Here is a 139298-nt window from a genome sequence, read left to right on the forward strand (position 1 = left end):
GCCCCAATCGGAGGCCGGACTGGCTTTTTTGAGAAGTGGAAACCCGATTTTAGGCCAGCAGATGATGTGCCCCACCCCTCACATGTGAAGCGTGATCTGAGCTCACCTGGTTGGGTATGATAGTCCCAGTTAGGGCCAGTGACATCTTCAGAGGGAGAGGGTGAGGGCCCCCCCAACCCCATCACACCTGGAGACAGAGCCCTCATGCCCTGCGTCACCCGAAGTGACACGCTGGGCCAGAGCGGGGACTGGGACCCAGGCCCACCGTGTCTCACGCATCCCGGGCTCTGGGAACAAAGGAGCCCTCTCCCCACCCCTTTATGCCATTTGCTCTCTGCAGGGCCTCCCCAGCCCCGGGTGCCCAGCCGAGCCCTTGGGCGGCCCTCCAGCCACCCCCACCCCCAGGGCCTGGGGCTCCCCCTCCCTGCAGCACCCGCTCCGACAGAGGCCTGGGGGTTTTGCTGCTGTCTACCTGGAGGCAGGCTGACCACAGACACCAGCTCTTCCCTCCCGGTCCCAGGGCCTCCCAGCGTCCTGGCCAAGATTGTGTCCCCTGAGCAACGAGGCGCCCAGCCGGCCCGCTCCTCTGGGGCCACACAGGTTGTTCTGGGGGATGGAGGATCGGGGAGCAGGGCTGGGCCCAGGCTGCTCCCGCCCGAGCCCCACTGACCCACCGTGTCGGAGACACGCACCTCCCCACGTGTCGTTTATCTCTCCTCTGATGTCTGAGCTCTGGACGAGGTTGAGGGGCTCTTTAGGCTTAGCTGTGCAGGACACCTCAGGTCCTGCGGAGATTGTGGAGAGTGCCTGAATGGGCCTGGCGTCCTCCCAGGGGTCCCCCGCCTTTTCCACTGGGCCAGGAGGGAGGCCAGCCTGGGCCCTCCTGCCCCGATCCTCCCTGCGCTGGGCCTTCCTGAGGCACCTGAGAAGGTGCTCCAGGCAGGGGTGGGGCCCATGCAGCCGCCCTGAAGGCTCCTGGTGCTCAGCATGGGGAGGGGGGTGTGTGGAATTTCCAGGAGCCCCCCCCTCCTGACAGCCCAGGGAAGGGCCCTGTGGGTGGGGTCTGTGCCTCTGCCACTGCCCCCATCCATCCCTCAGGGGCTGCCAGCAGGGCTGGAGCTGCCGAGCCCAGTAGTTCCGCTTTTCTGAGATGAATCTCTTGGCAGGTCCTGAGTGGGAAGGAAGGAGCCTTTCTTGCCTCATCTCACTCGGCAGGTACCCCCGCCCCACCCCGCCCCCGCCCCGGGCCAGGACAACAAAAGTCCACACCTGCTTGCAGATTTTGACACTTAAACTTGCCTCAGACTCCCCTGGTCTCCTCTGGAGAAAACAGCGTGGTTTTCGGTGCGGAACCTCTGTGTCATCCCTGAGTCCTCACTTGCAGAGCCCACATGCCTGAGGGTCTTCGGATTAATCCACACACAGCCCCTCCCTGTGCTGCCCTGACCGTGTGGGGAGGGGCTGGAACGAACAACACACAGCACAGCAGTGCGGGCTCAGGGTGGCTATGCCGGCAGAGATGGGATGTGAGGAGACAGAACGGGGGAGCTGGGGGGCCCCAGCAGGCTCGGGCCTCTGTGCCCCCTGACCCACTGCGCAGGGCTGATCTCTGCCCTCAGCAGGCTTCCGGCCAGCCGTGTTCAGGCAGTGTGCTGGCCTCTGGGTCCTGGAGGGGAAGGGTGGGGTGGGTGCTCATCCCTGCTCACACCCATTCAGGCAGAGGGCCGTGCACAGCCCCACCCCCACCCCCGGCAGCCTCTCTCCCTCCTTGTCTTGGCCCTGCAGTCCAGGCGGTGCTGAGCTGCCGTCTGTGGGTCCCCACGCCTGCCCACTTGTGAACAGTCTCTGGCAGGGTCATCTGGCCAAGACAGACCAGTGTGACCAGTGGACTGGGCAGAAGCACCTGGGGACCGGCAGCCCCCTCCTGTGTGGGCCCCTCCTGAGAGCCTGGAGGTCCCAGCGAACCTCAAGGAGCCGAGGCTGGCCCCACCCAGAGCTGGGGGCTCTTCTGGCCCCTGGGGCCTGAGCCTCCATTTCCTTACCCACAAAATAGGTGGTGGGGGTCCTGCACCACTTCCAGGTTGTTGGGGGGTAGAGGGGCCGCCCCTGCCTGGCTCTCAGCAGGGCCAGCGGACACTGGTTATCTCAGCCAGGAGCCAGCTCAGGGCTCCAGGAGCCCAAATGTGACTGTTTGTTGTAAACAGAGAAGCAATATTTGCATTTCAAGGCCATCAACCCTGGAAACCAAATATTTTGTTTGGGGATCGGGCCTCGTGCACCGTGACGAGCAGATGCCCAGTGCCAGTTTGGGGCGGAGGTAAGGACAGACTCTGAGGGTCCCTGGCATCTCCGAGTGCCCACCCCAAGGCGAGGGGGCGACACCCACACCCCCATTGGCCGGTGGTGCCCTGTGACCTTTTCCTGGTCCACCCGGTCCCCTCACGGTGATCCTCTAGACATGGGATGGGTGCTACCCACACACTCGAGGGACAGCCCTTAGGAGCCCCTGACTGGGACACTGGGTGTAGCCCCAGCCATCCGCAGGGCTCCTGGGGTCCTCTCCGAGGCCTTTGCACCCGGCCTGCTCCCCCCACGATTTTCCTGGAAGCCTCCACCTGAACCCTCTTCTCAGGGGCCCAGTGGCTCTAAGCCTCACTGAGTGTCCGTTTCCCCCACTCTGCTCCTCCGACTGTTTACAGAGCCCCCTGGGCTCAGCCTGTGCTAATACATTTACTAGGGTGTTATCTTACTTAATCTTCTGGATGAAGTCCTGAGACTGGTTTAAGGAGCCTCCTGGCAGGGATTGCCGGTGGAAGCAGTAACCTCTAATCCTGAGGTCCGCCCAGCCTGCACTTCCTGTTGGGGTCGAGGGGGCGTCCTGCCTTGCTCGATTCTGCTTTTCTGCCTTGTCCCCAGGACCCCGTCTGTCCTCATCACCGTGCTCCCTGGCAGTCGAGCAGTGCCTGGCACACACGGGCGCTCATTGTGTGCTTGTGGAATCAAGGAGTGATTCAGGGCGCCGTAGCCGGGTGTCTCTGTTCAGCCCCTGAGAAGCCCAAGTTCTCCTCTTGCCCCACCTCCTCTTGCCCCACCTCCTCCCCACTGTCCACCAGACTCTAGCTGAGCCAGTCTAGCCCTCTGCCTCAGAGGCCAGCTTTGCCCACTCTCTGGGGCACTGGACAGTCTACCCCCACAGACCAGAGGTACAGTTTGTTTATATGAACTGTGTGGGCAGAGGGTCTTCGGTGTCTGGGGCCTGCAGCAGTCACAACTGGCCATGTACCCTCCTTGGGAGAACCCAGGGTCGGGGCTGGGGTCAGGTCACCAGGAGGCTCCACCTTGGGCTCCGAGATGCCAGACGAGACTTTGGCCTTTGCCAGCCTCAGTTGTCCCTCTGGGAGGAGGGGTGGGGCCCCCACATCTCATGGGGTCCATTTATCCAGGTGAGAGCTCCCCCACCCCAGCACACTTCTGACTTCCAGGAGCCTCTAGAGCCATCTCTGCTCTCTGGACCCCCAACATTGGACGGCCCCGGGGCGAGCACACTCTTTCCCCTCCCACCATGCCTGCCTGGGCCTCCCAACCCCATCAGGCTGTCTGGGGGCAGCTGAGGAGTCAGAGGTGGGGTCTCCACCCCATCACTGGGTGATGGGCACTCAGGTGAGATTCATGGAGCGACACAGGGGGTCCAGGGGGCTGGTGCCGCTCATCACTCGTGTTGTTACCCCAGAGTGCGGGGCCGGGCCACAGGGATCCCACGAAGTGAGGTGTGGGCCTCCCTAAACTCATGCTGTTCTGTACGCAGCTTCAGAGTGCCTCCGCCGCTGGCCCAACCCTGCGCTGTGGAGGGAACTGATCTGGGCGTGGCCTGCTTGCTGCTTGCCAGGTGTTTGAACTCTGTGGTGTCTGGACATGCAGCTAGGTGGAGCACGTGATTGGGACACTCCCCAGGCCCAGCTGGCCGGCAGCGGGCGGGGGTTGGGGGGGGACAGGGGGGGCGGAGCAGCCCGTTCCCAGGCTGGCCCCTCCTGCTGGGCTGTCACTGCTGCCCTCTGGAGCCACCTGGGCGGGGAGCACCTGGGCACTGCAGGACCACCAGGCTGATGTGGGGGCCAAGGGGCTGCATTAGGAGGGAGCCAAGCTCTGCCTGCCAGCTTCAGCCCCCAGCCCTGGGCTCCCCCACCTGCCCTGCAGCCTGCCAGCCGATGCCCCCAAACTCTGGCACCAGGTCCCCACGTGGCCTCTTTCTGGCCGAATTTCTGCCTCTGGATGGCGTCAGGAGGCCTTCCGCAGCCACCCACGACTGGTCGTCATGGATGTTTCCGTGGAGACCACCCCACCCGGCCACTTCCAGGATGGCAATGGAGGCAGAGATGGACACAGCGAGGCCTTGAGGGAAGAGGGGGCAGGAGCTGGCACCCAGGCCAGGCCAGAGTCCCCACGGTCCCTTGGGACACAGGCAGAACTCAGGACTCGGCCCAGGACCCCGGGAGCAGCAGTCCAACAGGAAAGCAGGACCCCCTCCAGCTCCTTTTGGTGGGGACGCCTGTGGTGACAACAACGCCTCCCCCAGCCATCTCTCTCAGAGGGAGGAGTGGTGGCTCACGGTCAACCCAACAGGTTTCTTCCAGGGGCCCACACTGTCCACACCTTCCCACTCAACCTCGACTCCCAGAGAGGGAAACAGAAGGCACTTCCTACCTCACTAATTTTTCCGAGGTCTTTACCTCTATTGAGGAATACCTGCATGCAGTGAAAAGCTCAAATTTTAAGAGTACAGATCTCATGGGGTTTTGAAGACTGAATAGGAGTTTGTTCTGGTGGCCAGAATGAGGAAGGACATTCTTGCTAGAAAGACTGACCAGCAGCAGGTCAGTTTATTTTTTTCAATTTTTTTTGGTGGGGGTGAGCCTTGATGTGCGAGGCACATGAGATTTGAGTTCCTCGACCAAGGATTGAAACTGCTCCCCTTGCAGTGGAAGCGTAGAGTCTTAACCACTGGACCGCCAGGGAAGTCCCAGCAGGTCAGTTTGCCGATGTGAACCATGAGGGAACAGTGATGCTATATGCTGCTTCTACAGTCACCCATTGATCAGAGCTACAAGAGAGATTTGCTGAAACTAAGAAGAGGCTGCTAATTAACCCCCTTGCTTGGCCCCTTCCAGGTCTCAACATCTGTTACACTCCAGTCACCGCCAAGTAGACAAGCAACTTTGGGCGTGAAGCTTGAAGACCTTTTCTGGGAGAGCAAAGAGGCCCTTGTCTCCAACCGCCACCCCCCACCCCTATCCCCACGGCCTTCACGCAGAGCTGGCCCAGGAGCGGCGTCACCGCCTGGTCTCCGCCTCCAGCCTGCTCCCCGCCACGCGGCATCTCATGGGCTCTGGGGCCCCTGGGCATGGGGGGGGCCCCCTTCACCCAGGGTGATGTGAGGCAGGCAACGTCTCTTCTTCCCGTGCCCCCTCCACAACCTTCCCTGCAGCCCCAGTGCCCCCTCCCCACTTGACATCTGTGAGGGGGTGGCTCCGTTCCCAGGTCCTTCTCAATGAACCCTGACCCCTGACCCCTGACTTGCCTGCCACCCCAACAGTGTTGCCCCCTTTGGACCACAGGGCCCAGGGCCCCACTGCTACCGCGGGCGGGGGGCCTGCAGAGCAGGGCAGAGCCCAGAATGAGGGTCCAAAGCACGGGGTCAGGGTGCAGAGTGGCAGAGGGGCGGGAGGTGAGCAAACTGAGTATCCTGCCTGAGAGCAGCAGGGCGGGGGAATCTGGGTCACAGCCTTCTCCCGGCCTGGCCACCACCTCCCAACAGGCCTCCGCTCCTCCCAGGCTCTGTCCTGCTTCCCTCTGTCTGTGTGTCTGTCTCCCGCTGGCAGGAAACCCTGACAGGTAACCAGGGCCCAGCCTTAGTGCTTTGTTTGTTAATTTTACAGCCCTGTGACCACCCTGCGGCAAGCACGATTCTCCAACCCATTTTACAGATGAGGAAATGGAGGCTCAGGGGGCAAGTCGCATAGCCATGAGGCAGAGTGCCCAGACAGCGTCCCTGCCAGGCCTCAGGCCTGAGCCCACACCCGCTCCCAGTGGCCAGAGGAGGGTTGAGCCAGGTTTGCACGTGTCTCCGGACCAGACGTGCGGTGCGACTGCCTGCTCACGAGTGCCCCCTGCCCCATGTGAGGATCCAGCCTCCTTCTGGGCTTCCCCCTCCCTGCTCTGTTTCTCCTTCAGCCCTGTTCATGCCCTCGGGTCCAGCCCCAGACCTGCATGGCCTCAGGAAGCTCTGGGTCCACCTGGAACGCAGCCGTCATCCTGGCCTGGGGTGTGGGCTCTGTCTCTCCCGGTTCCCAGGGTCTGCAAGACATCACGAGGGTCTGGCCGCCCTGCTCACTTCCTCTGTGCGGCCTTGACATTCCGCAGACTCCGCTTGGCCTGGCCACGTGGGGTGCTACATGTGGGAAGCTGCCCCCCAGGGCGGGAGCGAGTGGGCGGGGGCGGGGGCTGAGCCAGACACCTGGCGCCCCTCCAACCTTGTTCCTCCTGCACACCGGCCGCAACGTCTGCAGCGGCCCACAGGCCCGCAGGTGCAGAGGGTCGCGAGGTCTTGCTGGCCCCCTTGGAGTCGCTGAGGCCTCGTGGGGTGAGGGCTTCTCTGAGAGCCCTGTGGGGACCCTGGGCCCTGCAACTGGACGGCTGCCTCCTGCCGACCACGCGGAGACAGTGGGGCCTGGAGACTGAAGGCCCAGGAGCTCCGCCCCAGCGCCATCCGCTGTCCAGTCCATCCCAGTGCTCAGCTCACTGACACCTTTTGGGGGTGTCAGGGGGTGGGGTTCGGGGAGGACGGTGCCACCTGGAAATTCCAGAACAACCGCTCTGGCTGCACCAGTGCTTTCTTGGAGGATAAAGACCAAACCTTCCAGTTCAGAAGGAAGATTGAACGGAGGGGGTAGTTCTCAGCCTCTGGGGGCGGGGTGGCCGGCACAGACCAACGTCTCTGGTCACTGAAGGTCCCGGCTCTCCCCAGCACAAGCCCACACCCTCCCCAGTCTCAGCTCCCTCCGTGGACTCCGAGTCAGGAACCTCTGCCCACGTCTTCGGCCACACCTGCCAATCCGCATGGAGGGACTAGGGCCACACACCATTGGGCCCCCACCTCAGTGCAGGTGACCCTGGGTAGTGGGTTGAATTGTGTCCCCCAAAAGATAAGTCCAGGTCCTAACCCCCAGTACCTGCAAATGGGACCTTATTTGGAAATAGGGTCTTTGCAGATGAGGTCATTGGGGGTACCCTAGTCTCACGGCTGGTGTCCTTACAAGAGAGGAGATTTAGAGAGTCAGACACACGGGGAGGCCATGTGGTGACGGGGGCAGAGGCTGGAGTGATGCAGCTCCCAGCCAAGGAAGCTGGGAGGGGCAGGAAGAGCCCCTGGGGCCTCCTTGATCTCGGACTCTGGCCTCCAGACTGTGGGAGGATGAGCTTCCGTTATTTCAGGCCATCCGGCAGCCCCAGGAGGGTCACACGCCCTGTGTCCTCCTCACCCTGCTCCCTGAGACTGTCCCTCCAGCCGCCCACCCCCAGGCAGCCTCCCCGGCTGGACAGCGCCGGACATGAACCAAGTCTGGCCCCACTGCACCCCCCCACCCCCGCCCCCACCCCCTCCCCCCATGTCACAGACTCCGGTGGGTCACTAGGACCCCAGAGGGGAAGCCCTAACTGGCACTGCCCCAAGAGGGCTGGCGGCGGTGGGGAGCTGGGCTGGGTCTCCCTGGCAGCCATGTCCTCCAGCTAGGTCCACCGTGCCGCAGGCTGGGAGCCGCTCAGTCAAGGACGGCACTGAGCACCCACTGCACGCAGGGAGCTAGAGGTACCGCTGACCCTGCAGCGTTTGGGATCCTTACAAATGGCAGGGTGCAGGGGCCCGTGCAGGGGGTGACAGTGTGTGGGAACTGGCCCAGTCCAGGCGGGCTTCCCGGAGGAGGCAGTGCCTCACAGTCACAGGAGCGCTTGCAAGGCAGTCCCAACCCCCAGCCCTGCTTGGCACAGTTGGCACTCAATAAACAGGGCTCCACAGAGGGGGCTGGAGACGTCCTCTGCTCACCCAGCCAGTGGCCAGCACGAGCCTCCTCTGGTCAGCCCTGATAGCTGGGACCAAATCACCCCCTCTGAAGGGAACCTCTTGAGCTCCTGCTGTTTACCTGGAAGGCGGGCCTGGGTGTCTGAGGCCTGCCCCCATCTTCAGGACCTGTCCCTGCCGTCTCCCAGGGCCACCGCGCTCCCTGTCAACTCATCCTGTTTAAATATTTAATCCTGTTAAATATTAAACCTCTTCCAAGCCCCATTTATAATCACATCGATTCTGGGCTATGGCTGTGCTGCCCCCTGGCGCTCTGCCTCCTGGTGCCCGGGTTGGCCTGGGGTGTTGGGGGGCGAGGGCCTCGTGGCGAGGGCGGCCCTTGGCCCCACAGGTGCTGCCCCGGCCCAGCAGTGCCACCCAGCGCCCACCAGGGACAGGAGCTGGTGCTCCTCCCTGGCTCCCTCAGCTCCCAAGGAGCCTGGGACACCAGAGAAGATTTCTCTACAGCCCGAAGCAAGCGTCAGCCCTGAGCTCCAGGAGCAGGGATCTTCAAGCCCGTGTGACTCTCCTGCTTTCCTAGCCACAGCTGGAAGTGGATGGAAACATTCCCAGGAGGTGGGGCATGGGGGAGTCCCATCTGGAGGGGAGACCCTGGGAGCCAAAACCAACCTCTGTTTAAAACCAGTTTCAAATTGTGAAATATTGAGACTTCCCTGGCAGTCCAGTGGTTAAGACTCCGTGCGTCCACTGCAGGGGGCAAGGGTTTGATCCCTGGTCAGGGAAGTAAGATCCCGCATGCCACGTGGAGTGGCCAAAAAAACAAAACAAAAACAAATTGTGAGATATTTCCAAACTGCTAGAAAGTTCAGAAAATAACAGCGCTAACCCTGGACACTCCTTGGAGATTAAACACACACATGCATCACGTGGCTTCAGGTGTTGGGTTATTGATGGAAGTTACCTTGAGTTTATAGGTTAATTTTGGGAGAATTACCATCTCTGCCATATTGAGTATTCCCACCCACGGACATCATAGTTCTCCAGTTTTTTAGATCTACTTTTATATCTTTGAATAACATTTCTTATTATTTTCTTTGTAACTGTCATGAGCATCTTCCCTCTCCCTCAGCAGTCCCTCCAGCAGGAGTCAGGGAGTAGAAACCCTTTCGGTCCAGGTTTGTCTGAAGTGTCTTCACGTCTTCACTGACTGGTGGCCACACGCAGAGTCTCGCCAGCCCCTCCTCCCTCCAAACCTTGGGGATGTTGTTCCATCGTCTCCAGGGTCTGCTGTCCGTCTTCTGGCCGTTCCATGAATCACCAAACCCCCCTCTCTACTTTCACCAGGACCCTGTCTTCACCTGGGTCCTGCAGCCCCACCTGGCCCAGCCTCGGTGGGAATTTGCTCCTATTTATCATATTTACCCATGTTTGTGTCTCTGGAATCTGAGGCTTCTTAGCTTTCATCAGTTCTGGAGAAGTCTCAGCTGTAACCTTTCAGTGCTTGCGTCTCCTTCCTTTCTTTTCTCTCTCCTCTGGAGCTCCTTCTAGGGCAGGGATCAGAAGTATTTTAGGCTTCGTGGGCCCAAGTGTCTTTGTCAACTATTTGACTCACAACATGTGTACTCCTGGGTGAGGCTGGTTCCAGTAAAAAGACGGCGGGGAGTGGGGGCGAGAAGGCAGACACAGCCCCGGTCACCCACCCCTGGTCTCCTGACCTCTCTTTCATTTATTCTGTCTTTCGGCCCCTCTGTGGGGCACTCAGGGTTGTCCCCAAACCTTTCTCTTCCAATTCACTAATTCTCTCCGCAGCTTCGCCCAGTTTGCCATCCACCCTGCCGAGCACTTTGTACTCTCAAAGATCGTCTTCACATCTCCGAGTTCCACTCCCCTTTCCCATGATGTGTCATTTTTCCCTTAGGTATTGGCGCCTTCTTTTGCGTTTTTCACACTCTTTGACACCCTCTTGCTGGTGCTTGTCTCTGACGTTGTGTAAGCTCATGTTTTGTTTTGTTTTGTTTTGTTTTAATTAATTAATTTATTTTTTGGCCGCACTGCAAGGCATGTGGGATTTTAGTTCCCTGACCAGGGATTGAACCCATGTCCCCTGCAGTGGAAGCACGGAGTCCTAACCACTGGACCTCCAGGGAATTCCCCAGCTCATGTTTTTGAGCTCATGGTGCTGGTTTCCTTGTGAGCTGAGCCCCAGCAGGACCTGGTTGGAGGGTTATCCCTTCAGAGGAGTTCACAGCACGTGGTCCAAGGGCCTGGGGTGTCGCTGGCCCGGCTTTTATGTCATGCCTTGGCTGGAGGATTTCTAGACCGGCAGGGCCTGTGTGAAGCCAGTCTGTGGTTTCAAGCTCCGGGACACACCTCTCTCTCCTGCCCAGGGGCCAGGTGGACACAGACAATGCCTGTGCCTGGATCTTTCCAGCCTCCTGGGACCCCAATTCCAATCCTGCCTCACCTGGATGCAAAGCCTTGTCTCCTCATAGCAGTCAGCACCAAATACCCTGGTTAGGAGACAGGAACTCATGCTGCTCCAGCCCCTAATCCAGACCGTGGATGCAGAGTCCAGGCTCACCACCTGGTTCTTTGTACCCTCAGCTGTGGTCTGAGTGTCTGTGTCCCCCTAGATCCATGTGTGGAAACCTGCCCCCCAGGTGATGGTGTCAGGAGATGGGGCCTTCGGGAGGTGACCAGGTTGAGAGGGTGGAGCCTCACGGTGGGATTAGTGTCCTTACAAACAAGACCCCACAGAGCCCCTCCGCCCCATAAGGACACAGAGAGAAGTCGGCTGTCAGCAATCCGAGCACGTTGGCACATGGTCCTGGACATCCAGGCTCCAGAACTATGACACGTAAATTTCTCCTGTTTATAAGCCTCCCAGTATGGCATTCTGTTACAGCCGCCCAAGCGACCATGACACCCTCTTCGTTTATTATCCCCTTTCTTTCCTGGTGAGCCCAGCTAAGCCCTTAAAGTAGCTCTTAAAGTCTGTTGTGGTTTATGCAGCATTTCTCGGTGTCATTGGTTGGGATTTTCAGGTTACACTTTTCTCCTCACTGCTGCTGCCCGGCACACCCCTGGTCCGTCCTGTATATGCCTGCAGAGCCTGGAGCCCCTTGGCCAGACCCCGGCTCCCCTGAAGACCCACAGGGAGGCAGAGTCCACGGCTTCAAACAGGTACCCAGTGGCCAGTGTGGGCTCTGGGGCACAAAGCAGGCTTTGTCCTCCTCCCAGCGGGGCTCTTAGACACAGACTGTCTACGTTCCAGATGAGGAGGAAGAAAAGAGAGAGAGGAGGCCAGGTCTGGCACCACCGGGAGGTGACTGGCCAGGCGGCTGCAGCGGCTGCTTCATAAAGCTGAAAAAAAGCTGCAACAAAGGAAACCCATGTGACAGTGGAGGGCATTTCCCGGGGATGCCTGGGACAGCCCAGGCCTTCCCCAAGGCCACAACGAGGCTTGTGCACGAGTCAGAATGGGGCCAGGTCTCCAAGGGTGACTGGGCAAAGGAGGGCTGAACGCGGAGGGGAGTCGGTGGTGGACGCTGGGGGTTCTTTCAGTGGTCAGGCGATGGGCTGTCATGCGGGTAGGGACCTCAGAGAGAGTCCCATGAGCTGCCCCCCACCTGGCTGTGTCATGGGACAAATGCTGACCCCCAAAGACACGGCCCCATCCTAATCCCTTAACCTGTGAGCGGGACCTTATTTGGAAGAAGCGTCTTTGCAGATCTAATTAAGGATCTTGAGATGAGATGATCCTGGATTATCCAGGTAAGCCCTAAATCCAGTTCTTTATAAGGTAAGAGAGGGAGAGATAAGACAAAGACATACGTGGGGAGTCGGCTGGGTGACAAAGAGCCGGAGATGGGGGTGATGAAGCCACAAGCCAAGGGACGCCAAGGATGCTGGCACCTCCAGGAGCTGCAGGCAGCAAGCCAGGGCCTCCCCCCACACCTTCGAGGGAGCGTGGCCCTGCAACACCTCGGTGTTGGATCTCCGGCCCAGACTGTGAGAATAGATGCCCGTTGTTTTAAGCCCCCTGGTTTGTGATGGTTTGTTACCATGGCCCGCAGACACTCACACTGGGCTCTTCTAGAACAGAGACCCCTTGGTGAGCACGAACACCGCTGTTTTGGGCACTCACCCAGCACTTCCCGTGTAGAGACCGCGCACAGTCACAGGGCCCTGTGGGGGAGTGACCGGTATTCCCACTTTCAGAGGGAAAACCGAGGCTCCCAGAGGTCAGCCCCTCGGCCCTGGTGATGTGGGCCCCAGGGACAGAGTCGGGTCTTGAACCCGGCCCTGCACGGAGTGGGGCGTCAGGTTCATCTGACCTCAGGTTGTAGGGGTGTCCGCCCCTGAAGGCAAGGTCAGACTGCTGAGATGGACACACGGAACTCTGCTAGAGGGGGCCTTCGGGAGGCCTTCGGGAGGTGGGGGCTGAGAAGGGGCCTCCCGCCTGCCCCTCACGACAGCCCTTCCCTCGGACCTTCCCCAGCTGCCGTTGGAGGAGGAAACCCACTGCCCAAGGTCCCTGGGCACCTTCACCCACCACCCCTGTCCTCCAGGAGGGCTGCACCCAACCCTCCCCTGGCCACGGAAGGAAGCACATGCTAGAGACTGCAGGGCCCCAGGGCAGAGGATCCCAAGTCCCTGAGCCCTTTGCTGCCTTCCTCAGGGCTGAGATGTAGCTTCCTCTGCCTCAGGTGCAGGATCAGAGGGGAAGGAAAAGATAAGAGCATGAGTGAGAGAGGATGTGTGTGGCCTGAAATCAAAACCTCTCTGGGAACCCTGTGCGGTGGGAACCTCCGCCCCATCAGGACCTGCTGCCTGGTGCTCAGGCCCCTAATGGGGTTGCCTTCCCCCTCTCTCCTCCAGCATGTGTGATTCTCTCTCTGGGAGCCTCTTAATGACTGAGAACAATGAGACCTAGAGGAAATGCACTGATACAAAGTGTTCAATTCACTGAAGGTGGGGGGCCATTATCTCTGAGCACAGATGTTTTCAAGCACTCTTGTGAGGTGTGATTCACGTGCAATAAGCTGCGCACGTTTGAAGTTTGACACACGCGGAAGGCTGTGAAACCATCACCACAATCAAGACAGCAGATATGCCAATCTCCCCAGAAGTCGCAAGCCCTCCCCCTCCCCCTCCCACGACCTGGCTCTGTCACTGCAGGTGGACTTGCGTGAACAGGATGGTGTGTAGAGTGTGTCCCCTTTCTGTCTGGCTTCTTTCCCTCAGCATCTCTGCTCTGGGCTCCATCTGCATTTACTCACCCCTCCCTGCTGCATCCTCGTGCTCCGGGGTTCCCCTGGTGAGGGCGTTTGGGTAGTTCCCAGTGTGGGACTTGAATTTGGGGTCTGAATATTTGTGTCCCTCCAAAATTCACACGTTTACACCTGACCCCCAGGTGATGGTGTTAGGAGGTGGGGTGTTCGGGAGGTGATCAGGTCAGGAGAGTGGGTTAGTGTCCTTATAAACGAGACCTTGGAGAGCTCCCTTGCCTCCTCCACCCTGTGAGGACACAGCAGGAAGATGGACACAGCACAGAACCTGCAGGCGCTGTGATCCTGTACTCCCAGCCTCCAGACAGTGGGAGATAAATGTCTGCTGTTTGTAAACCACCCAGTTCGTGGTATTTTGTTCTGGCAGCCTGAGCCAACTGGGACAGGGAATTACAAGGAAGCTGCCGTGAACCTTCAGACAAGTCTTTGTAAGACTCGCGCTTTCGTCTCTCCTGGGTAAATATCCGGCTGCAGAGAGACCAGACTGCATGTGCGAGTCCATTTAACTTTTTAAGAAATGGCCAAATTCTTCCCCAAAGTGGTCACACCACTTTTGAATCCTGCCAGCAGTGTGAGAGCTCCGGCCGACACTTGGTACAGTGGGCCCCCACTGCAGCCCACCTGACAGGTGAGGTGAGGGTCTCTCCTGTGGCTTGCGGGTTGGGTCTGCGTCTACCCAGTGACTAGTGATGCTGGGCTTCTCCTTGTGCGCTTCTCTGCCATCTGCATGTCTTCCTTGGTGATGTGTCTATTGCAGCCTTTTGACCATTTCCAAATTGGGTTATTTATCATTTTAATGTGAATGTTGGTGTTTCTTTATCCTGGATGTGAGCCTTTCCTGTGGACCCGCACTGTGAATGCCCACTCCCAGTCTGTATCTTCCTTTGAGTTTCTTTCGATGGGCAGTTTTTAATTAATTAATTAATTTATTTATTTATTATTTATTTATTGTCACGTGGCATATGGGATCTTACTTAGTTCCCCCACCAGGGATCGAACCCCCTCCCTCTGCATTGGAAGCACAGAGTCTTAACCACTGGACCGCCAGGGAAGTCCCTGATGGGCTGGTTTTAGTTGATGAAGCTCGATGTATCAATTTTTTCTTCTATGGTTATGTTTTTGTGTTTTCTTTGAGAAATATTTGTCCACATCAAAGTTGCAGAGATATTCACCCAGAACTTCTACGGGCAGTCATAGTTTTAGTTTTTATGCGGGGTCTATGCTTTGTTTCAAATTGTCTCGTGTGTCCGGGGGTCATTTTCCTGCTGAGTTTGCCAGTTTTCTTGGCACAATGTTTGGAGAAACTTCCTTTCTCCCACTGAGCCCACCCACCCCCACCCCCCGGCTCCGTCAAGGCCACGTCTGCCCTCAGTTCTGCACATCCCTGTCGTGGCGTCCATGTGACATTGATCACCGAAGCTTCCCCGCAGATCACAGTTAGTTGAGTGTGAGTCCTCCAACTCCGCTCGTCTTTCTCAAGGTGATTTTACCTCTTCTATGCTCTCTGCATTTCCATGTGTATCTTGGATTCAGCTGGTTAATTGTTACAAAATAGCCTTGGGGTTTTGTTTGGGGTTGCCCCAAATCTCACAGGGCAACGTGGGAGGGGTGACTGCTTGGTGACACCAAGGCTCCCGGCCCCTGATTGTGGACGGAAATCTGCGTCTCTGCCTGTTGAGGTCTGGATCCTCTTGCAGCAAGTTTCTGCTACTCGGTTCACTCCAGAGGTCTGCACATCTTTTGTTAAATTGATTTTTACATGTTTTATGTTTTGTGATATTTTATTTATTTATTTACTTATTTGATTATTTATTTTTGTGGCCGCGCTGTGTGGCACGTGGGACCTTAGTTCCCTGACCAGGGATCGAACCCATGCCTCCTGCAGTGGAAGCACGGAGTCTTAACCACTGGACCACTGGGGAAGTCCCTGTTTTGTGATATTTTAAATGGAAGTGCTTCTAATGTTACATTGCTGTTTGGTGCCGATCCACACTTTTGTATGTGGTTCTGTGCTCTTGCTAAGCTCCATATTGGTTCTGGCTGATTTGGGGCAGATTCTGCAAGATTTCCAGACAGTCCTGATGTCTGTGTAAATGGTTTTACTCTTTCCTTCCCAAACTTTCAGCCTTCTATTTCTTGTTCTTGCCTAATTAAACGGCCTAGGGGGCCTTCCCTGCCGGACCAGTGGTTAAGACTCCGTGCTTCCACTGCAGGGTATATGAGTTTGATCCCTGGTAGGGGAACTAAGATCCCACGTGTCACGCAGCACAGCCAAAGAAACAAAAACACAAAAAACCAGGCTAGGCCTCCAGCACTGTGCTGAAGAGCAGTGGGGAGAGCGGGCGTCCTCGTCTCATCCCTGATCTGAGGGGAAAAACTTCCAGCCTTTCACCATTGAGTGTGAGGTCCACTGTGGGGTTTTCACAGATGCCTTGGTCAGGCGGACAAAGTGTCTGTTATTCTGGCCCCAGTGGGAGGATACCTAGCCGGTGACCAGCAGGCCCTGGCCGCTGCCCTGAGGCCCAGGGGCCCTCTTGCCACCTGTGCAGGTTGCACAGCATCAGTGCTGGTCTGCAGGGCAGCTGCACATCCCGAGTGGAGGCTGACAGTGATGGGCTCCATCCTTATCTCGGTAATGAAGCCACAGAACACGCTATAAATCCAGGGACATTAAAGCATCGGCATCTGCGGGACAGAATCCCCATCTCCCGCAGCTGCTCTCTGGCCAGGCGAGAGGGCAGGAGCTGGACGAGGCTCCTGCCACTTGGGCGGGGTGCTTGGAGAGGCCATGCGGTCATTGCCTCCAGCCCCTACACAAACCCTCCTGGACTAGCCTGGGGACCTCCAGTGTCCAGGGCCCTGTCCCAAGGCCCAGCCTGTGGAGTCGAGGGCTTGCACAGGGGCTTGGGGACCAGAGAGGGACCCCAAGGGGCTGAGCTGCCAGCACGGGTCCAAAGCTCAGTCCCAGACTCGCCCCCACCCCCTGCTACACCCCAGCATGAGTCCAGGTGTGTGGGCGTCCCTCCCCAAGGCCCAGGTGGTGGGCGTCCCTCCCCAAGGCCCAGGTGGTGGGCTGCTCTCAGCTCAGGGGAACCTCCACTTCACATGGAGAGGCCCCTGGAGCCCCCTCCCCTGGGAGCACTTGGCTCAAGTCCCCAGCTGGACCCCTGTGTGTCCCAGCCCACCCCTGCTGCCCCCAAGCCCTCATCCCCTAAAAGCATCCCCGGGAGGCCTGATCCCACCTGGCTCTGCAGACCCACCCTGTGACCCTGAAACAGGCCCTGCCTCTGCGCTAAGGTGGGTCTCCTCTGGGGCTGGGGCTGCCCAATCCCCAGACTGCTTGGCCCCAACTGTCTCTCACCCCAGCAGCACCTCTATGCCCTTCCCCACCCTCATCACCCCTCTCATCACTGTTGGTGTGATGGGGAAAGGATTTGAGAGACTAATTCACACTAAAATGTCAATGGTTGCTACAGCTCATGACACAGCCCCTCCCAGAAGGATGTGGTCTTTGAAAAGAAGAGCCCAAGGGGGGCAATGCTTAACCCAACACTGGAACTTCAGGGGAAAGGCTTTCCAATGCTCCACACACTCACCGTGAGTCCCTCCCTCCAGGAGAGGATGAGGCATCCGTGAGTCCTGCAGGCTGGTGGCCGGTGGGGGTTGGGTTGGATTAACTTAGCAGGGCCCACCCTGCATACCCCTCAGGCTGCTTGTCGGCCAGCAGAGGTGTGGACGAGATCAGCGAGGCACATGTGTACCCCAGGCCATGGCGGCCAGCCAAGCGAGGGCCCATGCCAGCTCAATGACATCCGCCTTATCACAGCCGCTGCCAGAACACACTTGTTACAACGGCAAATGATGCTGTTTTCTTTTACCTTCACCTGCTCTGACAACAGTTAGAAGATGATTTACTAATAAACACGGGAAGGTAAAAAGCCTCGGTTCTCTCCTTGCTGTCTTAAGCCTGAGGGTGATTGAAAGGCCAGCTGGAGTCATCGCTCAGACCTACATCAGGGCCCACAGGAGGGAGCCCCTGACGCCCGCAGCAGCCTTTCCATCCCTCCCCCTCCCCTGGGCTCATGGAGCTGCCTGATGAGCACCTACTACTGTGTGCTGGGGAGGAGGGCAGGGGTCTGACACCCACCTCCCGAAGCCCCGGGCGTGGAGGGGGCACAGTGTAGGGTCTAACAGCGTTGAGGTCTGCACTCAGAGGCGCCCAGTGCTGGGGCAGTCACACCTGGAGCACAGTAGGTGCTCAAGAAACAGGCAGGCAAAAGAACCCAGGAAGGCTTGGCTGAGCAAGGGCAACACCCAGCAATTCAGGGAGGGGCCAGAAGACCCGGGCACCCAACGGTGGTGACAGGAGCAGGTGGACAAACACCGCCCTCTCTCGCCCCTCAGTGGATGACTCCGGGGTTCGATCTACCCGATCCCATGGGGGCCCAGCAGGACTGAGGCCCGGATGCCCACGGAAAGTCCAGCTGCCCAGGAGCAAACCCATCTCTCAGGCAGAACCTGTCATTTTATATGATTTATTCTCAGGCCCTTTAAACTCTGAGGATGCCTCATCCACTCAGCACGCCCCTTCTGCTCCAGTGCTGCCCACCCCAGCCAGAGACCTGGAGCCGTCCTCACCCCACCCCCTGCTCAGTCCTTCACCAAAGGCCCTGGGTACATGGAGAAGGAGCACACGCTTGCTTGGACCTTAGTCTTGGGCTGACCTCACACCTTGACAGCCTCCTCCTCACCCTGTGCCCTTAACCAGGCCAGCTTCTCCAGCACCTCTTCCTCATCCCTAGCCTCTGAGCCACCACTTCACGGCCTGACACACTAATTCATACTAAAGTGTCGATGACTGACCATCAATGCTGGCTTCGCTAGGGTGTGAGGACAGCTCCTTGCAGTGCCCATTTCCACTGGGAATATAACATTGCAGCTGGCAACAGACCCCGGTGGGTGAGACACTCAGAATGACTAGCAGGCTGGGAACAGGTTCTGGGTGGGGGTCTTTCCTGGTTACCCTCCGAGGCTGGCACAGCTATTGGCAGGTGCTGAGGGGCAGCTCATATCTGGAGGGGGTGAAGGAGGCAAGCCCAAGGGCTGGTGCTGTGAGAATGCCCCTCGCCCTCGTGGACAGGCCCCTCCTCCCTGGGTGCCAATCTCTCTGACTGGTTGGGATGCAGGTGCCTTCGAGGCTGCTGGAGGCTGGTAACTCTGAGGGACCTTATCTCCCGGCCATCCTGTGCCCCAGCCCTACAGTGGCTCCCACAGGGTTGCTGCTCCCCCAGCCACACCCCCCCCCAGAAGCCTGGCACCGCCTGGCACTCTCTGAGCCTTGACAAGCCGGGGCTGCCCTCTCACCCTTCATGCTGTACCCTGAGCATGCTGGTGACAAGATGGCTTTTGGGGGCCACAGTGGGGCCTGGCATGGGTCTGCTAGTGTGGCCGTGGCCTCAGAGACTGCAGGGTTGGTCCAGGAGCCAGGAACACCGAGCCACTGGTCCTACCCTTCCCCAGCTTCCGGCCGTGCCTGGAACCTGGCCTGGGAAACGCCTCTCAGAGAACTGGCTGTGAGGGTCACCCCTCCAGTGATGGGGAGACAGGACCCACCCCAGCAGGGGCTGGAGGCCTGGGGGCTCAGAGCCTCGAAGGCCTCAGGAGAAAGGCTGTGTCTCTTCATGCTTCAACACCGTGCAATAGGGAACTGGAGGCAGGGAAGAAGGACCAGTGCTGCAGTGGGCAGCCCCCAGACTAACCAGCCAGGACTCCATGTCGCAGGGGGTCGGTCCTGGGGCCCAGAGGCTCAGTCAGGCCTGGCCCTGCTGCTGCTTGTGAGGGAGACCCCAAATGCCCCAGGGTGGGTCTCTGCGGGCTGGGTGCCTTCCTGGGCCCTTCAGGAGAAACCCTGTCCCCATCGGGGTCCTGGTATATCCTGGGGCTGCACCAAGCCCCTTGGATGGCCACCCCGGGCCCTGCCCCCATGCAGGTCGTGTCCTCCCTCTGCTTCCCAGCACTGTCTGCCCTTCACCTGCGGCCCTGCAGCCTCCCCCGCTGTTCCCGCCTGGCCCACCCACCTGCACAAATGCACTTCTGGGCAGACAGGCCCTAACCCCGCACGGTCTGAGTGGCCCCGTTTCTTTGGGGTAGAACAAGACTAATTTGGGGGTTGCAGGCCACCTCCAGGGACCCAGGCGAGCTGGATGGCCACCAGACTGCATCTGCTCAGGAGCCCCCCAGGGAATTCTGGGGACCCGCCATCCCAAGCACAGGCTCTGGAGTTGGGCACCTCCTCCCCTTCCACGGTCACAGGTGCTCATCCAGTGCTGGACATTCCCCCTTCCTGTTGAGCTGGGGAGGGGAGAGGGGCCAACGCTACCATGGACAGATAGGGACACAGAGAGGAGGACGCTGCCCGCTGGACCCAGAGGCCCACTCTGGACCTCCTCTGTCCTCTCGCCCTGAGGTCTGTGGCCACCCTGCCTCCAGGTGTCCTCCCCCAGCCTCCAGGTTGTGGCCAAGAGGCCCTGCCTGGCTGGGCCTCCATCTCCACCCACAGTCTCTAAGGCCCCACGGCTAGGCCCATGACGGCAGGGTCCCCAGATCAGCGGCAAAGTGGGGAGGGCTGTAGACATGACTGGGAATTAGCCGGGAGTTGGCGCTGGCCTGGCCAGGCCTGTGGCCCACAGTCTGGAAGCCAGAAGGTTCCAAAGTCTCCACTTGGGGTTGAATCCTTCTGGGTGCCAGCCCGCCCACTTCTGCTTCAAGGACTCAGATTTTCAGAAAGAGATGGTGGGGAATTCGAGGTGCCCCTGGGGCCCACGGAGGCAGTTCCCGGCCCTGGCGGGTCAGACTGCTCCTGGGAGGTGGTGGCCTGGGTGGTGGTGCCTCCTGCCTCCACTTCTGGGCAGGAATGGACCCAACGGGCCTTTTTCACACCTTCTGCTCATGTTTTCTCAGCTCCATGAGCCGTGACTGCCCGTCTGAGGGCTGGCCCAGGCCAGCTTAGCCTAGGCGGCCACGCTGTGTGCCTCCATGTATCCCAGGCCATCTCCTCGAAGCCCTGGGGTCCCGACGTGTGCGGCCAGACTGAGGCTTGTCAGGAGTTAGTGCTCCACCACCGGACAATCTGAAACTCCTTCCGGGGGAGGCAGGGGTCCCCGGTCCAGGGAGGGACGCCGGGCGTGCTGAGTGGTTGAGGCACAGATGACCATGGCTCCTGGTGGGCTGGCAGCCCGTTGTCACGGCGTCTTGCGTTGGGAGTGTCTCCCCTGCTCAGAAAACGTGAACTTCCTGCAATGTCCAGCAGCAGGCACTGGAGAAGGTAGTATTAAGTGGAATCAAAGGAACATTAAACAAAGCAGGAACGATTTACAATAAATTATGTTAATGCTGTTGGAGCCTCCGCCTCTGCCAGGCCCTGGTGGTGGCTGGGGTGCGGGCGCCACATCTGCCACCGCAGTTCCCTGACGCTGCAGCTGGGGAGGCTGCCCCACCATCCTCACACCTGGAGGGGCGTCCCTTGGGAGGGGCTGCTCGAATACGGGCAGTTGACAACTTAACCCATTTAACCAGAAAGATAAACAATGTACCGGTACCCGGTGTGAAGAGGGGGCAGGAATCAGAGGACCTCCCTCCTAGCTGGGTCCCCTGCGTCCTGCTGACTGCTGACCACTGACCACCTTGGTTGACACCTGCATTTGGTTCTATCCAACAGAGGACAGGTGCAAAGTCAGGGCCACCGCAGTGCACAGGGCAGCCCTGGCTCCCAGGAGCCCTTCACAGGCTGTCCCCCGTGTCACCTGCCCAGACCAGGGCTGGGCTCACCCATCCTTCAGACGTCACGCTCCCCCCCTCAACTCTGTCCCCCCGGGTCACCTGTCAGTTCGAGGGTCTCCGTCCTGCTGGGTCTGAGCTCCGGTGACAGCACATGGGGTGGGAGGGGTGAGGGTCAGGGAAGAGGCAGGCATGCAGACCAGCCAGTGGAAGGCCTTGTCTGCCTCTCAGGGACAGCCGGACCCTCCCGGGTAGTCACCGATGGCTAGGGCCAGGTAGACAGGGAGGCCAGCTGAGGAGGAGCTTGGGGTCTGTTGGGCCAGCAGATTTGACCTTCCAGGGGCCTTCCTCTGCTAAAGTCCCAAACCTCGGAAGGGACCCCGTGAGTGAATCTGCCTGCAGGCAGTGGGCGGGTGGAGCTGGGGGGCTGTGGAGAAAACAGGGTTTGGGGGGAGAAGATGGGCTGACATCTGCATCCGGCCTCCCGCTTTCCCACGGCCCCTTCAAGGTCCTCTGGAAGCACCCAGGCTGGCTCAACCCCCCCCCATTTCCTCCCCCTAGGTCAGCCCTCGTCCCTCCCCCCTCAGGAGCGGTCTTGTTGGGGGGCACTCAGCAGCTCAGGCTGGAGGGGCTGTACCCACTCCACCGCACCCTGAGGGGGCTGCACCCCCAGATTCAAGGCTGAGACACCCCCCTCGGAGGAGTTCCTGGAGGCTGCCCTGACTTACTGGGGCGGAGGCTGAATTCCCATGTGTGCACCCCTGCCTGACCAGCCGTGAGGCCTCGGCCCTGGCACCATGATGTTGCAAGGTGGCCCTCCAGGGTCCTCGATGCCTGAGGACCCTGGGGAACAGGCGGGCACCCCAAAGGGTGCCAGCTCTGGTCCCCTCGGGCCCATCTCCATCCCGGGGCAGCCCCGCGAGGACTGCCCAACTCCCCCCGCTACCCCCGTCTCAGGGTCAATAAAAACGGCCATGGCCACGGTCACAGGTGTTCATCCAGTGCTGCGCCTTCCCTGTCCCACTCCCAGCTCGTCAGGATGTTGTTCCCACGCCACACGGTTACCAGACTGGGTGGGGTTCTCAGGATATTCTGAGTGGGGCGGCCACCACCTCAGTCAACTTCGGGAACATTTTCATCACCCCAAAAGGACACTCTGCTACATTCCCCTCCCTCCACCCCATGGCAATCTGTGGATTTCCCAGGTCTGGACATTCCACGTTTGTGGAATCCCGCACCGCGTGACCTTGTGTCTGGCTGCTGACACTCGGTATCATGGTTTCAAGACTCGTCTGTGTCTGTGCTTCACTCCTCTTCATCGCTGAGTCGGACTCCACTACACGCACCGACCACGTGCAGTTCATCCGAGGGTCTGTCAACATTGGGTAGCTTCACCTTTTGGCTGCAGTGAATCCTGCTGCTGTGAACTCTCGTATGAAGTGTCTGGATGTAGTTCTTCACTTTTCTTGGTCACATACCTGGGAGTGGAATTGCTGGTGGCTTGGTAACTCTGTGTTTAACCATTGACAGGAACTACCAGTTCAGTAACACTTTTCACCTGATGCATGTCTTTTTTCCCAGAGGAGGCAACTTAAGGCTCAGAGAAGTCAAGACACTTGCCCAAGGCCACACAGCCAGTTTGTGGCAGAGCTGGGATTCGAACCCAGGCCCTGTGGTTGCAGAGCCCGAGAAAGGCCCTGAGCCTCCCTGTAATAAGACTGAAGGATTCTGCACTCAGTACTGTTAAGGCTTAGGCATTTCATATTGAAACTTTCAAAAATTGTTGCTGTGGTACTTCCCTGGTGGCGCAGTGGTTAAGAATCCACCTGACAATGCAGGGGACACGGGTTCAATCCCTGGTCCGGGAAGATCCAATGTGCTGCGGAGCAACAAAGCCCGTGCGCCACAACTACTGAGCCTGCGCTCTAGAGCCCACGAGCCACAACTACTGAGCCCACATGCCCCAACTACTGAAGCCTGCGCACCACAATGAAGAGTAGCCCCCATTCGCCACAACTAGAGAAAGCCCGTGCACAGCAACGAAGACACAACGCAGCCAAAAACAAATAAATAAATAAATAATTTTTTAAAAAAGTTGTTTCCAAAAAAAAATTGTTGCTGAGTTAAGATTTCAGGCAATATCTGAGGTCCTCGGAGAAAGGGCGGCCCCCTTTGTGAGCTGGGGGCTGGGTGCCTACCACCCGGCAGTCTCCAGGCCCCTGCCCACCATGGGGGGGGGTCACCCCTCCCAGCACAACTTGGGTGGGGGGGCTGTAGTTCAAGGCAAGCACAAGCCCCTGCAGCTGTCCAGTCAGCACACATTCATTTAGCACCTACTGTATGTCAGGCACTGAGCAAAGGAGACTCACTGCTCCCACCCTCGAGGGTCTCGTGTCCAAAGCCCCATGGAGTCGTGCAGCTGGAGAATGAAGGTCTAGAAGCTTCCATGCTCCAGGGTGACCTACCACGCTTTCTCCTGCTTTTGGAGTCTGGGAGCTCAAAGGCCACACTCCGCAGTCCCCCTTCCCTCCCACGCTGATGCTAGGGAACCTGAACTGGCTGGCGGGGGGGTGGTGGGGGGTGGGGGGGTGGGGACCGAGCCCTCTGAGCCTCTCTAGGGAGAGGCAGGCGAGCAAGGGCCAGCCTGCAGGGTGCTGGCCACGCAGGCACACATACTCGGGGTGCCCCCGGCCCCAGTTTAACACCCCCTCCCCGGGCACCTGCTATTTCACCCCAGAGCCCTGCAGCGGGCACCTGGCTCAGGTGGGACCCAGCCCCCTCCCTCCCTCCCTCCTAGCCCTTCATAGACCTGTCATGCTATCCCAAGTAGGGGCACTAGATAAGATATAAAGCACCCAGTTAAATTTGAATTTCAGATATAAACAAATGTTTTAAGTATAAATATATCCCAACTATTGCATGGGATATACCTATACTAAACGTTATTCATGTTTGTCTGAAATTCAAAGTTAACTGGGCAAACTGTATTTTTATCTGCTAACTGGAGGCTTCTGTGAGTAGAGTGGACTGTGCCAATTCTGCAGCCAGAGACCAGAGGGAGGCCTGAGGGCTGGGACACCTTCTCCTTGTCCCTGGTCCAGTACTGCCCTGTGGGGACCCAGGAGGCAGAGGAGCCAGGGCCACGGGGAGGTGGGGTGGGGGCAGTGCAGTGGCTTGTCTGGGAGACTGGCAGGGGCAGAGCGGGCTGATTCTGCAGGAACATCTTGAAAAATGGACAGGACACTAAAATGCAAAGGAAACCACTGTGCATTACAACAAATGGCATCATCTGGACACCTGTGTCAGCTGGTGCTGTGAGTTTCAAGTAAGAATTTAGAAAAGCCTCACCTTTAGCGCCTGCTTCGTCTTGGGGGCAGGGGTACCATGTAGAGCGTGTCACCCCTTGAGCTGGGGTGACAGCCGAGGATGCTCGGGCCCAGGCAGGCATGGATCTGGAGTAAGGCGCTTGTCACTGGAGGCGTCCCAGCTGGGCAGGGGTCCAGGCTTGTGCTGGCCCTGCTGCCTGCCCTGAAGGCCACTCCCTGCAGAGCCTGGCCTCTAGCCCCACGCACGCTGAGGGAAGCACCTCTGGGCCCAGTTTCCAGGCAGCGGGGAGCTGGGCCCTGCTCCTTGGTGACGGTGGCAGGTCCAAGAGGTGTAAGGTGGGCTCAGAAGGGCCGGGGTGGGGGGGGTGACTGAGGTGGATTGGCCACCTGCAGAAGCCCCAGGCCCCCGCCTTTGAGGTGTGAACCCCCAGCAGTGGCTGGGGGGGATCTGGGCTCAGCCTCCACTCCTCTGGACACGCTCACCTGCTGGGTAACCGGCACTTCACCTCTGTCAGCCTTCGCTCAGGTCACAGCTCCTGCCACTCATGCACCCGCTCAGTGTTTCCTGGCCACCCCCCAACCTCCGGGACGGGCACTTGCCAGGCATCGCAGGCACATTAAACATGGCACCGTGGCCGCCCTCGGGAGCCCCAGTCTGGCCTGAACACCGCAAGGTGAGTGCTGTGGGGGAGGTATGTGGGGTCGGAGAGGCCCTGGAGCGGGCACCGCTGGCAGGAGGGCACTGGCTAAGCATGGGCCAGGCAGGAGCATCCCAGCAGTGGGCACTGCAGGGCCAGGGCTGGGGCCTGGAGGGGACTTTGGCTGGTGGGTCTGTGGTCCAAAGGCACAGTGGGGCAGGACAGGCTGGAAGTGGGACGGAAGTGGGTCATGCCAACTTGAGGAGGCTTGACCCAGTGGGGGCTTCTGGATGGAAGGGGGTGTGTGGAGGGGAGGGGATGTTTGGAGAGGGTAGGAGGAGGCCACCTGAAAGGCAGGAGAAGGGACCAATGTGATGTGAGGGGTCTTGTGGGCTCCAGCCAGCCTGAGGGTGGATGGGGTGCCTGGACACAGAGCAGAGTGGCTGGGTGGGGGTGGTGAGCTTGGGCAGGCACCCACAGGTCCTGATGGAGGTGACCATGCTACCCACTGCCCCATGGCCCAGCCTGCCAAGGTGGAGGGCCCCCAAGGTAGCCTGAACCCCCCCCATTGCAGCCATGTGCCCCCAGGGTACGAGTGCTCTCCTGGGGAGGTGTCTAGTTTCTACCTCCCGCTGACTGAACCAATGGGCCATTTGCCCTCCGCCCCCATCTTTGTCAAGAAAAAGCTTTGCCCTTAAAAAAAAAAAAAAAAAAAAAAAGAGGAAATAGCAAAAAGCAGAACCAAATCTTCCAGAGGCCAGGAGGATTAAAAAAAAAATCTGAACACTCTGTTCAGTTTAATTAAATACTTTTAATGCCAATTTCCAAATTGTCCTGTGCTTGATCTCTCCAACATTCCTTTCTAGCGATGTGAATGTATTACTGCTTCATTGTTTCTAATGCTATTTTCTCATCTCATACCAATCCATGAGCTGTTCCTCATTTCCCGTCTGCAGGGTGAGGCTGTCCCCCGCGCGGTGCAGTCTCCCTCTGGCTGAAGAGCTCAGGCCTGAGACGCATCGCCCTCAGCCTCATGGCTGAGCCTGCCACGCGGGCTGGGTGCCATCAGATGCCACACACACAGAGTCAGTGAGTATCAGCCCAGGGGACTCAACGCCTTCAAGAACAAGGTTCTCAGATGTGCTGGATGGAGCCGGAGGTGGTAGGAGGTGGTCTCCTTCCAAGACCTTCAGGTGGACAATGCCCTTCCAGTGTCTGTGCAGCCTCACCGGTCTATAAATGGGCCATGGGACACGTGAAGGCTACAGGCTTTGTCAGCTTAGAGACGCTGTCTTTAAAAAATAACACCTATTTGGGGCTTCCCTAGTGGCGCAGTGGTTGAGAATCTGCCTGCCAATGCAGGGTACATGGGTTCGAGCCCTGGTCTGGGAGGATCCCACATGTCGCGGAGCAACTAGGCCCGTGAGCCACAATTACTGAGCCTGCGCGTCTGGAGCCTGTGCTCCGCAACAAGAGAGGCCGCGATAACGAGAGGCCCGTGCACCGCGATGAAGAGTGGCCCCCACTTGCCACAACTAGAGAAAGCCCTCGCACAGAAACGAAGACCCAACACAGCCATATATTAAAAAAAAAAAAAAAAAAAAAAAAGCTAAAACTTAAAAAAAAAAAAAAAAACACCTATTTAAAAAATCCACGCCCTGTCCCTCCCGCAGATGTCCAAAGGACAGAGTGAGCAGAGCAGGGTGACAGTCTGTCACATTTAGAATTCCCTGCACCATGGGGCCCCGTGGGAACCCCTGCCCTGCCCTCCCCGCCCTCACCACCCCCCTTCATGGTGGGGCCCCTGCAGGGCACCTCAGGCTATCTCTGGTTCTTCCTGCTCCTCAGCTCTCTCTTGCCTGCCACAGGGCCTTTGCACAGTCTGCTCTTGCTGCTGGGAAGAACCCCCTGCTTCTCTTCCAGCTGCTTTCTTGTCCTCAAATAGTCTTGTCCTCAAATAGATCCTCTGCCCCCCATCTCAGCTCTGAATGGCACTTAACACAGCTTTTAACTATTTTCTTCCTCTATCCACAAATTTGTTTGTGGCTGCCTCCCAGCTGGAATGAAGCCCCAAGGGACAAGGACAGGGCCTGTACTGGCCACCGCCACTGCCTCCCCAGTTCCACACAGGGTCTGGCACACTGTCGACCTCCCACTAATTTTTGTCCAGCAAATCACTAACAGTTCCCCAGCTAGAACCAATCTTGAGCTTCACCCTAATGTTTAATGAGATGGGCATTGTGAAAAGGATCAGGAGGTCCAGGTGACCCCTGCCCAGGATCCTGCTGAGGATTTCATGTCTACCCACCCTTGCAAGCTTCCCTGCAGGGCTCCATCCTAGGCCCAGGGCTCTCCCAGTCCCTCTCTTAGGTGGCTGGAGCACTAATTGCTCTTTGAGGGCCTTAATTACTGGTCATGGCCCTCCATCGCTAAGTAGTAGCATTAAGATAGAGTAAATGTTTTCCTTTTCTTGAAAAGTTCACATATACAAGAGGAGGTGCTGTTGAGCAGTGATGGGCCAGTGCAGGACACCGCCTGGGTCTTGCATGGGAGCTGCCATGGTCCTGCCTTCCTGTCTTCCTCACCCGAGGGCCCAGCGGTGGAGGAGGGCACAGGGCCTCCTGGGGCCTTCCCTTCTCCCCGAACAGCATGTCCACCCCATTCTGGATGCACTCTTTGCAGCGCCACCGCGCAGGTGGTGAAGCCCGGGCTGGCAGTGACCTTGCCAGAGCCTCTCCAGGTCTGGGGGGTCCCCACGTGGGCCCTCCCACCCACCCATCCACCCGAGCAACTGGTGAGGCCTGACGCCCCAGGAGCCGGCCTGTGTGGACCAGCCGCCCCGCTCTTTATCCAGCGCTGAGAGTAGGCTTGGAAGGAGTGAGGTCACACCCGGAGCCAGCAGACTTGTGGTCGTGGGGAAGTGGAAAGCCCGGCAGATCCTCAGGGGCCAAGGGGCCGGGAGGGACCCCAGAGCACAGGAGGAGGTGCTCTGTCCCTCGTCTCAGTGTGAGAGTGGGGGGCTGCGGGAGGGTCTGGCCCCTTCCCCAGGGTCCCACAGGTCTCGGTCGGTCCAGGAGGGGGCTGGGCGAGGGACAAGTTCAAGGAAGCTGCCGTAGGTGCGCTTGTGTGCGCGCGCGCGTGTTGGGGGGATGCGGATGCACGAGCACCCAGAATCCCACCCACGGATACAGCAGCACATCACACGCGCGGTCACACCCAGGACACCCATGCGGAGGGGGAGGGCCACGCCGCCCGCGGTCAAGGCCTCAGCGCGCCGCCCAAGCCCGCCAGCCTCGCCCCCTCGCCGACCCCCGCCCGCGGCGCGGAGGGGCAGGGGGTGAGCCCTGCGGCGGGGAGGGGGAGGGCCGGCCTCGGCGTCTCCGGCCGCCCCCGCAGTTGGGGGCGGGGAAGACGCTGGCGCCACTCCCCCGCCCCCGCCAAGCTTCTCCGTCAGCGCCCCCTGGCGCCCCGCGGGCTAGGAGTGGGAGGGTGGGGGCGCGGTTGGGGGCTCGGACGGGCCCAGCTCCGCCCTCCCGGGTGGGGGGCGGGGCGCTCTCCGCGACGGGGGAGGGGCGGCTCGCGCGCGCGCCTCTGGGCGGAGCGGCCCCTCCCCGAGCCCCCAGCCCGGCCCCGCCCCCCGCGCCGGCCCGGCCCCGCCCCGCCCCCGCCCAGCCCGCAGCTCACTCTGAAGTTTCCTGCGCCGAGTGCGGACAGGCGTCGGGATCGTTCACCGCCCCGCCGCCCGGTTCGCGCCCCCCGCGCCCCGCGCCGGTCCGCCCCGCGGACCCCTCTGCGCCGGGCCGCCGCCGCCGTCGCTGCCGGGCCAGCCGGAGCGGGAGCCGGAGCGGGAGCCGGCGGGCCGGGGGCGCGGGCCGGGGGCGCGGGCTGGGGGCTGCGGCGCTCCAGCCGGGGCCGAGCGCCGTGCCGGGTCCGCGGTGACCGCGCCGCCCGGGCGATGCCCGCGGGGACGCCGCCGGCCGCCGGAGCGAGGTGAGACGCGGCGAGGACGCGCGCCCCACTGCGCGCCGGGACCCTCTTCAACTTGAGGCAGCCGGCGAGGGAGCCCCTGGGGCGCCTGCCCCCGCCCCGGCGGTGGGGGAGGGGCCGCCCAGCCCTCGCCGGAGGGAGGGGACGGGCGGGGGCGGGGGGCGCATTTGTCTCTAATGAGAAAAGACAAAGACATCCCGGCGGCCGTGGCTGTTTCCGCGGACCCGCTCCACCCGAGGCGGGCGAGGGTGTTGTTCTCGGGACCCGGTTACCGGCTGTCCCCCGCAGGTGCCACCCGCCGCTACCATGACAGAGAGCGTGCAGGCGGCCGACGAGGTCCGAGTGCCCCTGGGCGCGCCAGCCCCGGGCCCTGCGGCGGGGGCGTCCCCGGCGAGCCCTGGGGCCCCGGGGCCAGAGGCGGAGCGGGGGTCGAGGCCCGGTGCGTCGCCCCCCCAGAGCCCGGCGGCCGAGCGCGGCGCGGAGCTGGGCGCCGACGAGGAGCAGCCCGTCCCGTACCCGGCACTGGCGGCCACCGTCTTTTTCTGCCTCGGGCAGACCACGCGGCCGCGCAGCTGGTGTCTCCGGCTGGTCTGTAACCCATATCCTTCCCGGGCCGCCAGGGGTGCGGGGATCCGGGACATGGGGGTCCGGGGCACGGGACCTGCTCCGCGTGTGCCTCCCACGCTCGGGCTCTTTGGTCTCAGCGCGGGCTGGGCGCGCGGGGGACGCAAGGCAGGGGCGCGAGAGCAGCGCTCCTCCGAGAGAGGCGGCCCCGGGCCGCGCTTTGCGGGGCGGCGGGGGTGACTCTCTTGATACGAATGGGGTGTTGCCGCTTCACAGCCAGCTCGGGACGGAGAGGGTGGAAGAGAAGAGGCGAGGCCACCGCGGGCTTGGAGTGGAGCGGGGTCGGCAGGGAGGGGTGGGCGGAACTCCGTGCGCCCCCATGGGTGCCCGTCAGGAAGGGAATTCTCCCGTCTGGGTTTGCACAACGCTGGCCTGAGGCAGGATCCTAGCGAGGAGGAGGAGGCCGGCGGGACCTCAGTAAGAGAGCAAAGTTTTCACCCTGTTCCTTGCGCTTTGAAGAGTCTGGGAGACCCTAGGGGGCCGGGAAGCGGTGCGCTCTCGCTGGTCCTTTTTCGTGGAGAGAGGCAGTGACGTTGGTTGTGAACTCTCCTTTTCAGGCTGAACTCGATGTTGGGGTTGATTTAAGTCATGCGCAGCTGGGGGGTGGGGGGCAGGGAGGCAGTTGGCACCGCACTCGGGCACACTGGTGTCGCTTCTCCCAGTGCTTCCCTAGCCGGAGAGGAAGGGGCTCCCCCTTTTTGCTGTTGGTGAGATGGACACAGACTTTCACAGAAGGTTCCAGATCAGAGCTTGGTCGGGTAGGGGGCATTTCTGGGACGCAGGTAGCAGTCTGGTGGTCCCCAGCAGGTGGCCTTTGGGGACTGTCAGCAGGCCCTGTGTCCCAGCTGGTTCTCCCACTGGCCTGTGGAGCTTGTTGCCAGGTGGCTGGGCTGTGGGCGCCAGGCATTCCCTACCCCCGGCCTGTAGGAATTGGGTGACAGCACGGTGGGGGTGCTGAGGAGAGGAGGCTGACAGGGGCGAGACCTTGCACGTGAACTTCCCTTGTCTGGTGTGGAGGAGACAGGCGGAATGAGCGATGCGTGTATATATTTTTCCTATTGTGTGTGTCTAACTGTACAAACATCACACCGAAGAGGAATTTGTATCAGGAAAGTAATAAACCGCGTTTTTTTTTCTTTTCTGAAATTCAAACGTGGGCTGAGTCAGGTTAGCCCCCTGGTTGTGAAGGGGGTCGTTGTGGCCTGGGTAGAGGGTGATGGCCCGGGCGCCGCCACAGTGTGGCAGCAGGCTCCGCTGCCTGCCTTTGTCCCGCAGCCCCTTGGTGGGCTTGGCAGCCCCCCCTCCTCCGGAGCAGCTGCCAGGCTGAGCTTGCAGGGTGGCTGTAGGCCAGTCTTCCCTCTAGAACCCTGGCCATTTCCAGGCCACCTCATTTTGGCGGGAAGGTGGCCTGGCTGGGTGAGGTGGTAGGGGATGGGGTGGGTGACCTAAGGTCCTGGGACTGGAGGCTGCCCTCCGTGCGTGTCTGTCTTTTCCAAGCACACGCAGAGAACAGATAAGGAAGGATCCCAGCGGGCCTGCACTTTCTCTTTCCTGACAGCCCCTGGTCTGGTTGCTCTGTCCCCTCTCGGCCCAGGGAGTCTTCCAGCCTGACCCTGTGTTCTGGATGTTCCTGGCGGGCTACGTCCTGAAGGCCGTCTAACAAGGTTGTTTGTGTTACTTAGTGCAGGGGAGGTGGGGGGATGCCACACGCATGTGGGGTGAGGCCCAGGGGGGTGGGGGATGGGACTGGCTGGGCCACCTCCCAGTGTCCCTGTCCCTGGGCTCCTCATGACTCCAGGAACAAGAAGGTGCTTCGAGCAGCAGGAGGAGAGCTCTCAGCCAGGGGAGAGCATCCCTTCTGACTGGCAGGGGTGTGGAGGAGCTCAGGTCCCAGGATCATTTTACTCTGGCCTGGCCGTGGAAATGCTGCATCTGTTGAGTGGGGTGGGCTTGTCAGGCCCCCAGCGTGTGGGGACGGCTGGTGACCCGCAGCAGATGCCAGGCCCTGGTGCTGGGGTGCCTTGGCCGCAGGGAGAGCCTAAAATAAGCCAGCACGCCTGGACAGGTGGGGACTGGCCCCCTCGGGGAAGCCCGTGGGCCTCAGCAAGGCTTTCCAGAGTGCTTCAGATTCCTGGGAGTCGGGAGTGGCGGCCTTGTGAGAGGCAGGAGCTTGGAGGGCGGCCTGTGGTTTTCTAGGGACTGCGTGTTGTCTGTCCTGGGGCCGAGGGTGCGCCTTGGCCTTGGTCTCCCGCCCTGCAGGTGGATGTCATGTTGGCGGCGCCCACCATCCTTCCCTGGAGCCTTTCCTGCTGCGGAGGGTAAACTCGGAGAGGGAAATGGGATAATTGGGTTTGCTCTGGGAACCCACACTCCGTAAAGCAGCTCCTTGCTCCCTGGACGCTGGCAGAGTCCCAGCTGGTCCGCCGAGCCCAGCCCTGAACAGGGATGAGATAGGCAGTTGGAACACAGGAAGAGGCCTTACTTAAGTCTTGGACTTTACGGAACCCCGGCGTGGACGCCCCCCACACAAATAAACACGTGTTCTGTCATTGCCTTAAGGGATACCCGATCCACAGCAAAGGAGCTTCCAAGGACAGCACCTATCAATAATAATTTAGTTTGCTTTTTGAAAACATAATTGTGCTAGAACTTTTGGGGCGAGTGCTGTTTCTCCTACACAGGTTTATTTATAGAGGAAGGTGGGTGGGATCTATGTGTTGTAGCCCAAGAGGCTGGGTTGTGTTCTGCCCGGGCTCCCCCGGGGTTCCTGACTTGGCGCTGCCTGTGATGCAGCTGCCACGTCCCAGCACCCAGGCCAGGAGGGGCCTCCCAGTGGTGCTGGCTGGGAAGGGGGCCCTGCCGCGGTTACCACGTGAGCCACAGAGGCTGGCTGTGGCCCCGTTGGGGTGCGTAGGGAGGCACTTTGGGGCTCGGGGATGGTGGACGCTTCCAGGAGGTGTGTCCCAGGGAATGGGCACCGAATGCCCTGAGCATAGGGTTCAGAGAAGACAAAGGACATGACAAGGTCACACGGCTGCTGGAGGACAGAGCTGGGTGAGCCCGGCCTGGCAGGGAGGTGAGGCTGATGCATCCAGGTCCTTGAAGGCATTTTGTAAAAATCAATGCCCCAAACTGTCATGCCGCTCGCTCTGTGGTTGCTGCCTGCACCTGGGCTCCTGGCGGGCATGGGCGCCTCAGCGAGGACACACAGGGCATTGATGCGGAAAAGGGTGGGCCACCATCTGCCCTCACCTGCCCCCCACAGCCCCCTCTGGCCCCACAGACTGGACATGAGCAGACAGTCTTGTGTCCTTCTCAGCCTCCTGACCCTGTGGCCGTGACCCCTGAGCACTGTGTGGGCACAGGCCCGGGGGCACTCCCTCCTCTGAGCCCACACCCCCTGCCCCCCAGTACCTGTTCCTGGGCCCCTCATCTTGACGCTAGTGTGTGTTTGTTTCTCTGGACCTGGAGTTCCTGGGCCGCGGTGCTAGACTGGGAGCCTCGCGGCCCTAGGCTGGCCAGGCTCATGTGTCTGAAGGGGCTCTGGGCTCCCCGGGGCTCTGGGGCGGATGAGGCCGCCCCGACTTCCTCTGACTGGAAAGGAAAGGAGTTGCAGTACGTGTGTCTGTGTGTCCGTGTGTCTCTGGATCTGCCCCGCACCCCACGCTCCGAGGGCCTATGTCATGCCCTGGGGTGGGGAGGGGAGTGGAAGTAAAGACACCCCAGCAGTGGAGATAGGAGTCTATGGTAGGGAAGCTTCCTGGGGAGGGGCATTTTCCTGACAACTGGGGAGGGCAACAGTGGAGTGGCGGATCTCTGAGCACCTGCAGGAGGTGGGGTGGGGGGAGCCCCATCCCTGGGGTGGCTGCTTCTGTGGTCCCTGGACATGGGCCTGAGCTCCCATTGGACCCTGAGTTTAGAGCAGGGCTGTGATGTGTCATCCTCTTGGCTTATGTGTTCAGGAGGGCTTCCTGGAGGAGGTGAGGCTGGGTTGGGCTGTTTGGGTGGATATGAGAAGGAACAGGAAGGCCTTGGGGCAGGGGGTTGTAGAAGGGGGAATTCGTGTGAGCTGGGAATTGTCTGCCCAGGAGGGCGCTGGCTGTGTCCGTGTCACGTTCAGTGTCATTAGACTGCCCAGGAAGCGTCCTGGCTGAGCCCCCTGCACCTCCTCCCCAGCAGCCTGGACTTCTAGCCATTCCCCACCCAGGCACCCACAGAGCCCTGATCTGGGCAGACAGTTGGTGTCCCTCCAGCTTACTGGTGGCCTGATTAGTAGGCAGAGGCCAGTGAGTGCTGATTAAGTGCCCTGTGTGTGTGGCATGGTGAGGCTGAGTGTGGCCCCCGCCCCCACATCTGCTGCCCAGCTGGACCCTGGGAATGTTGTGGGGGTGGGGAGAGCGGTGCAGAGCGGGGTGGGGGCTCCTGCAAACACTTGCTATGGGGTGGCCTCGCTATACAAGCCTCTCCTGTCCTGAGATCTATGCTGGGCCCACCAGGTTCTCCCAGCAGGCCCACGCTGGGACTTGGCCAGCTTCCACCGTGTGCCCGGCGAGGCTATCCTGATTGTGGTGGGGGTACTTGGGTGGGTGGGTTGGGTGGGCCAGATGGAGGCTGTTGGGGGCTGGGAGTCAGGGAGACGCTGCTTGATGGACACAGGGATCTGTGGAGAGAGGAGAGCTGGAGGCGGGTGGACGTGGAACAGGGGTGTCCCAGGCAGAGGAATGGCATGTGCAAAGGCCCTGAGGCGGGTAGAATGTGTCCTGCAGCTGGAGCAGGTGGGGGGTGTGTGTGAGGTGAGGGGGAGGAGGGGTAGGGTGGGTCGTGGGGAGGGAGACCCAGGAAAGGCCTGTGAGCATGGTGGGCGGGTGATGGGCTGGCCTGGAGGCTCAGGGAGTGGGTCTGCCTCCACCTGGGGTTGGGGCTTGTGACGGAGGGTCTGTGTTGGGACCAGGTTTGGGGAGAAGTCAGGAGAGGGCAGGTGGAGGGCACCTCAGGGGCAGAGGCCTGAGGTGAGGACATGGCCAGCGCCACCCCTTCAAAGGAAGCTCGTGGAAGCAGTGGGTGTCACATTCTGACCACCCAAACTCTGTCCTGACTGCAGGAGGCTGCGGGCGCCCTCCCTGGCACAGTGGAGCGCTCACAGGTGGTCTGGGTGCTCCCCGCGCCTTCCTGGGGCGGCAGAAGAGGCAGCGGCTCCCGGTTCCAGGGTCAGGATGTGAAGGAATGTGGGGGATGGGCCAGCCTGTCAAACATTCGAGGGATGAGTCCAAGCAGCCCGTCTCTGGCTCCAGAGTCTAGACCTTGGCCCCAGCCGTCAAGGTCGGGCGGGAAACACGTTCCCTTCTTTTATACGAGTGTTGCACATGCGTCCCCGCCTCCGCCCGCACAGAGACCGCCTGGGAAGGGGTGGCAGCTGTTGCGGCTGAGTTAGGAATATTTTCTTTTCTCTCCTTCTTGCAAGTGGGTATTTAACTCAGTGACACAAAAGACCAGTTGCTCTCTCCTCCCCTCAACGGTTCGCTTTGACAGAACTGGGAACACCTCTGAGTCACGTGGGCCTCAGGCGCCCATCCTGGCAGCCGCAGGAGTGATTTAGGGCCCGGCTCCCTGGGCGGAGATGGGGGAGCGCCTGGGGAGGACAGGTCTTGGAGAGAAGCAGCCCAGCCCTTGCGAGTTGGCAGCGAGTTCGGGCACCGTCCCCAGAGCCAGAGCTCTGCGATCGCCGCGGATGACAGATGGGGGCTGCTTGGCTGCGTTGTCTTCACATAGTGAGTAGCGGCTCGTTGTCATTTTGTTAAGGAGGGCCCCAGCGAACACCCAACACACACACACACACACACACACACACACACTCTCTCTCTCTCTCTCTCTCTCTCTCCCTCCCTCTCTCTCTCTCTCTCTCTCTCTCTCTCTCTCTCCTCCAGGGCAGGCAAGGCTGTGCGGCCCCGTGTGGCCCAGCAGACAGGTGGGAGGACCCCGGTGTCCTCTGCTTCTGGGATGCTTGCTCCTCTGCTGCTGGGAGGAGCAGGGTGTCGGTGGTGCTGGCAGAGCCCTGAGCCCTGATTAGTGGGGACAGTTGATGAATGTGCTCAATTAGAGCATGCGGTGGGGACGTTGCCATCTCTGTGCTCCCCGGGACCCGTGGGGAACAGGCGACATCGTGGTGTGAGCAACCTGCCTCTCCATGACCCTGAGCAGCTCTTGGATGCGTGCAGACTTCAGAGGTTCCGGGAGTACCCCTCTTCCTAAGTGGGATGCTGACAAGGACCAAGGCCGTGTCCCAGAGCAGCCCCCACCTCAATCTCACCCATAGCTTCTCTCTTTGCCAAAGTTGGGCGCAGATCTGGCAGAGAGAGGACCCAGAACCCCCTCCACAGGGGCTGTCTGGGTGAGACTGGCCCCCTACCCCCGCTGTGTCTCGACCGATGCAGGTGTGCCCCCAGCCCTGTCTGGGGTCAGCTCTCCCTCCTGTATGGGGCCCCGGCCAGGCCTCAGCCTCGGCGTCCAGCACGGTTGCCTGAACCTCTCAGGCACGTAGGGAGCTGATGTTAGTGAGATGCTTGGGGCTGGGCGAGGTGGGCCGGGCGGGCGGTGATGCTCAGGGCTGGCGTGCAGGGTGGCAGGTGCAGGAAGGAGGCCAGCAGCCCCTGACCTGCTTGAACCTGGGGGACAGGCCAGTCTTCTTAGGTGGGCACGGGCCATGTCCACTGCCTGGAACTGGGCAAAGCCCGACTTGGCACCGTTGCCAAGAGACCTGGCAGGCGGCGGCCGGCCCGCTTGGTCACACTGTCCTCTCCCTGTTCTGGGCTCTGCCAGTGCCCCTGTGCGGCTGGCCTCCAGGTGAGGTCAGGGCACTGGTGCAGCAGGGACAGCGCCCCTTTTCTGGGCTGCAGTGGCCTCTCTCTGCTCACCACCTGCGCCCGGTGGAGCCCCCGGCTGGGGGTGGTCGTGTTTCGGGCCCTCGCTGGCCTGAGGACTGTGGTGGGGGCACCCTGACGCCTCTTCAGGGGGCAAGGCGCCTGACGTCAGTGACCACCCTCCCCCCGCCGGGAGGTTAGGCTGGGACCTCTGGGATTTCTGGGGTCTCCTGGTCACAGGAAGAGGGTCTCGTGGCCCCTCCCTCAGCCTGGGTGGTGGCCCCTCACGTGCCTTGGTTTCTCCCTCGTGTCACCTCTTCCTTTTCCATCACTGACAGAGCAGGGTTCACTGGGCACCCTGGTTTGAGGGGTGAAGGGCCTAGTCCAGTTTAGCCGGGCTGGTGAGAGGGTCTCGCAGCAGAGGCTCCAGAGGCCTGACAGGGACACAGCCCCCTCCCCAGGTCTGGCAGTGGTCCGGGGTCCCCCAGCCCCAGCCCACACAGAGGGTGTGCAGAGTCGGATGCGTTAATGGAGGGAGGGAGAGGCTGGGGGATTTTCCAGAAGGTGGTAGAGCTTCTGAGGTGGGCCGAATTTGTGTCCCTGAAGCCTGATGCAGCAAAGCAGCGGTGGGCTCTGGGCGCTGTCAGGGTGTCAGAGGCTGGGGCCCCATTGTACCTAAGTGCTGGGGCCACTAGGGTCACCACCCCAAAGCTGAGGGGCCTTGGTGGATGGGGTTGCCTCCTGGACCTCGGTTTTCTGATTTGAGGGGCAGGCCTGTGCCCCTTGACACCTCTAATTGTGGTTGTTTGTGGGCAGTCAGTGCCAGCTGGGCACCCCCATCCACACCTGCCCAGGGGGAGGTCAGGCAGCTGGGGACCATCTGCTGGACTGTGGCCTGAGTGCCTCTGTCTCCTGTGGGAGGAGGATGCCCAAGGAGCTGGGCTGGTGGGCCTGGGCTCCTTGGGGGAGGGGCTTTCGTGGACTCCTCTGGGCCTCCTCTGGCCACCGATGGCTTTTGGGCAGTACCTATGGATGGAGCTTCCCCCTCAGGTTCTCAGGTGCCAGGCCCAGGTCTCCCACTTGGCGCCTGTAGGGTGACCTCTGAGCCCCACCTGGGCACCCCTGGAGGTCTGGGGCCAGACGCTGCCTGTCTTGGCCTTGATCTTGGTGGTTCCTGTGACTATAAGGAGGTTCCCACCTGTCAGTGGGTCAGGACACCCACGTCCCCTGAGCCCCGAGTGGAGCAGGCCAGGCCTCTGGAGCTGTGTGCACACCCTGGGCTCTGCCCTCAGTGCTGGCCCGGGGGTGGGGTGGGGTCAGGTCCTTTCTGGCTGTGGGGAGCCCCTGAAGGGGGCGGAGAAAAACAGACGTGAGGGTGGCAGCATTGGGGCCCCCTGCTCTATACTTGGGGCATCGTTGCAGGCCCCGGCAGAGCAGCCAGGCCAGTGGCGGGGCGGGGGGGGCAGGAGCAGCCAGAGCAGGCAGGGTGGGCACTTAGGGTGGACAGAGTGTCAGGGATGGGGGTGCAGTATCCAGGGTGTGGCTGTGGGTGTGCCCATCGTCCTCACAAACTGACACGTGTAGGCTAGTGCACTGGCTGGAGTGTGCCCCCCAATTCATGTCCACCCAGACCTCAGAATGTGACCTCACGTGGAAGTGGGGTCTTTGCAGTTGCGGTCAAGTGAGGATGAGGTCAGATTGGGCTGGGGTGGGCTCTCAAGCTGATGATGGTTTCCTCCTAAGAGGAGCTGACACGGGTGCAGGGAGAAGCCGCGTGAAGGTAGAGGTAGACACGGGGTGAGGTAGCCACACGCCCAGGAAGCCCAGGGCTCCTGAAGCCACCAGAGGCCGGGAGAGGCCTGGATGGATCCGCCCTCTCAGCCCCCAGAAGGATCAGCCTGCTGATACCCTCATCTCGGACTCCTGGCCTCTGGACCATGACAGGAAGAATTCCTGTAGTGTAAGCTCCCCCGGTCTGTGGTGCTTTGTTTCGGGGGCACCTCCCTAGCTCACACACCTGGGCTCGCACACCCGGGCTTGCCCCCTGCTGTCCCCCCAGAGGGAGAGGCAGGAGGTGGGGACAGGCTGGTGGGAGGCGGCCCTGCTGGGATAAACCACGTCAGCCACCCGGGGTCTGCCTCTCCACGAGGAAAAGGGCCTCCTGGGGAGAGGGAAAACCAGCCATGAAATTGGTCATTTGGAGGCCTCGTCGCCAGGGTGGCCTGGTCAGACCTCGATCGGTTGTGTCTCTGGGGTTGCTGGGGGCTTTCCCTGAGGAGGTGTCCATCCACGATGTGGGCCTTCAGGCGCTTTTTTGCCGGATGGAGGCTGACGTGGTCCTGTCCCTGCGGGAGTCTGGGACCCTCACTCAGCCAATAACCCTATGCTGTTGGGGGCTTTTGGGGGCTTTCCTGCTGCTCCTGGGGGTAGTTCGAGTGCAGCGGCTGTAGAGGGAGCCCCTGGTGTCCAGCCTCACCTGACTCTGATCTGAGACCCTTGGCTGGGCCCAGGGCGTCCTGCAGGGCGCAGCAGGGATGGCCAGCGGGCGATGGGCCAGATTCCCAGCTGGGGACCCGCTCTGGCCTGTTCAGGGCTCTGGGGCTGTGCTTGGCTGCGGAGGTGGCGGGTTGCAGGGGGGAGGCAGTGGACACGCAGACAGATGAGACCCAGGCCTTGCTAGGGCTGAGGCTGACTACGGCCGGGCTTGGGGGATGGTCTGCCAGGACTGGGGCATGCAGGCCGAGGCGGGTGGGCGTGAGCAGTGGGGGTGGGCCCCGAGGTGCCTGTCTGAAGGGTGGCGGGGGTCAGGGACGTGGCATAGAGGCAAGGAGACAGGTGTGGGGGGCAGCTGATGTGGACATAGTCTCGGGGCCTAGGAGCGCCTCGGGTGCTCTCCTGAGAAGGGGGAAGCCGGGAGGGTCCACGGAGCCGCTGACATGTGCCCACTGCTTTCTGAAGCCATGGCCCCGCCTGCCACAGGGTCGGGAGCGAGCCTGGGAGCCTGCGGGAAGGTGCAAGGGTGGCGATGGCCTCTCCCAGCCAGGTGCGTGCCATGTAGCTCTCACCCCATGCGTCCCTTTGTCTTTCAAGCAGCCGCCAGGCGGCCGCAGTCTGATGAGTCAGCCTGCATTAGCGCCTCGTCGAGATGGACGAGGACATGTCCCGGGTCCTGCTGGCAGGGCAGCCGCCCGGCTCTGGCCGCGGAATGGGCCTGCTGCGTCCCCGTGACCAGCCGTGTCCCCGTGACCAGCCGCATTGGCCAGCGTGTGCTGTGCCTCGGGCGTGGCGGGCCCGGTGCTCCGGGTCTGTGGCAGCGCCCTCCAGGCGCTGGTCTCAGGGTCATGTGGTTCAGTGGGGGTTCCAGGACTTGAAGGACGCCCCACACAGGGGTGCAGACCGTGGAGGGGGCAGGGGGTGCAGGGTGGGCCCCCTGTGGGGGCGGGAGACACGAGAGCTAGCAGCAGGTGGGCGGGCCATCTGGGGTGGGACTGAGGGGGAAGGAGGCTGGCCAAGTGTGGAGACACAGGGTTCCTGGGAAGGACCCCGCCTAGCCCCCCATTCGCAGAGTGCAGTACTGCGAGTGCTTGGAGGCAGGGGCAGGGGGAGGGCACCATTGTCCTGAGGAATGTTCTAGAAGCTAGAAGCAGTGTCAGGATCGGCCATCCAGTGGACCTGGGCAAAGCTTCACGAAGCACATCCCTGGGCTGCAGGTTTACGTTTTAGAAGCTGGGCTTCCTGGCATTCTTTCCTTGCTGTTCCAGAGCCATTAAAAAACCTGCCATCGAAATCTGGGTCGCTGGAACAGGAGGGGAGGGCAGAACCAGCTCAGGGACCTGCAGGCAGAAGCAGGTGCCCTCAGGGAAGGGGGTCTGGCCTCAACCTCCCCTCCCCGGCTCCATTCAGCGAGCGTCACAGTCCAGCAGACTCCTGGGCATCGGTGTTGGGGAGGGGGGCGCCTGGGCACCGGGGCAGAGAGAAGGGGGGTGTCTGGGGAGCCGTGCTCCTCCTGAGAGTATGCTCACCACCCCCAACCTGGCTCCAGGGCCCGGGGCCGTCTGCACCGCACCCTGCCTCCTGGGGTTTCTCTTCCTTCCTGAGGTTCGGGGCTTGACCTGCCCCTTCCTCGGTGTGGCTCCCAAGTGGGTGACTGGCCACGTTTTTGCTTCCCTCACCCTCGTGGGGCGTGAGGGGCTCAGAACAGGCCTTGGGGCCCCTCGTCACCCATTGTCACTTTCCTATGCTGCGACCACTCCTCGGCCGTCCTGCAGATGCCACCAGGCCATGTGTCCCATCCCCCGATTCAAACCGAGCAACCTGGACTGAGTGATAGGGATTCCCCGCGTTTGTGTGTTTTCTCACTCAGGTGTCACCAGGTCTCGGGGCAGGCAGGCCACTCAGTGTGGCCAGGATGGGGTGGCCAGGTCCTTCCCAGGATGTCCCTCGCCCTGGAAGGCCATGCTGGGCTCTGGGTCACGTTTCTGCACGCAGCAGATGGAAGGGGCCTTCGGGTCAGGCACCTGCTCACCTCTGACCTTGGGGCAGAGGAACAGTGGTGAAGAGGCTCACCACATTTGCCGTGGGGAGCCCTTCACTCTGTCTCAGCCCTTGTGGGGGGAACTTCAGCACCCGAGTTCTGTCTACGGATGAGGAAACTGAGGGTCAGAGTGGATCCCTGCATGGCCCCCAGGATTTGGAGCTCAAGGCAGGCTGACCTAGGCGCCCACTTTCTTTTAGTTTTGTTGAGATGTACACTCACGTAAAGCGCACCATTCAGTGGTCTTTGTTATAGTCAGAGTTGTGCAACTATTACTACAGTCAATTTTGGAACTTTTTCATCACCCCAAAAGGAGACCCCGTCCCCATCAGCAGTCAACTCCCTCCCCCAGCCCCTGGCGCCCACTGGCCTGCATTCTGTCTCTGGGTGTGCCTGCTCTGGATGTTTCACAGAAATGGAATCTCACATAAGTGACCTTGTGTGTCTGGCGTCCTTCACTGAGTGTGTGTCCTCAGGACTCATCCAGGCTGTAGTGTGATGGTGCGTCACTCCTTTTAGGGCTGATGCGGTGGGACGTTGTGCTCCTTGTTCACCCGTCGGTGGACGTGGCTGTTTACACCTTTCAGCTGCTGTGAGTGGGGCTGCTGTGAGCAGTCGTGTCCAAGTTCTGTTGGGCATGTACCCAGGAGCGGAATTGCCTGGTTATGCGGAACCGCATCAGATTGCTTGAGATGCCAAAGCGTTTTCCGAAACATTGCCTACTTCCTACTCCTTTGCGCCCTGGACTTGGGTCTCTGAGCCAGTGGGTCTGCAGCGGCCTTCACGGTAGTCCCCAAGAAAGCAGCCTTTGGGCTCCAGACACCACACCCAGCCCGTGCCTGAGCCCACCAAGTGAGCAGGACTTGCCCGCCTGACCTCCCAAAGATGCTCCCAGGGCATCCCCCTGGGAGGCGGGCAGAAGAGGGGTCTTGGTGGCCTCCTGGGATGAGCAGCCCTTCTGATCTGGATCTCCCTTCGATGGACCTTCCAGGCAGGGCCGTCGGAACCACGTGGCCTGCCAGTCACTGCGCATCCTGGCACACAGGCGGGCACACGGGTGGGGTGGCGCCGAGCCCTGGGCCGGGTAGTGCCAGGCTGTGGGTGGGAGTAGCTGGTGTGTGTTTGCCCGGCATCTGTCCCTCCATCAGCCCTCTGGAGAATTTCAACACCCACACCAGGAATAAAAAAAAATTATTAATGAGTTTGGCGCGGTTGCCATGGGAACCTGTTGCTAATGAATCTCTGGGGTTTCCTTTTACCTCCGCGCGAGGCTCAAGCCGTGCTCCCAAACACGACATGTTTCCGACTAATCAGGTTGCCGTGGCAACGCCTGTCACTAATCCCCAGCCGGGCTCCTGGTTCACCGGCTTGGCCTGAGTTACATAAAGTGATTTAGCACATTGAGGGCTGCTCCAGGATTAGAGACCCCTTGGCCCCCCACCCAGCGCCTCGGACGCCTGTCTGCAGGGTGTCCCTACTGCCCACCGTCCTACCTCCTAACAAGGGCCATCCCTAGGGTTCCCCAGACTCAGAATTCTAACGGAGGCACCAGAGCCCGTGGCGTTTGGCGTTTTGTTAGAAGCCATGGAGGGTCGGATCTTTGCTTGGTCCAGTGTCTGTGCGGTGCCCGGGGGGCTGGCACCAGTAGGTGCTCATTGAATACCAGGGAGACCAGTGAGTGGAGCGCTCATGGCCGGGAGCTGCCTCATTCCCAGGCAGCCTGGGGCCCCAGGGCCAGTACCCATGCCTCTGTGTGCCCCAGGCCTGGTGAAGAGAGGACGTTCTAGCAGGAGCATGGGCTCCTGTACCGGAGCGATGGACCAGAAGCCCGGGGTGTGCGGTGGGAGGTGAAGGTGGAGTCCACCCTGTCACGTGATGGGAAGGATCCCTCGGTTGACCGTCCACACCCTCAGCCCACTCCCAGGAATCCATGTGGTCTGGTCTGCTCGGATGCCAGCCTGATGCCCGGGGCTGCATGCGGTGGGCGTCTGCAGTGGGCATCAAAGACCCTCCTGTTTTGTTCCTCCTGCTCGAGTATTTGAGGCACTACTGTGTGACAGGTGCTGGCGCGGGGATGGGAAGTGCATGTATCCCACTCTCAGTGGTCCTGCTGTCTCCCTGGGGGCCCGGATCTAGGACAGGGTCAGCCATGCTGGGATGCATTGTGGACCCCCCCACCAGCCTGGGTGGGGAGGCTATTGGACTTGGGGTTTGGGGTCTCTCTCCCGTGGCTGTTGGGCACCTTGCAACTGCCCAAGTAGGTGCTGGCTAGGAGGCAGGTGGCCCTTCCCCTGGTCGCCCCCCATAGCTGTAGGTGGGGAGGGCTTCCCGGAGGAGGTGGTCTCCACAGAGCCCTGATAGCAGTGGGGTGAGAACAGGGTCCCTGTCAGGGTGATGCCCAGCATGTCTGTGGACCCCGATTACCCTGAGAGCCCTTCCAACACTAGCTCAGGGGTCTGCTGGGGGCACCAAACCCCTCGAACTGAGCACACCCTCCCTCACCCCCTTAGTCTGGAGCTGCCTTGTTCCAGGGCGTTTGGGACACCCTGAGCCGTGCCTTCTGAATTAGCCTGCTCAGGTGGCCATGACAAAACATCACAGACGGGGCAGTTTAAACCACACAAGCATGTTTCTGGACGTCGAGAGCAGGGCGTGGGCAGGGCTGGTTTCTCCTGAGGCCTGTCGCTGTCTTCTCCCTGTGTTCTCACATGGTGACCTTCTGTGCGTGTTGGTCCTGATCTTTTCTTACAAGGACATGGTCTGGATTAGGGTCCAACCCAGTGACCTTTTTTTTTCTTTTTTTTTAAGAAATTTATTTTATTTTTGGCTGCGTTGGGTCTTCGTAGCTGCGCACGGGCTTTCTCTAGTTGCGGCGAGCGGGCTTCTCATTGCGGTAGCTTCTCTCGTGGAGCATGGGCTCTAAGCACACGGGCTTCAGTAGCTGTGGCACGCAGGCTCAGTAGCTGTGGCTCACGAGCTCTAGAGTGCAGGCTCAGTAGTTGCGGTACACAGGCTTAGTTGCTCCGCGGCATGTGGGATCTTCCCGGACCAGGGCTCAAACCCGTGTCCCCTGCATTGGCAGGCGGATTCTTAACCACTGTGCCACCAGGGAAGTCCCTAGTGACCTCGTTTTACTTTATCTCTCTAAAGATCCCAGCTCCAAATACAGCCACATTCTGAGGTCCTGCGGGCTAGGCTTCAACATAGGAATTTCCAGGGGAGGCCACTCTGCCCATAGCACCTCCCCAGAGGCCCCCAGGCACTGGCTGGGCCCTGCCTTCATCTCTGGGGTTCTCTGGTCTTTCTGAGACCCAGGCAGCCCCCCTGGGGCATGAGACAGAGCTCTTTCAGAGGGGAGCTTCCCCCACACCCTCCCGACAAGTGGTCCCCGACCCACGTGGGTGCCTCCAGCCACAACCCCTTGGTTAGCCCTCTGCTGCTAGCCTTGGGGCCCCTGGCAGCACCCCACTCTGAAGCACCTGGCCGGTGAGGGTCTGAACCACAGACCTGAAACAAGGCCCACGGAGCTATGCTTGTCCTGTGCCACAGCCCCATGGGGCCCTGGTGGAGGGGAGGCAGGGGCCACGGGACATTTGTTCTGAGAGGAGAGGAGGCTGGGGTCCCTCCCTGAGAACAGGGCTACAGCCTCATGGGGTCCTGGGTGGTGGGGTGGGGTCTGGAAATTGTTCCAGTTCCTCCGGTGAGTGGCGGCAGGTGGACGGAGGGACAGGCGGAGGGTGAGACCCCAAAGCTTGAGTGGTGTCTTGTGCTCACTGCCAGGCCATCTCACACACAGGGTGTCCCCTCCCTGGGCTGACACCACAGGCCGAGGGTCAGCTGTTGGATTGGAGGGTTGTCCCCTGGAGTTTGTAGCCACCCTGGGCTCGTCACACAGCAGTCCCCTCCTGACCATGTGCTCCTGCTCTGCTCCCCGGAGTCCCCGAGCCAGACAGGTTAATGCCTGGAGTGACCGCGGCCCCGCACGGAGCCATCCACACCCCATTCGTTACCCAGCAGTGCCCAGGGTGTGCGGGGCCCCCGTTCCTCTGTGTGGCCGCTGAGGTCTTAGTTCAACTGCTCCGGCAATGTCAGGTTTCCTTCTGGAAGGAATGTCATCTCACCGGTTGGTGGAGGTGCTGACCAGAGGCAGGAGGGCTGGGCGGCCATGCCTCCCTCATGGCTGGGGCGTCCAAGCAGAGCCATTGGGTGAACAGCCTGTGGAGGGGTGTCTCCAGGGGGCTCTGCGGGCCCTCCCAGCCCAAGGCGGGACAGGGCAGAGGCCGGCTGGATGGTGTTTGGGTCAGATGCCCAGTGTCCACTCTGGCCATCTGGGTTCTGCGGGTCGGCCCCCCAGGCCCTCTGTCACTCTCACAGTAGCTGTGGCCTGAGGTGTGGCCGAGCTCATGTCTGCTGGCTGGGTGGAGGGGGGCGACGGGCCCGAGGTGCCCCCGTGACTGGCCAGTGACTTCCTCTGCGTGCTGCTAGAGTAGGCAGATCTCTCAGCCACTGTTCCCCAGACACGTGGCCCGTGTGGGGGTGTCAGTTCAGAGATTGGAACAGCCCCCGTGGCAGCGGACACCCCAAGGAAACATCTCCTCCCTGGCCTGGGGCAGACCCAGATGGTGGCTGTGCAGAGGGCACTGTGCAGGGGGAGGGGCTCTCAGGGGACCCCCCCACGCTTCATTGCTATTCGGCCCTCCCAGCTCCCGACATGCCACCTCCTCCCACCTGGGCCTTGGTCGTACGTCATCTCCCCGGACCCCCTCAGGAAGGTGGCGTCCTCTGGACCAGCCTCTTGGCCCACAGGCTGACCCACAGTGGAGCGGGCAGCCTCTGGCCCCATGCCTGGCGGCTGGAATTCAGGAATGAGCCCCTAAGTTCTGATGAATGTCTGATGCCTGGAATTCCACCGCGGAGCGCGCTCTGTCCCAGGGCTGCACCCAGTTCCAGGCAGGCCCACCCCCCGCAGTCCCCCTGGGAGCGGGTGGGCCGGAAGCTGGGGGAGGCAAGCCTTGGAGTTCGGGGCGGGGGTACAACCCTGCCCTCTACGGGGCCCCAGGCAGTGCTTGAGGGTGGACGTCCTTGCCCAGCACACACCAAGGCCTCTCCCGGGGCCAGGGTCGGGGCGGTGGGGAGGGTGTTCAACGTTCCCAGAGCTGCACACACACCCCCACCCCACCCCCATCGACAGCTGCAGGGTCCCCATGCCTGCCGTGTGCCCAGCTTCCTTCTCAGGGGCTCGCAGGGTGGCATGACTCTGCTGTGGGCTGGGGTCCCAGCCCCCGCTCTGTGCCAGTTCAGCCTGGCCCTGGCCTGGGGTGAGCGGGTTGTGCGGTGTTTGACCTGCTCCCCTCTGCGTGGCCCAATCCTGCAGAACCACTTTGGGAAGTTTGGGGCTCCAGGAGGAGGCCGGGGTGTTTTCTGCACGTTTGAAATACGGCCGGGCTGGTGGGAGCAAGCAGTGTTTTAATTCCTAATTTAGACTGTTTATCTGCAGAGCTCTGGAGGCCGGGCCGAAGAGACAGTGCCCCCCCCCCACCTCACCCCTCCCAGGCGCCTCCCACCTCCAACGTGCTCCAGCTGCCTGGTGGGCACGGGTGGGGGGCTGGCCTCTGGACCCCCCCGCCAGCCCCCTGGTGGCTTCCTGGACGGCCGTCTCTGCACCGTCAGCTGGGCACCACCCGCCCTCCACGAAGGGCGGCCCCCTCCCCACGCCTTCTGGGCCTTTCTCTAGGAGTTGTGAGGAATCTGAGGCCAGGCAGACTCAGCTGTGGCCTCGTCTGAGTTTTACTGTAAAAGAGAGTAAATGGAGAAACGGGGGGAGGCACAGGAGGGGAACCTGGTTGGGGAAAGCAAGCCTGATGCATCACCCCCGACCCAGGTCCCCCCACCTTGTTAACGACGGCGCCAGGATCAATGTCATTTCTCCCATTTTAATTAGAAAATACATTTCTTTCACCAGCCTTAACAATCTGGTTAAGGCCAGGCTGGCTTCCTGGTTGCCGTGCCGACCGGGTTTGGACCCCTTCTGACGTCCCTCCCGCACATCCTCTGTGGAGGGGGCTGGGCAGGGGGTTGGCAGGCTCCGGGCCAGGACCCCTCTGCTGGCGGGGGACCCCAGTAAGCACCTGCTCTTGTCTCCTGTGTGAGCCTGTGTATTTCGTCTTTGTTGCCGTGGTGTCCCCTTCCTTGGGGTGCCTGTGACATGCTTGCTACTCGTGGGAACTTACGGCTGGGAGGGCACTGGGCCCAGCGTACCCATCATGCTGCAGAAGGCAGCATGTGGTCACCCTGGGGTCTGGGGGCCTGAGGGGCTGCGTGGGCCAGTGTGGGGCATCAGGTGTTCACGAGGTCATAGAGGGGTATGAGGGTGAGGTCCAAACTGGGGGGCTGGTGACAGCTTTTCTTGGAAAGGCCATCTGGGCTGGGGGAGCCAGTCCTGGCCTTCTGGAGGCTTTGCAGACCCCACAGCTGCCCCTCCAGGCAGCGAGCCCCCCCTCAGCCCACCTGCTGGCCGCAGGCCCCAGGTCCACCCCATCCAGAGCCAGCTGCCAAATTCCAAACCCTCACACCCCTGATCCTTGGCCTCATGGAAGCTTCCAGAAATGGGAGAGGGGCTCCAAAACATACCTTCAGTGTCGGAGTGCGAAGGACACCCCCCGGGGCTTCTGCAACCCCAGGCTCTGCCAGGCCCCCCAGGCCACCCTCCAAGCCCCCGTCCCTGCATTGGGGCCTGGTCCACCTCCCCCAGGCAGCACGTGGCGCTGGCTCATGGCAGGAACCTGAGACATGGGAGCAGCAGGTGACCCGCGTGCTGGGAGCTCGGGGATTTCCTAATTAAAGGATTTATTATGAAAGCGCCCGGCGTCCTCCGCTGGGGCTTCCTGTAGCCACGGAGACAGACGTAGCCTTGTGGGGACAGGGCAGGCTGTGGGGGTCCCTGCCCCGGGAGGGTCCACCTGTGGGAAGGGTGGGCTTTGTTCCCCGAAGAGAGGCCTGCTGAGCCCTGGGTGGCCGGGCGGGGGTACATCTGGGATACTCTGGGCCCCAGCCAGCCCTGTGGTGACCTGCTCAGGCCTTGGGCAGATGCAGGAAGGGGGGACCTGGGGGCGCACGGGGTGGGGCCACTGACCCACACTGGGTGTGGGAATGGGCCTTTGTGTGGCCGGAAATGCTTCTGTCCCCTGTGGGCGTTGGGGCGTGTTTGTTCCTGGGGCGGGTAGGAACCCAGGGGTAGCCTGTGGAGGGGCAGGGCACCATAGGGAATTCATGAGAGGCAGCGGGTCCAGGACCTGGGGGTGGTGAGCCCAGTGGGCCCAGAATGAAGCCCCCTGTTTGGGGGGGGGTGCTGGGGGGACCTTGCAGGTGGCAGGGGTGGGGAGGGGACATCCTTCAGAGGGTGGGAGCCACTGGCATGGTGGGGCACCCAGACCCTGGGGGTGTGCCGGCTGCCCTGTTCTTCAGACCCTGAAACAGAGGTTCCCGAACTCCAGGGCCTTGTGATTAATTGAGGCCCCCAGGGAGTTTCTGCGATGGGTTTCTGTCTTGCTGTTTATCTTCTTGGAATTTAGAGTTGAAGAGATTTAGAAATTGCTGTTTAGTCATTCATTTAAAACAATAATAAACTCATTAGTTATTAACGTAGCATTTCCTTTTATGAAAAATGTCTGTATTTTCTGAAATGTAAAAATTCATCCAGAAAAGGGCCATTTTAGGGTTTTGCAGGTCTCTTGACCGCCTGGCCTGATGGAAGAACCAGGGACAGCCGATCCTCTGCTCCGCGTGCCCGGGAGCACCAGCGAGGGAGGGGTGGGCCCCTACCCCGCCAGGGACAGCCAGCCTAGGGCAGCAGTGCTTACCTGAGGGAGAATTCTCCAGGCTCCTTCTGAAGGTCCTCTTCTTGGTGGGGGTGCCATTGGGGTCCCCGCGTTGCAGATGAGGCAACATCAGGCCCCTCCCCCACTGCATCTGCAGCCCCTGCCCCACTGTACCCACGGCCCCTCCCCACCCACACCTGTGGCCCCCTCTCCCTGCAGGGGCACCAGCCCCTTCCTGGATGTGTGGCGGCTTGGCAGCAGTGAGAGTGGACAGCCCGCTGTGCGGGGGTGGGGAGAGGCACCCCATTGTTGGTTTAAAAAAAAATGACTCAGGCGATTGACAGAAGCCTTCCTTTTCCTGCCAGTTTCCAAGAATTCTGCTCCAACATAATGGATCGAGTCATTAAGGGATCGATGCAGATGCGGGTGGCTGGAGGGGAGCCAGGATGGGCGAATCAGCGCGCTGCACGGCTGTGAGCTCCCCAGGCCCAGGTCTGCGGTCAGGGGGCTGCTGGGCAGGTGGCAGCTGGTGGAAGTTGGTCACCCCCACCAGTCCGGCCACCAGCTTGTTGTGGGAAGTGGGGCACGGGACCAGGGCCTCCTGTGCGCATGGTCCATGCATGTATGTCTGCACACATGCCTGTCCTAATGAGGCTCCCCTTCGTTCGTGACTCAGAGGACAAGGGCCCTACTGTGTGCATAGTTTCTGTCCACAGCCCCACCTGATGTGAGACCCTACTGTGTGCATAATCCATTGAGCGTGAATTCCTACTGTGCGCACAGGCCTAAATCCAAGCCCCGCATATTATAATTTGAGATCCTGCTGAGTGTGTGATCCCACTGGGAGTAAGGCCCTACCCCTGCTGTGTGCACAAGTGTACCTACCACTTGAAGTCTGTTGTGTGCAGGGGTCTCCCGAGGGGTCTGCTGTGTGCAGGGGTCTCCCGAGGGACCGCCCTTAACTGGGGGGGTGAGCAGGGTGTGCTCTGAGGAGGCCCAGGAGGGCCCCTCATCCCCCAGAAGGTGTGTGTGCACCCCATGAAGCCCCAGTTGTGGGGTGGGGAGGGGGTGTCCCACAGGACCCTTGCTCTTCATTGTCCGATGCTGTGGGGGCGGGTGAGGAGTGTGGTCAGGAGGGGTTGCCTCAATGACTTGGTGTCATTGGCCCCCATTCTGCCTGCCTGGGCCCTCCTGTCCCTGCTGCTCTGGCATCCCCCACCCACTCCCACCACAGGCCTGGGCTGGGGCTGGAGTGCCCCCAGATGGATCGCCTTGCTGGCACATGTAGCTGCTCGATGCATCACCTGTTCACTGTCCTCTGCCTGGCTCCAGGCAGGCTGCCCCTGTCTGTTCACTTGGTCCAAGGACCTGGAGTAGTCCCTACACACAGTAGGTGCTCAGTAGAAGATTGAGTGAGGCAGAGGAGCTCTTCGGCTAGTTCAGGAAACTTCCTGGAGGAAGAGCCCTCGGCATGGGTTTTGAGGGATGGATAGGAGTCTTCCCAAGGTAGGAAGGTAGATGGGTATTGCAGGCAACAGACTTACTGGGACTGGACCCAGGAGGTCACATCACGCAGGTGTGTCCCACTTCCTGTGTCACAAAGGGTCTGGGTCCTCCCCATTGCCCCATCATCCCCGCCCCGCACAGCCTGGGCTGTGCCCCTGGGTCCTCTGTCTACACCTGGCCTGGGGCTGCCATGCTTCAGGGACATCCTGTTGGCTGTCCAGGGGATGATGCCCCTGTGGCTGGGCCGCTGCCCCTCTGGTCAAGTGGCATGCCCCATTCGTGGGCTCCCATTTGGTGCTTTCCACTTCCCTGCAAATTGGCCAACATAATGGCTCAGTTGGGTTCTTAGCTTAAAGAATTTCAGCCCATTAAATGCAAATACTGTGCCATCTGAAATGTTTGTGCTGGGGCCCGCCCCTCTGATGGTGTTGAGCGTGCGCCACACGCACACACACACACACACACACACAGCTCTAATTAGCATCTGATGGAGCTTGCAGTGCCATCCCGTCCCCCATCCGAATGTCTCCCTCCCTAGTCTCGGGGTGTGGGGGTGCTGGGGGTCCCGGGCTGAGCACGTGCTGATGTTTTGGAAACGCCACGGCCCCAGACCCCACCTGCCTGTGCTGGTGGCTTTTCTGGAAGCTCTGAGGGCCCAGCTGTGTGCGGCCTGCCTGGGTTGGGTCTCTGTTGGGTCTGGGGGCCTGTACCTGCAGAGTCGGCGGTCGGCCACCTCTGCCTCCGGCAGCACAGGGAGCCCTCTCTGTGTGTGTGACCCAAGCTGCTGGGACTTCCTGTGGGATGAGGGGAAGGCAGCCTTGGCACTGAGGGTGGGGAGGGGATGGGTGGGGGCCACACCAGAGACTGCTGGCCCAGCTGCTCTGGGAGGCCAAGGGTGGGGTCTTCAGTGGGGCAGGTGGCCCCCAGTCATAGGCAGCGGGAAGCAGGGACCAAGTCTGTGTGTCTGGGGATGATTCCAGACACAAGAGCTTGGGATGAGGGACACAGGGTTGAGTGTCCACTGGGCCTGGGTTCTCTGTGACCTGGTAGGTGACGTGCCCTGAGCCTTGGTTTATCCACTGGGAAAACTTCGGTGTTGGGAGGGGACATGGGAGGGCCCCCCACAGCAGGGGAGTCCCTAAGGTCCAGCTGTCTATCTGGGCAACCAGAAACCCCCTCCCCCCCAAGCCACTACGCCAAGTCTCTTCACCCAACTAATGGATCTCATGGGACAGGGCATCATGGCCATGCCCCCCCCCCCCCCACCGCCCAGGAGCTCCCAGCCAGGGGGGTTGAGGCAGGACCAACCAGGGGACACGAAGGGTCTCCCAAGTATGTGGTGGCACTTGGTGTATTTGTCTGCACGGGGTGACTGTGACAAAGCACCACAGATAGGGCAGCTCAAACAACAGATGTTTATTTCCTCCCAGTCCTGGAGGCTGGACGTCCAAGATAGGGCTGGTTTCTCCCGAGGCGCCTCTCTCTAGGCTAGTAAAGGGCGTCTTCTCTGTCCTCACGTGGCCTTCCTTCTGTAGGTATCTGTGTCCCAATCTCCTCTTTTTATAAGGCACAGTCAGATGGCATTAAAACCCACCCTAATCTCATTTTACCTTCATCACTTCTTTACAGGTTCATCTACAAATACAATCACATTCTGAGGTCCTGGGGGTAGTGTATGAATTAGGAGGGGACACAATTCAGCTCACTCCAGGGAGGGCTGGGGGCCGGGACCAGGAGGGGTCTCGAGTGAGAGGGAATGGCCCATGGGGGTATCCAGGCGGGGAAGGTGACCGCGACCTGGGCCAGAACATGACCCTTACACTTGAGGTAAACGTGACTCTGACCCATGGTCAAGACTGTGCTCTGTTCTGTCCAACCCCCACCCCCCAGCCCCGCACAGCAGGGGACCACCGGCCCTGAACTTTGGGCAGGATCTCCAAGGATGCCAGTGGTGGCGGTAGTGTGTAAATGTCAGGGTCAGGTGCTGGGGGGATGGGGAGCAGCGGGGCACCCGGTGGCCCGGGAGGGGCAGCGGCCTTGGGAAGTGCGGGGAGACAGCAGTACTGGGACAATGAGCCCAGGTCCAGTTACTTTCATTTGGAAATTGACTTTCTTAGGGTTTGGGTCTTCTTTTTAAAATGTCACTGCTGTTAATAACAGAGGCAGGGCCGAGGCCGGACACCTGGCATCCCAGCTCTATCCATTTTTACCCAAGATCCTGGGGGAATCTTGACCACCAGAAAGTTTGGAAAGGTGCCCTGGGGGCTGGTGGCGAAGGTGTCTGGTCCCATCTGTGGTGGGGCGGGAGGGACTCCAGGGTACCTGACCTCAGCCTTGAGGGGCCGTTCTCCTGTTCCATACCCCACCCCCACCCCAGAACAGGCCCTGGCTGACCCAGCCCTCGGCGCAGGGAGCCTGGGTGAACCCGGCATGTACCAGGTGCTGTGGGAGAGCAGGCAGGCCCCTGGCAGGCCAGGCCTGGCCTTCCTCCTCCTTAATAAGTGCCCGGTTGCCGGGCAACACTCATGGGGAAGCCGGGTTTGCAGAGAGCCGCCAGCGTGGGTTGTGGGCACGGGGTTGGTGCCTGCTGCAGAGCTGCCCGGGTGCCTGCTGTTGGGGTGACCAGGTACCGCGTGTGCAGAGATATATGTCCACACTTGAGTGTGTTCCCACCACGGTCACCAGGCTTCCTGGGTGTGAGCTGGGTCTTAACACAAGGAGTCAGACTGTGGCGTCACCGTCCAAGTGTGCAGAAGCATGAGGGACTCAGCTGCCGGGGGTCCCGCGCTTGGGGGGCAGAGCAGGGGGAGGCCAGGATGAGGAGGGCTGGGGGGGCCCCAGGTGCACTCACCCCAGTTCCCCCGTGGGAAGGAGCCTCCTGTAGCCAGCTTTCTGCAGACCCTGGGCCCCCTCTCTGGGGACGGCCTGCCGGCTGCGGGGGCAGGGCACTCCAGACCACGTTCCCATGGAAGGAGCGAGCAGTCCCCCGGGGTCGCTAATTCAGGCCGCGGGCAGCTGTGCAGTGGTGCTGAGGCAGTTATTTCTGGCCTGGAGAATTCCTGCCCAGAGCAGGCCCCACAAGCTTGTCCCTACAGCCGGGCAGTCATCTTCCCGAGGGGCCCCTCCTGGCCCCTCCTGGCCCTGTGCCCCCCGCCCACGCCTTTCCCTTCCAAGGTCCATGGGCTGTGCAGAGGTCCCCACAGAGGGACCAAGATGGGCAGAGGTGTTGCTGGAAGGAGGCCTCACCTGGTAAGGCTGGTCCTTCCAGCCTTCGATCCCAGGACAAAGGCAGCCTGGGGGGGACAGTTCCCGAGCCTTCAGCTGCTTCCAGCAGGAACCACGTCAGAGCCATGACCTGGAGCTCTGTCAGGAAAGCTGGAAATGAGGGAGAGAATCGGGGCTGGGGGTTGGCTTCACTTTCAGGCAGGAACATTCCTGGGGGGGCGGGGGCTCTGGGCCCCCAGGGCACTTGTGCATGCTGCCACCAAGTGGCTGACGGGGTCTTCACAAGGTTCCATGGCCTACACGGGGGCTTCTTGCCGGCATGGTGATTGGAGGTGGAGACAGGGCACTTTTCCACTTAATTATGCCTTGAAAAAATCCTGAGTCCAGCTCTTTATTAAGAGCTGAATAGAGACGTTAGCACTCTTCCTAATTAGCATGGTCTTTAGAATCGGGGGCAATTAGGGAGCTGTGGGCATGTGCTCGGGCTCCGAGGTGTCCTGTAGTCCTGGGGGTGGGGATCTTCCTCCCTGAGAAATATGACCGCTAGGCCTTCGGGGCTACCACCTGGAAGATGCGCACGTGTGTGTGTGTGCGCAAGAGCATGTGTATATGTGTGTGATGGTGTGTGTGCGTGATTATGTGTTTGGTGTACAGATGTGTGAGCGTGTACATGCACAGTCCTGCTCGGATGCACGCCTGGACCGTGTATGGCTCGCAGGAACAGGCAGAGCACAGACATGCACACACCCAGCACATGCGTGCCAGGGGCACAGGCTCACTCTTGCTGGGGCCTGGCTTTTGTGGGCTGCACCCACCCCCTGGCCCTACCTGACTGGAGTCGAGGGGCTGCCCACCGTCACATCGCCCTCCTTCCCCCTCCCGTGGCACATGGGTGCGGACCAGCAGGGTGAGAACAGTGCTTTGCCCAGATTAGCTCAGAAATCTCACAGGGGGTGGGGGTGGGGGTGGGGGTGGGGGCTCTGCGCCCAAGCTGCTCAGGATGACGTGGCAATTTAGACCCAGTGTCCCGGTGCTGGAGACCTGGGTCACGTCCTGCAGGCCCGAGTGCCCAGGGGGCTGGGGGAGGGGTTGCGTGCAGACCTGGGTCAGAGCTGGCTTCCAGAGGAGCCTCTGGGCACAGCTACGGAAGCCTCTAGGGCTGCTGGCACAGGGAGAAGCTCTCAGGACGCACACTTGGGTCCAGGAGGAGAAAGAACGTTCCAGCAGCCTTGGCCAGCCACTCGTGGGGCAGTGAGCTCCCATCACTGGGGTGGGTGGCGGGCTCCCGTGGGGAGTGGGCTTGCAGCCCCCCAGCTTCCCAGGGGTGGTTGCTCTCCCAGGGACAGCCCAGCCCCGAGTCCCCCCCGCGTGACCTCGAGCTTCAGCTGAGAACAAACAGCTCCATGTTTGGCTGGCTCTCCTCGCTCCCCACCCGGCTGAGCAGAACTAGTGAGTCACGCAGGCCCAGACCATGGTGGGGGGACCAGGGTGGGGGGAGGCCGGATCCCTGCAGCAGGGGTCAGAACAGAGGGACAGTCGGGGGAGGCCAGCAGATGCTGCCTGGACACAGGGGCCAGGAAAGCCCACGGGTGGGACCCTCGCCCGCTTTGGTCCTCACGGTCTGCTCCTGACCCAGACCCCTGCCTCGCGTGACCACAGCAGGCCCCTGACCCCCCGGGATGGAGCAGGAGGAGAGTGCGGTACTGTGCCCCACAGTGGCCTGGACAGATCCTGCTGTTGCGATGCTGGGTGAGCTGCTTCCAGGGAGTTCTAGGACAGGCAGGCAGACCTGTGGTTCCGAGGGGCATGAGTGGCCTGTGGGGACTGGCGGTCATCTGTCCCCACAGGTGTGGATGAGGGGGCAACTTGGAGCTGCCCATGGAAGACTGGGGCCCTTCCATGTGCAGAGCTGCTGTGGGCAGGGAGGGGGCCGATGGGGCCCTTTTATTTCTAACTTCAAATTACCCTGCTTGCAACTGCCATGAGGCCACACACCCTGCTCCTCACTGGTCCCTTGGGTCCCCTTTCTGCCCTCCCCCCTTCTCAGACACTAACAGGATCCTCTGGACCCCACCCCCTCCCCCAATTAAAACCCTGTGGTGGCTTCCTGTGGGCAGGTGGGGGAGACTGGGAGCTGAACTGAGGGGGGTCCCTGGGCTGGGGGAGCCCCTGCCAGCCCTAAGCTGGCTCAGGTCCCCCTCACCTGTTAGCAACTTGTCGTCATGGCAACGGCGTCAGGGGAAAGGGAAACTTCCTTCTACCATGGTCCTGAGCGGCCCCCTCCTTCTCCACCTCAGAGGCCCCTTGGGAGACCCACCTTGCTCTTTCCTGGCCTTGGGATGGCCATGCTCAGGCCCTGCTCTGGAAGTCCCTCGGGCACCAGTCGCTCCCACACCCTGTTGGGTTTGTCACCTCACCCTTGAGACAGGTCCTAGATGGCACAGTGGGCTTGAGTCCCTGGCAGCCGGCTTTGTCCTGAGCCCTTGGGGACAGACACCTGCTCCCCCCCAGGCCCTGTAATCAGGACCCCTCCACGTTAGGAGGATAAGCACACCCTCAGGGGCAGGGGCCCTGCTCCTATGTCCCTGCAGGTAGTGGCCTGGGCACCCCCCAGGGAATGAAGGCAGCTGGCCTGGCTCACCCGCCAGGCTGCAGCTGAGGGGTGTAGCTGCAGAGATGTCTGTGTCCACGTGGGGGGCTCCTGGTGGACGCAGCACAGCTGTGTTGAGGCCCCTTTGCCACCCAGATCCCCTTGTTTCAACCTGCCGGTCTTGGCCATGCTGGCCTGTCTCCCCTGTCTGCAGTCCAGCGTGCGTGAACATGTGCACATGTGTACACACGTGTGCCGGGTGACCCAGATGCTTGTTCTGTCCCACTGTCTGGAGACCCCCAAATCTGCAGGAGAACATCCTGCCCCTGGCAGGGCCCCATCACTGCAGTAGGAGCCTTAATTAATGAATTACTTTGCTAACTAATTAATTAGTCAAGAGTGCTTGTGGAAGAACCGTCTCCAGCCTCTGGGGAAAGTGCATGTGCCCTGGGGTGCTGCACTGGTGCTACAAGTGAGACCAGACCCCCAGGCCAGGGCAGAAGTGTTCAGGTTTCAGGGGTCTGTCTCTGCCTAGACCCTCTGGCTGCACGTGGAGGCTGGCAGTGGGGAAATGGGCCAAAGCCCACCCCGGGGCGGGGGAAGGCAGGTATACACAGGCCTCCATCCACACCCTCTGCCCTCTCAATGCTGAGGGGGGTCAGCCCCAGGCTCCCAGGAAGCCCCCAGGCTGCCACACGGGAAGGGTACCTGCCAGGGCCCTGAGACCAGGGAGCAGATCCCTGCCTGAGGGTCCAGCCTGAGTCCCTGGAGGTTTGGGCATCACTTGCAGAGGGAGGGGTGGAGACCCCCAGAGGTGGGGATCTGCTGAGGCCCTGGAGTGCAGGCCTGGAGCCCTGGGCCCTGCTGGGACCTGGGGGTGCATGAGGGGCCAGACCCAGCCCTGGGGATACCCATGCTGACAGCCAGGGTGGATGCCAAACGGCATGGCCTCAGCACCGCGTGTGCAGCTGCTGCCCTGCCTTTGAAGGCGGCAGAGGGCCCCCCATGGTCAAGGAGCCCTGTTCTCGCTTGGTCAGGCTCAGCCCCTGCCTGTTGGGCGTCAACTGCAGCCCCAGCTCCGTCTCATCCACACCCTTGAGCTGCTGACCCTGGGCAACCCTGAGCTCTGGATGCGTCCATCACTGGATGCCCCGCCCTGCCCCACCCCTCCCACTCCCACAGGCTGCACTGCCCTTGGGCCTGCCCATGGGAGGCACGTTTCAAACAGCATCACCCAAGATGAAGTTCACATATCATAAAATTAACCATTATAAAGTGAACAGTTCAGGCATTTAGTACATTCACAATGTGGCCGATCACCACGTCTCCCTAATTCTGGAATATTTTCTCACCTCAAAGGGACCCCCGCCCACCTTTTGCCAGCCCCTGGCACCTACTGATTCACTGCCTCAGTATTTGCTAGTTCTGGGTGTTTCATACAAATGGAATCATACAAAACATGGCCTTTGTGTCTGGTCTCTCGCTCACCACATTTTTAAGGCGCATCTGTGTTGCCACAGGTGTTGGTACTTCACTCCTCTTCATGGCTGAGTAACGCTCCAGTGCACAGATGGACCACACTCTGTCCATTTGCCTCTTGGACCTTGGGGTTGTCCCCACCTTTTGACTGCTGTGAATGCGTGTGTATGTGTGTTAATCACTGGTTTTCAGGTCTTTTGGGTGTGAACTTGGACTGTGTGGGGACTTAGGGTTTCAGCCGTCTGAGGAACTTCCAGACGGTGACTCCTCATCTCCCAGCCTCCCGGGTGTCCAGAGTGGGAGCTGCACTTGGACGGTGGCCATAGATCCTGCCAGGAGCCTTCTGAGGTCCATGTGACTGGTGGTCCACAGAGGGTCCTGCTGGCCAGCTCAGCCGTCACCATCCTGCCTGCTCCTCTGAGGGGTGCTCAGAACAGCCTGGGTGGAGGCCATCACAGGGCCACGGTCGTGGGTCTGGGGTGTGTGCCACCGGTCCTTCAGTGGGGTTCCTGCCAGTGTGAGGCTGATTAGGGGATCCCCTCTCGTTAGTGGTGTGTGTATCGGATAAAAAAAAAACAAAAAACGCAGCTCCCTGTTCAGATACTGGCAAGGGGAGGCTGTTGTGAGTCTCCTTCTGTGGCAGCCTTGGGAGATGTGGGTCACTGCCTGAGGGGCAGAGCAGGAGGCCCGTGGACTCCCGCTGCCCTGGTGAGCATGAGGTTAAGTGTGTCTGCTCTGGGTGGGTGGGCAGCCCCAAAGCCAGGAAGCTGTGGTCTGCCAACAGCCCACACGGACCACAGCGCCTGGACTTCCTGACACCTCACCTTTGTCATTGCACCAACAATGCATGACTGCAGTGTCCCCCTTCCTCTCCCCTGCCCCGGCCCCATCTTGCCTCACCCGCAGCGGGCCACGTTCTCCCTGGAGTTAGTCTTCTGGACCTTTGCAGAGCTTGGCATGCACGTTGCAAAGCAGCCTCCTGTGTTGCGCGTTCTCCATAACTGGGGTCCCCTGTTCCCCACCGCGGGCTTTTCCTGCTCCGTCGCAGGACGTGTTTGTGCCGATAGGACAGCACTGCCGCCTCCCTCACATTGAGACATGCGACGTGTTGGTCTTGGGATCGCAGACGCTGCTGCCTGGTGTGTGGTGGGCCCCCTGCACCTGGGCTGTGGACCTCAGGGTATCTGGGCCCACAGCCTCGGTGGGTCTGGGAATTGCCCGGTTCTCGGTGAACGTGTGGACAGAGGGGTCAGTTCTGGGGGCCGTGCTGTGCCGAGAGGGGACCGGTCCTGGGGTCTCCCATGCCTCCCACTGAGCCCATTGCAGCTGGCTTGGCCCCGTGAGGTATCGGGGTCCCAGGGCTGTCGTTCTGCCTCAGCCAAGGCCTTAGGGCGTGGGGCGCACTCATGCCCTCTCCTCAGTGGTCCAGGTGGTTCTTCCTCAAGACGCAGGAAGACAGTGCTTCCTCCCCCATGAATAAACATGTGCTTTTTTCCTCCAGCCGATTGGAAGAGCAAGGTTGAGTGCTTCCAGAGATGAAGCCTGGGGCCACGTGGGCATGCCGGCTGAGGGTGCCGCAGGCCCGGGCGCAGAGCAGCAGGGAAGGGGTGGCCCCAGGGCCCCCTCCCCCAGGGCAGGGAGGGTTTTGCCCACCAGGGCCCCCCCCCGGGCTGTGTGTCTACAGGCAGGTCTGTTGTAGGTCCGGTCGGGAGCCCCAGGACCAGCCTGGTGTCCACCCTTCAAGCTGGTCCTCACATCTCCCTGTCCGTTGGGGCAGCTCATCCACACCACGCAGGAGGTCACGACGCTGGATGTCGGGGTGGGTTTGGAAGCCCAGCCATCTCCGGCTCCCCACCCCCACACAGCAGCCCCGAGGGCCTCCCATGTGGCGTGTCCAGCTTGGTCCTGCCTGTCTGCTAGGGGTCGAAATCACCTAGAGCCACCTCTTTCGTATGTGTGTCCTGGGCCCTGGCAGTGGGGGGAGGATGGGGCTTGGGCGGCTGCTGTGGGAATAGGGCAGACAGCAGGGAGAGAGAGGGGGTTGCCACGGTGGTCCCAGCTCAAGCCCCCGTGGCCTGCCTGGGTGGTGGCCGTGGCCATGGTGAGGAGGGCACAGGTGCTGACCCAGACGTCTGGAGTCGGGGGCTCTGGGCCACCCTACCCTGGGCTCCCATTTTCCTGCTGCCAGGATCCCTCCGCTGCATCGCTGGCCTGGGCACGTGGACGCTCACATGGACTGTCGCGGGTTGGGTGGGCCTAAGGGAGCTGAGCTGGCCCAGCAGATTGCTATGGGGAGCAGCCAGCTCAGGCCTTCTCATCCTCCTGAGAGCTTTGCCTCTCTGCGTGATCTCACAATGGCCATGGAGGGAGCATGGCCTGTGGGGTCAGGGCCTCATCCCTACACAGCCCTGCGTGGGGGCCACTGTGACTGTGGGGGGCCTGACTTCAGCCACATCTGGAGACCCCTGCCCCGCGGCCCTCGAGCCATCGTATTCCACTTTGGTTTGTGGCTCTGGGGCCTGGAGCCGAGTCTCCTGGTGAGGGACACCCAGCTCCGCTGTCTGTCTCCTGGTGACAGCATCCTGACCTTCGTCCCACAGATCCTGCTTGCATCCTCAGCATCCATAGCATGGGGAAAACATAACGTCCCCTCCCTCCACGTGTCTGGGGCCGGCAGGGGGAGGGGCCGAGGTGGCATTCATCAGGATGAGGGATGGGATGGGGGATACTTTATAGAAGGGGGTCTGGGTGAATCTCAGCATCTGAGAAGTAACTGTTGTCACCCCCGTTTTACAGGTGGGGAAACAGGCTAAGAAAGGGTGAAGGGGTGGCTGGTGGTAGAATTGGGGGTCGGGTTCTCATCCCCAGACTCATGGAGTGAGAGATGGCCCATCTGTGGGCCCCAGAGACCCTGAGCCAACAGGTCTGGGTGGGCTGTGGGCAGCTGCGTAATAATGAGAATTTGGTTTGGGGGGTCCAGGACCACCCTTTGGGCCACACCACCTTAAACCACACAGGCCTCGGGGACCCCCACCCTGTTCCAGGACCCTGGAGGCCACCGTCATTGGTGAGAGACAGTGGTGTGGCTGCCAGTGGGGTGCTGGCAGCCCCTGACGTGTGCTGATTGGCCTCGAGCCCCTTCTGGCCTCCGCGCACACTCCCCGCACACCAGCTCCCCACCTCGCAGCATCATAGTGCAGAGATGACCATGTCTGCCCTGCTGCCCTCTGGGGTGGCCCCACTTCCGAGCTGTCTTCCAAGTGGGCCAGCGCCCTTGGTGTGCTTTTAACCATCTGGGAGTCTGGGAATAAGAAAGAACGTGGAACTAGAAACTCTGGAGTGGTGTGCAGCAAAACTTAGGCTCTGGGTGAGCAGGCCCCCGGGCTGCTGGGCGAGTGCCTCTCCCCAGCCCTGAGCTTGCTGGGACGTGGTCACTTCAGCACCACGGACAGCGGCCACCATCCCTCTTGGCCTCCTGGCCCTCGGGGCCTGGCATTGGATTTGTTTGGGGTGCGTTGCTGTCATGGTCTGGGAGACCATGGAGCCAGCACCTGCTCTGCACTGACTGGGGGAGGCTGGCCCACGGGCATTGCTGCTGGGGTGGGAAGGTGGGCCAGTCCTTGCTGAGCCCCACCGAGGCCGCAGAAACAAGAAGGGAGGGAGGAGACGGGAAGGAGGCTGACGCCGGGACAGGTCGGCCGAATGCTGGGAGGGCTTTGTGGGTGGAGTGTGGGACCCGGAGGGGGGGTAAGGCATTTGAGGGGTCCCTGGACGGACCACACCTCTGCTCCCACCGCTGATCGGGTCTCCAGCCCTGGCTCTGGGCTCATTTCCATGCCTCTCTGGGGACCAGTTTCTCACAAGTCCCCAGCCTGAATGTGGGACAGGCTGCCCCAGGGAGAGTCACTCCACGCCCCACCCTGCCCAGGCTGGACACCAGGGGCCTGTTAGGCCGGGGGACATCCCTGGGTCCTGATGGGTCAAAGCCTAGAATGGTCTAGGAACATGGGTCAGGGGGCTCTCTGCCCTTCTTTCAGCCTCTGGACCTGGGCAGAGCCTTCCTGGCTATGGGGTCCTGTGGAGAGACCCATGCCCCCAGCCCCTCTGTGTGTGGCCAGGCCTCGGGCAGCACCACAGCCCCCCTGCCGGGCTGGTGCGGCCGCCTCTTCCCAGCCACACGTCAGCCTGGCTTCTTTGGACCCGCAGTGGAAATTGACTCTAATTTGTAGAATTTGGTTCAAAACCTAAAGGATTTTGAATTAAAACCCAGAAAATCCATCTGTGTAATTAAGCCTCCGGAAGTCAGTGGCCTTGTGATGAGAGTCCGGTTGGCACCGTCTGTCCTCAGCTGCCCACTAAGGCGTGACCAGGGAACGGCTGTGACGTGTGGGGCTGATGGAGCCCTCCCCCCACCGCTGGCGGATCCCCTCTCTGGGCAGGGCCAGTGGGACCCTGTGCGTGGGGAGCCCCTCCCTGGGCAGGGTGGCTGTAAGTGCTTCTCCTGTGTGCACTTTGCACAGAAAGATGAGGAGGACCCCAGGAGCTCATCCCTCCCAGGGTGTTTGTGGTGGTGGGGGAGGGGGGCTGGGGTGTATCATAGAATAATTATCCCAAAGGGGGCGTGCTCATGAGGATGGATAGAGGACTTTCTGGGCCGTGCTGACCAGGTTGGTCACCCCGGCCACATGGACAGTGTCCCCACCTCACACACGAGCCTGTGCTCATCCTGCCGCACGGGGTCACTGTGGCCGTGGAGGTTGTCCTGAGCCCCTAGGGCTTGCCTCCAGGGCAGGGGATGCAGGTGGGGCCATGGGGCCAGCGGGGTCAGGAGAAAGCCAAGGTTGGTGGGTGGTTTTTGCTTGTCAGTGGTTTGGGAAAGTATCGAGGTAGGACCCCAGCCCAGGACCTCAAGCTGGGCTATCTTTGCAAGTTGCTGGGGGCCTAGTTTGTGGCTCTTGTTGGAGACTGGGCCCCCCTAGCCCCTGATCAAGTAACGTCTCATGGGTCCTGGCCCAGACCAGCCCAGGGCTCCAGACATGCACTGCACCGTTGAGGACCAAGGTCTTTAGCTCTGCTCAACGCCAGCTCCGGGGTCTAGGGTGATCTCAGAGTGAGCATGGGCACAGACCTGGGAGAAATCGGGCAGCAGGCTCGTGACATCAGTCTGAGATGAGGGGCATGATGCTGGTGGAAGAAGGGAAGAGCTGAGGGCTCAGAGGCAGGCTGGGCTGGGCTGGGCTGGGCTGGCTGGGCTGGAAACCCTGCTGCTCCTGGAGCAAGATGTTCGCCATGTGGGAGGTGGGAGCTGGCCCGGCGGAAGCGCTCGGGGTCAGGGGAGGACTCTGAGAAGTGGGGCAAGGAAGGAGGGTCCCAGGACCCAGGAACAGACAGTCCCCACACCCCCCACTGCCTGGATGGGCAAACTGAGGGCCCAGGCTGCTCTGTGCTGCCTCCCTGCAGGGGTGGGGGGGGCCACGTGCCTGCAAGACCAAGGGTCCAGCCAGGTCTGGGGAGCATCTGACCATCGCATGCCCAGACCCAGAGCTGCCTGCTCCCTGCTGTGTGGCAGCGTCCTCGCTGGTGGGACTGGGGGTGCTTGTCCTTCAGGAATGTCATCCACAGCTTTAGTGTTGAGAACCCACCCCCACTCCTGGGAGACACACAATGACATCCTTGCAGCCCCTACTCCAGAGATGCTGTTTGCAGCAGTGAAGGACAGAGGAGCTGTACGCAGCTCCCAGGGGCTGCAGCCGGCGGGTCAGGACACCGGGAGAGCTGCGGTGCCCTAGGTCTGGCTTCCATGTGTGGCCTCAGCATCCCATGACACAGCCTGGGACCCACGCCCGGTCCCCTCGGGCGAGCCACCGGAGCTCCCAGTCTGTGCAGGGGGTGCTGGACTGTGGCTGCCCCATGGGCTGGTACACAATAGGTGCACTATGGGTGTTTGGTGCAGCTTTCAGCTGCAGCTCTCTCCTCCCCCCACCCCACCCACGGGGACCTTGCAGCACCCACAGGCCCTGACTGTGCGCCGAGCCACCCTGCCAGCCCCTCTCGGCCAGCTTCCATTGAGCGCGTCCCTGGCCCGCCTGTCACAGGCCTGGGGGGTTGGGCCCTCAGCGCTGTCTTAGCAGGACGCTGATTTCTGTTTTTCTGCAGCCAAATCACAGCAAAGGCACTTGTTACTGCTGAACCCATTAAGTGTAATTATGGTGCTCTCGGTGGGAACGGGTAATTATATTGGTGGCCCAGTGCCACACTGTGCAGTGTGCCAAGGGCCAGGGGCTTCATAGCGGCAACTGTTGGCCCTGCCCCTGCAGGGAGGCAGGGGGAGAGGGGTCTGGGCGGGGCAGGCTGCCGGGCCCTGCGAAGGAAGGACACACATGGCCTGGCCTTCCTCCTGCCCTGATCCCAGGGCCTGTACACCTGAGTAAGCATGCAGGCCCTGAACCTCCCCAGGCCTTGTCCTTCCCTGACTTCAGTCACAGCACAGCCTCTGCCAGTTTGTCAGGTGCCCTTGGCATCAGAGCCCCTCACAGGTGGGGCCGCGTGGACCCCTGGCCCAGTGCCCACATGTGGTGGAGCATGGAGTGGGCACTCATGGCCCTGGGACTGGGGGAGCAGGGCCCTGCTGCTTTGGTCGCCTCGTTGATCCATGAGATACGCATTCCCCTACCCAGCTGGAGGAACACAGGGGAAACGGAGGGGCATCAAGGCTCAAGGTCACACAGCCAGTATGTGCTGCAGCCGAGGAATCTGAGGGTGGATGCCCTGTCCCTGTCATCCTGCCTCAGTCCCCTCAGCGCTGGGTGGGCCGGGGGCTGCAGGGCAGGGTGGGGACTGCAGGACAGGGTGGGCCCCAAGTGGGTAGGTGCAGGGTCTCAACACCAGGTTTCTCAGGCTGTCTACTGACACGAGGTGTTTTCCAAGTGCCGACTTCTCTCTTTAAAGGAAAGTCCCCCGTCCACCCCGCAGCAGCCCGGGGAAGGCCTCTGGGGGCCTCCTGCTCGCGCCCTCGCTCTCTCCAGCCCAGGGCAGGACAGGCAGGCAGCCCCACAGAAAGCCTGCCCTGGGGGGTGGGGGTGGGTCCCGGTGGGAGGGGGTTCTTGACGTGGGGGTGGTGTGTGGGGTACAGGGAATGCCCCTGGGGCCCTCCCATCTGACGGGCACTTACCTGCACCCAGGGGTTTGGGTGAAGCCCCAGTCCCCCAGCCGGGGAACCCCCCACACGCAGCCTATCCCCCATCAGGCAGCCCCTGGGTCACCTGCCTGGGGTGTGGGCCCCTTCCTCATACATGACACGGCTGGCCCACCACAGGGCTCCCCGATCTGATGGGCCAACCGACGTGAACATGGGGGTGCACCCCTGCCTGGAGACAGCCACTGAGGGGGTCACAGCCAGAGTAGTGCCATGGCCTCTGTGGAGCCACGGTGCCACCTGGTGGCCACTCCCAGAATGGCTGAGCGTTCTGGGATCCTGGGTGGCTTTTCATCCTGAGGGCCAGCGACCCCACAGGGTGGCCAGGTTCACACAGCACAACGGGATACAGCACTGGCTGCTGGCCCGGTGCCCTAAGGTCCCGGCTGGATGCCTTCCTGCCAAAGGGAAGACTCTCCTGGACAGGACCCTTCACGGGCAGGCGGCTTCCACTCCCAGGACTAACTTGGGGTGGGGGGGAGTGTCCTCACTCACCTGTCCGTCCATGTTCCGGCCCCCTTCATTTGGGCACACAGTAGAGCTGCGGGTCCTCCAGGCCCAGGCACTGAGCTGGGCTCAAGTCCACATCCCTCATTGCCCATCGCTGTGGTCAGGGCATTCTCCATCTGCTGGGGTCACAGAAGGTTTCATGCAGGGCCACGGGGAGGGGTCTTCAGGGCTGCCCTCATGAGGTGTCTACGGTACTTGGGGTCCCAGCTGGACAGTGCTGGTGAGACTGCTAATTCAAGAGGCTGACCTCAGTTTAGGGCATCAGAGTTGTGGGAGCCTGGCAGAGGGGCAGTGGCTGGCCTCTCGCCTCCATCCAGGGTCCTGCTGTACACGAGGGGTTGGCAGCAGTGTCCAGAGGCCGGTGTTGGGGGGTCTGTCCCTCACTGCCCAGCTGATGGCCTGGTCACGGGGGAGCGGATTTTGAGGGACTGACCCTGTGGCAGCTGTAGGGGGTGCTGGGGGCGGGTTCTGGGGCTCCCCCACCTGCCACATGGACCCTTAACTCAGTACCTGCCCCACGTGGTTCGAGCACGTCAGCATGCTGGTCATTATGCTGAACTGCGTGACCCTGGGCATGTTCCGGCCCTGCGAGGACGTCGAGTGCCGCTCGGAGCGCTGCAGCATCCTGGAGGTGGGCGGGGCCAGTGGGGCGGGGCCGGCGGGGCGGGACTGGCCACAGGTGACCTGGACTGGGTGTGAGGGGCGCAGGCCCAGCTCTCAGGCCCCTCTCCTGCAGGCGTTTGACGATTTCATCTTCGCCTTCTTCGCGGTGGAGATGGTCATCAAGATGATCGCCCTCGGGCTGTTCGGGCAGAAGTGCTACCTGGGCGACACGTGGAACAGGCTGGACTTCTTCATTGTTATGGCGGGGTATGGCCCCGCCCCACCGCAGACCAACCCAGAGTGGCCCCCGTACCTGGCCAGGCCTGGCTGGGAGCCCTGCCCCCCTCAGACCCCACGGCAGCCCCTGGGCCCCCAAGGAAGAAGGATGGGGAGGTGTACTCAGGCGGTGCTGGGTCTGGGGGGTAGCTGGGTCTGGGGAACCGGGGGCAGGACACTTGTCCAGGGCTCCCTGTGCCAGCACCAGGGACAGCAGGACAGACACAGGGTGCATGGAGTGGCCTGTGAGTGGTGAGGAGCCCCCAGTGGTAACCTAAGGTTATGCTTCCCCTGCCTTGGAGCCCAGCCAGGCTGGGTGCATGGTGTGGGGATCAGGCCTCTGGCATGTGCTCACCTGCCCTGGCCTCCTGGCCTCAGCTGGCAGGGTGCCCTGGAGAGAGCCGTGTGCCCGCTGGCCTGGCTCTGTCCCCAGAGCACCTGTCGGCCGCCTGAGCCCCCGTTCTCTCTGCCCTGCTCCTAGCATGATGGAGTACTCTCTGGACGGACACAACGTGAGCCTCTCGGCCATCCGGACCGTGCGCGTGCTGCGGCCCCTTCGTGCCATCAACCGTGTGCCCAGTAAGTAACCCCCACACCCGGGCCTGGGACAGGTGTGTCCTGCTAGCCCTGATGAGAGCTTTTGAGGACCCACTGGGGCACAAGACCAGGAGGCCACACTGCCTGTATGGCGTCTGGATGCTCTGGCCCCAGCCCAGACCCCAGTGCCAGGGTAGGAGAGGCTGGCCTCCTGCCACTCGCCATAGGAACCTGAGGATGTGCCACTCCTTTTCTGGGGAGGACAGAGCAACCCTGGACCGAGTTGGGGTGTGATGGGCAGGCAGGCTGTGTGGGGTCCCGACTCCCCACGGTGCTGCTGAGTGACAGGGGCCATTCTGAACCTCAGACTCCTCATCTGCACAACATTTGGGGTCGTGCCCGGGAGCTGTGCAGGACTTGGTTGCTCTCTTGTCTGGCCCACCCTGATTCTCAGGTCTGAGTTCTGCCAAAGGGTCTGGTGCTCAGGGAAGGGTGGAGAAGCTTCCAGGGGGTCATGTGGCTGCTCGTTTGGAATGTGGTCTGTCCGGACCCAGGTCATCTGCCCACATGGGGCTGTTTGGGAGTTTCTGTGTCTTCAAAGTCTTCAGGGATGTGACCGACTTCAGCCGTTAATTTTCCTGGGGTTGTGTGTGGGTGGTGCCCATGTGACTGTAAAGTTTGTATACACACATGTGCATGTGGGTCTGTGTGTGCCGTGTAGGTGCGCACAGCCTTTCTGGCTGCCTGACCTGGGTCCTGGTGGCCTCAGCACCGAAGTCCAGGTGGTCAGGGTGTGTCCTGCGGCCCCTCCAAGAAGTCACACACCCCCAGGGTGGGTCACTCCCTCCCCCTGGGGCTGTCAGCTCCACCAAAGGGCAGATGGGTGAGGTTTATGCTGTGAGACCCCTGGGCCTTCCTTCTACGTGCCACCTGGCTATACCCTCAGGGATCAGACAGGGCTCAGATGCTATGTGATCCTGGGCAAGTACTGTACCTCTCTGAGCCTTGGTTTACCCGACTGTGAATGTGGTACTCCTCAAGGATGGCTGTGGGTTGAGGTGAGGTGTCATACGTGGTTCTTGGCTCTGTGCCCAGCACCATCAGGCACTCGGTCAGCTCACCTGGACCCTCTTTCAGTGTGTGAAGTGATAATACAGCCCCTTTCACAACACAGATCTTCACTTTTCAGACCAAATGCCTGCAGTGGCCAGAATTGCTGCCAGCAGCTTGGCCTCGCTCTGGGGACATGTCCTGGTCCTAAACAGGGTGCCTCCCCAGGCAGGACCATGTGCCCCTCGCAGTGAGCCCCCAGTGGTCATGTTCAAGGCTGTGTCTCACTGGGGTCCACTCTGACCCTGGATCATATGTGGCCTTTTGAGCCAGTTGCTGTCTGGCCAGGGTGGTGCTCACTTTGTCCCTGATGAATCTTCCTCTTGTCCATTTCTGAAACTTCAGTGCTTCTCCCAGCTGTGATTCCCCCCTGTGACCCCAGGGGTCCCACCTCTGCCATCCAGCAGCTCCAGGTTGCTCTCCACGAGGCCCCCTGGCTCAGCCCCCTGGCCCAGGGCTCTGCCTGCACCCTTAGGTCAGCTCTTGCTTGTTTCCGGAAACAAGTCTTATCCTCGCTGAGGTCTGGGATGGGGGCAGGCCCGGGACCAAGGGGCGCATGGGGCTTGGCTGACCCACTCCCTCAAATAATCAGCATACACGCAGCCCATCGCACCCAGGAACAAGAGCTTCAAAAGCTGCTTCCTGCCCTGGGGTGCACATAGCCCCTGCTTCCCCTCCAGTGCAGGGCTCTGCTCAATGTGATTCTCACAGAAGATGGAAAGAAACGCTGGTTCCCGAACCCAGTATCTGCTGCAAGACCCCCAGGCTGCTGCTCCCATGCAGGAGCCTGGGGCCGCGGGACTCCTGGTCTGGTCACCCTGGGGGCCTGCCTGGATGCAGTGTGGTCCCATACGGCATTCGCAAGGATCAGGGACCTCCCGCCCTGAGCCCCTCCAGGCCATGGCCTTGCTCCCCTCTATGGGGTCTTACCGCAGATGTTTGTTCTTTGGGGCATGCTGGACTTGGGGGGGCCCAGCTCATGTCCCCCACAGAGGTGCTGATGTCCATCTGTGAATGGCAGAGGGCTCAGGGCTCCCAGGAGGGCCTGGGGCCTCAGGGATTCCCAGGAGGGCTCCGCTGCACTGACCGGCTGCCCTGCCACCTGCAGGCATGAGGATCCTGGTCACGCTGCTGCTGGACACGCTGCCCATGCTCGGGAACGTCCTCCTGCTCTGCTTCTTTGTCTTCTTCATCTTCGGCATCGTGGGTGTCCAGCTTTGGGCTGGCCTGCTGCGCAACCGCTGCTTCCTGGACAGCACCTTCGCCAGGTGCAGGGGCCCTGCCCACCCTGCAGGACATGCCCCTAACCTGCTCTTCCCAGGGCCTGCCCCCAGAGGCTCCTCCTCTAGCAGGCTCCTCCCCCTCCAGGCCCCTCCCCTCCCCACCCAGAGGCTCCTCCCCTAACAGGCTCTTCCCCCAGCAGGCTCCTCCCCTCCAGGCCCTGTTTCCAGGGACACACCCTTCCTGGAGCAGCACTAGCACTGGTGGGCCTGGGTCTGTCTCTGTCACTTTCGGTTTTAATGTCTGTTTCTATCTATGCCTGACTGTGTCTGTCTGTCTGCTTCTCTCTGTCTCTCCATCTCTGTGCCTTCAGGAACAGCAACCTCAGCTTCCTGCGGCCATACTACCAGCCGGAGGAGGGTGAGGAAAACCCCTTCATCTGCTCCTCTCGCCGGGACAACGGCATGCAGAAGTGCTCGCACATCCCCAGCCGCCGCGAGCTGCGCGTGGAGTGCACGCTGGGCTGGGAGGCCTACGGGCAGCCGCAGGCTGAGGGCACAGGTGGCACAGGCCACCACACCTGCATCAACTGGAACCAGTACTACAATGTGTGCCGCTCGGGCGACTCCAACCCACACAACGGGGCCATCAGCTTCGACAACATCGGCTATGCCTGGATCGCCATCTTCCAGGTGGGCTCTGGGTCTCCCCTGCACTGGCCGCCCAGCATGCGGGGCCTGGGGGCTGGTGCCAGGCAGGCGAGGAGGGCCCGCCGCCCTCTCAGGGCCGTCCGTGTGTCCAGCCGCCTGTCCCCCCAGGTGATCACGCTGGAGGGCTGGGTGGACATCATGTACTACGTCATGGATGCCCACTCCTTCTATAACTTCATCTACTTCATCCTGCTCATCATTGTAAGTGCAGGGGCGGAGTGGGACGCACGGGGCGAGGGGTGTGGGGGGCGCCCCCGCTTTGCGACAGCCCTGTCTCAGATCCCAAGCTCCTCCTCTGTTAGCGGCCGTCATCCTGTCCCCGGGGTCCAGTGAGATTCTGCTTGTGTCCCTGGTGCAGCGCCATCTTTGCTGGCCCTCTTGGGTCCCTGCACTTGACTGAGCTATAGGGCAGGGCGGGGGCAGCAGAGACCCAGGGCCGTCATGTCCAGGGCAGGTGGGTGGGGGCCCTTGGTGGAGTCGGGGGGAGACTCTGTCCAGCCCCAGGAGGAGGTGGGCAGGGTTGGGAGGACAGAGAAGCCTGTGTGTGTGGGGAGGAGAGAGAGACCTCAGACAGCCCCTCAGGCCCTCCCATGGCCAGGTCCTATCAGGAGGCTGCAGGAGAGTCAGGATCACCTGTTGGGGTCACAGTCCCCCCCACAGTGTACATGGGTCCTCAGCACAGTTCTCCACAGTATAGGTGTTTCCCCCAGGCACAGCCCTCCACAGGGATTGTGGCCCCCAGGGGTGGCCCTCACTTGGTTCTCTCAATGGCCCCTGGTGCCTGGGGCAGGGTTTGCAAAGACCAGCAGTGAATTAAACCAGGCACCTGTCTCACCTTATCTCAGACCATAAACACAAACAGAGCAGAGTGTCACCCGGTGACCCTGCCACAGAGGACAGTGAAGCCGTGGGGGCTGAGGAAGGCCTGACCCGGGTGGGAGGGTGTGGCTGGGGACAGAGCTGAAGGACGAGGGGACAAACCACACAGATGACGGGAAGGTGGGTCTCCGCACATGTCCTGCAACTGTCTACAAATAGGCAAGGAGCACCTACCCTGCACCACCCATCCCAAATGCTGGGGGCTCAACATCGGATCAGCAAGGACCCTGCCCATCACAGGGTGCCCTGCCGCCGCCGGCTACCCTGGGGCCGTATCCTGGGCCCCTAGAACGGGCAGCGCACAGTGGGGCTCAGTATTTTTCTCATCAGGGGCTTGATTGTTGTGTAGAAACCACAGCTGCTGTCCTGGTCTCCTGCCCTGCCCAATCCTAATGCCCAGGGCGGTGAGTCCCAGTGTCCCCGCTTCCCTGCCTCCCTGGGACACTCGTCCGGTGAGCTCACTGCCTCCCGCCCACCACAGGTGGGTTCCTTCTTCATGATCAACCTGTGCCTAGTGGTGATCGCCACGCAGTTCTCGGAGACGAAGCAGCGGGAGAACCAGCTGATGCGGGAGCAGCGGGCCCGCTACCTGTCCAACGACAGCACGCTGGCCAGCTTCTCAGAGCCTGGCAGCTGCTATGAGGAGCTCCTCCGGTACGTGGGCCATGTGTGCCGCAAGCTGAAGCGCCGTGGCCTCCGCCTCTATGCCCGCTGGCAGAGCCGCTGGCGCAAGAAGGTGGACCCCAGCGGCGTGCCGCACGGCCAGGGTGCTGGGTGGCGGCCACGGCGGGTGGGAGGGCGCGCCACCTCCATCCATCACCTCGTGTACCACCACCACCACCACCACCACCACCACTACCACTTCAGCCATGGCAGCCCACGCCGGCCAGGCCCCGAGCCAGGCGGCGGTGACACCAGGCTGGTGCGGGCCGGAGCACCTCCCTCGCCCGGGCGTGGGCCCCCCGACGCTGAGTCAGTGCACAGCGTGTACCATGCAGACTGCCACGTGGAGGGGCCACAGGAGAGGGCCCGGGTGGCACATGCTGTGGCCACTGCCGCCGCCGGCCTCAAGCTGGCCACTGGGCTGGGCGCCATGAACTACCCCACCATCCTGCCCTCGGCCGCAGGCGGTGGCAAAGGTGGCCCCGGGCCCAAGGGGAAGCGTCCTGGTGGACCCCTGGGAGCCGGGGGGCACAGCCCCCTGAGCCTGAGCAGCCCCGACCCCTGCGAGAAGATCCAGCATCTGGTCGGGGAGCACGGTAAGGACCTCACCCTGTGGGGAGCAGTGGGGAGTGGGGGACGGGCTCCTGGGACATCCCCGCCTGTGTGCGAACCCTCGTGAGCCCAGCCTTCCTCCCTTGGAGCCCTGGATGAAGGGAAGAAGGGGGGGTTCTGGGCACCTCAGATGGGAGAAGTGCCCCCCGCACCTCCGTCCATCCTGTAGCCCTGAGCAGCTGACGGCTCAGTGGGGTACGAGTGTTTGCCACGTGGAAATGAGAATTCTGAAGCTAGCAAAAAAAAAAACCTGGGGCTGTGCCCCATTGCCCATGCCTGGCCCTGAGAGGGACCACCTGTCCATGGCCTGGTCATTTCTCAGGAGTGGCCGGCCCCCTTTCTAGGTGGGGAGACTGAGGCTGGGGCAGAGGGAAGGGAAAGCCGAGGTCACGGAGCTCCCAAAGGCTGAGGAGAGAGGGGCCGGGGTGCCCCCCAGTATACTCGGTCCTCCCACCTGAGGTGCCGGCCTCACCCACCTGGGACGGGCAGGACACTGCCACCCCAGACACTGGGGTCCCATGCAGACTGAGGCCCTCCCAGGTGGCGTGCGCGGGCAGTAGCCCTTGGGGTGCCTGGAGTGGGTAGAGGTGTGAGTGTCCTCACACAGTGACCGGGGTGTGTCAAAATGCACATGCCTATAGTCCTGCACTGCCCACTGGGGCAGGTTGGCCCCGCAGGGTTCCTGGCTGTGGGGAGTCTAAGCCGCCGCCGGTGCAGTCACCTGGGCCCCAGAGACTCAGCCGGGCAGGCAGCACCGAGCAACGATGGCTCCTGCGCATCGTGACCTGGAATGTTCACAGTCACGTCATCCGTTTAACGTGACTGCTGGAAAGTGGCTCACGTCATATTTCTGTGGATGGCGTGGCCCCCTGGCGGATGAGCCTCTCTGCCTCTTTTTATCCTTGAGTGAACAGAGAGTACTTGTGCAGGGCATGCATGTGCTCAGGTGTGAGTGCCCAGGCGTGGGCATGTGTGTCTGTGCATGTGCTCAGGTGTGTGCCTAGGTGTGTATGAATGTTCCCAGATGTGCACATATGCCCAGTTGTGAGTGCCCAGGCGTGTGCCTTTGTACGATGTGCATGTCTGCACAGACACCGTTCACCCCATGGCAGCCTGCTTGTGCACGTGGGTCCCGGGCGCCTGGTGTTGCGGCTGAGCGTCCTGAGGCTGCCCACATCCTTCTCCCTGCAGGACTGGGCCAGACCCCCAGCCGTCTGTCAGGCCTGAGCGTGCCCTGCCCCCTGCCCAGCCCCCAGGCGGGCACACTGACCTGTGAGCTGAGTAGCTGCCCGTACTGCACCAGCGCCCTGGAGGACCCTGAGCTGGAGTTCAGTGACTCAGACAGCAGAGACTCGGACAGCAACGGGGTCTACGAATTCACACGGGATGTGCGGCACGGGGACCGCCGTGACCCCATGCAGCCACCCCCAGCGGCGGACACGCCAGGCTCAGGAGGAACGCGACGGAGGGCACAGCGGCGGGCGGTGGCAGGCGAGCAGGGAGGGCTGGGCCGCGTCTGGGCCTCCTTTAGCGGCAAGCTGCGCCGCATCGTGGACAGCAAGTACTTCAACCGCGGCATCATGGTAGCCATCCTCACCAACACGCTGAGCATGGGCATCGAGTACCATGAGCAGGTAGGCAGCCCGGTGCACCCTCCAGAGGTGAAGTGGGCCTGAATGGACAGCTCTCGGAGCCACCCCCGGGGAGCACGTTCCTCGTGTGTCTCCTTGAGACTTCAGTCTCTTACAGGGCCCCACAGAGGGGTTTCTGGGGGTTGGGGAACAGGGATGGCGTTAGAGCTGAATGTCAGCTGTTGTGACGGTTTTTATCAGCCACTCAGCAAACGCTCATGCTTCTCCTTGGCTGGGCCTCTGCTGAGTGGTGAACGGAGAAACCGTGGCTTCTGCCTGGAGGTCTTCCTGTCTGGGGTGGGGGTTTGAAGTCACAATCCCAGAGGCAGCAGGGGGCCGAGGGCGCTCACCAGGCCACCCAGTGCTCTTCTCAGGATGGGACTCCCACAGCCCAGTTCTCACAGAGAGAGGCCCCCCCTTACATGAGCCAGACCTGGCTGTGCCCACTGGAATACCCCTGGGTGGCCAGGAGAGGGCAGTGGTATGGAATGGCCCCCAGAGGAGGAATTGTAGGGGTGGTGCCTGGCCCCCCAGTAGCCCCTGCCCGGGACTGGGGCCTCACCAGGAAGGAGCAGCGACTGGGTCCGGCAGGGAGAGGGCGTCCACTCTGGGGACCGAAGCCAGTTCACTTTTTTTTTTTTTTTTGTCTGCATTGGGTCTTCATTGCTGCATGTGGGCTTTTTTCTCTGGTTGCGGCAAGCAGGGGCTACTCTTCGTTGTGGTGCACGGTCTTCTCATTGTAGTGGCTTCTCTTGTTGTGGAGCACAGGCTCTAGGGACACGGGCTCCAGTAGTTGTGGCTCGCGGGCTCTAGAGCTCAGGCCCAGTAGTTGTGGTGCTCGGGCTTGGTTGCTCCGCGGCATGTGAGATCTTCCCAGACCAGGGCTTGAACCCGTGTCCCCTGCATTGGCAGGCGGATTCTTAACCACAGCACCACGAGGGAAGCCCCGAGGCCAGTTCACTTTTAATGACCAAGTTGCCTTCCTCGTTTTCCATCCTCTGGGCTTTTCAAGTCACTTAAGCTATGTTCTTTCATCCTGGAGCAATTCAGGGAAAATGCCAGCAGTGTTAGCCTCCAGCAGCCCCGGCAGGGAGGTTCTCTTTGTGAGGGTGAGACCTAGGCAGGGACAGCAGCAGGCTGGAGGGAATCCCCAGCAAGGAAGAGCCTCTGCACACACACGTGTATACACACACGCACGTGCACACACGCATATATGCAAGGTTTACCTGTGCAGATGTGAACGTGTACAGACGTGCACACGTGGGAGGCCCTGTGCACATGCATGGCACATGCAGGTACATGCAAACTCACATGTGCACACAAACAGGCTACACACTGGCACACACACATACCAGCATTTACACTGGTGCAGGTGTGCACACACACAGGCGGGCCAGCACATCCCCAGTAAGAGAGGGACCTCTGGGGCCTTCTGCTGACAAGGAAGGGTGTGCAAGGCCACCAGGGATCAGGGCAGCTCTTGGGAGGCACCAACTGTGTGCTCTGCACCCCGTGCACCCACATGCCCACCCTGGAACCCTGAGGCAGTTGCTCCAGCCCCTTTTCCCATGGCCTGTGCTTGTGGGGTCTGGGGAAGTCTCTGGAGCCCTGTTTCTCAGACATGCTGGTGGGAAGGTCAGGCAGGGCCTGGGGAGGGCCAGGGACAGTCAGGGTAGGAGGGCCAGGCAGGTTGGGGTCCAGCTGGAGGGGACATGGCTGGGGTCCTTGTTTTCTCCTCCAGACAGCAGCCAGTTGGGCTCCTTCTGAGATGCTGCCACAGCCCCTTGGCCCCTTGATGCAGACTTACCTGCTCCTAGTTCAGTGGAGCGGTCCCCCACCCCTGCTGAGGGGCCCTGGGAGCTGTGGGTGGGCCCTGATGATGTCTCCGCTGCCCTCAGCCTGACGAGCTGACCAACGCCCTGGAGATCAGCAACATCGTGTTCACGAGCATGTTTGCCCTGGAGATGCTGCTGAAGCTGCTGGCCTGCGGTCCGCTGGGCTACATCCGGAATCCCTACAACATCTTCGATGGCATCATCGTGGTCATCAGGTGGGTCCCCACCTCCGGGGAGCCCACAGGGGCCGGGGAGGCTCCAGTGTCAGGCGACAGCCCCCCACACATAGCAGAGCCCCAGCCAGCAGGAGAGGCCCTGCCAGCAGTATTTCATGGGATGGGATGTCTTGGGGCAGGATCCCCGCCCCTCCCCACAAGCACTGTCGGGTACACACAGGTAGGTCAGCTACATCTCAGGTGAAAGTTTGTAGAATCTAGCAGAGCTGTTCCCTGCAGGAACAGAGTGGGCACTCAGTGGCCCTTCGGCCTCTCAGCCGGACTCCACTTAGGGTTCAGAACCTTTGAGGAAGGCCAGCTTGCCTGAGGGGTGTCTGCTACAGCAAAATCAGCACAGAAATGAATTGGAGAATCTGGGGGAATTCCCTTCCCCAGGAGGAAGCAGGACCCTCAGGAGTCAATGGATCCCCCACCCTAACAAGAATAGACAAGCCAGGCACAGCTTGAAAGGCGTAGGACCAGGAAAGGCCCTCAACTGAGAAGCTTCTGATTGGGCAGCTTCTGGGGGTCGGGCAGCCAGCAGGACAGCAGCTGATTAGGAGCCTTCAGAGATGTCACCACCATCCCTCAGCCCTGTCGATGCCTTGATGCAGCTGAACCTGCTCCCAGAATGGGGTTGAACAGAGGCCACGGTGGCTCCCAGGCTGGTGTTCCTGCTTCTGGGAAGAGGGTATCCCAAGGTCAGGGTGGGCACAGGGATGCGTGGCCAGAGAAGGCCCTCCTGAGCCTCGGCCTGCCCACAGCGTGTGGGAGATCATCGGGCAGGCAGACGGCGGGCTGTCGGTGCTGCGGACCTTCCGGCTGCTGCGGGTGCTCAAGCTGGTGCGCTTCATGCCCGCACTGCGGCGCCAGCTGGTGGTGCTCATGAAGACCATGGACAACGTGGCCACCTTCTGCATGCTGCTCATGCTCTTCATCTTCATCTTCAGGTGGGCACGCGCAGTGGGGGTCATCCTGCCCCCTGTGGCTGCGAGGGAAAGGCCTGGGGCACTGAGCACGTGCCTGCCCCAGAGGGGAGGCCCCTCCCACCACGCTGGCCCTGTTCTCTGGCTTTGGGGCCCGGGGTGCCAGGAGCCTCAAAGCAGCAGCAGAAACTCAGTCATTGGTTCCTTTCGACAGGACTGACTGGGCACCTTCTGAGCCAGGCACCGGCATACTGGGCTCTGCTCCCACGGCTCATAGTTGAGTGGGGTGATGGGACTGGCCCCCAGATGGGTGGATCGGGGATTGTACCCCCCCAAAAAAGCCAAGAATGAGGGAGGCAGAGAAGGGGCGGGGCAGCCAGGCTGGAGTTTCTTGCTTCAGCTGCTGTTTGCTGAGGCCTTGCCGTGGGCCAGCTTGGCCCAGGGCCTCAGGCCTTGGGGAGGAGGCTAGGGCAGAGGGCAGCCCCAGGTAGGCTGGGTGAGACAGGCACCTCAGGTCCTGGCTGCTGCCTGAAGCCAGAGTGGCCTCTGGTTGTCCCTCCTATTCCTGGCCTTGGTCTTCCCACCTATACAATGGAAACAGCTCGGCCGTGGGCACTTGGGAGGGCCCTGCAAATCAGAAAGCTGGGGGTCCGGGGGGAGGTGTAGAGGAACAGCTGCTGGGTGTGGAGGTGACCAGGCAGCACCCCCCATACCCCCCCACCTGTGCCCCCTCCCCTGCACTCACCGCACCGCTGTCTGCCGCCCTTAGCATCCTCGGAATGCACCTCTTTGGCTGCAAATTCAGCCTGAAAACAGACACTGGAGACACGGTCCCTGACAGGAAGAACTTTGACTCCCTGCTGTGGGCCATCGTTACCGTGTTCCAGGTAAAGCCAGGCGGGGCCATCCCCTCATGTACATGGTAGTCCCTGGAGAGCCACAGCCCTGCTCAGAACAGCCCCAGAGCTGGCTGAGGCCTGTCCAAGGCCACAGTGAGTGACAAGCTGTGAACAGCAGCAGGGACATTGATCCTGGCCCCTGGGGCGGTGGACCTAGTCTCACTTGTCCAGAGCTCCTTCTGGTCCTAAGGGCCTGTCAGCATTTCTACAGCCAGGCCCACCGTCCTGGCACCCCCTCGGCCCCCATGTTGGGCCCACTCTGCCCTGCCACCCCTTTCCCCCAGATCCTCACCCAGGAGGACTGGAACGTTGTCCTCTACAACGGCATGGCCTCCACCTCCTCCTGGGCTGCCCTCTACTTCGTGGCCCTCATGACCTTTGGCAACTACGTGCTCTTCAACCTGCTGGTGGCCATCCTTGTGGAGGGCTTCCAGGCGGAGGTGAGGGGGGCTTCCAGGGGAGGCAGTGGGAGCCAGGCACATTGGGCAGACCAACATGGAGAGAACTCCGTCCTCCATCCACTGGGCCCTTCTGTCCACACCCACCCCCGTGCTGGCCTGGCCTTCCTGTAGGGGGGTTCCACCTGAGGGGAGCCTCACGTGTACTGTGTGCTCCTCGGGCACAGGGCGATGCCACCAGGTCCGACACAGATGAAGACAAGACCTCCACCCACTTGGAGGAGGACTTGGACAAGTTCAGAGACCTCAGGGCCACAGGTGCACATGCGGGTGAGGGGGCGGGTCAGGGACAGGATGGAGGGGTCGCTGCCTGCCTGTCTGGGCACAGCTGGGACTCCTGTGGGCGGGTCCTGGGTGGGCAGATTATCCTTCCTGGGAGCCCTGCAGGCTCAAGCGGCCTCCTCCCCCCGCCCAGAGATGAAGATGTACTCGCTGGCGGTGACCCCCAACGGGCACCTGGAGGGCCAGGGCAGCTTGCCCCCTCCCCTCATCATGCGCACAGCAGCCACACCCATGCCCACCCCCAAGAGCTCCCCACACCTGGACGCGGCCCCTGGCCTCCTGGACTCACGACGTGGCAGCAGCAGCTCCGTGGACCCCCAGCTGGGGGACCAGAAGTCTCTGGTAGGGATGGTCCCCCGCCCTGGCTTCAGGGCACCTTCAGGCTCCACCCACCCAGTTCCTTAGGCCTTCCCCAGAGATGAGTGAGGGTTGCGCACTCCCCCCCTAGTCATACCCCAGGAATCCCTTGGCCCTGAGTGCTTTGTTTTCTATAAATGGAGCCAGAAGCTGCCGTTTTTGTGGGAGGAGTATGAACAGGCGAGTAGACTGTCAGGCCAGAAGTTTATCTTCCAATTTGCAATCATAGATAAAAGCTGGCAAAGCACACAGCATACAAGAAGGGGAAAACAGAGAAGGATGGCAAAAAGGTGTAAGAAACTGAGTATGTGGGACTTCCCTGGTGGCGCAGTGGTTAAGAATCCTCCTGCCGATGTAGGGGACACGGGTTCAAGCCTTGGTCCGGGAAGATCCCACATGCCGCGGAGCAACTAAGCCCGTGTGCCCCAACTACTGAGCCTGCGCTCTAGAGCCTGCAAGCCACAACTACTGAGCCTGTACTCTGCAACAAGAGAAGCCACTGCAATGAGAAGCCCGTGCACCGCAAGGAAGAGTAGTCCCCGCTCACCGCAACTAGAGAAAGACTGCACGCAGCAATGAAGACCCAACGCAGCCAAAGATAAAAAAAGAAACAAAAATACAAAAAAACCTGAGTATGTGAAGCAGGTGACAGAAGCCGGGTGGAGCGTTCCGTGCATCACGACCAACAGCACCCTGCGGAGCTGGAGCCCACAGGGTCTTTCCAGACAAACCCAGAAAACACCACCCCCAGCAGACACAGCCAGAGCCGGCTTCTGGGCTTCTCAGAAGGGCCCGGGAGAGGTGGGCAGAGCAGGACAAGCTAACCGTGGAGAGAAAGCACGGGGATATGAACCTGGAGGAAAGTCCAGGCAAACCATCAAGGCAGGACGATTGTGTGTTGGTAACAGAAAAGGTGCAGGGCTGAGCCTTGGGTGGGCCGAGTGATCTAGCAACAAGATGCATCACAGCCAAGCTGCTAGGAGTCCCTGGGAGGAGGACAGGAGCTGTTGAGCAAGGATTCCAGCTCAACTCCTGCTGGACCCCTGAGGTGAAAACGATGAAGGGCAAAGAGGGTAGGCACAGCAAAGGTGAAGTCCCCGGACCACAGTCCAGTTTATCTCCTGGATAAGCAGCGCCTGGCTTCTCTTTGCAAGTCCAGAGTCTGCCAACTAGAAACTGATGCGGGTCCCCTCCCCAGAGATCCAGTTCAGCTGCTCGATGGTATCTGAGGATGCCTGGTCCGTGGCTGGTCCCAGGCCCGCTGATAACCTTCGCCCACCCTCTGGTCCTCGAGCAGGCCCGGGAGGCCCACTCAGTGCTCTTGACGCTTGCTGGCTGTCTCTCCAGCTAGCTGTCAACCCACTGTGCGCCACAGGTGCCCCACTGAAGGTTCAGTGCCGCTAGTGTCTCCTTAGCAGGGCTGTCCGCTCGTTAAAGGAGATGATCTACGTACAGATGTCACCCACGGGTGTCAATGGTGATGCCACTGGATGCGAAAGGTCCCTGTGCCAGGTGCCCCTGAGGCCAGGATGTTTGGGGGTAAATTGGGGGGGGCGTCCGACCTGCTCACTTCTGCCCCCTCCCCGCAGTCCAGCCTCCGCAGCTCGCCCTGCACCCACTGGGGCCCCAACAGCGCCTGGAGCAGCCGGCGCTCCAGCTGGAACAGCCTGGGCCGCGCACCTAGCCTCAAGCGCCGGAGCCAGTGCGGGGAGCGTGAGTCGCTGCTGTCCGGCGAGGGCAAGGGCAGCGGCAGCACGGACGAGGAAGCCGAGGACAGCAGGCCTGGAGCGGGAGCCTCGCCAGGCACACGTGCCACACCGCTGCGGCGCGCCGAGTCCCTGGACCACCACAGCACGCTCGACCTGCGGCCCCCGCGGCCGGCCGCCCTGCTGCCCACCAAGCTCCACGACTGCAACGGGCTGGCCCTGCCCAGCGAGTTCTTCCTGCGCATCGACAGCCACAAGGAGGACACGGCCGAGTTTGACGATGATGTGGAGGATGTGAGTGGGGGTGGGCCTCACGTCAGCCCCTCGCCTCCCCCTGTCGTGGGCTGGTTCCCCAGGCGGGGACTCGGGAGCAGCGTTCATGGGAGGCCCTTGGGATGGGGGAGGGAAGCAGGACAAGCTGGGCAGGAGCTGATCCGGCTGGTGTGGCCTCAGCTGATCCACAGGGAGCTCTGGAGTGGGATTCGCCCCAGGGTCAGCCTCACCTCCAGCTGAGGGCTTGTTCTGAGCTGGAGTCGGTCAGCCAATGAGAGCCCCATGGGAGGAGAGGGAAAGAGAGCAGAACCACCTTCTCAGCTAGGCACTTCTGCTGCCTTGGACAGTTCTGCTGGGAGGCCCACCTGCGCAGGGATCTGAGGATGGCCACTTACCGGCACCCCCCTGGACTCTCAGCGTAGATCCCTCACCCAGTGCCCGGGTGGGTGGACAGGGCTGAGCCTGAAGGCAGGAGAGGCTGGGGGCTGGCCAGGCTGGGAGGGGCCCTGAGGACCCCCCCCCCTCCCCAGAGCTGCTGCTCCCGGCTGCAGAAAGTGCTGGAACCCTACAAGCCCGAGTGCTGTCGGAGCCGCGAGCCCTGGGCCCTGTACCTCTTCTCCCCACAGAACAGGTATGGGGCACACCTGGGAGAAACTTGGGAAAGCTGACCCCTCCCTCTGGGCCCCTGCGTCCCTACCACGTGGTGAGCGCTGTGCTCCTCCTCTGAGACCTTGGGGACGGGAAGCAAGGGCTTGGCCGGGGCTGTCCCTGAACACCCACCCCCGGCCCCCAGGTTCCGCATCTCCTGCCAGAAGATCATTGCTCACAAGATGTTCGATCACGTCGTCCTGGTCTTCATCTTCCTCAACTGCATCACAATCGCCCTGGAGAGGCCCGACATTGACCCTGGCAGCACCGTGAGGCGCCCTCCTTGCCTGGGAGGGGTGGGGTCCCGCCATTGTGGCCGGCCCCTCCCATCGTCCTGTCCCCTGCAGGAGCGCGTCTTCCTCAGCATCTCCAACTACATCTTCACGGCAATCTTCGTGGCCGAGATGATGGTGAAGGTACAGGGTGTCCAGGGGAGCCCAGGCGTCTGTCCGTCTGGCCTCGCAGCCCTGCCCAGTGGCCCCACCCTGGCCCCGCCCTGGCCCCATGTGCAGCGCATATGTCCACCAGCCCCTCCTCTGCACCCACCAGGTGGTGGCCCTGGGCCTGGTCTCTGGTGAACATGCCTACCTGCAGAGCAGCTGGAACATACTGGATGGGCTGCTGGTCCTGGTGTCCCTGGTTGACATCATCGTGGCCATGGCGTCGGCCGGCGGTGCCAAGATCCTGGGCATCCTGCGTGTGCTGCGCCTGCTGCGGACACTGCGGCCCCTGAGGTAGACTGGGCCGTGGGGCAGGGCCTGAATCGGGGATCGGGGCAGGGCTATGGAAGGATGGGGTGGAGTTTGGGGAAGGGAAGGGTACGAATGGGCGGGGCTGTGGCTGGATGGGGCAGGGCCAGAGGGTGGGGTGGAGCCAGAGGGTGGGGCAGAGCTGGGGAGGGAAAGGGCCTGGGGCCAGCAGGGGGTGGGGTCTTTGCAGCGCTGGGCCTTCTGTCTGGTGGCAGCTCCCTTGGGTGGGCTCAACAGCGCGTTTCTTCTGCTCCTCGTCCAGGGTCATCAGCCGTGCCCCAGGCCTCAAGCTGGTGGTGGAGACTCTGATATCGTCACTCAGGCCCATCGGAAACATTGTCCTCATCTGCTGTGCCTTCTTCATCATCTTCGGCATCCTAGGGGTGCAGGTGCATAGCCCTGCTCGTCTGTGGGACGGTGGTCTGTGGTCAGCAGCAGCATAGCAGCCCTGGGAGGGCCAAGGCCCAAGGAGGCAGCGAGAGAGACGTTGCTCTCTATCCGGCTGCTCTGGGAGGCCCCGTGGGGGTGGGTCTGGAGCGTGGGGGTGCAAGGCCTGGCCCTCTGGGTGACTGCCCCGCCCTGGTCAGCTCTTCAAGGGGAAGTTTTACTACTGCGAGGGTGCCGACACCAGGAACATCTCCACTAAGGCCGAGTGCTGGGCTGCGCACTACCGCTGGGTGCGACGCAAGTACAACTTCGACAACCTGGGCCAGGTGGGCAAGGCTGGGGTGTGGGGTGGGGGTCGGGATGGTGGGCAAGGCTGGGGTGTGGGGTGGGGGTTGGGACGGGGGGCAAGCCTGGCGGGGGTGACCTCACCTAACCTCGTCCTTATCTGTAAGGTGGGAGCGGCATGGCGGGTTTGTGAGTCGTGGGTGGGTCTGCTGTGCGTGGGGCCGTGGTAAGGGGTGTGGTCCTTTGGGGTGTCTCCCCGGCAGGAGGCCACGTCCAGAAGTAACCACCTTGCTCTGGCCTCGCAGGCGCTGATGTCCCTGTTCGTGCTCTCGTCCAAGGACGGCTGGGTGAACATCATGTACGACGGGCTGGACGCCGTGGGCATAGACCAGCAGGTGCGGTGGGTGGTGGGCAGCCCTGCTCCTCCAAGCAGACCTTTCTTCCCGTGTCCTCTGGTCATCTCAGGGAATGTTCCCCAAGAGGCCGCCTTTGGCCTCTGAGAACTTCTGGAGAGTTCCACGTCGGGGGCCAGAGCTACCCTGCAGGCAGGGGCCGTGCCCGGGAGGGGCACCCTCGTGGGCAGGCACCCACGTGCCACTCCTGTGCCGCAGCCGGTGCCCAACCACAACCCCTGGATGCTGCTCTACTTCATCTCCTTCCTGCTCATCGTCAGCTTCTTTGTGCTCAACATGTTCGTGGGCGTCGTGGTGGAGAACTTCCACAAGTGCCGGCAGCACCAGGAGGCCGAGGAGGCGCGGCGGCGGGAAGAGAAGAGGCAGCGGCGCCTGGAGAGGAAACGCAGGAGTAAGGCGCTCCCGGTGGCGGTGGCGGGTCGGTACCTGCGCGTCACCCCAGCCTTTCCACCTGCCTGAGCACCCCCTTTCGCCTGTGGGAGGGTGGCTGGGGACCGGGGGACCAGGGGACCAGCCAAGGGGCGGCTCTGAGACCTGGCTGCTGCTGGCCTAAGCCCGGGTCTCCCTCGTGCTCGGCGCAGGGCTGTGCAGGCAGCACCCAGGCAGCAGCTCAGCAGCCTGGCCCCGGAGCCCCCTACCTGGCCCCAGTCCCCTTGCCCCACCCGCAACTCCGGCCTCACCGAGTGGCTCTGCACGCTTGCCCTTCTTGCCCTCAGAGAAGGATGGCTGCAGCAGGAGGTGGGGTCCCTTCCCAAAAGGCACAGGGGATGGATGAGACCCCAGTCCCCACCCCCCACCACCTCAGGGGCAGGTTCACCCCATGAGTTTTCACGCCACGGTGGGGGGAGCAAGCAGAGCCATCCAAGACAGAGAGAGGGTCTTAGAAAACCCCACCCAGCTGGGGAGCAAAGAGGGCCTCTTCCAGGAGGGGCTGCTGAGCTGTCCGCCCACCGCGTGGTGTCTCCTGGCCCCGCCCACCGCGGCCAGCTCAGACCATCTCCTTGTCTTTCCAGGCACTTTCCCCAACCCAGGTACCTGCCCCCGCCCTGCATGCCTTAACCCCCACTTCTGCCGGCCACTGCACAGGGCTGCGGACTGGCCTGACCTCCATCCCTCTGCCACTGCCACAGGGAAGGGTGGACATCGCAGGCGGGTGCCAAGCCCACTGGGGTCCACCGCAGGGTGGGCACGGGACGGCTGGGGTGGGCGCCGGGCGCCAGTGGGAGGAAGGGTTGCTGGCTTGGGCGCCAGTGGGAGGAAGGGTTGCTGGCTCGCCTGCCTGGTGTCCACGCTGCTGCCTTCAAGCTCGTGTGTGTTCCTCCGCCCGACCTACATGCCTGACTGCTTCTCTGCTGCACTCTGGGACGCCTGCCGGCTGGTGGCTACTCCATGTCCTCAGTGCTGGCCTGGCCCAACTGGTCACTGGCCCCTTTGGCTGCAAGAGCTGAGCCAAGATTTCTAGTGACCGCATGCCAGACCAAGGAGCATGCGGGGCCCCAGGGAGGGGTCGGTTCCCGTCAGCCCCCGCTCTCCCTGGTCCCTGCCCACGGGGTTCTGTGGCCGAGGTGGGTCCCCTATGCAGTGGTGGCAGCTATGCCCTCACCCAGTGGGAGCTCAGTGGGCACTGATCTGCCCTAAAGAGTTACAGCAGGTGGAGCATTTAGTGCAGACAGACCTGCTGGGAGATACACAACCTCCCCCCACCACCCAGGTCATGCCCATCAACCTCAGGTGGACCGGAGAGCAGGCAGACTCCAGACAGCAGGCAGATGCCCACTGGCCTCCTGGAGCACAGGGAGTGGAGGGACTCCGGGCCTGGGGGCCAGAAGGCAGCACATGCCCAGCCTGGAAGATGGGGGTGTGGTAGGCCACCCTGCCCTGCCCCCCAAGAAAGCTCCCATCTGCCCACCCTTCATCACTGAGGTGTCTCTGAACCCTGATGCCAGCTCAGGAGAGAGATCACACAGGCCCTGGCTTGGGAGCTCCCGGCAGGGCGGGGTTTCGGCAGGGCCCCAAGGCAGGGCCCAGGTGGGGTCTCAGCTTCCAGGCCCACTCCTGGGGTCTGCCCTGGGGCTGGGACCCTCTTGGTGGAGTAGGTCGGTGGGTGACCTGCCCCTGAGGCCCACGTCTGAGCCTGGGCCCTCCCCCAGCACCTCTACCCTCCAGCCCCTGGGAGGCAGCCCTCCCACCCCCTCACCACGGCCCTCTCCCCACAGAGGCCCAGCGCCGGCCCTACTATGCAGACTACTCACCCACGCGTCGCTCCATCCACTCTCTGTGCACCAGTCACTATCTGGACCTCTTCATCACCTTCATCATCGGCGTCAACGTCATCACCATGTCCATGGAGCACTACAACCAGCCCAAGGTGGGGTTCGCTGCCTGGACACCCCACCCACCCTGCCTCCAGGCCTGCAGCGGGGAGGGCCGCAGGTGGGGTCCATTGCTCAGCGAGGTGGGGCTACCCTAAGAACTGGGGGCCCCAGGTCTGCAGCAGTGCCTGAGTCCTCACCGGGGTTTATGGGGTACATGGATGTGTGGCTGGAACAAAGGGTCCTCCTTCCTTTAAAACCAGTGGAAACTCCCGGGGCATACCTGCCCCAAGGGCCTCCCCAACCCCATGAGAAGTTCCATCCAAAATGCTGGCTAAGGGAGTGTCCCCGAGTCCAGCTTCCCAGACTGTGGATTTCACAGTCCAGGAAAGGCCAGACTGAGAGAGGGAGATGTCCTCCGATCGCATCGCCACCACTTCATTAAAGACAGGGACGCCCCCTCCTCCTAGAACAGCAGAGAGCCTCTGACTCTTTGGCTGAAGCTGAGCCCATCCGGTGGGCTGGCCCCTGCCCTGGGCTGTGGGTGGCTCTGGTCCAGGCAGGGCCAGCAGTCTGGGCTCCGAGGGGCAGGTTCCCCCACCTGAGAGTTGTCCCCAGAATGCTGCGAGGGTAAATTCAGGCAGCCCTCCCCAGCCCAGCACAGACCTGCGTCCAGTAATAGCTGAGACCTGTCCCGTATCTGAGGAGGTACCCAGGTCAGCAGCGGAGAGAGAGGGAGCAGGGTGGGCAGGGCATGGGTGCGGTGTGGTGGGGTGGGGGGGAGGGCGGCGTCCAGTGCTGCAAGGGGCCAGGAGGATGGGTGGGAAGGGGCAGCCAGGCAGGGAGTCTGACACTCAGGAGCCTGACACTCCGTCCCCAGTCTCTGGACGAGGCCCTCAAGTACTGCAATTATGTGTTCACCATCGTCTTCGTCTTTGAGGCCGTGCTGAAGCTGGTGGCGTTTGGGTTCCGGAGGTTTTTCAAGGACAGGTGTGTGGAGCAGGATGCCCTGTGGTGACACCAGGACATTCCCAGGGGACAGGGAGGGGACTCCTGGTGCTCTGAAGGGCTGGGGTTGCTGGGGAAGAGGCAGTGGCCAGCACTGAGTCATACCTGCCCGCCCGGCCCAGGTGGAACCAGCTGGACCTGGCCATCGTCCTGCTGTCCATCATGGGCATCACACTGGAGGAGATAGAGATGAACGCGGCGCTGCCTATCAACCCCACCATCATCCGCATCATGCGTGTGCTCCGCATCGCCCGCGGTAGGCCACCCACCTGTCCCACCAGGGTCTCCGGGCTGTCAGGAGGGCCGGTAGACAGGGCTCAGGTGTCCACCCACCCCATGTCGTTCCTCACCCCACCCTGGTGGACTATGCTGGTGACGGGAAGTGGGGGGACGGGTGGTCCGGGTCTGGCCAGCCAGGAGAGGGTCAGACCAGCCCCACCCCCTCCCCGCTAATGCTTGGCTCCCGGCCCTAGTGCTGAAGCTGCTCAAGATGGCCACGGGTATGCGGGCCCTGCTGGACACAGTGGTTCAGGCGCTGCCCCAGGTAGGTCGGCAGCTTGGGGGCTGGGCCTGGGTCTGGCTTCCCTGCTCCCAGGGTGGGCATCACAGACGCCCCCAAGAGGACAAAGCTGCAGTGGGGGGCCTCACTCACTGTCAATCAGCACTCATTCACGTGGTCGTCCCATCTCGCGGCAACTGCAGTTACCAACCCCCCTCCCTGCCGGGTACAGGGAGTAACTGAGCTGCTGGACTGTGCTGTGAGAGGGGCATGCTGCCTGCCTTCCGGGCCTCAGTCTAGTCTCTCTGGGGAAGACCAATGACCAGTGCCTATATCCCCCAGTGTAATTCTGGACGCAGTGGGATTTGGGCAGAGGGCAGAGCCTGTGGCAAAGGTGTGCTTGGCGAGTTTGGAGGACCACACCCAGGGCTCAGGTGTTGGCCAGAGGCCTCTCTCCTCTGGAGCCAGTTCAGGCCCTGCGTCCTCGCGTCCTGTGCCCGACAGCCACCACACTGATCCTTTGCGGTCTCTTGAGCTGAAAGTCTTATCGCCCCATCTGTGCAGTATTCAGTCCCTCTGCCTGTCCGCCTGACCAGCCATCCATCCACATGTCCATCTGGCTGTGGATCTAGCCCTCTCAACTAGCTTTCCAGCTACCCAGCCACCCACACATCTGTCTATCCATTCAGACAGCTGTCTGTCCACCCATCTACCAGGTGTCCAGCTGTCCAGCATCCAGCCCTCCTGGCCAGCTGTCTGTCCACCAGCCCAGCATGTTTCTATCCACCCAGCTGCCTCCCCAGCTGCCCACTAACCCCCCAGCCCTCCACGCCCTCCACCTTCAGCCGGCCCCCACTGGTCCCCTTAGCAGGATTCCTCAGCCCTGAGTTATACTCAGCGCTCCTTGGAGCCTGCCCAGTGTCTGTGGGAGTGACGGGAAGGGGTGGGGGTGGAGGATGGGAAACCCAGGCCTGGCCATGCCCCAGTGCCATGCCTCTGGGGGCTGGAGCAGGTGCTGGAGAAGAGGGGGAGCAGCCACATCAGGGTCAGGGAGGCGTGTGAGGGTGCCCCTGCGCAGCCCCCCCCCCCGCCATAGCCCAGAGTGAGCGTGAGCAGGCGCTGGGAGGGTGGGCAGCAAGTTCACAGAAGAGCCTCGGGCAGGGGTCAGGCCAGACCTCACTGTCTGCAGAGGTTCAGCCTTCACCTTGCGGTGCGGACCCTGAGGCTGAAGGCAGGCCCTGCACAGAGTCCACCAGAGCCCTCGGGACGCCTCCCAGGTTCTGAGGAGCAGAGGAGCTGGAGGCAGCACCCTGGGTGCAGGGTGGGCATGAGGAGCCAAGCAGGGGCAGAGACCAGCAGAGGGGCCTTGGGCACCAGGCAGGACAGGGAGCCCTGGGGGCCACAGGAGCTCCGAGGCCAAGAGGGATGGATTAAGAACAGGGCTCGAGGCAGTCCCCAGGAACTTGATCCCCTGCTGGGCGGGTCTTGGGTAAAGGGGGTGGGGTGGGACTGAGGCCCCACTGACCTCATTCTGCTTCTCTCCTATGTAGGTAGGGAACCTCGGCCTGCTTTTCATGCTCCTGTTTTTTATCTATGCTGCCCTGGGAGTGGAGCTGTTTGGGAGGCTCGGTGAGTGCAGCCGCGCCGTGGCCCACACTCTAGACACGGGGTCCCGAAGGCGCAGCATCACGCATGAGCACACAGTCCGCGGACGGCTCCGGGTGCTGGCCAGGCTGAGGCCCTGGCCCCTGCTCCCGTCAGCCCTTCACCGTGAGGTGACCATGTACTTGGCACATGGAGAAGTGCTGTGGCAGACCCATGACATGCACACAGATACGCACATGTGTTCATACCCAGGCCAGGAGGACAGAGCTGCACATGAGTGTGGGTGCACGTGCCCACATGCAGGTGTGACCTGAACTCTACCTGGTCCCCAGGGGACATGTTGCAGCAAGTCCTTAATTGTCACCAAGGATTTCCTCAGATCCCCAGGCGTGAGGCTCTGGCTAGTCCGGGCAGGGACCCGTGGGAACCTTTCGTGGCAGCCCAGACCCTGTGGGAGCCCCCTCCCCTTTGGGTGTCACTGAAGGCTCAGTGGGTTCCAGGAGCCACCAGTGGGCCTGCCTGTGAGGTGAGTGAGGCGGCTGTCACCGTTCAGGGTCTGCCCAGAGGGGACTCCTCAGACCCAGCAGCTAGTGTCCCACAACCTGGATCTGGGCCGCCTCGTGCCCAGGGCAGCCCTGTTACTCCTCAGAACAGAAGGGGGGCATGCTGATGCAGAGCTGGGCCTGTGTTGAAGGCACCCACCTGCCAGGACCCCTGAGCTGTGCCACCACCCTGCATCCCAGAGGAGCGTGACTTTCTCCCTGGGAGAGGGCAGGGCCTGTGTGCGGACTGGCCCCGACAGGCGGGCTGACCAGATCCCTCCCGGCAGAGTGCAGTGAGGACAACCCCTGCGAGGGCCTGAGCAGACACGCCACCTTCTCCAACTTTGGCATGGCCTTCCTCACACTGTTCCGCGTGTCCACGGGGGACAACTGGAACGGGATCATGAAGGTACCGGCCCACGCGGTGGGCGGGGCGGTGGGAGCCCACGAAAGGCCCCGCAGACGGAGGTGGGAGCCTGCCCGCCGCCCTCCGCCTGCAGGACACGCTGCGGGAGTGTGCCCGTGAGGACAAGCACTGCCTCAGCTACCTGCCGGCCATCTCGCCCATCTACTTCGTCACCTTCGTGCTGGTGGCCCAGTTCGTGCTGGTCAATGTGGTGGTGGCCGTGCTCATGAAGCACCTGGAGGAGAGCAACAAGGAGGCCCGCGAGGATGCCGAGCTGGACGCGGAGGTCGAGCTGGAGATGGCACAGGGGCCCCCCGCCCGCCCCAGGCCCACGGCCTCGCCAAGCCCGGGTGCCTCGCCAGACGCCCCCAACCTGCTGGTCGTGCGCAAGGTGTCTGTGTCCAGGATGCTCTCGCTGCCCAACGACAGCTACATGTTCCGGCCCGTGGCGCCCGCTGCGGCCGCTCATCCCCACCCTCTGCAGGAGGTGGAGATGGAGACCTACGCGGGCGCCTCGGGCACCTCGGGTACAGCCCCACGCGGAGACAGCCAGGACCTGGGCGGGCGGGGCCGGCCAGGGCCGGCAGGGGCAGGGGTGGGGCCAGCAGCGGATGCACATTTCAGGCACCTTCTTGCCCCAGGCCCGGTCACCGCCCACTTGCCGCCGGTGGAGTCCTGCCCATCCCTCCAGGTCCCGTCGGCCATGTCCTCCCCGGCCAGGGGCGGCGACACCCAACGTGCCCTGACCCCTCTGGGTGCAGCCTGCTCCCCTAGTCTCAGCCGGCTGCTCTGCACACAGGTAGGAGGAGACTTCCGGTCCTCAGCTGAGGCCTGGGGGCTCCATGGGGGTTCCCTCCCCATTTGAAGGATGAGCGACAGGGACATTGGGGAAGTAGGTGCTGTGTCCCTGGAACCTGTGATGATGGCACCTGGCCATGGGGACCCGTGTCCCCTCAGGCGGCAGCCTCGCCCTCCCCCAGGCCCCCCCAGCAACCTTTCCTGTGGGCCTGGATGTACCCACAGACCACTCTCACCTGAGACTTCGGCCCCTCTCCCTTCCTCCCTCCTTGAGGTGTCAAGCTGGGCTGGTGGTGCCGGAGTCAGGCAGTGGTTGCAGCCTGGCTCTGTGCCCCATCGGGTCTCCAGGGGCCCATGGCAGATTCTGCCCATGGAAGCTTGGGCTCCAGCCCTCTGCTCCTCACAGCCCCTCCCCAGCATGACCAGCGTTGGTGGGGTCCTCCTACACTAGGGCTGGGGGACAGTACTTCCACACCAGTGTCTCGCAGCCCTATCTCACCCCGGCCCATAGCCTTGGGGGTCACGAGGTCATCCTGGCCTGGGGTGGGGGGAGGGGTCCCTGTTGCCTGGTCTCTGGCTGGTCTCATATGACTCCATGTCTTTGCAGGAGGTAGTCTGCACAGAGTCCCTAGAAGGGCAGGTCGATGGTCCCAGGGACAGCAGCCCGGGCTGGGGAGAGCCTGGTGGGAAGACCCCTGTGAGGCAGGCACCCCTGGGGCCCTCCTTGAGGTCCCCGCCCCGTTCTCCGCGGCCCACCAGCATCCGCATCCGCAAGCACACTTTTGGACAGAACTACATCTCCAGCCGGCCACCGGCCCTGGGCGCAGAGGAGGCTGAGGCCCCAGACCCGGCTGATGAGGAGGTCAGCCACATCACCAGCTCTGCCCACAGCCCCTCGGCCTCACCTGCTGCCCGCGGGGTGGTGGGCGGTGAGCCAGACCTGCACAGGCTCTACAGTGTCAATGCCCAGGGCTTCCTGGACCAGCCGGGCCGGGCGGACGAGCAGAGGCGGCCCTCTGTGGAGCAGGGCTGTGGGGACAGCCACCCAGAGGCCGGGGAGGTGAAGACCCGGGCCCTGGAGGCCGAGCTGGCCCTGGGAGCACGCAGGAAGAAGAAGATGAGCCCCCCCTGCATCTCCATAGAGCCCCCCGCGGAGGACGAGGGTGCGGCCCGGGCCCCTGCGGCGGAGGGTGGTAGCACCACCCTGCGGCGGAGAACCCCGTCCTGCGAGGCTGTGCCCCACAGGGATCCCCTGGAGCCCACAGACAGTGCAGGGTTGGACACTGCTGCCAAGGGGGAACGGCGGGTCCAAGTCCCCTGCCGCACGGAACACCTGACCATCCCGAACTTTGCCTTTGAGCCGCTGGACGTGGGGGGCCCCAGGGGGGACCTGTTCTTGGATGGTGGGCATGGTGTCGCCCCAGAGCCCAGACCTTCCTCCTCAGGCATCATGGCACCTCCCGAACCCCAGCAGACGGAGCTTCCAGTGGCCTCGGGAGAACCCCCAGAGGAGGGGCGGGGGCTGCACCTCACAGTCCCTGAGAGCCCACCGAAGAAAGGGTCCACCCCAGTCCTGGGTGACAGTGTGGACAAGCCCGTGTAGCTCGGGGTGCAGTGCCCACAGGCTTTGGCACTGGGGTTGGGGTGCACCCGGCAGGGTGGTGGCCCAGGCAGGGCCACACGTGGACCCTGGGTCCGGCCCCACTGAGGTCAAAGGTGCCAGAAGGATGTCAGCCCAGGGAGAAGGAGGCAGATGCTATTCTGGGCAAAGTGGAGCAGGGGGAGCCCACAGCCCGAAGCCTCAATTCAAGTTTAGGATTTCCGAATTTGCTGCCATGGTCCCAGGCTGTGCCAGCGACCTGGTCAGCAGTCCCGTAACGAGAGCCATGTCCAAGGGACAAGGACCAGAAAACACCAAAAGGAGAAAAGCAGAGGCCACCTAGCAGAGCCCCATTCTCACATCCGCTTATTTTTATACATGCTTAGGGCCGTTTGTGCCCTCCAGCTTCATCCCCAAGGCCACTGTGGTCACGCTTCATGTTGCTCACAGTCTGAGTTCTCATCCATTTGTCTCCACCACTCATTGCTGTCTCATCCCCCCTCCATACCCACTGCCCACCGTTCTGTCCCCCTCAGGATTCTGGAGAATGCCCTTGACTCCGGTCTCTGGGAAACAGCTGGTCACCAGGGAGTGGGGACCATGCAATAAGACCCTCACTGCCCGTGGGGCTTGGGCCGAGTTTCAGCTGATGCCCCCTTGTTTCATTTTGTTTCTTTTATAAATTCAGGTTAAACATTTGCAATAATCCGATGCAGAAAACTCGGCTTCTCAAGCCAAGGGGAGGGGAGGGGGGCAAAGCAGAGCAGAATAAATATTAACTTATTTAAGAAATGCGTTGGATTTCCACCGTCAGAATCGGTCCCTCACGTGGGTAGGTGGCAAGCCCGTGGCCTTGGTGAGGGCCAACCTGGGTGATGCCTCCACCACCAGCAGCGGCATGGGGCTCCACAAAGGCCTCCTGCAGGCTCCCCCCCACCCCCCGCCTTGGGCAGATCGCAGATAGAAAGCCCTCCTTCCCTGGAAAAGTAGAGCTCATCTTGGCAGCCAGAACCATGTGATATCATTCACACACTGGAGAAACAGGGTCTGATCCAACTAGGAACAAGTTTCTGCCAGGGCTCACAGCAGGAACGGGTGCTGTGGGAGCAGGGGGCGGACCCCGTGGGAGCGCTTCCCAGCTGGGCAGTCACCTGGGGTTGCAGGGGCCACCCCCCTCTCTGCTGTCTCCCTACCTGAAGGCTCTGACCCTAGACCTGCCCCACGCCTTGCTGGCCTCTCGCCCGCAGCCCCAGTGCACAGACCCCCCCCCCTCACCCCTTCCCCGTGAGAGCAGGTACAGAAGGGGGCTGGGTTAGGATAGGACTTGTGATCCTCCACAAGTTCACAGACCGTGCCTGTGAACACAATGGCAGGCTGTGTCCAATGCAGAGCTGGCTTCAGGATAGGATCCAAGCCCTTCTCTCCACGCAGCAAAGCAGGAGCCCAGCAACACTGGGACGGCGGGCCTCCTGACCCACTTAGCTGCCTCTGGGCTGGTCTAGGTGGTGGGAGGTGCCATCCAGGGCTCTACCTGGCTGAGGCTGGGGCCTGTTTGCTCTGACCCGGGTGGGCAGCGAGTTCCCAGCATAGGGCCCAGGGCTGCAGCCAGCCCCTCCCCAACTGCCCACCTGCCCAGCCCCTCCCCCACTCCCCACCTGCCCAGCCCCTCCCAAGAGGTGCCAGGGCTCCCTCTGGTGGAGACTCTGGGAACTGCAGGGCTTCCCAGAGTGGGCGGCCCTGGTGTGGGCTTGGGGGCAGGGCACAGCTGGACCTGGAGTGATGGGGTCTGCAGACTCTCCTGCGTGTGACCTTGGCCTCAGTTCCCACAGGGAGAATATGCTGACCTGGGCCGGACCCAGGGCTGCTGCAGTGGTTCTTCCCCCAGGCCCAGCATCTGGCCTGCAATCTCCCTGCTAGAGAGGGGTTATAGGTCAAGGGTTAGAGGGCAGGAGGATAGGACAGTTGACGAGTTTCTGTGTAGAAACAAGGACGTGGAGCACAGCCCTCATCCAGTTCACCACACCACCTGCAGTCAAGTCCCGGCCCCTGGCCAACTAGAGGCCCTCCAGGTCATCCCGGAGGCAGAGTGGGTGACGACCAGGACGCCAGGGAGTCGGGGAGTCTCCATCCTCAGTCTCGCATGCCTGGGCTTGCCTGGCAGCCCTCCCCGGGGGCCATCCCCTGGGCTGGGTAGTCCTGGTTGTTGGTCTTGGGATGGGTGGGGTGGCGCTGGGGGAGGGGACAGGCTGCAAAAGCGAAAGGGAGGGACCTGGCTGAGGGGGACGATGCTCCGGCTCTTGAACCCATTGCTGGGTACCTGGTGCTCCGAGAATCATCTAACTGGCCCGTGTTTCTTTATCTGTCCGGAAAGCATGATGCCACTCACCAAAAAGAGATACAAGCCAGTGTGCAGAGAAGTCAGCCCCGGGTACAAGGGGCAGGGTGAGGGCCATCCCCACAGCAAAGCATCTGCTCAGGAGCTGGGGGCCCACAGAGAGGGTGGCTGCACCTGGCTGGGCCCTGGACCCTTCCCTCTCCCTCAGCGACACCCACAGCCAGAAACACAGCGACGACCACGTCTGCTTTCCATGATCTTTAATGAGCATTAGTGCCCACTGCCCGCTCCCTGGGCTTGGGGCAGGGGCGTCAGCAGGGGGTGCTCAGGGCAGGGGGCCAGGGAAGGTGGGGAAGGACGCCGCCTCAGCAGGAAGCAGCGGTGTGGGGACAGGAGGGGGCTGGCTTCTCTGCTGACCCAGGTGGCGACCCTGGGGACCAGGCTCAGGGCTCCTCGGGGACGTACTGGTGGATCCAGTCCAAGTAGTGGGTGATGCGGGTATAGATGCCTGGCCGGTTGGGCTGAGCACAGCCGTTGCCCCAGCTGACCACACCCGCCTGCAGCCAGGTGCCATTCACCTTGCAGACCAGGGGCCCTCCGGAGTCGCCCTGGGGAGGGGAGGGGTCAGCGGTGGCTGTGAGGCCTGAGCGTCTAGGGGCTGCAGGGGGACGTGAGACCCACCTGGCAGGAGTCCCTCTTGCTATTCCCGGCACACAGCATGTCGTCCCGGACGATCGGGATGTTGTCCCCTGTGTACAGGCCAGTGTGGTATTTCATGTCACAGATGCTGTTTTCTACAATGGGGACCTTCACCTGCATCAGGGGAAATGGCGGTGGCAGGGGTTCTGGGGGTGAGAGGAGAGGAAGGATGCTGCATCAGGAGAGTGTGGGGTCACCGCCCTGTGCTGGCCGGTTGGGACCCTGTTCCCCAGAGGAAACCCCAGGTGGTGGAGCCGTGATGTGCCCAAGTCCCCCTCCAGCGATCCCTGACACTCACCTCCACTGTTCAAGTTGCCCCAGCCTGTCACCCAGCACCGAGTCCCCGGGCGAAAGGTCTCCGAGGCAGGGGGCAGAGTGACCGGATGGACGCGGCTGGAGATGTTCACGGGGTCCCCAAGCTCCAGCAGGGCGATGTCCGCCCCGTTCTTAGCTATGTAGTAGTTGGGGTGGGGGATGACCCTGCTGATGGGCAACAGCTCGTCCTGGTAATAGAGGTGCTGCTCCCGCAGCTGCACCCTGAGGACTGTGGGGTCTTGGACTTTCCTGGGGAGAGAGAGGGGCACCTACTCAGGGGCTGAGCCACCTCCGGGACACCCAGGAGCGTGAGTGGAGCCCCAGGCCCACCCTTACCCGCCAGGCCCTGTGGAGACTCACGGTCCGACGCAGTGGGCCGCAGTCAGCACCCACCAGGGGTGGATCAGGGAGCCCCTGCAGATGTGTTTCCAGTACTGGGTGCTGAATCTCAGGCTCACCTGCCAGGGCCACTTGCTCCCAGGGGCCTCCCGTCCCCCTACGATGCCTGCTCGCTGCAGGGCCTGGTCTGGGGCTGGGGCAGGAAGTGCCTTCAGGACACGACACGGCCCTGCCGCGGGGCTCAGCCCTTCCCTGTGCCAGCACCACCCTGGGCTTCTCTGAACCCACCCACCCATCCCTGGGCTTGTGGGGGGTGGGGTGAGGGGACAGAGACAGCACGGGCCCAGGGTCAGGACTCACCAGTGGCCGCATGGACCAGGCTCACCAGGAGGGGCAGCGCCAGCACCAGCAGATGGAGCATCTGGAAGGAGCATGGAAGGGCAGCAGGAGCTTGGCTGGGGGTCTGTGGGGTGTGGGTTCTGTGGGGTGGGGGGTCTGGTGGTGCGGGTTCTGCAGGGTATGGGGTGCAGGTGGAGTCGGGGCCCCCGGTGATCGGGGGGTCAGTCCAGGCCAGGGTTCTGGGGCCTCAGAGCTCCGGATCTGAGTCTTGGCCACCCTGTTCCACGGTGACACCCAGATGTTGGGGTCCTGCTGGGGGTTCTCACCTTGGCCGGTCGAGCTGCTTTTGCCCAGCCCGCTCTCCCTGCCCCTTTATCCTCACAGAGCAGGACAGGGTCAGGGGAAGGGTGCTGGTCATCCAATCCAGAGGGGAGGAAGTGGATGACTCAGACCCAGTGCCCGAGTCCCTCTGGCCAGGAAGGGGCCCTGCAGCCCCCGCCCCAGATGGCAGACCCGATTCCTCTGTGAAGTCAGACAACGTTCATCTCTGGGTGTTATCTGAGCAGTTAACTCTGCCATCAGTGGAACCTTGTTATCTGGTGATCTGAGTGCCATCAGCAGAGGGACAGGCAGAGGGAAGTGAAGGGGAGATGACAGGAGAGGCCAGCGCCAGCCTTCCCTGGACACTCCCCCACCAGACCCAGCACCACTGTCCCTGTCCATCCATCGACCCCACTTCCTTACTCTCCCCTGGGCCTGCTCGTCACCCGGGGCCTCCAGCCCACCTCCCCACCTGACAGCCTCCTGGACCCCTGCTTCCCCCGACACCGCCACCCAAGTGGTTCCTCCTGTGCCCTAAGGGAGCCTTGCTCTGTCCCCACCCTGCCCAGACACCAACCTGGCTCTGGGGCCCGCCTGTCCCTGGCTATAGCAGAATCCGTCCCAGGTGACCAAGTGCTCAGCCCTGCCCCCTCCAGATTTTGGGTCAGCTGTTTGCCCTGTGACATCGGGTCTCTAATGGGATCAAGAAAATGTGTTGATTTGCAGTTTGTCTCGGGTGTGAGCAATGCTCTGTCTGGCTGTGGACATCTCTGAGTCTCTGAGTTGTGTATGATATTAGGTCAGACCCAGGCTCTGATTTTCCCATCGAGGTATCTAGCTGTTTTAACACATTTTTGAAAAAACCATCCTTTACCCACTGAATTACCTTGTCATCTTTCTCACAAATCACCTGGCCTTGTGTACGTCTATTTCAGGCTTTCTCCAGTTCCGCGCATTTTAACTAGAGCGCATTGTTGAGATTAGTTTGCTGAGCATTTCTGTTCGCCACAAATGGGTGTTGAATTTTGTAAAATTCTTTCTCTGCATCTAAGGAAGTGATAATACTTTTGCTGTTTTAGTTTGTTAATATGGTGAGTTACCTTGATTGATTTTCACATGTTAAACTAACCTTATATTCCTGCAATGAATTGTACTTGGCCATGATCTGCCATTTTTTTTATATTCTTAAGAACTCAATTTGCTAAAATTGTATTAAGTATTTTGGTGTCTCTCTTTTTTTTTTTTTAATTTTATTTATTTATTTATTTATTTATTTATTTATTTATTTATTTATTTATGGCTGTGTTGGGTCTTCGTTTCTGTGTGAGGGCTTTCTCTAGTTGCGGCAAGTGGGGGCCCCTCTTCATCGTGGTGCGCGGGGCCTCTCACTATCGCGGCCTCTCTTGTTGTGGAGCACAGGCTCCAGATGCTCAGGCTCAGTAGTTGTGGCTCACGGGCCTAGTTGCTCCGCGGCATGTAGGATCTTCCCAGGCCAGGGCTCGAACCCGTGTCCCCTGCATTGGCAGGCAGATTCTCAACCACTGCGCCACCAGAGAAGCCTTTGGTGTCTCTTTATAGGACAGATGCTGGTCTGTGGTTTTCTTTTCTTATAATGTCTCTGTTTGGTTTTCTTATCAAAACTCCTCTTGGTCATGACGTATTATCTTCCTTGTATATCTCTGCATTCAATTTGTTAATATTTTGTTTAATTCTTGCATCTATGTTGATAAGGGATATTGGTCTGTAGTTTCCTTTCTCTAACGTCTTTGTCTAATTTTGGTAGACAGAGTAGTCCTGACCTTATCAAATCATTTGGGAAGTGTTTCTTCCTCTTCTATTTTCTGGAATAAATTATGTAGGTTTGATGTTATTTCTGCCTTAAATGTGTGGTAGATTTACCAGTGAAATCATCTGGGTTTGAAGTTTTGTTTGGGAAATTGGGGGTGGGGCTAGAAATTCAATTTAAAAAATAGACATAGGACTACTGAGTGTATCTATTTCTTCTTAAGTGTTTTTGTGGTAGTTTGTATCTCTCAAGGACTTAGTTCAATTCAAATTTCTGGGTACGGATTACTGACAATGTTTATTATCGGTTGGACATGTCGCAGGTCTGCAATGACGCCCCTCTTGGCTTCTGGGCGTTGGGGTTTGTGTCTTCTCTCTGTTTTTCTAGTATAGTCTGGATGACGTTTAATCCACTTTGCTTCTTTTCAAAGAGCCAGCTCTTGGGCTCGTGGGTTCTTCTCTGTCACTTCCCAGAGAGCGAGCCCCGTGCTGTCTCTCTCTCGCCTTGGATTTCAGGTTGGTTGCCTGCCCTGCAGCCCCAGTTCCTGAGGCTTCAAGAAAAGCTGTGAGCTTGCAGTTTGTCTGACTTTTTGTTTTCTTTTCATGGTGAGAGTGATGCTCTTTTGAGTGTCTGAGGTCCCCAGGCAGAAGCCAGCACATGAATTCATTCTCTGCGTGCTCAGCCCCCGTCTAGTCTTTTTTTTTTAATAAATTTATTTATTGTTGGCTGCGTTGGGTCTTCATTGCTGCGCGTGGGCTTTCTCTAGTTGCGACGAGCGGGGGCTACTCTTCGTTGCGGTGCGCAGGCTTCTCATTGCAGTGGCTTCTCTTGTTGCGGAGCACAGGCTCTAGGTGTGCGGGCTTCCGTAGTTGTGGCTCACGGGCTCAGTAGTTGTGGCTCACAGCCTCTAGAGCGCAGGCTCAGTATTTGTGGCGCATGGGCTTAGTTGTTCCGCGGCATGTGGGATCTTCCCGGACCAGGGCTCGAACCTGTGTTCCCTGCATTGGCAGGCAGATTCTTAACCACTGCGCCACCAGGGAAGTCCCCCCTGTCTAGTCTTGAAGGCGAGCTCCTGCCACACCAGGAGCCCAGGCCTAGGCTCTAAATCCGCCCCCTGCCCCCCCTCCACACGGGCTGTGTCTCCTGCAGCGTCCACTCGTCTAGGTCGGAACGCGCCCACTGACGGCCATGGCCGCACAGTTTGGTGGGAGAACGTGAGGGCCTCAGAGTGACCAGGCGAGCACGCTGATGCTCCCGCTGCTGGCAGGCCTTCGAGGGTGACCACAGGGCAGGGGGAGGGGCGCCTGGCCCTCTCCAGCCCCCTCCTGCCCTCCTGCTTGGCCCTGTGCCCTCACAGACCCCAGCCAAACTTGGGCCCCAGGGCTCTGCTGTCTCAGGATCTGCCTCTGTGCAGATGGCCCTCGATGGATCTGACCACTAGGACCCCGCCCAGCCAGATGGAGGGGGATCAGTCCCTGGCGGGGGGTGGGGCAGGAGAAAGAGCCTGTGGTGCTGAGAGCTGGAGACAAAGGTCTCTGCAGATGGGCTCCCGGAACGTCGGGACAAAGAGCGGGGAGGGCCAGGGTCCATCAGGCAAGGTGGGTGCTGAGGGCCCCCAGGTTCCCCATCCTGAGTGAGCCCTTGCAGCTGTTCTATGGCTGGAAGAGGCTACTGCTGTTGCCCTGGCGGATCCCAGGGTCACTTAGTAGAGACCGAGTCACAGCAGGATGCAGCCTGGGGGAGGGAGAAGGGGAGGGTCGTGGCAAAACCCCAGCCCCAGCCCCCCTCCCGGCGTCCCGGCGTCCAGCTGCTCCCCCCGAGGATGGGCAGATGGTGGTCTCCCGGAGGAAGCTCCTAACTGGAGCAAGATCTGAGGCAAGCAACGCCCCCGCTTTGTGGGTTCTCTACTTCAGGGGCGCCCTGGGCCTTGGAAAGGGGCGGCAGGGCTGGGGGGGGCTTCTACCCCAGGGAGAGGCCAGGCTGAACCAGCATCCTCCCTAGGGGATGGCACCTGGGTGCTCAGGGTCCTGCACTCCGGGCCCCCGGGCTTATGAGCTGCAGGAGACCCCCCAGGCCAGGAGGGCATCGCCTGGGCCAGGATGCCCCTCCCTGTGCCTCCGCCTGCTTGCCTTCAAATGGGGACAGAAATAGCACCATGTCACAGAGACCACGTCCAGGGGACCACACAACAGTGCCAGGATGGCTTCAGTGGCCCGTGGGCTGTGCCACCACCTGGAGCCCCACACTCAGAAGGCCTCATGCCCACTCACTGCTGTGCTGTCACCATTTTGGGATCTGTAGTAATTTTTTAACAAGGGGCCCTGCATTTTCAGTTTGTGCTGCCACCCGCCCCCACCCAGATTACACAGCGGATCATGGGTGCCTGTGGCGTTTCTTCCAGGCAGCAGGCCTGAGCCCCTGCAGGTAGGAAGCCCTGCGGGGAGTGTGGTGTGTTCCTTTCCCATGGCCTCTGGAAGGAGTTACCAAACTTTGTCATGTACCGACACGTTTATTACCCTATGGTTCTGGAGGTCACGTGTCTGACATGGGTCTCCTGGGCTAAAGTCAAGTGTCGGCAGGCTGTTTTCTTCCTGGCGGCTCCAGGGGAGAATGTGTTGCCTCACTTTTGCAGCCTCTGGAGGCACTGCGTTCCTGGGCTCCTGGCTCCTCTGCCATCTTCAAAGCCACGTGGTGCAGCTCTCTGGCCCTGCGGCCTTCTTCCCGGCTCCTCTGACCACAGCTGGGGAAGAGTCTGTGATTTTTAAGGATTCACATGATGACATTGGGCCCATCGGGTAACCCAGGGTAACCTCCCATCTCGTCACCAGAAGCACATCTGCGAAGCCCTGTAAACTGGCAGGATCACAGGTTCTGGGCATTAGGATGAGGACATCTTGGAGGGGCCATCCTTTTGCCCCCCACATATGTGATGGGGTGCAGGTGGGGAGCGGGGTCCCCAGTGCTGGAGTGAATTGAGCCGGGACAGGTGAGGGCCCTGAAGTGGGACCCAGGGATGGCACTGGGGGTCCCAGAGTCAGAGGACCTGGGTTTTTCCAGACCTGCCCCTGCCCTCCATACAGGGTGACCCCAGGCCTCCTGGGCCTTGTGAAGGGGCAGCCTGGGCTCCGATTCCTCCCTCCCCCACCCTGTGCTTGGCTGATAGGGACAGGTCCCCTCCCCCAAGGCCACCCTCCCAGGTGTGCAGTCCTCACAGGCTCAGCACAGGCCCCGTACACAGAAGTGTTGTCACTGTCATCCTTATGTGTATTTGTCACCGGGTCAAACGTGGAGCATGCACTTTTTGAGCCGCGGCTCCGGGCCTGGTGCTGGTGGGAAGGAGACAAGTCTGTGCCCCGCTCCCCAACCCTGTGCATCATCAGGCAGCTCCCCACCCGCCCCCGTGATTCAGTTTCCCCCCACCTAAGAGGGGGTGGCTGACCTAGAGTGTCTCAGAGGGACCCACAAGCGTGTGCTTAGGAGCCAGGCTGGGAGCTGGGGCAGGAAGGAGGGAGGGGCAGGAAAGTCCCAGCCCCTCCCAGAGGTCCTAATCAGCTCTGTCATCAGGCCCTGGCCGGACAGAGGACGGTTAGGAAGGGCAGCTAGGCAGCTGGTGCTGTGCCTGACTGATCTGTGACGGAGACCATGGGACCTGGAGACAGGTGGGGGGACAGGGACACTGGGCAGGGGGGCGAGCTGGCACAGAGACTGCAGTCACAGGGCCTGAGCTGTCTCCACTGGGCTCAGTCTGGGCCTCAAACTGTATTCTGTATTTCTTTTTTTTTAATGTAATTTTTTAGAATAAGTTTAGATTTATAGAAAAATTTCAAAGTCAGTGTAGATGCACCCATATACTCCTCATCCAAGCTCCTCTCTTGTTTCGTTTTGTTTTATTTGGTTGTGCTGGGTCTTAGTTGCAGCAGGCAGGCTCTTTAGTTGAAGCTCAAGGGCTCCTTAGTTGTGGCATGCGAACTCTTAGTTGTGGCATGCATGTGGGATCTAGTTGCCTGACAAAGGATCGAACCCAGGCCCCCTGGGAACGCGGAGTCTTAACCTCTCGAACACCAGGGAAGTCCCTTCCTCTCTTGTTAACATCTTCCTTTGGTATGAGTCACTTGTTATAATTATGAACCAATATGATGCACTATATTAACTAAAGTCCATAGTTTATTCACATTTACTTACTTTTCCCCTGGTGTCCTCTGTCTGTCCCAGGCCCCCAACCGGGCCCCACGTGACATTTAATTGTCTCGTCTCCCTGGTCCCCTCTGGGCTGGGACAGAGTCTCCAGGCTCATTTGGTGTATTTCCTGCCTCAGTCCCAGAATCAGTCCCAGCATCATTTCTCCGAGGAGACCAGTTCCCTTTACTGCAGGAGGACTTAGAGACCCAGATCCAGGCACAGAGTGTGCTCGTTACTCTTGGGGTGTCATTGCCCTCCGGCCCCCACGGCTGACAGAGCCAGGCTGTGTGTGTACTGACTGGTGTGTATCCTTGTAGCCGTGGTATCTTTATACGCATCCACCTGCATCTACGTGAAGCTACACTCGGCTTCAGACTCACGTCTCCACCTCGGATGCATCAGTGCAGGGGTCACTCCAGCCTCCACCCCTGCTGACTTGGAACCTCCCACCCAGGTGAGAAGTCGGCTCCCTCGGGTCCCCATCCCGTCCCTCAGCTGCTCACGTCCAGCCTGGACGGCAGTGTGGAGACTACTCCCTACACCCCATGGGAACTGACTTCATCAACAGAGTGCATGCCGTGTGCGGCCCCTTAGCCCTTAGTCTCACGGTCCCACTCAGTCCCAGGGTGACCCAGGCGGCACCTGGTGCCCAGGGAGGTGGTTCCAAACACTCGTGAACAGTGGGTTGTCCTGCCTTGTTTGCACTTGGGTCACAGGACTGCACCTCAGGATGTTCATCTCGCACCTGCGGGGGGACTTCTGGCTGTTTCCTGTTGGGGGCATGAACAGGGAGCTGCTGTGAACGGCGCTGTTCAAGTCTTTTTGTGGAGGTCTCAGCTCTCTTTGAATGTTTCCCTGAACAAGAGGATTCCAGGCCCCTCCCGTCACTTCTCCAGGGAGCCCAGCCCCTCGGGGGCAAATAGTGTTTAGAAACCGAACCTTGTGATGGGTGACGCTGAGGCTCTTGGGGTTTCCCGGGATATAGCTAGGGAATGCACACACGGGCTGACACGTGAGCACACACGGGCTCCCACACCTCACATCTACAGTTCAATATCTATATTGAAACCACCAGCTCTTCCCAGTCCCAGTTCCACACTGCGGGGTTTACTGCAATCCCCTCTCTGGCGGGTGAAACCCGGTTCCAGTCCCTAATCCCTCAATTTGTTTGGGTAGTGCCCACGTGTCACCATCTCCCATCTGTTACCCTCTCCCGAGCACAAGCCCTTTCGCTCAGCAGCACCCTCGCCTCTTCTCTGCAGCGTGACCCCCTCTTGGGCGAGCGCACTCCCACCTGGACCTGCCCGGCCCAGGCTTTGGACTGCACGGCTCAGAGGAAGGTGGGGCAGACTGTGGGCAGAGCCCGTGACGTTCCAGCATTTCAGAGGGTGTGTGGCAGCGTCTCCTTCCATCTGCACTTTCTCGATGAGTGAGCAGGTGTTTCTTGGTCGTGGTTCATCTTTAAGGAAGTGTCTACACAAGCTGTTGCCCATTTAAATCACGTTGGGCGTTGTCTCGGGGGTTGTAGGAGTTCTCTCCTCTCCCTCCTTTCTTTCTAAATCTGGATACAAGTCCTTTATCAGATACATGCATTACAGATATTTTTCTCCAGTTAGGGGATTGTACTTTCATTTTCTTAACAGTGTCACTCTAAGTTTAAGTTTTAAATTTTGGCAAAGTCCCATTTACCAATTTTTTGTTTCTTTTAGTCGTTTTTGAGTCCCCTCTGCCTTCCTCCAGGTCATGAGGATTTTCTGCTATGGTTTCTTCTGGGTGTTTTACAGTTTTAACGTCTACATTTAAGTGTAAGATCCATTTTGAATGAATTACAAGTCGAGCATCAAGACTCTTGTCTTTTCCCACACAGATGACACAGTTGTTCCAGAAACATTTGTTAAGAAGGCCACCTTTACTCTCTCTTGAAAACAAGTGACCATGTACATGTGGGTCTTTTTCTGGGCTACTGTTCTATCCATCTGTACATTACCCTCCATTAATACCACACTCTCATGGTTACTGCAGCTTTATTGTAAGTCACCAAGAGCTCAGCGTGCGATCCACACTGTGAGTCAGTGCCTGAGGTCCCATGTGTGGACTCGTATCTGGGTGACTCCACAGCACAGGGCTGCTGCCCCCCTTTCCCTACAGCCTGTCCCCTCCCCAAGAGCCTCCCCCGCTGTCCTGCAGAGACCACCAGCCAGGACTACCAGGCCCAGGGGGCAGCCCCAATTGGCCAGACATGCTGTGTCCCCACGGCCTGGGGAGGCCTGCCAGGAGAGCCCAGGCGTATGAGGCAGAGGATGGGGACTCCCTGACTCCCTGGCATCCTGGTCCTAACCCCACCCTGCCCCCAGGACAACCTGAAGGACCTCTGGTCGGCCAGTACCTGACTGCAGGTGGCGTGGTGAGCTGAGTGAGGGCTTTGGCCACCCTAACTGACCCACATCCCAGGCTCTCCTGCCCTCTCGCCCTCTGACTCTTGACCCATGACCCTCCCCAGCAGGGAGGGCGCAGAACACAGGCTGGGCCTGGAGGAAGAACCACTGCAGCAGCCCTGGGTCCGGCGCAGCTCAGCATCCTCTCCGCGTGGGAACTGAGGCCAAAGTCACACGTAGGAGAGTCTGCAGACACCAGAGCTCCAGGTCCAGCTGTCCACCCCCCACGCCCACGCGCAGGGCTGCCTGCTCCTCGGAGGTCCCAGGCCAGGGCCGCAGCTGCAGTCAGGCCTCCACTCTGCGACCGCGACCCGGTGGGCAGGTAAGGGGTGGCCGGACGGCGAGTACCTCCCGTCCCAGCATCTGTCCAGCCCCGCCCGGCAGGTGCTACGGTGCCTCTGCTTTTCAAGCCAGGCGCTCCCTCTGGTGGACACGCGGGGAACTGCAGGACTCCGGACGGAGCTGAGCTCGCAGCAGAAATAAACCCACTTTGCTTGTGGGTGACACGATCACATACATAGAAAAACAAAAATCTTCTGCAAACACCAGAATAAGTGAATTCAGCGAGGCTGTGAGGCACAAAATCAATATGCAGAAAATACTGTATTTCTAAATATCATCCACCAGTAATTGGAAAATAAAAAATGCAAAACTATTTCCTATAGAATTAAAAAAAACAAAACCCACTAATGATACATTTAAAGAAAGGTGTGCAAAGCCTCTACAACAAAAAGTACAAAACATCGCTGAGAGACATTTTAAGAGCCCTAAAGAGAGATGTGTCATGTTTCTGGATTGTTAAGATATCAATTCTATCCATTTTGATTTATAGCCTCATGCAATCCAAATCAATATGCCAGCAGCCTTACATCTTGCAGAGACTGACAGTCTGATTCTAAAGTTAATATGAAAATGGAAAGGACCTGGGATAGCCAAGAAAATTTAGAGGAAAAAGACAAAGATGGCTCACTCATCCTCTCCAACATCAAGACATACTCTAGAGCTGTAGTAACCAAGACCATGCATTAGGTAAGGATGCACACAAAGATAAAAGGAACAGAACAGAGTAGATATAGATCCAAGAACTGCAGGACCACTTGATTCACGACCACGATGTCACTGATATTGAATGGGGAACGGGTGGCCTTTTGGATCAATGGTGCTGGGCTGATAAGATAAGCGTGTGGGGAGAAGTGAAACTGGGGCCCCATTTACATCAGACACAAAACTTAATTCACAATGGGTTTTTGTGAAACGTGGGTGTTGACACAATGAAGCTTCTATACAAAACAGGAGAGTATCTTCAGTACCATGGAGTTCTTCTCACCCACAGAAGGGAGTCAGTTCCATATGCACACAACCACCTGGGTGGAACTCAGCATCGTTCCACTGAGCAGAGGACATCCACACGGCACGTGTGACCCTTCCATGTGCAGCGTTAGAACCAGCAAAACTAACCTACAGTGACAAAAATCATGATGGCGGCTGCCTCTGAGGGTGGAGGAGGGTCTTGACTAGAAGGAGATGTGAGGAAACCTTCCAGGTGATATGTCTTGTTTTGGGTGGTGGTCACACAGGTGTTACAATCGTCACACTTCATTGAACTGGAGTCTCACAGTCTGTGAATTCTGTTGTATATTAGTGTTATCTCAGAAAAATATGCATCTATAGACTTTCGGTTTCTGCTCTGACACATAAAGAGCTTGGAAGTCATGATTTCCATCCTCACAACAAGAAAGTGAAGAACAAACTGAAGGCCAAGTGAAGTCCCATGGGAGAATCCAGGTCACAGGGCAAACCTCTGTCCCCAAACTGGACAGGCAGATGATTACAGAGACGCTCCCACTGAGCAGAAGCTGCAGAGCCTGAGAACACGTGCAAAGTGGCTGCTGGACACTGAGCCTGGGAGATTGGGCGTTAAAACCTCCTGGGGCACCAGTCCTGGGCGTGCTTACACTTTGATGAGAGTTTCCTCCAGGAGCTGAACCAGGCTCTCAGGGAGAGGATCCAAGAAAAAAGCCTTCAAAAATAAACTAATTAATTAATTAATTTAAAAAAGAAAGTGGAAGGGTGGTCGCCAGGGGCTGGGGGAGGGGGATGGGCAGTTAGTATTTAATGGGACAGAGTTGCAGTTTTACAAGATGAAAAGAGTGCTGGAGAGGATGGTGGGGATGGTTGTCCAACAACATGAATGTATTTATTACCACTGAACCGGACACTTAGAAATGGCTGAGGTGGTAAATTTTATGTTATATGTATTGAACCACAATTTTAAAAATAGGAAAAAAGTGCCTACTTCCAAGTATTGTCAAATAATTAAAGTATGTTTTCTTTCACAGTTTGAAGAAAATGCCAGTGTCTGAGGCAAATTGCTGAAGGAGAGCCGGATGCTGGAGTGACCCCAGCCTGTGGGCATCTGAGTCACCTGCGGGGGGCTGCGAAGGGCAGTGAGTCCTGGGGGTGGTCGGGGGCCGGCACTGTCTTCCCCTCTAGCTGCCTGGGGCCTCCCAGCGAGTGGGAAGCAGGACTCACCTGGAGAAGCAGTGGGCGGCAGTCAGCACCCACCGGTGGCTGACGAGGCTGCCTCCGCAGACATGCTGTCCCTACTCTCTCAGGCTGACCTGCCAGGGCCACTGCCAGGGGGACGCCACCATGCCCCCAATGATGTGGACCTCTGGGACAAAGCCGATCACTGGTGGAAAGATGGGTGGAAATGGCCCGAGGGTCACGGGTTAGCCCAGCAAGCCCCCCAGGTGGACCCCCTGTGAGAACAGGGCCCAGGAGTGGGGCCCAAGGGTTGGCTCCCCTCCCACCTTCACCTCTAGATTCTGTCAAGATTGTGAACCCCAAACAGCTGCCCCGTGGAACTTTCCATGGTGATGGACGTGCTCGGTACCTGAAATGTGCTTGTGTGACTAAATTTTTAATTTAATGTTAATTAATTTAGATGCAAATGGTCCCCATGGGTGGTGGATGGCTCTCAGGTTGGAGACTGGGGAGGCCTCAGTCCCCCTGCTGGGACGAGAGGCAGGGTCCCCTGGCTGTTGTTCTTAGGTTTAGGTGAGAGAAGGCCCGGGAAAGCTCGAGCACGTGGGGGGTTAGAAAGTCTTGGTCCCCGTTCTGGGTCTCAGTTTGCTCCTGAGCTGTGCACAAATGAGCTGCCTTGGGGAAGGACTTTGAAAGTTATAAAAGGCACAGGACTGTGAGGATTCTCACACAGACCCACAGGGCGCAGGGAGCAGGTCACAGTGCTTCAAGACCTGGTTGGTTTGGATGCAATCCTACCCCTGTCTCTTGGGGGACAGAGCTGGGCAGAAAACGCCAGGACAATTTGAGGGCCCAGGATGGACCTCAGAGCGAGGGGGACACAGGTGACTGGCCCCTGCCTCCCGACCAGAGAATACCCGACACGGAGGGACCACAGACTGTCCAGGGGGCCGGGGCTTGGGTTCTAGGGCAGCCGGACGCCCTGCCTCGGGACTCACCCCTTTCTCCCAGGAGAGGAAACACGAGGATCGCCAGAGGCAGCCACATCTGCAGGTGGAGGAAGGTGGAGGATGCTGAGCTCCAGCACGGCGGGGCGGAGGGGGGCGCGGCAAGAGCGGCCTCCAGAGCTTTCCCCACGGCCATGGCCACGGCTGGGAAGTGCTGCTTCCAGGGCTGGGGCACCTTTGCTCACATCCCCCCGCTGGAAAGACCAGGGTTGCTGGAGAACCTGGCTCAGAGACGGCTTTGGCCCGGGGACCTGCCCGTGGGGACCACAGCACCCCAGTCCCAGAAAGGACCACAAGAGAAGGCCTGCCCTCCTGCCCTCCAGGGACCCCCTCACCTGGAGGGACGTCTGCCGAGGGCCCAGCGGGGACTGCACGTTCTCCTTGTGCCCTGGCGCCATCTGACACAGGGTTTGGGGCTCGGGGGTCTGGTTCTCCACGTGCCAGCAGCCTGCAGCCAGGGTGATCAGCTGATCCCGGACGAGCCCAGGGCACTCTTCACTCCTTCCCTGCCCAGCCCGGCATCGCCTCCCCCACCCCTACCCCCTGGGCCCTGCGCAGGCTGAGAGCACTGTCTGGTGGACCCCACCGGCCCCACCCAGCAGGGGGGTAAATCTCTCCTGGTCTGGGCTTACCTCCCATCAGGCCTGAGCCCTGTCCCCTCTGCCAGGAGTGACCACAGGGTCCCCCGAGCATGAGTCACTGCCTGGGCCCTCTGGGCTTCCTCCTCTGGAAACTCTGGCCTCCAGTCTGTGGCCGGGAGCCCCAGGGTGATGGCCCTGTGCTCACCCCTGCCCCTCACATCCAAACCCCTCCGGAGTAGCACTTCCTGAGGCCTGGGCTACGGCTGGAGAGGCTCCCAGCCCGGTTGTGTCCCCTCGTCCTGCCCTCCCCGGGAAGAGGGCCTGGTCCATCGCTGGCCACCCCGACCCCGGCTCTAGGCTCAGGGACACAGCTGCCTGAGGGAGGGACCTTACCTGGGGATCAGGCTTCAGGGAACCAGGTGGGAATTCAGGGGAGAATCCCAGGCCTTAGGTGACCTTAAGTGTCTGCCCGGTCCAGGTGCTGAGCAAACCGGAGGAGGGATGGGAGTTCCGGGAGTGCCTGGCCCAGGAGCTGTGTCCCTGTTGACTCTGGCAAGTGCCCACGACACTGCAGCCTCCCTTATCTCTGGGCCCCTCAGCCAGTCACTCCCCTGCCTGCACCTGTCCTTGTGGCCCTTCAGCCTCGCTGGTGGAGGAGTGGTCGGAGGTGCTTAGAGCAGAGGCCTCAGCCCCAGGCTGAGCGGGAGGAGGATCACCTGCTGCCTACGCTGTGAGGCGCTGCTCCTTCCCAGAGCAGCTGGGCGGGCATCACTCCGTCCAGGCTTAGGCTGTGCCAGGAGCACGGGCCTTGCTGGGCCGTCTGGCTGGGCCTTGCCAAGCTGCCCTTTAAATGCAGCGGACATGTGCCAGGGATTTTTGTTTTTGCCGGTGTGTTTCTACAGGGCCTGCTCACCCATGAGGGAGGACTCGGCCATTCCCACTCCTACCTAGAAACTCACTCATTCATTAATTCACTCATTCATTCACTTATGTAAAAATCTTTCTAGGTCTGCTGGATTCCTGGACAATTACAGAAACATAGGCCAAAAACAGAGCCCTCACGAGGCCCAGGCCAGCATTACTTTGGACAGTGGGCAAGGCTGGGTAGGGGAGTGACCTGTGCCTCGGGCCGGCTGCCCCCACCCCTGCCAAGGGGGTGAGAAGAGGTGAAGGCTGAGGACCACGTCTGCTAGTACTGGCGGCTCCTCCAGGGCAGCCGTGGGGCCTGCTCTGGGACATCCCAAGAAAGCACACCCACCTTTGGCCTCTTCTTCCCACTCCTTGGATCTTATTCCCACCCCACCCCCACTCCCAGGGTCCAAGCGTCACCTCTATTGAGACAACTCCCTGATTCTTTGCTCACCTCCAGCCCCACAGGCAGCTGCCCAGACATCTAGAACTCATTCCCACCCAGAGAAGCACCCTGGGAGAGTCAGTGTCTCTTACCTGAATGGTATCCAGGGGAGCAAACATCTGCCCAGAGGAGAAGAGACATTCACATCACATCAGGGTTACAGTCACGTGACAACTGGTTAATCCAGAGAACAGACCCTGCATCACAAGAGAAGTGAGTGGACGGATGGATGGATGGATGGGTAGATAGGTGGATGGGTGGGTGTCTGGGTGGGTGGATTTAATCCTCTGACTTGGATAAATTCCCTTTGGAACCACCCACAGTATCACGTGGTGAACTCCGGGGCAGGAGGACAGAGCTGGGGGCTGTGGCCCCAAAGTGGAGCTGACAAAGAGATCCTTACTGTTCCCTTCTAAGGCTGGAAGGACATTGGTCCCAGCTCAGCCCTCTGCACATCAGGGCTTGGGGACACCCTTCCCCCGGAAAGCCAAGTCAGTCCCACCCCACAAAGACTCTGGCTGTACTCTGGTCACTCCTCGTGGCCTTTAATCAGGTGGAGGCCTGGGGCCCCTCTCACCTGCCCGCCCCCAGCATCTTCCCCACTGCATCCTCCAGGGGTCAGGGGAGCCCTGGACACTGAAAGGCCAGAAGAGCAGGTCAAGAGTGGGGGCAAGGACTTCCCTGGTAACGTAGTGGTTAAGAATCCGCCTGCCAATGCAGGGGACACCGGTTCGATCCCTGGTCTGGGAAGATCCCACATGCCACGGAGCGACTAAGCCCGTGCGCCACAACTACTGAGCCTGCGCTCTAGAGCCCGTGAGCCACAACTACTGAGCCCATGTGCCACAACTACTGACCCCACGTGCCACAACTACTGAAGCCCATATGCCTAGAGCCCGTGATCCACAATACGAGAAGCCACCACAATGAGGAGCACGCACACCACAACAAAGAGTAGCCCCCGCTCACCACAACTAGAGAAAGCCCGTGCGCAGCAACGAAGACCCAACGCAGCCAAAAATAAAATAAATTAAATTAAATAAATAAATTTTTAAAAAAAAGAGTGGGGCCGAAACAGTGGGCTCTGGGAGGAGGAAGATGCCAGCTCCTCCAGGCTGACCCAGCAGGGCTGGGTCAGGGACACCTCTGGATTTGCAGCCTGATCCAGGGCACTAGGTCCGATGCAAGCGTGGCCTCCAGAATGTCACGCAGGGCATAGCCAGAGTCCCAGCTGAGCACCCCACCAAGTGCCAGGAACCTCTCACCCTGCAGACCAGAGACCTCGGGGTCACCCTGAGGCAGGAAGGCAGGCTGGGCGGGGACCGGATGGGACTTGTGCAGCAGGAGTCCCAGCCTCACTCCCAGCACAGAGTGCATCGCCCTGGATGATCTCCCTGTGGCCATAGTGGTGCCCAGAGATGCTGTGTGATAGCTGGTCGCAGCCGGCTTCTCCGCCACCTGCTACAGGTGGCAGGGGAGAAGAGACCAGAGGCTGCCAGCAGCGCGTACACGCCGCCTGTCCGTTACCTAACAGGCCCAGTCCCGGGGCGTAGCCAGCAGGCCCCGGGAGGGAGGATAGACTGCTACACTCCCTGCCTGGACGGCGGCCGAGGGGACCCCAGGATGCAGGAGGGCCCCCGTCTACCTCTAAATTCCTAAAACTCTACCAAGGGGTTCTGTCTTTAGTTGGAAGAACCAGAAAGAAAATGGAGCAGTGAATGTTGTTTGGTTTCATGTGGTCAGTGCTGGTCTACATTTCACAGTGGGGACAGGGAGGCTGCTTAGGAAGTTTGGCTGCAGGAGAGGGGATGGCGGCCCGAGGCAGCCTGCTCCGGTCACTGCCAGCGTCCTCAGCTGTGCCTCCCGTGGGACAAGCTGAGAGGAGGGCATGGGTCACAGTCATGGGGGGTAGGGAGGATTTTTCCAAGTGTGTGAGCCTCTCCTCACCCAGCCCGGCCTACCTGAATCCCCCAGGGGCACTGCAGACGGAGCTTCAACCTTGAAGATTCGGACAAGCCCCTCCTCGCCGACAGAAAGAGTCCAATGTTATTAATATTCTCTCCTTACAGTGAAAATACCTTTTTCTCCATTCTCGGTGCACAATACAAGTTTATCATAAAAGTCTAGTAATACAGCAAATTCTAAGGACTTTTTCAACTTCTCACTCAGGGTACCTCTCCCATCAGGCACCCGCCCACAGGGTTCCTTTGGGGATTTTGTACATCCCTCTACAACACGGCCTTCCATACTGCATTCCAACTCCTTGGTGCACGTCCACCTCCCCTCCCCTGAGATCAAGGAAGGCAAAATTTATTCCCCTGTAGCCAGGACATGGCACCCACTGACATTGGTGGAATGAATGAATATATGTATGAATGAGATCCTGGGGATGACTATGAGCTGTCTGTGCAACCACCAACACCCTCACTTGGTGACGGCACGCACTGCACACAGAACAAGTTAGGGGATGGTGGCCCAGGGTTGAGGAAGGGTCTCCAACCACCTCATCCACCCATACTCCCCCTGGCCGAGCCCAAGTCCCCAGCACTCCAGGATTCCAAATGGGAGAGCTGAGCTCACCGGCTCTGCAGCCACACCCACCTCAAAGACCAAACTGTTTACCCAGACTGTTTAATGAGACAAACGCAGTCTCTCAGCACCCCAACCCCCCAGGACCTGCACCCTGCCTCTCCCCACCATTAGGGAAGCATGGGGCCCCACAGGGCAGGAGAGGGAAGGGCTGAGCACGGGGAAGGAAGGGAGGAGGTGTGGGATGAGGAGCTTGGCATCGGGGACATGATGTGGCAGAAAACCTGGATCCTGCGCTGACCGGCAGCCCGGCCCAGGCCTGGGGCTCCCCAGTGCCTACGGACTTGCTGCCAGATCCAGGCCACAGGGCTCTGGACATTGTTGAAGACAGAGACATCTCAATCATGGAGCCATTGATGCCCCAGGTGACCACACCCATCTGGACCAGGTGCCTCTCTTCCTGCAGGGGCCCCCCTTCGGGGACAGGGGACAGTCACATGACACTCAGGCCTGACAAACACTTCCAAAGAGGGCCCCTCAGAACCACAGACCACTCAGGAAGTGGAGACCAGCCCACCCAAAAGGGTTTCAGCGGCAAGGAACTTTAAAAGGTAAATGTTCATTGCAAGCATCATGCTCAGTGAAGGAAGCCAGACACAAAAGGCCACACAGTGTGTGACTCTTTGGGGATTCACGAAAACTTGAGATGGAATATTACAACCTCTGTAGTTAGAATTTACTTCTCACAGACTCCCCTTACTCTCAATTCAGTGACATTTGACAAGACTTACAAGCAACCGGGCATGTCTAAACTTGGTAAAGAATTTTGTTCTCTTTGCTCATGACCAAGACCTCTCTGTCCAGAAGGCAACTTGGTCTTTTTCATCTTAAAATCAGATGCAAAACAGAAGATGCTGGCGGGAAATGAGTACTGAACAGAGCTAGTCTAGCACTTTGAATCTCAAGGTTTCTGTATGTCGACAGAAATAATCAATAAATGATCTATAATAGGAATAGAGGAGAGTTTTATTTGAGTCAAACTGAGAACTATAACCCAGGAGACCGCTGTCAGTAGCTCTTAGGAACTGCTCCAGAGAAGCAGGGTTTTCAGCACAGTTTTGTCTTGACAGAACAAAGAACATCAAACAAATCAGGGATACATTCCTTCAAGTTTCAAAAAAAAAAAAAACAACAGACCAGCAGGTATGCAGCGAGTCAGCAGGGCCTTGGAACCTGGGAAGGGAGACTTTTCATGGAAGGAGGACCAGCACTGGTGTCCCACGAAGAGAGGTATTTAATCTTTATTTTTATCATGGACATTCTTTACTTCTGGTCAATGGGCACTTTTCTTTAATAATTAAAGCAGATGTATAACGTATGTTTGATGGGCACAAACAGGCTGTTTTAGGTTAGCATAAAATTTGAGTTCAATCACATATGAGGGGACAAGGGGGGCCCCTCGCCTGCCTGGTTCTTTTCTGCTCACACACGTTTTCAACAAGTAGGGTCAGGTTTGGGCACTGTGGTTTTAGGGAGCTCCCCAATCTCGTTCATCCTCAGGCCCTGGCTCTGCACCCCTTGTGCCCAGCAGGCTGGCCCCACAGCCGGATGCCCTTCACAGGCCCCCAGAACAAGGCAAGAGGCACCGGAACAGGCCATGAGCCCAGTGCCCGCAGGCGCCCGGTGGGACCTGTCACAGGTACAGCTGGACAAAGCCTGGAAATGCAAACAGGGTCCTACCCATCATGGAGGCATTTGGGGAGGAGACCCGGCAGCTGGGGGAGACCACCCCACTGGATGTTTCCTGTTTGAGTCGGTTCTTGGAATTATGTAAAATGGAGCAGCTATGTCATGGCTACAGTCTGGTTATCATGTAGTTAACGTTTTTTTTTTTTTCCAGCCTTGCCACACAGCTTGCAGGACCTGTGAGGAGCTTGCAGCTCCTCGACCAGGGATCGAACCTGGGCCCCTGCAGTGGAAGCACAGAGTCCTAACCACTGGACCACCAGGGAATTCCTGCAGGTAGCTTTTTTTTTATTTGGTGGGAATTTCAGTATCTACAAAACAGCTCAAAGAATATGGCTCAGAATATTATCTGTGGCCCTTGAGAAGACACTAAATGTCCTTGACTTTGTTCAATAGTTAAACTATTATTTTTTTGTCTTGTTTGACTGTTTTCCTTTGTTTCTGCATTTTTCTCATTTCTCTGATTAAATTTATTCTTTGGCTAAAGTTTTCCTACAGACAAGAGGCAGGCGGAAGACATGGGGAGGGGGAGTGGCCTGTGCTGGGAAGGCCCCAGAGGGTCCCGTGCCATTACAACAGTGCTGTAACTCGGGGTTTCCAGAAGCTGGGGGACGGACGCCACCTCCCTGGATGTTCACATCTTAAGGAGAGACTCCCAGGTCCTTGAGAAAGACTCTCCGGGGTCACAGACGTGACAAGAGGCCTGTCTAGTCTTCAGAAGGGTTAGTAGCCATTTCAAAGAGAGGAGGGTGTTTACCCATCTTCTAAGTAAATGATCCGAGGAAAGGGAGGGGGGATCTCTCCCCTTATTTTCTTTTTTTAAAAATTTATTTATTTTATTTATTTATTTTTGGCTGTGTTGGATCTTTGTTGCTGCGTACGGGCTTTCTCTAGTTGTGCCGAGCGGGGGCTACTCTTGGCTGCGGTGCGCAGGCTTCTCATTGCGGTGGCTTCTCTTATTGCAGAGCATGGGCTCTAGGTGCACAGACTTCAGTAGTTGTGGCATTCGGGCTCAGTAGTTGTGGCTCACGGGTTTAGTCGCTCTGCGGCATGTAAGATCTTCCCGGACCAGGGATCGAACTCGTGTCCCCTGCATTGGCAGGCAGATTCTTAACCATTGCGCCACCAGGGAAACCCTCTCCCCTTATTTTCTTTTTAATTTAATTAATTTATTTATTTACTTTTGGCTGCCTTGGGTCTTTGTTGCTGCGCGTGGGCTTTCTATAGTTGCGGCGAGCAGGGGCTACTCTTCATTGTGGTGCGTGGGCTTCTCATTGCAGTGGCTTCTCTTGTTGTGGAGCACGGGCTCTAGAGTGCAGGCTCAGTAGCTATGGCGCACAGGCTTAGTTGTTCCGCGGCATGTGGGATCTTCCCGGACCAGGACTCGAACCCCTGTCCCCTGCATTGGTAGGCAGATTCTTAACCACTGTGCCACCAGGGAAGTCCTCCCCTTATTTTCAACAGGGGAATTAAGCCTTTTATTTTAATCTTATTTGTCCTTAGAACACACACACTCACAAGTATTGGGTGCTTTCTGTGAAGAATTCCACAGGGAGGGAACAATACACTGGATACCACAGTGTCCACCAGGAGCTGAGGAAATCTTGTCTTGCTGTGATGGCTCTTTACTTTGTTGTTTTGGGTTTTTTAAATTTTTTTAATTGAAGTAGGGTTGATTTACAATGTTGTGTTCGTTTCAGGTGTACAGCAGAGTGATTCAGTTACATATATGTATATATTCTTTTTCATATTCTTTCCCATTATAGGTTATTAAAAGATATTGAATCTAGTTCCCTATGCTCTACAGTGGATCCTTGTTGGTTGTCTATTTTATGTATAGTAGTGTGTATCTGTTAATCCCAAACTCCTAACTTATCCCTTCTCCTCCCCTTTCCCCTTTGGTCACCATAAGTTTGTTTTCTAAGTCTGTGAGTCTGTTTCTGTTTTGTAAATAAGTTCATTTGTATCATATTTTAGATTTCACATATAAGTGATATCATATGAAATTTGTCTTTCTCCCACTTACTTCATTTAGTATGATAATCTTAGTATGATAATCATGTTGCTGCAAATGACGTTATTTCATTCTTTTTTATGGCTGAGTAGTATTCTATTGTATATATACCACATCTTCTTTATCCATCATCTGTCGATGGACATTTAGGTACAATTCCATGTCTTGGCAATTTTAAATAGTGCTTCTATGAACATTGGGGTGCATGTATCTTTTCCAATTATAGTTTTTTCTGTATGCATGCCCAGGATGGGATTGCGGGATCATATGGCAACTCTATTTTTAGGTTTTTAAGGAAACTCCATACTGTTCTCCACAGTGGCTGCACCAGTTTACATTCCCACCAACAGGGTGGCAGGGTTCCCTTTTCTCCACACCCTCTCCTGTGTTTGTCGTTTGTAGACTTTGTGGTGATGGCCATCTGACAGGGCATCTCTGCCTTGAATATGCTGCAGAGGAGCCGCGCAGCGCTCTCACTGTAGGGCACGCGGCTTCACTCGCTTGGTGTTTTCAGTGGGTGACGCCTCGGCATCCGCGTGCCCAACCCTGTCCCCGTTCACGCACGTCTGCGTCTGCAGTGACACCAGCATCGCCTCTTTCCGCGTCTGCCTGCAGTAGCCTGGACGGTAACAGGGCCACCCTCAACTCAGTCATTCATCTCAAACCTCAGGTTGTGTCCAGATTCTGCTACCACGAACATGCACAGGGTGTTTCCGTTTGAATCAAGTGCTGACAGGGCCGATTTCCCACCTCACACCCCCGAGGGCTGGCGGCCTGGCTCTGGAGCCTCACGCCCTCCAGCACCCGCCCTGCGGAGTGGTGGGACCTGTCATTGGCCTGAGAATGTCTGTATCCCTCGTTCTCCCACCTCTGGGTACCATCTTCTCAATCTTTACCCATCTGGGCTGCAAAATGGTCCCTTCTGGATGCTTTAAAGAGCACTTCCTGGGGACGGGGCTGGGGGACCAGTTTTCTAATGCTCACATTCTGTCCCTTATTCTGCGAAACCCCCTCAGTGTTTGTGGTCCGTCTCTGGGGCTGAGACTCGTGGCCTGTTCATGGCAGCATGTGGCACCACGTGGCCTGGGCTTGGAACCCCCATCACTACCTGTCCTCACCCTGCCCTCAGCCTAAAAGGACCTCAGATCCCTGTTCCCCCCCATAAATCCCGTCCAGACGACAGGAACCAGCTCAAAACTCGGCTCTCATCAAATGTGCCTGGTGAGACCAGGGGCACGTGACCCACCTTCTTCTCCATCCTCAAGGACGGAGCCCCATGTCAGCCACGCAGTCTACAGGTGAAGACTCATCCCAGCAGAGACTCTCACACCCTGGCCCTGCTGTCGGTGCAGCCGGCTCACCTTCCAGAACCTGCACAGCAAGACGGGATATCGGGCAGTTCCACCCACTGATGGGCTGGCTCCCTGGTCCCTCGGAAGGAATAACTCGGAGCCATATGTTCTCCTGGTTCCCGAAGAGCCTCGGTTGCCCATAGTGGGAACACTCTCCACACATGTGTCACCAGCCGTTGTCTCCTCCCCGCCACAGTTCCCTTCCTTTCCACGTGGTGCCTCCTCTGAATCTTCGTCTCAGGGCAGAACTGAAAAAAAAGACAGCAGGCAGCATCCTCCAGGGGCAGGGCTGGGCCCGGTGAGTCAGGCAGTTGGGGGGTCCCGACTATGTCTAACATTCTGAGAAGTCATAGATCATTTAAAAGAACACAAACCAGATGTTGTGCCAGATCATTTGACAGCAAGTGGTGAAGAAAACATTTAGAAGCAATCGAAGGGCCATTTGAGGATGAGGGCAACATAAGCATATTCTCAGAAACACCACATCCCAAACCTTTGAACCAGTTTCAATAAAGCTCTCATAAAAGGCAAGTGTCCCAAGAGAGATATTTGGCAAAGGAAATCAAACCTCATCATCAAGCCTACTGTTATCTTGCTAAAATAGATCATGTCAGAGAGAAAGAGAAGAGAGAACCACAGTAACCCAGAATTAACAGTCTAGATGATATCAAGATGCCAGATTCGAGGGGATGTGAGCCCAGGAGATGTGAGCAGCTGATAAATGTCTTCTCTTATTGAGGTTACGTACAGATGTCTGTTCTAGAAGAAAGGGGAGAAGGAGGAAAAGACACAAATATTGGAACAGTATAAATGAGTAAATTAAGGTGGGAGAAACCAGTCTGACCATATCAGTGATTATATAAATGCAACAACAGTGAAGTCAACAGTTAAAACACCACTGTTGAAGGTGGGTATCAGAAACACATGCGGATGTACACGGTTTACAAGAGAGAAGCAAATGTGGAAAGTAAAAGGATGGAAAAAGATATTACAAGCAAATACTAGCCAAAGGATAGCATGATTCATAAAAAGAAAATTTGGGATAAATTGACTTCACCACAATTTAGAACCTATGTTCCTCAAAAATCACTCCTAAGAAAATGGGAGGAGGAGTCACAGGGAGAAAATAATTGCAAAGCATAAAATACTTGTAACCAGAACATATAAAGAATTCCCCAAATACCATCGTGAGAAAACAAAAACCCAATTAGAGAGATTGTTCAAAAGATGTAAACAGTTTGCAAGAGAAGCTATGAGGATGGCAAATAAGCACATGAAAATGCTCAATGGCCTTAGTCATTAGGAAAGTGCAAATTAAAATAAAAGCAAACCCCTTAAAATGGCATTTTAATGCCATTGACAAAGCCAAGGGCTAGTGAGGATGAAGCAAAACACAGGCTTTCTGTGAACGAGGGAAATGGAAGCACATTCCCATGAAAACCTATATAAAAGGTTCAGGTTGGCTTTATGCATAATCACCAAAAACCTGAAACAATACCAATGTCCTAAACCGGTAAATTCAGGTGAAAAAAAAAGAAAGCAAGAAACTTCAAGTAAAAATAAATGAGAGGTAAGCAAACAGCAGTGTATCCATGCAGGGAAGAGGGTTGCACAATGGTTGCAGCCCAGAGGCCAGAGGCTGGGGCTGGGAGCGTGGCGGCCGCAAAGGGGTACACGGGGATTTTTTGGAGTGAGGTCATTGTTCTACACCTTCAGTGCAGTGGTGCATCTGTCAGAGCTCACAGATCTGTACCCTAAAGCTGACAAATTTTACTGGATGTCCCTTACACCTCAATAAACCAGACCCTACAGAGAGATCATGGAAACAACAATTTGTGAAAATAATCATGAAACGGGGACCATACAAAAAATCTTAAGGGAAAAATAAAAGCTCCAGGCATGGATATTTTAAAAATGAGCTCTACCAAAATTTCAAGCAATTGATCAGCCCAATTTTATACAAAGTCTTCCCCAAAGAGAGGGAAAGAGGGAGCCTTACACATCCTATTCTAAAATATCACCATAAGACTGATGTCGACACCAGATCAAAATCATAATAAGAAAGGAAAATGTAAACATCAACAGGGTTCTAAAAATTAATAAGTCGTACCCACCTGGGAACACAAGATAACATGACCAGGCTGGGTGTGTGCAGGAATTCAAGTCTGGCTTATTAATAATAGTCCATGAATGTAATCCACCACGTGGGCAGACTGAAACAGAGAAATCATATGATCATCTCAATAAACAAAAAAAAATCATTCAATTCATTAGGTAGAAGAATAAATCTCTTAGTCACAAGTATTACAAGGAATTGCCTTTACCTAGTAAAGCACATTTATAAAAATAAAAACCTAGAGGAAACATTACCCTAAGTGGATAATGATTAGAAGTTTCTTCTATAAAACAAACAAAAAAATAAGCCAAGGAATACTACCCCCACTTTTATTTACCATGGTACTGGAAGTCCTAACAAGTGTAATGAAAAGAGGGAAAAAAAGTGTCGCCTTTTTATATACCATCAGCAAATAGCTAGAAAGTCTAATGAGAAAACACCATTTTCAGAGTCTCTAGGAGTAAATCTGTTAAAAGGGGTGCAAGAACTCTAAAAAGAGAAACTGTAATACATTATTAAGATTTTTCCAAGTTTTTATTGTGGTAAAATACACATAACATTTATCATCTTAAACACTTTAAGCATACAGTTCAGTGGTATTAAATACATTCGTATTGTTGTACAACCATCCCCACCATCCTCTCCAGAACTCTATTCATTTTGTAAAACTAAACTCTGTTCCCATTAAACACTATCTCCCCATCCCCCTCCCCCAGACGCTGGCAACCACTACTCTACTTTTTGTCTCTGTGGATTTGACTCCTCTAGGGACCTCATAGAAGTAGGATCATAGAGTGTTTGTCTTTTTATGACTGGCTTATTTCACTCAGCATAATGTCCTCAAGGTTCACCCATGTTGTAGCCTGTGTCCCAATTTCCTTCCTTTTTAGCCTGAATAATGTTCCACTGTACGTATGGACCACGTTTTGCTTATCCATTCATCCGTCAATGGACACTTGGGTCGCTTCCATCTTTGAACTATTGTGAATAGTGCTGCTATGAACATGGATGTACTATTCGGATGCGCTTCTGAAGAGACCTAAATTGATGGAGAGATAGATCTTGGTCTTGGATAGGACAACATATCATGGAGATGCTAATCTTTCTCCAAGTGACCTGCAGATTCAGTGTGATTCCAGTGTAAATCCCAACTGGATTTTTTTCATTGACTTTAATGCGATTTTCTAAAAGTAATACAGAATTCCTTTGGGCCAGCGATAGCACAGACAATTCCAAAGAACAGGGAGGGAGGACTTCCTCTATTAGCATCAGGACCTATTACTGACTGTTCTGGGGTCGTGCTTCCTCCCACTTCAGGTCAGATTGACTCTGGGCAGCCTGCCCCTCCCCCTTCCTCCTGGAGGGTGAGTGCTTGGCTGCCCCGTGTGGCCTCAGGTGGAACTGCAGGTCACTTGGCTCATCTGTCAGGCCTGTCCAGGAAGGTCCTTTGGGGGACAGGGGCGGGGGGGTGCGCCCAGGGGCAGGTGGGCAGCAGGTGAATTCTGCAGCGGTAAATGTAGCGCAGCTCCTGGAGCAGTGCCCAGTGCTGGGATGGTCAAGTGTGGCCCCGCTCAGCCTTAGCCCGCCAGTCCCGGCCGGGCCCTCCCCAGGGACCAGACCCCCAGGAGTGCTACATCAGAGGGGGTTCAGCTCCCGGCCTTGGGGGCCCAGCATCCCGGTGCCTTTTCCCTCTGGGAACCGCCTGCTTCCAACGGTGGTGGTCTCCACCCACTGTCTGGCCACGTCTGAGGCTGCCCGCCATGGGTACAGGCCCTCCACAGTCTCGTGGGGTCGTTCCCTGTGGTTTGAAGGTGCCCACTGGGGCCCTCCAGGATGGGGAGGGCCTCCTCTGCCCATCTGGGGAAACGTGCGCCCGTTTCATGGAGGGGGCGGCTCCTTACCCCAGGGCTGTCCCCCTCCCCGTCACAGCCCTGGCCCCTAAGAACCCAGCACACAGCGTCCTGAGCCTCAGGCCTCGTGTCCCTGGGGCACAGGCCAGGGTGGTTTCCTGCCCCCGGGATCCAGGTCTGGACAAAGGCGTGGAGAGGGAGGAGAGAGCATCCTAGCTCCTCCAGAGTGGACCTCGCCATGGCCTGGGGCCCATACTCTCCTGGACCCCAAGCTTGTGGATGCTACAGAACGGGGCAGGATCCGTGTGTCCCCAGGCACCTCCAGGCCCCAGGTGGGACTGACTTTCCACAGCTGAGTCCTGAGCTTCAGGGAGAGAAATGAGGTCAGGTGAAAGGGGCTCACAGGATGGCCGGTCCCTGGGGGGGGACCCTCCATCACCTGCAGCTCTGACCTCAACCAGGCAGGGGTGAGGGCCACACTCACCTTGCATCCCTGAAACGGGCACAGGTGGGCAGGATTCAGGGTCACCTTTACACCTCCTGGATTAAAACTCCTCCTACAAAAAAAAAAAAAAAAACTCCTCCTACACTCTCTAGACCCCAGTCTTGGGGGTGAGTGTCCTGAATCAACATCACCGGGCCAGGTAGGTGGGGTTGGTGATCAGAACAAACTCGCTGCCATTCCCGGTGGAAAGGTACAGACACTGGGGTTAACCCACCTGAGCTCCCAGAAAGGTTCCCGGGAAAACATCCCCATACCCAGATGTGGGAACCCAGCCTGATGCCAGAGCCCAGGGACCCCTCAGGGAGGCCCCCCCCCACTGCTCCCTCAGCCAACACCAAGATGCGTCCATGCCACTATCCCAAACCACAGCCAGGAGCTGGCTTTTCCAAGTTTAATGGGAAACAGAGGGTGAGCAGGAGGCTGCGGGCCACCCCACTGCTGAGAGACACCAGCATTCAGAGCTTCTTCCCGTCTCTCCCTCCCCAAACAGGGGGGCTAGGAGGGCAGGAGGGTCTCGGGTGGTGAGGTGAAGGGGAGGTTTGGGAGGACAAGGCTGGCACTGGGGAAGAAACAGGGTGTCTGCAGGGAAAGTTACCCATCTCCCCATCATGCAGACCCTACCCCGGCCCCATCTAGGGTCTGGGGGACGTACTGGCGGATCCAGGAGACGTAGCTTGTTACCCGAGTGTAGACCCCCAGGGAAGTCGCGATAGCCACAGACATCTCCCCAGCTCACGACCCCCACCTGGACCCAGGTGCCATTCCAGCTGCACACCAGGGGGCCCCCGGAGTCACCCTGTGGGAAAGGCAGCCCTCAGCGAGCACCTCCACACGCCCCTGCGATGGAGCTTTGCGGGCTGGGAGGAGCCGGAGGACAGGTGGGCCTGGGGTCCCACCTGGCAGGAGTCCCGGCCCTCGCTCCCTGCGCACAGCTTGTCCTCCTGGATGATCTGGTTGGTGGTGTCTGCAGAAGAGTTCTGATAGCGCTGGTTACAGATCTCGTTCCCCACGATGGGCACCTTCACCTCCTGCAGGTGGTAGGGCGGGGGCAGTGGCGCTGCAGGGAGGGGCTAGGTGAGTGCAGGTACTCATTCTGCCCCAGCTGGTGTGGGGCTCCACTGGGTCTGTGGAGGGCACAGGGGCCCCACTGCCAGCCCTGACCCTGGGGTCTAGAACCAGCCACCCCTGGCCTTGGGACTCAGCTTCCCCACGGCCATTAAACCCTTCCAGCTCCAGGACGCAGGGCTCCATCAACTAGAATCTGGGCTCCATAAGCCTAAGGACAAGACAACCAAGGGCAGCATGTTCTCCCAGGAATTCTTTTTCCCTGGAAAGGGATGGATCAAGGGCTTGTCCTGAAGAAGTGCTCTGAGCCAGATGGGTTCAAATGTTCACCTTCTGACATCTGAGACCACAGCAGGCCCCAGTTTCTCTCCTTTTTTTTAGTTAATTTTTATTGGAGTATAGTTGATTTATAATGTTGTGTTCATTTCAGGTATACAGCAAAGTGAATCAGTTACACATATACATATATCCACTCTTTTTTACATTCTTTTCCCATGTAGATCATTAGAGAGTACTGAGTAGAGTTCCCTGTGCTATACAGTGGGTTCTTATTAGTTATCTATTTATATATAGTAGCATGTATATGTCAATCCCAATCTCCCAATTTATCCCTCCCTAGCCCTTTCCCCCTTGGTAACCATAAGTTTGTTTTCTACATCTGTGACTCTATTTCTGTTTTGTAAATAGGATCATTTGTACCATTTTTATTAGATTCCACATATAAGCGATATCACATGATATTTGTCTTTCTCTCTCTGACTTACTTCACCAGTATGACAATCTTTAGGTCCATCCATGTCGCTGCAAATGGCATTATTTCATTCTTTTTTATGGCTGAGTAGTATTCCATTGTGTATATGTACCACATCTTCTTTATCCATTCATCTGTCAATGGACATTTAGGTTGCTTCCATGTCTTGGCTATTGTAAATAGTGCTGCAGTGAACATTGGGGTGCATGTATCTTTTTGAATTATGGTTTTCTCTGGATATATGCCCAGGAGTAGGCCCCAGCTTCTCGATCCCAGGTTTGTTCATCTACAGGAGGACAGTCAAGGTCCAAACACCTCCCAGTGGTCACGGTGAGGACTGTGTGAGAACCATGGGAGTGCCTGTTGTGGCCTGGCAGAGAATAAAGGCCCCGAGTCCCCAGTGTCCACGAACCTGCCCATCCGAGACCCTGGCCCTGTGCACATTCAGGTTCAAAGGGGAATTCCCCTCAAAAGATCAAACATAGAATTAGCATATGACCCAGAAATTCTGTGCCTAGTATAGACCCAGAAGAATTGAAAACAGATGCTCTAACAGGTGCTGGTAGCCTCAGGCTCACAGCAGCGTGATTCTCAGGAGCCAAAAAATGGAAAACACTCAGGTGTCCATCAACGGAATGTGGTCTATCCATACTGTGGAATATTACTCAGCCATACAAAAGGAATGAAGGGCTTCCCTGGTGGTGCAGTGGTTAAGAATCCTCCTGCCAATGCAGGGGACACGGGTTCGAGCCCTGGTCCGGGAAGATCCCACATGCCCTGGAGCAACTAAGCCCGTGTGCCGCAACTCCTGAGCCTGCGCTCTAGAGCCCGCGAGCCACAACTACTGAGCCCACGTGCCACAACTATTGAAGCCCGTGCGCCTAGAGCCCGGGCTCTGCAATAAGAGAAGCCACCGCAATGAGAAGACCAGACACTGCAATGAAGAGCAGCCCCCACTCACCGCAACTAGAGAAACCCCGCGCGCAGCAACGAAGACCCAACGCAGCCAAAAATAAATAAATAAACAATTAAAATAAATTTATTAAAAAAAAAAAGGAATGAAGCACTGACACTCACTACAACGCGGACGAGCCTTGAAAACATGCTCAGTGAGAGAAGCCAGACACAAAAGACCACACATTGTATGATTCCATTTATATGAAGCATCCAGAACAGGAAAATCCACAGAGATAGAAAGTAGATGGTGGTCGCCAGAGGCTGGGGGAGGGGGAGTGAGTGCTTAATGGGGACGGAACTTCTGTTTGGGAGGATGTTCTGGTGACAGATGGTGGTGATAGTCATGCAACCATGTGAACGTACTTCATGCCACTGAATTGTACAGTTAAAAATCATCAAAATGGTAAAATTTTGTTGGGTATATTTTACCACAATAAACAAGGAGAGGATTCCCCCAAATCACAGAGAATAAAGCATTTTCAGCAAAGCCACAAGCACCTGTCCAGCGGGCTACCCTGCAATCTCCACACACACCCACCAGGTCTCCCAGAGCCTTACCGCCGAGTCTCATGTAGCCCCAGCCGGTCACCCAGCACATCTTCCTCTCGGGGACCCTCAGTGAGGCAGGCGGGAGCGAGACCACGTGGATGTGATGGGAGAGCATCACAGGGGCCTCCAGTCTCAGCAGGGCGATGTCCCCGCCCCCCTCAGCAGACAGGCTGTAGTTGAACTTGGGGTGTCGGATGATCTGCTTCACCTTTGTCAGCTGGTCATGGTCATAGAGTCTCAGCTGCCCGACTTGGACCCTGATGTCATAAACCTGCAAGTTTTCCCTGGGGGAGGGGAGACCGGAGCTTCTCAGAGGAGGCTGGGGGGCGGGGCCTGGTTTGCCCCGCAGCAGGAATCCGGCTGGCCTCTGGCAGAGACGTGGCTTTGCCTGCAGCCCAGCGCCCAGCCCCCTGCCCACTCCCCACCACCCCTCTGTGTCCCCCACCCCCACTGCCCCTGGCCAAGGGGGCAGCGGGCTGATTGACTCACCGTCCAGTGCAGTGGACAGCGGTCAGCACCCACCGGGGGTGGACGAGAGAGCCCCACACACGTGCTGCCACTGCTCACGCCCCTTACTATGCGGTCGGAGGCGGACCTGCCACGGCCACCGGCCGGCAGGGGCATCACGCACCCCCACGGTACCCTTCCGCTCCCTCCCCAGGTCGGGATCTGGGAAGCCAAGGGGGGGACTGTCAAGGACCCCAGCACGGCCTCTCACACTCAGTCCCTCCCAGGACCATCACCCACTGAGCTGATGCTGAGGGGTCTGGGCGGCCGGGGCAAGGGACAGGGATAGGGAGTCAGGACTCACCCGGGGACAGAGGCACGGAGCCCCCCCAGGCCTGAGAGGGTCAGGAACAGCAACCACAGCATCTGCGGGGGGAGGGCCAGGACCCCAGGTGGGGATGGAGAAGCAGGGCCGGGGGGGGGGGCCTCACCTGGTGGGTGCTCCCCTCACTCCTCTCCGGCCTCTCTGAGCCCCTTTGCCCCCTTGGTGGGGGGATGAGGTGGCTGTGAAGCTCCACCTTTCTCGGGCCCCGCGGGGACCGAGGTTGGTGAGTTGATCAACAGTCATTGAGGAGCTCCTACCAGGCCCTCGCCCTGCATCCTGGCAGACCTGCCCTCGCCCCCGCCAGCAACATCCACGCTGAGACTGCACAAATCTCAGCTGCAAACACACAACCAAGTCCGTGGAAACAGGCCCAAAAGAATGTGAAGAAGATGCAGGTTTGCTGGAAGAAGTCCTGGAGCACCGGCCCAGGCTGGCAGGATGAGGGGCAGCAGACACCAGGGGCTGGGCCGCTTGAGCCATGAGGCAGCCCCCTGACACCACTGAACTCAGCAAGCCAGCTGGAGCACTCCACCATCTGACTAGAGCACAGCAGGCTGCCACCCTCATCACCGAAATCTGACTGGCCCATGGCCTGGGCCACCCTCACTGCCACCAGCTGAGGGACACGGCACCCATCTGCTCTGCAGGTGGGATTCTCGGAAGCTGTCGCTGAGACAGTGTGACCTGCAGGGAACGAGCCAGGGACGGGCCGTGGAAGGCAGGTGGATGGAACCAGCCTGGGCCGAGGGAAAGGTCAAAGGGCAATGCAGGGCTGACCACCACCCAGGGGGATGTCCAGGGTTTGCACGGCCCTCATGGGGACAAAATGCCGGCCCTTACACTGTCCTGGATTAGCCAGGAAGGGACCAGTGGGGGTGAGGCGGCCACGAAGGAGCTGCCAGCCCCAGCAGACACCGGTCAGCAAGGACTGCCCAGAAGGGGGACGTGGTGGCCCACTCTGTCCAGCACAGTCCACTGTGCTGTGTCGTGTGTTGGGACAGCTGCTGCAGGGCAGCGGGGACCTCTCTTCCCGGGACAACTGGGAGCAGAGGCTCAGGGTGCAGCCGACAGCTGCTGTGGCCACATCAGGGACCACCAGGGCCCCTCCACAGTCCATCTAGACCCCCCTTGGCTATGACCGGTGGACTCTGGGACTCACCTGGTGGCACAACCTAGACCCCCATCCCTGAGGGTCTGAGCTCCGTCTGGTTACATGGATGTCTTCAGCCAGGTGGCTGCATGTCCCCATGCCATCACAATTGATGCAGGGGTGCCAGGAGAGTGCCCCTCATCCCCCCTGCCCCCCATTGTGACACAGCAGCCCTGCTCCTGTTGGTTGGTGTCATTGTCCCTACCAAGATGGTGCCCTTTCTTCTTGCCCACTGGCCTCTGGACAAAAACCAAAGCACGGCCAGGCATCGGCCGTCACTTCGATTTCAATACCCCCTGGTGAAAGTGTGACCCTTTGAGGGACCTCGACCCCTGACCCTGCAGAGTCCAGTCTTGGGGGCACCGGGAGCACAAGTTCCCCACTGAGAGTGACAGTGGGCGGAACCCCCACTCCCCCTGTGGCCCCCAGACTGATTCCCCCTGTTGGAAACACAGCTCCAGAGAAGGCCTGCAATTCCATCTGCACTTTGTCCTAGAGGACGGTCTGTCCCGTGACGCATTGCCACTGAGCGGCCGCTGCAGGCCACCGCACTGCGCTGTCAAGCCAACGGCTCCCAGGGTGTGACCAGCCGGCGCCCGGCCGTGGGCCCTCTCTCTAGCCTCCTAAACTGCAGAGCGTGTCTGTGCGCTGACGCCACGTTATGTGGGATTCAGACACCCCTGTAGCTCTCGGATCGTGGTGCCGGCCGAGTTTCTGCAAAACCATATGCAGACATGTGTCCATTCCCATCAGAACAAACCTCTGGTCCCTCCAGGAGTGGAAGGGGCCGACATAGGCCGCTGTGCCATTCAGGGCTTGGCGCTGGTGCCCGTTGCTGGGCGGTGGGACATCGGTGGCAACAGTAGCTAAATCAGCCCTGGTGAAAGGCACAACCCCCACCTCTCCACCGAGACCACTTTCCCACGGGCCCGTCTTGCTCGCTCTGCAAGGGCTGATGGCCAATGAGTTTCTCTCCCAAAGGTGAGAGCTGCAGGACACCGCCGTCCGTCTGCTACTTTGAAGATGGTGTTGCCCACGCCCCGGCTCGGGACCCCTAAGTATTCAACTGACGTGACCCCTGTACCTCCTGGTCAGACTGGAGTAGATGGCCGCTCGATCCAGTGGTCGGTGTCCTTGTAAGAAGAGGTGGAGACGCTGGGAGACACACAGAGGGGATGGCCGTGTGACCACAGAGGCAGAGGTTGGATGCCGGCATCACCGGAAGCTGGAGGCGTCCTCCCCGGAGCCGCCCGGACACCTTGGTTTGGACTCCTGGCCTGCAGACTGTGAGGGTGCCTTCCTGCTGTTTTAAGCCCCCCACCACCTTCCCTAACCTTGATGCCCCCACCAGGAAGATCTCACCCACCAGCTGCCTTGGCCACACCCACAGGTAAGGACACAACCCAGAGCCTGCTTTTCATGAGCTACAGAGGGAGGCAGGGGTCCTGGATAATCCCCCAACCCGAGCCCCACGTTAGGGCACAGTCTGGCCTCTACTTCTCAGCTGAGGGCGGGGCCAGGTGGGAGAGTCTCAGGACAGGGGGACAGTGGAGGACACCAGGTGAGGTGAAGAGCTGGCATCGGGGGCCCCGAACACCCTGGAGGGTACGCCTTCAGCTCGTGCCGGCAGCACCCTGCTTCCCGCCCAGGGCTGAGGGGGTGAGCGGCCGCAGCGGTGGCCCCAGCACAGGTAGGTGGTCACTCCAGGAAAGCTGGGGCAACTGCAGCCCTCTGACAGCTCACCACCCCTATCTGGAGCCAGGTTCCCTTCCAGGTACAGCACTGCACCGAGGCGAGGCCAAGTCTCCAGAGACCCTCTCTCCCTCTTAGGGCCAGAGTCACCATCATCCTTGCCAAGATCCTGGTTACTCCAGGGGGGCCCAGAATCCCAGGAAATACTCAGGAAACAACCATGATCCAAAATGGCTGGGGGGCCAGCAGGGAGGGGGAGTCTGCGTGCAGGAGGGTGGGGTCCTGCAGGCCCTGGGGCACAACCTCTGGGTGGGTGAGGGGCTTCCTCCCCTCGTCCTCTGCTCACCGGCTGTAGTGGATGTGAGTTTGGGGCCTGTTCCCAGGGTCCAGCTGACAGGACGAGTCACAGAGGTGACAGCAAGAAGCCACAGGCCCTCAGGGCCAAGCCTGATGCTGGAGCCAGACTTCCCGTCCCCCAGGGCCGGTGACCACAGCTTCTGAGAGGAGCCCCGTGAGAGGTCCCTGGGGGCAAAGACAGCATCTGAACGTCACCCTCGGATATGCCAGAACCAGAAATAAGAGGTTTGAGGGTTGTGGGAAAAATGTCCCACGACTATTATTGGCAAGTAATATGATTTTCTTACCGGAAAACCCAAAAGCCTCAACTGAAGAGGTTTTTAAATTAAGTTTCTTAAAGTGTCGAGAAGGAAGATAAATGTTTTAAACACAAATAAGTAGAGAAAGAAGAAACTCATTCTTGTTTCCCAGTAATAACTGGGAGGGGCCGTAATGGTAAGGACTCGGTTTACAGCAGCACCCGCAGCACTGCACCCCCCATAATAGCTTTATGAGGAATGTTCAGAGTCCATGATGACTACAAAACTCTCCTGAAAAGGAAAACAAAATGTCATGCACGGTTACTGTCATCAAATGTCAACTCTTCAAAACTCCAATGTGACATGAACTGCAGGAGAATCCGGTCGTTTCCATGAATGTTGAAGTGATTACCTAGCTTGTCTTGAGGGAAACACAGGGGAGGACGTCCACGGAGGCCACAAAGCAGAGCACGGGGCAGCCGGTGTCACAACGTTGTCACGGTGAAGACCAGGGCCTTCCAAACACACGGCGGTGGACGCACTGGCTCTCGAGCTCACCCCCTAAACCCCAGCCACAGAGACGGCAAAGCGGCTGCAGATAAATGGCATCGAGGGACTTTCCTGGTGGCACAGTGGTTAAGGCTCCACGGTCCCAAAGCAGGGGGCCTGGGTTCGATCCCTGGTCAGGAAACTAGATTCCCACATGCTGTAACTAAGAGTTCACATGCCACAACTAAGGTGCCCACCTGCCGCAACTAAGACCGGCGCAACCAAATAAATAAATATTTAAACAGCATCGACTCAGGGGGATGAAGAAAGGGGCCACAGCAGCGATGTCAGACGGGCAACAAGCAAGCATCTGGACACCGGATGGAGGAGACGGAGAAGCGGGGCCGGGGGAGCACAGCTCGCTTTGCTGGTGGGTTGAAGCCCCCTCACTCTGCTAGAAGGACACCCGGTGAAGGAGCCGCCGTGTTCCAAGGGACCCAGGCGAGGGGGCTGGAAAGACAGTGTCCACACAGGGTCTGTGAACAGGGAGGTTGTTTGAAATTCTGGTCACAGAGCTTCAGAGCCTCCTCGGGCGGGACGATGAGTTGCCCACCTGGGACACGGGCCCAGATTTACTCTTGGCAGAAAGTGCCAGACTCAAGGCTTAGGACCACCCAGCACGGAGGAGGGTGGCAGAGAGGCATGAGGCTGAACACAGAAGGATTAGGAGGTTGGGGGACTTCCCTGGTGGTCCAGTGGTTAAGAATCCGAGCTTCCACTGCAGGGGGCACAGATGGGTTAGATCCCTGATCGGGGGACTAAGATCACACATGCTGCATGGATTGGCCAAAAAATAAAAAAAGGATTAGGAGGTCAGGACCCCAGCCCCCTTCCCCCTCCCGCACCCAGGGTCATGCCCCAAGGAGGAGGCTGAAAGATCCAGCCCTAGGTGACTGTGGGTCCCAGAAAAGACCAACAAACATGGGGATGGCATCTGGGAAGCCCAGTTTCTTGCCTAGTCATCTTAGAATAAAACAAAATAGTCGACAAGCCCAATGAGGGTGACAGGTTCAAACCATCACCTGAGAGCCTCACTCTTATTGAACTTTTGATAAACACAGTTGTTCTCGTCCATTAGGAAAATACCCTTGGCTATTCTGGGAGCTTTGGACATAAACCACCCTTAAAACCTAGGGATTTATTCTTTTTATCTTTTTTCTCTTTTTTTGGCCCGGCTGTGCAGCTTGTGAGATCTCAGTTCCCTGACCAGGGACTGAACCCAGGGCCATGGTAGTGAAAGCACCAAGTCCTAATCACTGGACCGCCAGGGAACCCCCTCACTCTTTTTCTTTTTTTTTTTTGAAGTATAGTTGATTTACAGTGTTGTGTTAATTTCTGCTGTATGGCACAGTGATTCAGTTATACATATACATACATTCTTTTTCATATTATTTTCCATTATGGTTTATTACAGGATGTCGAATATAGTTCTCTGTGCTATATGGTAGGACCTTGTTGTTTATCCATTCTAAATGTAATAGTTTGCATCTGCTAACCGCAAACTCCCACTCCATCCCTCCCCCACTCCCCCTTCCCCTTGGCAACCACAAGCCTGTTCTCTATATCTGTGAGTCTGTTTCATAGATGAGTTCATTTGTGTCGTATTTTAGATTCCACATATAAGTGATATCATATGGTGTTTGTCTTTCTCTTTCTGACTTACTTCACTTAGTATGATTATCTCTAGGTCCAGCCATGTTGCTGCAAATGGCATTATGTCATTCCTTTTTATGGCTGAGTAGTATTCCACTGTATATTTATATACCACATCTTCTTTATTCATTCATCTGTTGATGGACATCCAGGTTGTTTCCATGTCTTGGCTACTGTAAACAGTGCTGCAATGAACATTGGGGCGCATGTATCTTTTTGAATTATAGTTTTGTCTGGGTATATGCCCAGGAGTAGGATTGCTGGATCATATGGTAACTCTATTTTTAGTTTCCTGAGGAACCTCCAAACTGTTTTCCATAGTGGTTGCACCAATTTACATTCCCACCAACAGTGTAGGAGGGTCTAGGGATTTATTCTTAAATATGAAGGAAACAGTTGGGGGTCCCGGGAAAGCGGTGAATTAGAGAGTTGGAAACCAAAGTATAAAAACAAACCAAAACAAGTTATTCAAAGCTATTCAACTAACAATGGAGAGAATTAGAAGTTTAAGGAAACTCAGGGAGAAGATGCTGCTTTTGTGAAACAAGAACTACATACTGTGTGTTTTTTTAATATAAACTTATTTATTTATTTATTTTTGGCTGCATTGTGTCTTTGTTGCTGTGCGCGGGATTTCTCTAGTTGCGGTGAGCGGGGGCTACTCTTCATTGCAATGAGCAGGCTCTAGGCATGTGGGCTTCAGTAGTTGTGGCTCGCAGGCTCTTTAGGGCAGGCTCAGTAGTTGTGGCACACAGGTTTAGCTGCTCCGCGGCATGTGGGATCTTCCGGGACCAGGGCTCGAACCCACGCCCCCTGCATTGGCAGGCGGATTCTTAACCACTGCGCCACCAGGGAAGTCCCACTGTGTTCTTTTAATATGAAATAGAGAACAACCAGGTGCCCTTGAAAATTAAAAATATAACAAATTAAACATTCCATAAAAGAGTTGGAAAATCAATTCAAGGAAACTTCTTAGAAAATGGAACAAAAAGACAAAGAAGGGGCCTTTCCTATTCTCTTGACAACCTGAAAAGAGAAGTGAGCTCAAGGTGGCCCTGTCCTGGCTGCACCAAGGGCTGTGCCTGCCCCAGCTGCCTGCCCTTCCCCCAGGGCAAGCTCTCGGGAACAGCCGGACAGAAAAGCAAACAGCTGTGACTCAGGCATAAGCCGCCTCAGCTGGGGAGGCAGCTGTTACCGGAACGCCACGCCACGGAAGGCCAGCCGCCTGGAGCCCATGGGCTCCCAGGGAGCCATTGCATGAGAAGCCAAGCTCTGGAACAGCCCAGCGTTTGGGAGAAGTTGCAAAGTTGAGCAAAGTTGCAACCGTGGAGCCATCAGACACGGCTAGCCATTCTGGGTGACTCCAAGAGAGTTCCTGGGGTCACACTCTGAAAACGTCCTGCTTTCTCCACAAGAGTGACGTCACACATCTCAAGAGACTGGAAACGAGGGAGGGGGCTCAGAATCCTCTACCCCCAGGGTGCAGGCGGAGTGGAGGTGTGCTTGGCATGCAGAGACTCAGAGCATGCACCCCAAGGTCCCTGCTGCAGGTAGACAGAGGGCAGTGTGCAGGAGGTTTCTGGGGAGTCAGCCCCGGAGGGAGGCCCCGCTTCTTCCCACCCAGGCCCTGGCCTTGGCGAGTGGACCCCGCTTTCTCTGCCCTGAGCCCCCGGGGGCCAGGCTGCGCTCACTCTCAGCCTTTAATTGCTGGTTAATCGCTCCCAGCTTCTTATCTTTTAACGGGCACCTCCACTGGGTTTACAATCACTGCCAAGCTCCTGGCCCCCAAAGCCCCCATCCTCCCCAATTTCTCACACTGCCTGCTCCCCCAGCACAGCTGGACCCCACACTGCAGTCTCGTGCTACCCACCATCAGTGTGCGGGCCCAGCTCCAAGACCCCGCCCCCGAGTGGCCGCCTCGGGCCCTGCCTGGCTCCAGCTGCTATGGGTCGGGCTCAGGAAGCCCACACTCAGGCGGGACTAGCACGCAGGGAGTTTTATGCGGGTGGGGAGGAGGGCAGGACCAGGCAGAGGGAGAAGCTGGGCTGCCAGGCAGTCAAGGGCTCAGCCGACGCCACATGGGGTTTGGGAGCAGGGAGGCCCCAGGCAGGAGGCTGGGGGGACCTATATAACCTCCTGTCATCCGGTACGGGATATGGACGCCCAGAAGGGGGCCTGGACTTGGTGAGCGGCCCCCCAGCCGTCCCTTAGAGATGAAGGGTGAGAGGGGCCTGCCCGCAGCCCTCCCAGCAGCGGGGGCAGCCGGGTCTCCCCAAAGGAATGTGTGGAGGGCATCTCTGGAGGAGCCACCGCTGACCACACAGCGCGTCCCAGGGCTGCGGTAAGGTGAGTCGGCCTCTTGCTTCTGTTCCCGGACAGGCTGTGTGGCCAAGCCTGATTCCCACAGGCAGGGGTGCATGACCCACTTTGGGGGGACAGTCACTACAGCGGCACAGACTAGGGTGATCAGCTACACGCCTCCCCATGTGCCAGGGAAGGAAGGAGAAATGGAGTTCCAGGAACAAGGGGAGCAGCACAGGGAAGGGCCTTGCATGCACCCTGGGATCCCGTGATGGAGGGAACCTGAGGAGGAGGGGTGCCAGGGCCCGCGGGAGGCCGTGGCACCCCTGTAGTGATGGTGGCTACGCAGCCAGTCATCCCTGGAGACCTGGGCGGGATGCCATGAACCAGGCCCCGGGTCACTCCCTCAACAGTTGCACCAACGTCCTGGCATGGCCCCACCTCCCCCCAGGCCCTGGAGGAAGGGGGGACCGTGCAGATGGCCGGCCATTATGTCCTTCCCCCTGCTTCAGGGGGGGAGCCCCTAAATGCCCCAGAAGGAAGGGGAGGGAGCTCAGGACCCTCTGCTGCAGGGTAGTCAGCATCTCCCAGCACCTGTCACCATCCAGGTGTCACTGCTGAAATCTGTCCCCGTTTCCCACCCACCACAGCCCACCTGCAGGCGCGGCTCGGGGCTCAGGCCCCGGCGCCCTAGGAGGGGTCCCCACAGCTCAGCGCTGAGCCCAGCCTGGGGAGGGGTCGGGGAACTGCACTTTCCACCATTCCGACCCCTCTCCAGCCGTTTACTCCAAAGCACCAGCCTTCCCGGGAGCCCTTGAGGGCAAGGCCGGGTCTCCAGTTTGTCTCTGGCCCCCGGGGGGTGGGGGGTGGGGGGCCGGGCACGAAGTGGACAATCTGTTTGCACCACCCAGACGCCAACAGAAAACTGCCCAGGGGAGGGCGTCCGGCAGGGTGCGGCCACCAGGGGGCGGCAAAGAGCAAAGGCAGCTGCTCCTGGGAGTCCTTACCCTCCCTCATCTCTGCCCCACGTTTTGTCTTTAAATTTGTTCAAATGTTGAATGAAACCTGGAATTTTAAAATCACATTGCTGTCAGAAATGGAAAGCCAATATCACATTTCATGAGCAGAAAACCGACATTAAAGTGTGGAAATTGGAAACAGAACACCTCTCGATTCTGGGAGATGGGGGAGCTGCCTGGCTCTCCAGCCCAGGGCGTGTCTGATATGGGGGAGGGGAGAGAAACTGCCACTATTCAGGGGGGAAACCCCATCCCCTCTGGGCTCCAGCCTCCTGACTGCAGATGCAGGGCAGGCAGGTCACGGGAGCCTCAGAAACGGGTGCTGTGGGCCCTCAGCAAGGCTCTTGACCTCTCCGAGCCTGGGCTTTTCTGTCTCAAAATGAGGGGCGATGTCTGCCCCTGGGGCGTGGGAGGTGGGGGAGAGCTCAGGTCCTGCCTGGCCAGGCAGGCAGGAGGAAGACCAGGCTGTTGTGCTCGGAGAGCGAGGGGCCTCCATGTTCAGCAGGGTGATGTCTGTGCCCCGCCAAGGCCGACAGGCTCTGGTTGAACTCGGGGTGCTGGGTTATATGGGTCACCTTCGTCGGCTGGCTGTGGTCGTAGTGTCTCAGCTGCCCGACAGGGACCCCATGTTTTGCAGTTATATAAGAAAGGAGGGGGTGGGGTGGGGAGTCCTGAATGTTGGCTGTGCCCCTCTGGAGCGTTCTGCAGGGAGTTCATCTGGTCTCTTCTTGGGGAGGGGCTGGACATCCCCCCACAAAACTTTTTAAACAAGATGCTCTTCTGTAATTGTCAGGTTGGAACTTGATGCAGGAAAAGCATCCCCAGGGGCTGACAGGGTCAGAGGGGACCCGGCCTGGTGGGGATCATCCAGGGAAGGTGTCGTGTAGGGAGGATACATACCTTTGTCGGACCCACAGAGGGCATGACATGGAGCCAGCCTGGGGGTAGACGGGGGTGGTGGTGGGGCTTCAGCCAGCAAGCCTGTGTCTGTATCGGATCATCAGTCCTAACATGGGCACCTCAGGATGAGGATGGTCACAGAAAACTGTGTGAGACCTGGACTTCCTGACACAGTTTTTCTCTAAATCTAAAAATGTTCTTGGGAATTCCCTGGAGGCCTAGTGGTTAGGATTCTGGGCTTTCACTGTCAAGGGCTCTAATTCAATCCCTGGTCGGGGAACTGATATCCTGCAAGCCACATGGCATGGCCAAAAGAAAAAAAAATGCTCTTAAAGAATAAAGTCTAGGGACTTCCCTGGTGGTCCAGTGGGTAAGACTCCATGCTCCCAGTGCAGGGGGCCTGCGTTCGATACCTGGTTGGGGAACTAGATCCCGCATGCATACCACAACTAAGAGTCCACATGCCACAACTAAGACCCAGTGCAACCAAAATAAATAAATAAATATATTTTTTTAAAAAGAATAAAGTTTAGTTTATATATATATAAATATATATTTTTTGCCTATGTTGGGTCTTCGCTGCTGTGCACGGGCTTTCTGTAGTTGCGGCAAGCAGGGGCTACTCTTCGTTGCAGTGCACAGGCTTCTCATTGCAGTGGCTTCTCTTGTTGCAGAGCATGGGCTCTAGGCACGCAGGCTTCAGTAGTCGTGGTACATGGGCTTAGTTGCTCCGTGGCATGTGGGATCTTCCCGGACCTGGGATTGAACCCATGTCCCCTGAATTGGCAGGCCGATTCTTAACCACGGTGCCAACAGGGAAGTCCCAAAGTCTATTTTAAATTGCTTGTAATTAACTAGGGGGTAGAAAAGAAAGTCTAAGACAGGCTCAAGGCAAAGAGGGCGAGCTGGGGGAGGGGGCAGGTGTGGAGGTGACCAGTGGGGCCGGGCGGCCACAGAGCAGAATGCAGAGTGAAGGCACCGTCAGATGGGCCGGCGTGAGATGTCACAGGAGATGCTGCACATCCAGTTGCCAGGTAGAGTCCTCGGGGAGAAAGTGGCAGGAGCAACCCTCTCCATCCGCCCACCATGTCCACGGGAGAGAGGAGTGGGCCCTTCGCTCGGCTGAGACACAGGACACCAGCGACCCCCACCACCCGGGCCTGCAGGGCCTTCTGTCACCCAGGGGCAGAGGAAGGAAGGTGAGAACATCTGGCATCTGTGAGGACACCCTGCAAGTCCTGGGGACACATCCACGTGTGACAACTGCTGCAGGTGTGGGCAGAGCAGGGTGGAGGGGATGAATTGGGGCGCACGACCCACTGACCATGCACCGGGGCCGCAGCCTTAGGAAGCCGTGTGTGGCTGCATGGCCGTGGGGTAGACGTGCAGGAACGTCTGGGTTGGAAGTTACGTATCACCCAGTAAGCCGGGCAGACCTACAGGATCAGGGTGGGGGGACAGGTCTCTTGCTGGCCCCTGCCCATGTGCCACCCTGCATCACACCCATGGCAGTCCCCTGGCCACACCTCTGGCTGACTCCTTGGTCAGTGACACCTGGGTGCCAGCCTCAGACACTGACTTCGCTGACTCAAGCAGAAGAGGGATTTCAGGAAAGGATGCTGGGAGTGCAGCTTCCACCTGGCGGGAAATAGGGCCCCATAGACTCCTGGCTCCCTCTCCCAGACTCAGTGGGTTGGAATAGCATCCGCAAAAATCCTGTCCACCCGGAACCTCAGAAGAGGACCTTATTCGAAAATAGGGTCTTTGCAGGTGTAACAAGTCGAGGTCATACTGGATTAGGGCATCCTTAGGAGAGAAGACAGAGGCAGAGGGTGGAGTGATGTGTCCACAGGACAGAGGATGCCAAGGACGGCCAGGAGCTGGGAGAAGCCAGGGGGGGCTGGAGCAGGTGCTCCCTCAGAGCCTCTGCAAAGAACCCACCTGCTCGCACCTCAATTCCAGAATTTTGGCCTCCAGAACCTTGAAAAAATTAATTTCTGTTCTTTTAAGTCATCCAGTTTGTGATACTTTGTTACAGCAGCCCCAGGAAAACAATACACCGGCCGAAACAAAATAATACCCTGGGAGTAGAAGGAAGTGTGAGATGGGGGCTGGGATCCCCGTGACAGAGGGCGGCCGAGGCCTGGCGTTGAGGGGAAATGGCTCAGGGCAGCAAGGACACCAGGACAGAGGGCTGAGCTGCTCACTAATTTCTCTGCCACATCAACCAGGTCGAACATGAAGTCTTGTGTGATTGTGTACTTCTGTCAAAAACTCATCACATTGTACACTTAACGCTGATGAGTGTTATTAAATTACACCTCATTAAAGCTGCCTTTTTTAAAAGAGACTTCACAGGTATTGAAATAATGCAAGCAGGATATTGGTGCAGAATTCTAAAGATCAACCGTCAGAAAGAAAAAATTTAAAACCTAGGTAACAACAAAATTTGGGGGAATGCAGAGAAACGGGCGCTCTCGGTTCCAAGGTGAGTGGACTCGTTTCCCATGGCTGCTGTAACAAGCACCAAACTGATGGCTGAAAACAACAGAAATGTGTTAATTTTCTCTTTTTTTATTGGCGTGATGGCCACATCACTGCTGTCTCTGCCTCCATATCCACGTTGCCTCCATGTCCCCTACTTGTGTCTATTATTAAGATGCATTCGGTTGCATTCAGGTCCCACACGTGAAACCAAGACAGGCTCCTCCTCTCAAGAGCCGTCATCACATCGTTTGCCGTATGATGTAACACCCACTGGTCCCAGAGGTGACAACACGGACAGATCTTTGGGGGTCAACATTCAACCCACTGCAGTGGGGTGGCGACAAGCACGGTCATCGGCCTGGTACTTAGTGAAGTGAGGCGTGCCTGTGCCCTGGCCCAACGTTTGCACCCCGGGCAGGGAGCCCAGAGAAGATTCCCTCATGGAGAATGAGATCACAAATCATCAAGACGCGAGCAGCATATGGAAGAAGAAGCAGCACGTGAGAAGTTAACTCAGAGATGTGGCTGGACTCCCCAGGCTTCACGCTGAGTGAGAGGAGGAATCCCCGACTCCAGCTCTGGTTGGAGGGAACCTGACCCTAGACGGGACCACAGCAAACACCTGGGGGCGGGCTGG

The 139298-nt window shown here is 59.3% G+C and overlaps 2 protein-coding genes across 2 annotated transcripts; one reads left to right on the forward strand and one right to left on the reverse strand.

Annotated features, from left to right (window-relative positions):
• Positions 1-29395: 29395 nt before the first annotated feature.
• CACNA1H (calcium voltage-gated channel subunit alpha1 H) lies at positions 29396-91874 on the forward strand. The gene is made up of 34 exons (XM_068525201.1): positions 29396-29688; positions 65946-66057; positions 66163-66296; positions 66787-66884; positions 69061-69220; positions 69547-69865; positions 69992-70084; positions 71244-72021; positions 73229-73671; positions 75567-75718; positions 76483-76668; positions 77414-77531; positions 77828-77983; positions 78169-78259; positions 78417-78625; positions 80230-80640; positions 81150-81250; positions 81413-81536; positions 81615-81683; positions 81817-82001; positions 82279-82405; positions 82604-82729; positions 82994-83083; positions 83300-83492; positions 84115-84132; positions 85318-85469; positions 86294-86403; positions 86544-86677; positions 86895-86965; positions 88471-88549; positions 89355-89476; positions 89568-90000; positions 90115-90272; positions 90879-91874. The coding sequence occupies exons 1-34, from the start codon at positions 29396-29398 to the stop codon at positions 91872-91874; spliced, it is 7041 nt and encodes a 2346-aa protein (XP_068381302.1).
• A 2775-nt stretch (positions 91875-94649) lies between these two features.
• On the reverse strand, positions 94650-95980 carry LOC137778786 (tryptase-like). The gene is made up of 5 exons (XM_068566085.1): positions 95936-95980; positions 95581-95768; positions 95204-95469; positions 94888-95051; positions 94650-94814 (listed from the first exon to the last, which is right to left on the reverse strand). Exons 1-5 carry the CDS (start codon positions 95978-95980, stop codon positions 94650-94652), a joined length of 828 nt encoding a protein of 275 aa, XP_068422186.1.
• Positions 95981-139298: the final 43318 nt, after the last annotated feature.

Source organism: Eschrichtius robustus, chromosome 16, assembly GCF_028021215.1.
Source record: "Eschrichtius robustus isolate mEscRob2 chromosome 16, mEscRob2.pri, whole genome shotgun sequence".
NCBI lineage: Eukaryota > Metazoa > Chordata > Mammalia > Artiodactyla > Eschrichtiidae > Eschrichtius > Eschrichtius robustus.

What these genes read in the sequence shown, in the direction of transcription:
- CACNA1H (XM_068525201.1), top strand. Translation starts at nt 29,396, where the DNA reads ATGACAGAGAGCGTGCAGGCGGCCGACGAGGTCCGAGTGCCCCTGGGC. An exon ending in CAGAGACCTCAGGGCCACAG is followed by an intron (nt 78,260 to 78,416) that starts GTGCACATGCGG and finishes CCCCCCGCCCAG; the next exon opens with AGATGAAGATGTACTCGCTG. An exon ending in ACTTCGACAACCTGGGCCAG is followed by an intron (nt 82,730 to 82,993) that starts GTGGGCAAGGCT and finishes CTGGCCTCGCAG; the next exon opens with GCGCTGATGTCCCTGTTCGT.
- LOC137778786 (XM_068566085.1), bottom strand. Translation starts at nt 95,980, where the DNA reads ATGCTCCATCTGCTGGTGCTGGCGCTGCCCCTCCTGGTGAGCCTG. An exon ending in GCGGCCCACTGCGTCGGACC is followed by an intron (nt 95,470 to 95,580) that starts GTGAGTCTCCAC and finishes CTCTCTCCCCAG; the next exon opens with GAAAGTCCAAGACCCCACAG. An exon ending in GGGCAACTTGAACAGTGGAG is followed by an intron (nt 95,052 to 95,203) that starts GTGAGTGTCAGG and finishes TCTCACCCCCAG; the next exon opens with AACCCCTGCCACCGCCATTT.